General features: G+C 45.2%; 1 protein-coding gene across 2 annotated transcripts; it reads right to left on the bottom strand.

Moving 5' to 3' along the window:
• Positions 1 to 56,434: 56,434 nt before the first annotated feature.
• LOC145354057 (cell adhesion molecule CEACAM5-like) lies at positions 56,435 to 120,467 on the bottom strand. Of its 2 annotated transcripts, none has more exons than XM_080205187.1 (10): positions 119,881 to 120,467; positions 117,439 to 117,756; positions 95,014 to 95,292; positions 93,703 to 93,966; positions 88,557 to 88,835; positions 83,414 to 83,677; positions 75,862 to 76,137; positions 67,620 to 67,883; positions 62,342 to 62,449; positions 56,435 to 56,950 (listed from the first exon to the last, which is right to left on the bottom strand). In XM_080205187.1, the coding sequence occupies exons 1-10, from the start codon at positions 119,930 to 119,932 to the stop codon at positions 56,943 to 56,945; spliced, it is 2,112 nt and encodes a 703-aa protein (XP_080061313.1). In that variant the 5' UTR covers positions 119,933 to 120,467; the 3' UTR covers positions 56,435 to 56,942. The 2 variants fall into 2 exon arrangements, with proteins under 2 accessions (XP_080061313.1, XP_080061311.1); XM_080205185.1 differs by having other exon boundaries at positions 75,862 to 76,140; positions 119,881 to 120,464.
• Between the last annotated feature and the right edge of the window lie 23,712 nt (positions 120,468 to 144,179).

The following is a 144,179-nucleotide window of genomic DNA, read 5'->3' as shown; positions in this document are numbered from 1 at the left end:
GTGATGCCCACATTGGGTAATTAAGTAAGAATCATTGTGATTCTCAGTTATTCTTTTAGTGAGGTAACACTGACCTCAACCACTGTCCATGTTTGCTTTAGTTAATACCTAATCTGGTCCATTGACCAGGCATATCTAGCTGCTCTTTCTGTCTCTATGACAGGAAATAGCATTACCCCGACAGGATGGAGAGAGTCCGACTCACTGCCCTGGCTGTCTGGTTATTCCTACCCGCTGGTGAGAGTGAATTTTATGATCTGTGTTAAATACCTCTACAACATTTGTGGCCTTTACAAGGTACCGCATGGTAGATTGTTGCTTAGAGTTAAATCTCACGGGATCCAGAGCAAGGTAGCCAAAATTGGCTTGATAACAGAAGACAAAGGGTGGTTGTAGAGGTTTGTTTTTCAAACTGGAGGCCTGTGACCAGCAATGTGCCTCAGGGATCAGTGCTGGGTCCACTGTTATTTGTCATTTATATTAATGATTTGGAAGAGAATTTGGGAAGCATGGTTAGTAAGTTTGCAAATGACACCAAGATTGGTGGCATAGTGGACAGTGAAGAAGGTTATCTTGGATTGCAACGGGATCTTGATCAATTGGGCCAGTGGGCTGACGAATGGCAGATGGAGTTTATTTCAGATAAATGCGAGGTGATGCATTTTGGTCGACTGAACTTACTCAGTTAATGCTTGGGCTTTGAGAGAGTTTTAGAACAAAGATTTCTAAGGGTACATGTTCATAACTCCTTGAAAGTGGAGTTACAGGTTGGCAGACTGGTGAAGAAGGCATTCGGCTTGCTTGGTTTCATTGGTCAGAACATTGAATACAGGAGTTGGGACATCTTGTCAAAGTTGTACAAGACATTGGTAAGGCCACACTTGGAAAACTGTGAACAGTTCAGGTCACCCTATTATAGAAATGATATTATTAAACTAGAAAGACTGCAGAAAAGAAATACCAGGATGCTAGCGGGACTTGACGGTTTGAGTTGTAAGTAAAGGCTGAATCAACTGGAAATTTTTTTTCCCTTGAGCATAGGAAGCTTAGGAGTGATTTTTTAAAGACCTATAAAATAATGAGAGGCATAGATCAGCTAGATAGTCAACATCTGTTCCCAAAGGTAGGGAAGACTCATATTAGAGGGCTAGGTTTAACGTGAGAGGGGAGATACTTTCACACAGAGGATGGTAAGTGTCTGGAATGAGCTGCCAGAGATAGTAGCAGAGGCGGGTACAATTTTGTTCTTAAAAAGCGTTTAGACAGTTACCTGGGTAAGATGGTATAGAGGGATATGGGCCAAATGTGGACAATTGAGACTAGCTCAAAATAAAGGTCGGCATGGACAAGTTGTGCTGAAGGGCCTATTTCCATGCTGTAAACCTCTATGACTCTGTAACCATTATGAAATGTTCATTTGAATGTTTTGAAGCAGCTCAGAGTGTAACACGGCGTATGCAGAAAACTTGAATATTATTGATGATGGTTACTTTGAAATGGTGGTAATGTTCTTTCAGATGTTGTACTAATAAAGTATATTTTGCAAAAACAGAAATTCCCATGTTGCTATGGGGAGGATTCAACAGGCAGGTGATGATAAGATAATTACAGTTTCAGTAATATTATTGATATTGATGCTGATTTTACACCCTGCCCTATCCTGCCTCTGTCTCATTTTCATTTAAATTTCTCAACTTTCCCGCCCACCCCCTGTAGTTGAATCTCAACCTCTGACCATCTCGGTGAGTGAGAGTAGTGTGAATGCAGCAGCCGGAGATCCTGTTCTCCTGTCTGTGAGACCGCCCGTGGAGGTGAGCAGTGGGAACTGGAGATACAATGGGAATGATGTCATAGTGTGGACTGAGGCAAGTGTGGATATAAATAACTGTTACACAAATCGAGTGGAGTTAGTCCATAACTGCTCTCTCCTGCTCAAGTCAGTGACTGTTTCAGACAGTGGGGACTACATTGTTACCATGAACCCCTACTCTGACAACACATCAGCAAGTGCCAGAATCAACCTCCTTGTTTTCGGTGAGTAACAACAATGTTTTCTTTGTTCATATCATGAGGAAATAATGAAAAACAATCCTGGTGTTCACTGGCTGCCTGGAAGAAGTGAAATAGTCACATCATGAATATCACAAGTCGAAATCTGGCAGTGAACAGAGTAACAATGAGCAAGAGAAGGCCATTCAGCCCCTCTAGTCAGCTCTGCCATTCAATAAGATCATGACTGATGTGATAGCAGCCTCAAGTCTGCACCCTGCCTATCCCCGTTCACATTTACCCCCTTGCTTATCAAGAATATACCCACTTCTGCCTTAAAAATATTCAAAGAATCTGCTTCCACCAGCTTTTCAGCAAGAGTCCCAAAAGCTCACCACCCTCTGAATGAAAAAAGTTCTTCTCATCTCTGTTTTAAATGGGCGACCCCTTATTTTTAAACAGTGGCCCTTTATTCTCGATCCTCCGACAAGAGGAAACAGCCTCCCCACATCCACTCTGTCAATACCTCCTCAGGATCTTGTATGCCTCAGTCAAAAATGCATTTTATGACAAAAGGTTTTGAAGCAGATTCCAAATGGAAATTGGAGAAATGCTTGAAAAATATTAAGTTGCTGGGCTGTGGGGAAAAGCAGGGGAGTAGGGATAATTGCTCTTTCAATGGGCCAGGCCAGAGACTGTGGTTTAAATGATCCCTTTACATGGTGCCTGATAGAATGGGTTTCCTCCAGTTCCCCCGGTTTCCTCCCACAGTCCGCAAGACATGCTGGTTAGGTGAAATAGCCATGCTAAATCCTCCCTCAATGTACATGAACACGTCCCAGAGTGAGGTGGCCAGGGCATTTTCACAGTAACTGCACTGCAGTGTTAATGTAAGCCTAGTTGTGATACTAATAAGTAAATTTTAAAATGTTAAAACTCACACCATTCAGTCTACCCCAGAATAAGCAACTTCCCATATTTGGTAACACTGGAAGCTTCAGATCACAATTCCACACCAGGCCCTGATTCAGAGTAACTTTACAAACTGTATCTGGTTTTAATTATAAGTTGACCAAAAATCCCAGCATGTTTAACTCTCAGCCAGAATAGCCATTTTGAAGCCAATGTTGCCATTATTGTTGTTAAAGTTATTGTTATCATCATTCTTTCTCCATTTACACTTGAATGTCATTGTGACTTATGGGCATAACTGATTTGGGAAAACACATGTACAGTCAAACATAAAGCTGGCTTTATGGATCATTCTGCCTGTGATACACATGATCTGGTTTTTCATTTGTGCAGATTGAGAATGAAGATCCTCCAATTTCTACTGGGGCACTTGATCCACAATGTCAGATTAAACCAACTGGCAATTTAAAAATCTATCCCACACCAATGGACAACACGGTGGCACAGTTGTTAGCACTGCTGCCTCACAACGCCAGAAACCCAGTTCGATTCCCGGCTTGGGTCACTGTCTGTGCGGACTTTGCACATTCTCCCTGTGTCTGCGCGAGTTTCCTCTGGGTGCTCCGGCTTCCTCCCACTGTCCAAAGATATGCAGGTTAAGTTGATTGGCCATGCTAAATTGCCCCTTAGTTAGCAGAGGGGTTAGCAGGGGTTATATGTGGGGTTACGGTGATAGGGCTTGGGTGGGATTGTGTTCGGTGCAGACTCGATGGGCCGAATGGTCTCCTTCTGCACTGGAGGGACTCTATGATTCTATGACCTCTGAGGAAGAGGGAAGTTTAAAATTAAATGACGCAGTACTAGTAGTCTGATACGTGTTTTAATTGTTGTTCTTGAATGATGTGGTGGGGCTCCATACAGATGGAGCTATTTTATCCTCTTTAAAATGAGATAATTCCATCCAAGGTTGATGATTAATTTTCCACTTCCATTTGTATTCACAGAACCAATCTCCTCTGCGAATATCACATCCAATGTTTCGAACCCAGTGCAAGAGAATGTCTCTGTTTGCCTGACGTGTCATGTAGTTGGAAATTGTAGCGAAAGAATTTGGTTTTTCAATGGGAACGTTATGGACGGCAATGAGAGGATTATACTTTCTTCAGAAAATATCACTTTGACGATAATTGGTGTTAATGCAGCCAATGACGGTGACTACCAATGCATTGCACGCAACCCTGTTAGTGAAAAAGCAAGCGGAGTCTACTCTTTACACATTGAAAGTGAGCACAGTGAGTTTGCATTATTCCTGTGTTCTAAACATTGCGGCTCCTTGGGACATTTTGCTGCTGTGTATATTTTTAGAATACCTCTGTTTCAGTGAGAATGCCTGAGTAAACAGCAGATCTGACGCTTTCATCTGTTAAGCAATGAGGTTTAGGGTTCAGAAGGAAACCAAGCAATCGTCGGACAGGAAAGGCAAAATGGATATCACTAATCCTTCACCTCCCCGAAATATGGGCGGCATGGTAGCACAGCGGTTAGCACTGCTGCTTCACAGTTCCAGGGACCTGGGTTCAATTCCTGGCTCAGGTCACTGCCTGTGTGGAGTTTGCACATTCTCTTTGTGTCTGCGTGGGTTTCCTCCGGGTGCTCTGGTTTCCTCCCACAGTCTAAGATGTGCGGGTTAGGTTAATTGGTCATGCTAAAATTGCCCCTAGGATGCTTAGGTTAGAGGGATTAGTGGGTAAAATATGTAGGGATATGGGGGTAGGTCCTTGGTGGGATTGTGGTCGGTGTAGACTCGATGGGCCGAAGGGTCTCTTTCTGCACTGTAGGGTTCTATGATTCTATGATATCTATCGCTGCCTCTTCCCCACATATTTACCCTACCAATCCCCTTAACCTGCACATCTTGGGATTCTAAGAAGCAATTTAGCATGGCCAATCCACCTAAACTACACATCTTTGGACACTCTTGAGTAATTTAGCATAGCCAATCCACCTAATCTGCGCATCTTGGAACACTAAGGGCAATTTAACATGGTCGCTTCATCTACACATCTTTGGACTGTGGGAGGAAACCAGAGCACCCGAAGGAAACTGATGCAGACAGAAGAAGAACGTGTAAACTCCACGCAGACAGTGACCCAAGCCAAGAATTGAACCCGGGTCCCTGGCACTTTGAAACAGCAGTGCTAACCACTGTAAAAGATTTGCATAGTGAGTAAATACATGGAGTAGGACTTGGGTAAGGAGCTCTGTCAGAGAGTCGATGCAGATTGAATGGCCTCCCTCTGCATTACAGGGATCCTATGATTTTATGAAATTCAACCTCCCAATCATTGCCCCATGTGCCTATTCCCAATCAGAGAATCAAAGGATAGGGCGGAAGGCGAGACCAGGATATTGAGTTGGATGATCAGCCTTGATTATAATGAATGGTGGAGCAGGCTCAAAGGGCCGAATGGCCTCCTCCTGCTCCATTTTCTGTGTTTCCATCATAAAGTGAGGAAGAATCTCATCACATAATGGCCAATGGGATGGGAAACCCACTCCCTCAAGAAGTTGGAGATATTTTGGGGTTGAATTGATACTGTCAATAGGTACATTTGCTAAATTAAGGCTCAATAATTGTGTCAAATGATATGGAAGAAAAGCAGGGAAATGAAGTTGAGTGACAGACCACCCACACTCTAATTCAATGCTTCACAAACGTTTTGGAGGAGTGATTCCCAACTGAATGCCTGAGACACTTGGAATCAAAATTCCGGGGTGTGGAGAGTTGTTGAGCTGAGTTGGAGTGCGGAGGCTTTACTTGTTGGAGGTTGGGGGTTTGTGAAGGGTGCATTAGCCCTTCCTCAGTAGAGGTTGGTGATGGAACAAGAGTTGAGAGTTGGGGTTTTGATAAAAAGACAGGTGCCAAAATCTTACTGCCCTGCCCACCACGGTAATCAGAGCAAGGGGTGGACAACGACAAGGTCTATTGACCTCGGGCAGGATTTTACTGTTTTGAGATGAGCGAGGCTGGAAAAACCTGCCAAGGGTTTCCACAAAAAACCCCAACACCTATCCATTCACGGGCTTTTTTCACAGCAGCAATTGCACCCCATGGAGTTGTCCATTCGGCCATGTCCACCATGAAAAAAGGTGCCAGGGTTTAAAGGGACCTGACTACTATAATTCGGTCTTTGCTAACTCCCCAAAGACTTCGCAAACTGTAGACCCCGACCGCTCCCTGGACTTGTGAGTGTGGCTAACCTAAAATCTCAACTCAGGAATCTGTGGAAGAGTTGGGATCCACGGTTTGTAAAGCCCTGCTCCAATTTAATGGAAGAATAGGGTCAAGGGTTGAATGGCCCACTCCTATTGCTATATTCCTTAAGTTTAATACAGAACTAAACCAAATCCTGGGGCAGGACTTTATAGCCTCACTCATCTCGAAACCATAAAATCCCACCTTGGTCAACACAGAGTTTAGCACTGCTGCCTCACAGTGCAGGGACCCGGAGATGAGGGGGTTGGACTATGAAGAGAGACTAAGTAGACTAGATCTGTACTCGTTGGAGTTTAGAAGGATGAGGGGGGATCTTACAGAGACGTATAAGATAATGAAGGGGATGGATAGGGTAGAGGTAGAGAGATTCTTCCCACTGAGAAAGGATAGCAGGACGAGAGGACACAGCCTCAAGATAAGGTGGGGGGCAGTTTAGATCGGAGTTGAGGAGGAACTTCTTCACTCAAAGTGTGGTGAATCTCTGGAATTCTCTGCCCGTTGAAGTGTTGGAGGCTACCTCGCTAAATATATTTAAGTCACGGGTAGATAGGTTTTTGACAGACAAGGGAATTAAGGCTTATGTGGAGAAAGCAGGAAAGTGGAACTGATCCACTTCAGATCAGCCATGATCTTATTGAATGGCGGGGCAGGCTCGAAGGGCTAGATGGCCTACTCCTGCTCCTATTTCTTATGTTCTTATGTTCTTATGACCCAGGTTCAATTCTGGCCTCAGGTCACCGTCTGTGTGGAGTTTGCACATTCAACCGTCATTGCATGGATTTTCCTCTAGATGCTCTGGTTTCCTCCCACAATCGAAAGATGTGCAGCTTAGATGGATTGGCCATGCTAAATTGCCCCTTAGTGTCAGTGGATTAGCTAGGGTAAATGCATAGGGTTATGGGAATACAGCTGGCTGGGATTGTGGTCAGTGCAGACCTGATGGGCCGAATGGTCTTCTTCTGCACTGTGAGTATTCTAAGTACATGGGGTTACGGGATAGGGCCTCAGTGGAATTGTCGCTGGTGTTGGTTCGATGCGTCGAATGGCCTTCTTCTGCACTATAGAGACTGTATGATTTCTATGATCTTTCCATGGTCTGCCCCTCACCCGCTTTAATTCCCGTGGCGAGTGTAATGATAAAATTCTGGCCCTGGTCACAATTGATAACTCTCGACAGTAGCTATGGAAACAGTTATCTCAGCATCAATATTTGAATTTATTTAAACTAAGCAGGAATAATCAATTTGCTAATGCCATTGTATGTTTTCTTGGCTCCTGTCTTTCAGGTGCTGAAAGCAGCGACAAATGGATAGCTGCTGTGACAGTTTCGGGAGTGATCTTGGTCGCTGCTCTCGTCACTGTCACTGTATTGGCCTTCAAAATGCAGAAAATGGCACAGGAGGAAAGGTCAGGTGAGTCAACTCTGCAAAGAAAATGATTTGGTCTCTCTGAACACTGAACAGCTACTCATGTTGATTGATATTAGAACAGTAACAAGTTATATCAAATAACCCTGACACCAACAGTTTAAAATACGGATAACAATGAGAGCACGGGACAAGATCATACATGATGTTAGCTAAGACTGAAGCTTCATATTGTGTCACCATTATCATCTGTTGGAGAGCTGACAGAGGAGAAAGATGCTACTCTGTTAGATAGTTTAGTTCAAGCATCAGTGAGATTCAGCTAAATCTGTAAACGTGTCCACCAAAGTTTCCTTTTGTAGAATCCCTAGAGTGCAGAAGAGTCTGCACCGACTCTCTGACAGAGTATCCTACCCAGATCCTCTCCTCCTGCCCTATCCCCATAACCCTACACATTTCCCATTGTTAATCCCCCTAACCTACAAATCTTTGGACGTTAAGGGGCACTTTAACATGGCCAGTCCACATAATGTACTGTTGTTGTTCGTCCATCATCAACGATGAGGACCTCGACACCATTAGTCATTCTGAGGCTGGCTGCGGTTTGTCCCAGATGACTGATCAGGCCAATTTGGGCACGGAATGTCCTGGCACATATTGGACAGACTTGTGCAGACACTGTAGTTGTTGCACTGGTGGCTCTGGGCTTGCACAGCTCGTGCTTAAATCGTGCTTCAGCAATACACCTTGCTTCGTAAGCTTGGCAGCCTTTGTGGATGAGGTAGCACCAGGAAGAGCGGTTTTGTGCCAGCATTTCCCAGGTTGTCATGTCTATGTCAAGCAACTTCAGAGAGGCCTTGAGTGTGTCTTTGAAACATTTCTTCTGCCCTCCATGCGAGCGTCTTCATGTCCACATAACATACTGCAATAAGTCTTTGGAGATAGAAGTCAGTTCACCAAAATCCCTTTATTTACAAACTCTAGCAGTACACTGACGCTAGCAGTTAGCAATCTACCTCCAGGGGGTGTCAGAGGAACTGACAATCTGGTTAAGTACAAGGCAAAGACTCCCTCATTGGCCCATCAATTAGATCCTTAATCAGGGAGCTCATACTCTGATAGGCCAACCTCAATGTCCTGACTGAAGTCATTACAACTACACATCTTCGAACTGTGGAGGAAACCCACACTGACACAGGGAGAATGTGCAGATTCCATACAGACAGTCATCCAAGCTGTGAATCAAACCTGGTTCTCTGGCACTATGAGGTCACAGTGCTAACCACTGTGCCATCGTGCTGCCCATTGGCTACACTTAGTTAATGCTGAATAATTGGTGACAGGGTGACTGAGTTCGATGGTAGTTCATCCAACCTCTTTTTTTTATCCTGTTTATTAACTTATAGCAACAATTATGATGAATAACAGTATAGAAAATAACTCATAGTGCGGCAAGAATTTAATAAACTGACATTTGGAAGAGAATGAGAAGGGAAAGGAGTAGTGGGAGCAAGAAGAAGGAAAAATAAGACAATCAGTAGCAATCAGAGGGCAGAAGGTCTTTCTCAAGAGTACCTGGAGATGAGAGATGAACAGGAGTGGGATCATTCGATGTTGAAATGTACGATACAATATCATAACTTTCAGCTTTGAAGCATCTCAGAGGTACAGAATAACAGAATGGTTGGAAAACATAATGGAGGCCATACGGCACGTTGTGTCTGTGCTGGCTGTTTTCGAATGGGCATTTTGCCTGTGCCTCACCCCTCCCCGCCTTCTCCCCATAACCCACCACATTTCTTCCTCTTTAGATTCTAACACGATTCCCTCTCCAATGCCACGATTAAACCTGCCTCCATCGCGCCCTCACCCAGATTTCAGATCCCACCAACTTGCTGCCAAAACATCCCTTTCCTCACGTCACACTGCTTTTTCCCTTTTGCTACTCACCTTAAATGGGTGTTTTATTGCTTTTCAATCATTCCGCTCACCCGCTCACAAGTACATGCTCTGTCCCCTCTCCTTTCCTTCTCCCCTATGTACTCTATGAACAGTATGTTTTGTCTGTGTAGAGCACAAGAAGCAGTACTGTTCACTGATCCCAATACTTGTGACAATAATAAATAAAACCTAATCAAAATTTCCAACCCCCCCCCCATCTATTCTCCTCATCATTTTGAACGCCTTTCTCAAATCTGAAGAAAAAGCTTGAGCCGTGTGTTTGATGTGATTTCAGGACACTTCATTCTTCCGACAGTAAGCGGATCATTAGCAGCATATGAAAACTGTAGTCCAGCGGTAAACGAGGAGGTAAGTCCTTCTGTAAATCTGTTAACCAAGGGATGTTGCGACTGCTCTCATGGTATTCCAGAATAACAAGGAAAGTCAGAACTGTGGGAAACTGTCTCCGATGATAAAGAAGATTGGGAACAGGAGCACAGATTTGACTAATCGGGGTGGGGGGGAGTAAAGAATCGTAGAGCAATTATTAATCCAGACAGCGGGTTGTCAACAACCCGGAATGCATTCCCTGTGGGAGTAGCTAAGGCAGATAAGAACATAAGAAATAGGAGCAGGAGTAGGCCATTTAGCCCTTCGAGCCTGCCCCGCCATTCAATAAGATCATGGCTGATCTGTCGTGGCTCAGTTCCACATTCCCGCCCTCTCCCCATAACCCTTAATCCCCTCTCTTATCAAAAACCCATCAACTCACATCTTAAAAATATTAAGCGAGGTAGCCTCCACCACTTCAACGGGCAGAGAATTCCAGAGATTCACCACCCTTTGAGTAAAGAAGTTCCTCCTCAACTCCGTTCTAAACCGCCCCCCCTTTATCTTGAGGCTGTGCCCCCTAGTCCTACTGTCCTTTCTGAGCGGGAAGAGTCTCTCCACCTCTATCCTATCCATCCCATTCATCATCTTATATGTCTCAATGAGATCTCCCCTCATTCTTCTAAACTCTAACGAGTACATGCCTAGTTTATTCAGCCTCTCCTCATAGCTCAACCCCCTCAACTCCGGCATCAGCCTAGTAAACCTCCTCTGCACTCCCTCCAAGGCCAAAATATCCTTGCGTAAGTACGGCGCCCAAAACTGCACACAGTACTCCAGCTGCGGCCTCACCAATGCCCTATACAGCCGCAGCAAGACCTCCCTACTTTTATATTCAATCCCCCTCGCTATGAAGGCCAGCATCCCATTCACCTTCCTGACCACCTACTGCACCTGCAGGCTGGGTTTTTGCAACTCATGCACAAGGACCCCGAGATCCCTCTGCACCGTCGCCTGCTGCAGTTTTTCGCCACGCAAGTAATAATCCTTCCTACCATTATTCCTACCAAAGTGGACCACCTCGCACTTGCCAACATTAAATTCCATTTGCCAGTTGCTGGCCCATTCGCCCAGCCTATCTAGATCCTTCTGTAGACTCTCCACACCCTCCGCGCAATTTGCCGTTCCACCAATCTTGGTGTCATCAGCAAATTTCGACACCACACACTCAGTTCCCTCCTCCAGATCATCTATATAAATGGTAAATAGCTGAGGCCCCAGCACCGACCCCTGGGGCACTCCACTAGTCACCATCCGCCAATCCGAATAACACCCATTGACCCCCACTCTCTGCCTCCTATTTGACAACCAATCCTCTATCCATGCTAACACCCTACCCCCAACTCCATGTTCCCTGACCTTCTGCAATAACCTCTTGTGAGGTACCTTGTCGAACGCCTTCTGAAAATCAAGAAAGACCACATCCACCGGCTCTCCTCTATCCACCGCCCTAGACACATCCTCATAGAACTCCAGTAAATTTGTCAGACACGACTTCCCCTTAACAAAACCATGCTCAGTCTGCTCTATCAAGCAATTCCCCTCAAGATGCCTCGCTATTTCCTCCTTGATGACGGACTCTAACATTTTACCTACAACAGACGTTAAACTAACCGGCCTATAATTCCCTGCCTTTTGTCTGGCACCCTTCTTAAACAACGGCGTAACATTAGCCGTTTTCCAATCTTCCGGCACTTCCCCGGAATCCAGCGACGTTTGGAAAATAACCACCAAGGCATCCACTATCACCTCCGCCATTTCTTTCAGAACCCTCGGATGCATTCCATCCGGTCCTGGGGACTTGTCCACAATCAGTCCCTCCAGTCTGTTGAGCACCGCCTCTCTAGTATCAATAATGTCATTGAGACCCTCCAGTCCGACCACCTTTCCATCTCTAACACCTGGCAAAGTATTCACATCCTCCTCCGTGAAGACCGAAACAAAAAAGTTATTCAAGACCTCAGCCATTTCCCCATCCCCTACCACTAAGTCCCCTTTCTCATCCTCTAAGGGTCCAACGTTCACCCTAGCCAGTCTCTTCCTTTTTATATATTTATAAAAACTCTTGCTATCCTTTTTTATATTAAGCGCTAGCCCAGCTTCATAGTTTATCCGACCCTTCTTTATCAACTTCTTTGTCAATCTTTGTTGACATTTAAACCTCTCCCAGTCCTCTTCTCGTCCACTACTCTTAGCTACTCTAAACGCCTCCGCTTTTAATTTAACACTTCCCTTCACCTCCTTCGTTATCCACGGCTTATTACCACTCCTCCTACGGTCCTTTTTGACCATCGGAATAAATTTCTGCTGAGCACCAAGAAAGATCTCCTTAAAGATCCTCCACTGCTCCTCAGCAGACCTACCTTCCAAAGCGCTCCCCCAGTCCACATTCGCCAATTCTTCTCTCATCCTACCGTACTCCCCTCTGTTCAAACAAAGGACGCGTGTCCGGGAACCCACCTTCTCCTCCTCCATCTGCACCTGAAACTCCACCATACAATGATCACTCTCCCCAAGAGGATCCTTCACCGCAAGGTCCCTAATTCTACCCGCCTCATTACATAGCACCAGATCCAAGATAGCTCGGTCCCTCGTCGGCTCCAACACACACTGTTCAAGGAAACTATCCCGGCAGCATTCCAAGAACTCCTCCTCGAGCCCACCACGTTCAACATGGGTTGACCAATCAATATGCAGATTGAAATCCTCCATAATTACGGCCGTCCCATTTCTGCACGCCGCATTTATTTGCGCGTTAACAGCCCGCCCCACCTCCAGATCACTATTTGGGGGCCTATAGACGACACCCACCAGCGTCTTCCTCCCTTTGCTGTTCCTAATCTCTACCCACAACGATTCCACTTTCTGCTCTTTGGCTCCAATATCATCCCTTGCTACCACCCTGATGCTATCCTTAATCAGCAGAGCTACGCACCCCCATTTTCCCTCCCGCCTATCCTTCCTAAACACTTGATACCCCTGGACATTCAGCTCCCAGTCCCTGTCACCTTGCAGCCACGTCTCTGTAATGGCCACCAGATCATAGCCATTTGTGCTGATCTGCTTGGATTGGTATCCTTCAAAAGCTACGTTAAAGTTTATTTATTAGCGTCTTGAGCAGGCTTACATTAACACTGCAATGAAGTCACTGTGAAAACCCCCTTGTCACCATACTCTGGCACCTGTTTAGGTCTACTGAGGGTGAGTTCAGCATGGCCAATGCACCTAACCAGCACATCTTTTGGACTGTGGGATGAAACTGGAGCATCCAGAGGAAACCCAGGCAGACATGGGGAAAGCATGCAGACAGATAGTGACCCAAGCCAGGAATTGAACCCACATCCTCGACACTGTGAGGCAGCAGCGTTAACCACTGTGCCACCGGGTAGTTGGATGTTGACTTGGCAATGAAAGAAATGGCAAAGTGGTTGGGGATGAATGGGGGAGTGGGTCTAATTGGATAGTAATTTCTATGAGCCAGCACAGTCACTGTGGGCAGAACGGCCTCCTGCTCTCCTATAAAATTCTATGAATTGGTGAAGGCTCAATAATGAGGCAGTGGTTGGGATTTGCTTACCTTATTTGATCTGCATTTTCCTCTCATTCCTTCAATAGGGAGTTGCTATGGGAAGAGGCATCAATTGATATCTTGGGGAGGTGATGGCATTGTGCTATTGTCACTGCGTTAGTAACCTAGCAGAATTCTCTGAGGATCTGGGATAGTGAAATTTGACTTCAATTTTAAAATAAGTATCTGGACTTAATAATGTCAATTATGGCACAGACCCATCGGTTCAATTCCTGACTTGGGTCACTATCTGTGCGAAGTCTGCATGCGCTCTCCATGTCTGTGTGGGTTTTCTACGGGTGGTCTGGTTTCCTTCCACAGTCTCAAAGACGTGCTGTTTAGGTGCGTTGGTCATACTAAATTCCCCCTCAGTGTACCCGAACAGGCACTATCAAGTCAATTGTTTAATGGATTTTTTTAGTCGGGGGGGGGTGCGTTTCATAGATCAAAGTTGCTGTGCCTTCTGAAGTCTTAGTTCTTCACATTTTGATATCCCTCTTCAAGCCCTCAAATGTGGTGGTTGTAATACATTGTGCACCTGGAGTGACTGGTTTAGGGGACTCATGGTTGGGGGACTCACTGCTGGATTCAATTTGTGTTCCTTTAAAACTGTTGGATGTGCTGCCTACAAAAAGTAATCAGTTTTCAAACAAGAATACAGCTCCTCTTCTATTTTTGTCCTTGGTTTCTTTAGAAAAATAAAGTGAGGAAAAAGTGTGTAAGAAACAATACATTTCATTGTATACTAATACATGTGACAATTATAAATCAAATCAAAGCATACCCATGATTTCCAGATTCCAAGTCCCACACTGGGAGTACTTTCATTCTTGCATTGTTAGCATTAATTCTTCAAATGGTAGAATCACGTTTTCTAAGAGATTAATTGAGAATATTGCACCTCTTATTATCTTTTGCAATATTTATAATTCTTTGCAGCAAGGATGGAGAAATCAGGATCAGAACGATTCAAACTACATGGTATGTTTCCACTTTACTTTGTTCATTTCAGGCATCCTTATTGGTGAAACTAATAGAAATAGACTTTTTTTGTCTCTCTTTCTGAAGGCCCTCCAGTTCAATAACGAGTCAGTTTATGATCAGCTTGACAGGTATGTTACTTTCATTGTTCCTGAATAATTAAACAAAGTACATTTAAATAGTCATTTGGCGGTACAGAGAATTGCTGAAAAAAGACACATGCTGTCGAAGCTTTTCATCCAGCACTCATCAGGTCAGATTATCAAGATCTCCGAATCTCAAAGGCAGAAGCAAATTACATGAACAGTTTAAGTTTGAGTTAATTTATTAGTGTCACAAGTAGGCTTGCATTAACACTGCAATGATGTTATGTGAAAATCCGTAATCGCCACACTACAGCACCTATTCAGGTACACACAGGAAGAATTCAGCATAGCGAATGCATCTAACAATCATGTCTTTTGGACTGTGGGAGAAAACTGGGGCACCCAGAGGAAACCCACACAGGCACAGGAGAACTTGAAAACTCCACACAGTCACCCAATCCAGGAGTCAAATCTGGGTCCTTTTGCAGTGAGGCAGCAGTGCTAACTGTGCCACCATGCCGCTCCCATTTAACTATTCTTGCAAATCGGTCCTGCTACGTTGAACAGATCATGGCATAGTGGTAACATCACTGGATTAGTAATCCATTTGACTGATCATTTGACTCCAGAGCCACCATGCTTTGGATAGACTCTCAACTGCTCCTTGAGATGGTGTGACAATTCATTCATTCTGTTCAAGGACAATTGGAGATGGGCAAAAAAGTGATTTCACTTGCGAGCAATCCCCCATCCCAAAAAAGAATAAGAACAAAGACAAAAAGCTTCAGCAGCCTGTCTCAGCAATTTAACTGTTATTATTAGTAGATTTTACGATCCACCCCCATCCCCACCAGGATCAGATAGAATGAAATTCGGGCGGTAGGTATAATGGGCACTCCATCTGGAATGCCCTTTGGCAAGTCTAACAGCTGATATCAAAGGCAGGAAGGAGTACTGGACAGCTGGGTAGGGGACTGCCCATTTGCTATTTCCCCCACCCTCAGCAGTCCACACCCCATTAAAACACTTGGGTCATCAAAGTCTCAAAGAGACCGGCTTAAGCAGCTCTCTCTGAAAGTGTCTGGAGACAAGGGGCGGGGCAGGCTCGAAAGGCTAGATGGCCTATTCCTGCTCCTATTTCTTATGTTCTTTCTTGTGAGGTATTTTCATAAACTGAAGATCCTTTCTTTGTGAAAGTTGTTATCCATCCCAGATTGCAACAGATGCAGGCTGTGGGAATGTAGGCAGCATTTAATTTTGCCTTAGTACAATCTGTTTCCCTCAAAAATCTACTTTATACATGACATTTGTGAAAATACATCACAAAATATTCAGACTTGAAAATTAAGGAAGTGTGACAAAATTCAATTTGTCTCCATATTCCACTGTGCCAAAATATATAGAACCATAGAAAATGGAGCAGGAGTAGGCCATTCAGCCCATCAAGCCTGCTGCACCATTCATTCTGCTCATGGCTGATCATCCAACGCAACAGCCTGGTCCCTCCTTCCCCATTTTGCCTCAAGTGTTATATCTAACTGTTTCTTGAAAACAAATAGGGCGGGATTTTACAGCCACACTTGACCCAAAACCATAAAATCCCGCCCAAGGTCAACAGCCTTTTCCATGGTCTGCCCCTCGCCCGCTCCAATTCCCGTGGCAGGTGGGGGTAAAATTCCAGCCACAATGTTTTGGCCTCAACCACTTTCTGTGGTAGCGAATTCCAAAGGCTGTCCACTCTCTGGGTGAAGAAATTTCTCCTCATCTCTATTCTTCACAGCCTACACTGTATCCTCAGACTGTGACCCCTATTTCTGGGCAGCCTCACCAATCGGAACACCTTTGCTGCATTTACCCTGGCTTGTCCTGTTAGAATGTTATAAGTTTCTATGAGATCCCCACTCATTCTTCTGAACTCTTGTGAATACAGTCGTAACAGACTCAATCTCTCCTCACATGTCAATCCTGTCATCCCAGGAATCAGTCTGGTTAAACATTCTTTGCACTCCTTTTACAGCAAGAACATCCTTCAGATAAGGAGACCAAAACTGCACACAATATTCCAGGTGTGGTCTCACCAATTCCCTGTATAATTGCAGCAAGACATCCATATTCCTGTATTTGAATCCTCTCGCTACAAAGGCCAACATACCACTTGCCTTCTTTACCATCTGCTGTACCTGCATGCTTACCTTCAGTGACTGGTGCACAAGGACACCCAAGTCTCGGTGCACATTCCTCTCTCCTAATTTATGGCCATTCAGATAGTAATCTGCCTTCCCATTTTTGCTACTGAAGTGGATGACCTCGCATTTGTCTACATTGCATCTGCCATTCATTTCCCACTCACTCAGCCTGTCCAAATCACACTGAAGGATTTCTGCATCCTCCTCACAGCTCACCCTCCCACCCAGCTTTGTGCCATTGCGGGATTGTAGAGATTTACAACGTACATTCCCTAGCAGAGAAGGGCATCATGATTTCAAGTTGAAAATGACAAAGTGCAATAGAATTCAGCTTTTCCCCGTGAAACACATTCCATTCTGAGCTTCCTCAATGCCATTAAAATACTCGAGTTAAATTTCCCTTAGACCCATCCTTATTGAGCATCAGTGCAAATGGGCAAGGCCACTTTTTATGGTCTTGTTTGTGGTTGGTGTGCAGCATCTGGAGAGTGCTGCAGTATCAGGGGTGCTGTGCTTTGAGTGGAACATTTTACAACCGCCTCTCAGGATGTTCATTCAACATCCTGTAGGACCAATGACAAAGTGCTGGAAAATGGGAATAGAATGGATAGTTGCTTGATTTCTGACACAGACACAATGGGCCAAAGGCCAGTTTTTGTGCTGTGGGTTCCATGGCACTGTTCCCAAAGAGAACTAGGGGAGGAGACCCAGGCCAATGTGACTGGAAGATTCTACCACCAGTCAATGCCAGGCCACCTCCCGCTGCCAGGAAACGTGCCATGGCCATGCTAAATTGCCCCTTAGTGTCAGGGCGACTAGCTAGGGTAAATGCATGAGATTATGGGGATAGGGCCTAGGTGGGATTGTGGCTGGTGCAGACTCGATGGGCCGAATGACCTCCTTCTTCACTGTAGGATTCTATGATCATTGAGTCATAATCATTTGGTCCATTGAGTCTGCACTGTCTCTCTGACATAGTGTTATATCCAGGCCCTTTCCCATATCCTAGCATGGCCAATCCACCTAACCCGCACATTTTTGGACTGCGGGAGGAAACGGAAACACCCAGAGAAAACCCACGCAGACACGGGAAGAATGTGCAAACTCACACAGACACTGACCCGAGGCTGGAATTGAACCTGGACCCCTGGCGCTGTGAGACAGCAGTGCTAACCACTGTGCCACCATGCCACCCTATAAATCACCATAAATGCACATCACCAAACATCTCTGATAATGCCCTGAGGGTGCTATGTCAATGCATATCTTCCTCTTTTTACATGGCAGCTGAACTCACTCTGAAGGGATGGCGGGAAGGCTGCTGGCCAAGCCAGTGAAATCAGCCGATGCCAAGGTGGTGTTGGAAATGCATTGAGAAGGTTGAAGAATGGGATGGTCCACATCAACCTGGAGTCTGCTGAAACTGACAACAGAAACTGATCAGTTCAGGGATGAGAGCGCATGAAACCATCCCGCTGTCCCATCACCTCGTGGGTCCGGAACAGAGTTATACCGTCACTATACCGCTATAATCTCTCTGAGGGCCAGCACTGCTTCTCACTGTTAGTCTCAGGTGTCAGCTTTTGCATAGAGCATTGGAAATTGAATTATAATGCTTGTTTCAGTAAGAATGTTCGGGTACGTGTAGTGCTACAAGAAAAAGGGAACATACTGAGTAAACTCTGCAGGTCTGGCAGCATCTATATATCGTTTCCCCTGCCCTATCCCCGTAACTCCGCACATTCACCAGAGGTACCCCATCTAACTGACACGTATTGGGATACCAAGGGGCAGTTTAGCCAATCCACCTGACCTGCACACCTTTGGACACTAAGGGGCATCTGTGGAGAGAGAAACAGAATTAACAAGTGAGATTCTCTGGCCTCCCCATGGCATGTTTCTCAGCCGTGGGAGGTGGCCCATCACTGATCCCATTGCGGTCAATGGGATTTCCCATTGAATCCACCTCACTCACCAGGGCTGGAGGATCCCACCAGTGGGGACAGCCAATAGACCTTGCCCAACATTTCAAATCTGCATGACCCTTTTTCAAAACCACAAAGGGGCCAATATTTTACCCCCCCCACCTCTCTTTCATTCTGTAGATGGCTGGTATACACTTGAAATGTGTGCTGGGAGTTTACAATCTCACTCAGGTGAAACTTGTAAAGTCCTTCCCAAGGCCAACAGAGGATTCCGTTCTGCAAGCCTCACTCGCCCCGATTCCGGTAAAATTCCGGCAGTTAACTCCAGGAATCTCCAATCTCGCTCACAATCTCCAGTTCCGCTGCAGTGAATGGAGATTTGACTGAGTGCCTAATTCTCTGTTTGCCGCTGGCAGTGGCAGTGGGGGGAATGGTGGGGGGGGGCAAATTTTCCATTCAGCGTGGGGGTGGGGGGTTGAGGAGGGCAAGCAAAACCGGGAAATTCGGGCCTCTGTTTTTCCATCTCCACAGATGCTGCCTGAACTGCTGAGTTTATTCAACATTTTCTGTTTTCATAGTAATACAATTATTTTTTAAAAATGATACTCCTGATATTGAAGTGCTGTTTGTATTGCTCAGTTTTCTAATTGTATATCGATTTCTAAAAGGCCATGTTTAATAGTTTGCTCAGATTCAACTTTCCAGGAAAAGTCTTCTGCTGAAGTTTTGGTGAACTGTTACATTTACATTCATGTAAATTCTGTATTAAAATATAATGACAATGTGGACCCACGATTATTAAACTCCACGTTACTGTATCTACTCTGTGTCCAATCTAGTCAAGGCTTTTCAGATCGCAAGGAGCTAGAAAAGTCCATCAGGTGAAGGGAATAGCATGTTTCCCATGACAGATTTAGGTTTTTAAAGAATTCTTTCTTGGAACGTGGATGTCACTGGCAAAGCCATCATTTGTTACCCATCTCCAACTGGCCGAGAACTGAGGGACAGTTAAGATTCAACCGCATTGCTGTGGGATCTGGAGTCACACAGGCCTGACCAGGTAAGATTTCCTTCCCTGAAGGATTGTATACTAATACGTGTGACAATAAAAAATCAAATCAAAGACATTACTGAATCAGATGGGTTTTTACAGCAATTAATTCATGGGGCCAGCTTTTCAACCCCTGATTACGCATTTAATTTTAAATACCACCAGCTGCCATGGTGGGATTTGAACCCGTGTCCCCACAGCACTAGCCTAGGCCTGTGGATTACTGGTCTAGTGACATTAACACAGACCCCGCCCAAAGAAATAAAGGGACATGAGAGGATGTTCCATCACCAGGGACTGGTTGGGCCAACTGACCTGCTTCTGTGCTTTTTATCCTATGGAAGCTATGCTAATAAAACCTTTCCTCATATCCCAGTAAATCCCCCACATCCCACTCACCCTCTGGATGGTTTCCTTCCACAGTCACTGCAGGATCACTTCAGCGATGCCTTTACACCTCCTGCACAGATGCCTCATTCCCTGGGTTCCCCGGCCATCTGTGTGACTTTATTTGTCTCAGGCTCAAACCCTGTAGCAGTGGATTGTACTTGCTGAAAATCAACGTCAATTTTTTGAAGCCAAATTTGTTTCTGACCTCAGGGATGGAGAGGGGAGGGGGGCGGGGGTGTGGGGTGGGGGTGGGTAGTGCTGGGAGGACTGGGGTTACCTCCCTTCATTTGACCAAAATGACCTTCTGTGGAAATTAGTTTGGGAAAAAGAAATAAAATGAAAACTTTCCTTTTCAAATCCGAAGGACGTCATAGATGTTAGAATGTAGTCAGTGATAACATTGGATCTGTTGTAATGTGACCAATAGTAACAAGCTGTAAGGATCAGCAGACCCAGTAAACCATTTAACCAATGACAGAATGATGTGATGATCAGCTGACCAGCTGATTTAGTATGAACAAGAATCCGTTGAGAATTGTTAAATTTCATTGAATGGCCCTGGGTGAGGCCTCAAGTTTGGAGTAATGAAGTTTCTTTATTAAACTTTTTCTTTGATTTTGTTAGATTTTTAGTTCTTTCTGAATTAACAATAGGAACATAAGAACATAAGAAATAGGAGCAGGAGTAGGCCGTCTAGCCCTTCGAGCCTGCCCCGCCATTCAATAAGATCATGGCTGATCTGTTGTGGCTCAGTTCCACATTCCCGCCCTCTCCCATAACCCTTAATCCCCTCTCTTATCAAAAACCCATCAACCCGCGTCTTAAAAATATTAAGCGAGGTAGCCTCCACCACTTCAACGGGCAGAGAATTCCAGAGATTCACCACCCTTTGAGTGAAGAAGTTCTTCCTCAACTCCGTTCTAAACCGCCCCCCCTTTATCTTGAGGCTGTGCCCCCTAGTCCTACTGTCCTTTCTGAGTGGGAGGAGTCTCTCCACCTCTATCCTATCCATCCCATTCATCATCTTATACGTCTCAATGAGATCTCCCCTCATTCTTCTAAACTCTAACGAGTACAAGCCTAGTTTATTCAGCCTCTCCTCATAGCTCAACCCCCTCAACTCCGGCATCAGCCTAGTACACCTCCTCTGCACTCCCTCCAAGGCCAAAATATCCTTGCGTAAGTACGGCGCCCAAAACTGCACACAGTACTCCAGCTGCGGCCTCACCAATGCCGTATACAGCCGCAGCAAGACCTCCCTACTTTTATATTCAATCCCCCTCGCTATGAAGGCCAGCATCTCATTCGCCTTCCTGACCACCTGCTGCACCTGCAAGCTGGGTTTTTGCGACTCATGCACAAGGACCCCGAGGTCCCTCTGCACCGTCACCTGCTGTAGTTTTTCTCCACGTAAGTAATAGTCCTTCCTACCATTATTCCTACCAAAGTGGACCACCTCGCACTTGCCAACATTAAATTCCATTTGCCAGTTCCTGGCCCATTTGCCCAGCCTATCTAGATCCTTCTGCAGACTCTCCACACCCTCCGCGCAATTTGCCGTTCCACCACTCTTGGTGTCATCAGCAAATTTCGACACCCTACACTCGGCTCCCTCCTCCAGATCATCTATATAAATGGTAAATAGCTGAGGCCCCAGCACCGACCCCTGAGGCACTCCACTAGTCACCAACCGCCAATCCGAATAGCACCCATTGACCCCCACTCTCTGCTTCCTATTTGACAACCAATCTTCTATCCACGCTAACACCCTACCCCCAACTCCATGTCCCCTGACCTTCTGCAATAACCTCTTGTGAGGTACCTTGTCAAACGCCTTCTGAAAATCAAGAAAGACGACATCCATCGGCTCTCCTCTATCCACCGCCCTAGACACATCCTCATAGAACTCCAGTAAATTTGTCAGACACGACTTCCCCTTAACGAAACCGTGCTGCGTCTGCTCTATCAAGCAATTCCCCTCAAGATGCCTCGCTATTTCGTCCTTGATGACGGACTCTAACATTTTACCTATAACAGACGTTAAACTAACATAGGAATTAAGAGCAGATGTAGGCAAATTCAGCCCTGTGATCCTGCTCCACCAGTCAAACAGATCATGGCTGATCTCTCCCTGATCTCAAATCCACCTCCCCATTGTTCCCCATATCCCCTTATCCCTTTTTTATTAGAACATGTTGCTTTATTGTATTCATACAGCGTCTTTCGCAACCCCAAACACTTTGCAGCCAATCTGGCACTTTTTGTCCACTACAGACTTTGAAAGATGTTTGGCACGGTGCAGCCAATCTTGGGGAAATGTCCCTGCTACTCCAAGTTAAACCACTTCCCGGTTCGCTTTCCAGGTCACGTATTATTCAAAGTAAACAAATTTCTGTTTGTTGACTAATGTCTAATCCTTGCAAGGACAAGGTTGAACAGTCACCGACAGTAATAGTGAAGGCACTCGTCTTGAGGTAGGGGTGAAAAGTGTAAAGTTGATTGTATCTCACTTATTTATCTCTCCAACCCGATTAGTGTGCAGTAGGGAAGTAATAGGGAAAACCAACAAAGCAGGAAGTCAAATTCTCTGCAAGTCACTGGCAATGAGTGAACACCACACTGCATTTGTGATTTCCCGCTATGTTCCAACAGAGAGAATTGTCCCTCCAGTCACAGGATAATATCCCCTTTCCATTCCTCATGGGATGAAACTGTTTTAGGTTAATCGGAATAGTAATCCAGAGACCCAGGGTAATGATCTGGGAACTTGTGTTTGAATTCCCCCATTGCAGATTGTGAAATTTGAATTAATGGAGTCTTAGGTCGGGATTTTACGGCCTCGTTTGACCGAGACCGGAAAATCCAGCCTGAGGTCAACACACCTTCTTGTGGTCTGCCCCTCGCCTGCTCTATTCTCATGGCAGGTGGGGTGGTAGAATTTTGATGCTAGAGTTTTACAGCTCAAAGAGGCCCTTTGGCCCATTGCATCTGTGCAAGCCATCAAACACATATCTATTCTAATCCTATTTTCCAGCATTTGGTCTGTAGCCTTGCATGCTCTTCAATCAAAAATAAAATTTGGAATGAAAGTAATGTCTAATGAGTGTTGCTCTCTTTATTGAACTCTTCTTAGATGTGTCCTTATTATCCACTGGTATATAATCGTTAAAATGGTTTTAATATGTTTTACGCTGTGAGCCTTAAAACTGGCCATCATGTACCCATAATAGGATAGCACAGTGGTTAGCACTGCTGCCCCACAGCACCAGGGACCTGGATTCGATACCCAGCTTGGATCACTGTCTGTTCAAAGTCTGCATGCTCTCCCTGTGTCTGCATGGGTTTCCTCCGGGTGCTCTAGTTTCCTCCCATAGTCTGAAATGTGTATTGGTTCGGTACATTGACCGTGCTAAATTCTCCCTCAGTGTATCCGAACAGGGGCCAAAGTGTGGCAACTAGGGGATTTTCACAGTAACTTCACTGCAGTGTTAATGTATTTGTGACACTAATAAATAAACTTTAATATGTTCTTTCCTATTTTCCTCCGATTCCTATTTTTTCTTAAAAGTGATTTTAAACTTTTTAGTGGAGAAATAGGGACTTCTATAGCCTGTTTCTAACTTACAGTAAAGATACATTGTTTTTATCATGTCCAATTCTGTTTTGCTGAGCTAAGTTTTAGGAATGTCCTCCCAACAGACATGGAGAAATGGTACCAAGCCGTAGCATCATAGATTCACCTAGGATTCCTTTGTAAGTGAATATGGTAGTGACGAGATATATCTTCCTTAAAAATACTTTGCAAGCTTTGAGACTAATTGACTCAGGCCCTGGTGTAAAGAATACGTCTGTCTGCTATCAAGTTTGTTAAACTAGTGCTGCCCACATATTGAGGTTTCTGGGAAAAGATGGCTGTCTATGAATCTGTGTCATTTTCTCAATTCTGCAATAAAATGTTCCAAGTATATATGAATCCTACTTGAGATTTGTGACAATACTGTGCCTTTAAGAAATGTATTTGTGTCATGTTTCTTTTGAAGGAATTTTATTTATTCAGTCTGACTACGGTGCTGATTTGTCATGCTGAGCCTGCAGAAGAAGAATGGTTCTGAGTAAATGGGTGTTTGTTTTAATCTGAGCTAATGCATTTCAGTTATGCTTAGAGATTTCCCCCTGGGGTTACAGAGTAGGAATTAATTAGGTAGATTGACAAGAGAGAGTCATGTGAATGGGCAGAGCTAGACCTACAGAAAGACAAGCAGGCCATTGTTGTTTGAATTTGCAAGGGACAGCAGCTCTTTCTCTCTCTCTCTCTCTCTGAGAAATTAAAGCCTGGGGCTTGTTAGAAAATAGTTACCTCTCTCTCCAGAGGTTTGCAAAAGGCAAGAGGTGTTTTCTCCCCTCGCCCCTCTCTGGAGTTCTGTTTTTTGAAGACAAGTTTCTCTGGAGTTCTGTTGCTTGAAGACAGGTTCCTCTCTGAAGGCTGCTGTCTAAGATTCAGAAGACAGGTATCTTTCTGTATCTGTGTCCAGAGATGTTAAAAGACTAGAAACTCATGTAATCATGTGTGATTTTGCTAACTGATTCTGAAGAGGAGTTTACATCTGTGAAGAATATTCCTTAAATTGGAAAGTAATAGAGATAGGCTGGCAGTTAAGAATTATATCTTGTCATGTTTAAGTATCTCAATTGGTAAAACTTATGCTAATTCTTTTTGTTATAGTTGAACTGCATTGTTGAATAAAGTTCATTTTAATAAAAACTTCATGGGTCAATAGAATCACACCTAGAGCAAAACATGTCATTTTTATTTTATTCATGGGATATGGGCATTGCTGGCTGGCCAGCATTTATTGCCCGTCCCTTGTTGTCTTTGAGGGGTAGTTGAGAGCCAACCACATTGCTATGTCTCTGGAGTTGCATGTAGGCCAGACCAGGGAAGGATTGCAGATTTCCTCCCGCGAAGGACATAATGAAGCAGATGGATTTTTCCGACAATCGACAATGGCTTCTTAGTCATCAGAAGATTCTTAATTCCAGATTTTTAAAATTGAATTCAAATGCCACCCTCTGCTGTGGCAGATTTCAAACCCGGGTTTTCAGAACATTAGCTGATTTTTCTGGATTAATAGCCTAGTGATAAATACTACTAGGCCATGGCCTCCTCATATGCTTACACTAATGAGAAAATCAAATCGGTGTCTAACTTTATAATACACCTTTGACTTTCTGATCTGGTCCCCGATACCAGAAGCTTTAAATGTATAATACCCTCCACTATTGATGCCCCATAACAGCCGTGTATACCATCTACAAGATGCGATGCAGGAACTCGCCAAGGCTCCTTAGGCAGCACTTTCCAAACCTATGATCACTGCCACCTAGAAGGACAACAGCAGTAGATACCTGGGAACACAGACATCAGCTCACACCCACCTTTTCAAGGGGCAATTAGGGATGGGCAATAAGTGCTGGCATGGCCAGTGATGCCCACATTGGGTAATTAAGTAAGAATCATTGTGATTCTCAGTTATTCTTTTAGTGAGGTAACACTGACCTCAACCACTGTCCATGTTTGCTTTAGTTAATACCTAATCTGGTCCATTGACCAGGCATATCTAGCTGCTCTTTCTGTCTCTATGACAGGAAATAGCATTACCCCGACATGGAGAGAGTCCAACTCACTGCCCTGGCTGTCTGGTTATTCCTACCCGCTGGTGAGAGTGAATTTTATGATCTGTGTTAAATACCTCTACAACATTTGTGGCCTTTACAAGGTACCACATGGTAGATTGTTGCATAGAGTTAAATCTCACGGGATCCAGAACAAGGTAGCCAAAATTGGCTTGATAACAGAAGACAAAGGGTGGTTGTAGAGGTTTGTTTTTCAAACTGGAGGCCTGTGACCAGCAATGTGCCTCCGGGATCAGTGCTGGGTCCACTGTTATTTGTCATTTATATTAATGATTTGGAAGAGAATTTGGGAAGCATGGTTAGTAAGTTTGCGAATGACACCAAGATTGGTGGCATAGTGGACAGTGAAGAAGGTTATCTTGGATTGCAACAGGATCTTGATCAATTGGGCCAGTGGGCTGACGAATGGCAGATGGAGTTTATTTAAGATAAATGCGAGGTGATGCATTTTGGTCGACTGAACTTACTCAGTTAATGCTTGGGCTTTGAGAGAGTTTTAGAACAAAGATTTCTAGGGGTACATGTTCATAACTCCTTGAAAGTGGAGTTACAGGTTGGCAGACTGGTGAAGAAGGCATTCGGCTTGCTTGGTTTCATTGGTCAGAACATTGAATACAGGAGTTGGGACATCTTGTCAAAGTTGTACAAGACATTGGTAAGGCCCCACTTGGAAAACTGTGAACAGTTCAGGTCACCCTATTATAGAAATGATATTATTAAACTAGAAAGACTGCAGAAAAGAAATACCAGGATGCTAGCGGGACTTGACGGTTTGAGTTGTAAGTAAAGGCTGAATCAACTGGAAATTTTTTTTCCCTTGAGCATAGGAAGCTTAGGAGTGATTTTTTAAAGACCTATAAAATAATGAGAGGCATAGATCAGCTAGATAGTCAACATCTGTTCCCAAAGGTAGGGAAGACTCATATTAGAGGGCATAGGTTTAACGTGAGAGGGGAGACACTTTCACACAGTGGATGGTAAGTGTCTGGAATGAGCTGCCAGAGATAGTAGCAGAGGCGGGTACAATTTTGTTCTTAAAAAGCGTTTAGACAGTTACCTGGGTAAGATGGTATAGAGGGATATGGGCCAAATGTGGACAATTGAAACTAGCTCAAAATAAAGGTCGGCATGGACAAGTTGTGCTGAAGGGCCTATTTCCATGCTGTAAACCTCTATGACTCTGTAACCATTATGAAATGTTCATTTGAATGTTTTGAAGCAGCTCAGAGTGTAACACGGCGTATGCAGAGAACTTGAATATTATTGCTCTATCTGTGATGGTTACTTTGAAATGGTGGTAATGTTCTTTCAGATGTTGTACTAATAAAGTATATTTTGCAAAAACAGAAATTCCCATGTTGCTATGGGGAGGATTCAACAGGCAGGTGATGATAAGATAATTACAGTTTCGGTAATATTATTGATATTGATGCTGATTTTACACCCTGCCCTATCCTGCCTCTGTCTCATTTTCATTTAAATTTCTCAACTTTCCCGCCCACCCCCTGTAGTTGAATCTCAACCTCTGACCATCTCGGTGAATGAGAGTTGTGTGAATGCAGCAGCCGGAGATCCTGTTCTCCTGTCTGTGAGACCGCCCGTGGAGGTGAGCAGTGGGAACTGGAGATACAATGGGAATGATGTCATAGTGTGGACTGAGGCAAGTGTGGATATAAATAACTGTTACACAAATCGAGTGGAGTTAGTCCATAACTGCTCTCTCCTGCTCAAGTCAGTGACTGTTTCAGACAGTGGGGACTACATTGTTACCATGAACCCCTACTCTGACAACACATCAGCAAGTGCCAGAATCAACCTCCTTGTTTTCGGTGAGTAACAACAATGTTTTCTTTGTTCATATCATGAGGAAATAATGAAAAACAATCCTGGTGTTCACTGGCTGCCTGGAAGAAGTGAAATAGTCACATCATGAATATCACAAGTCGAAATCTGGCAGTGAACAGAGTAACAATGAGCAAGAGAAGGCCATTCAGCCCCTCTAGTCAGCTCTGCCATTCAATAAGATCATGACTGATGTGATAGCAGCCTCAAGTCTGCACCCTGCCTATCCCCGTTCACATTTACCCCCTTGCTTATCAAGAATATACCCACTTCTGCCTTAAAAATATTCAAAGAATCTGCTTCCACCAGCTTTTCAGCAAGAGTCCCAAAAGCTCACCACCCTCTGAATGAAAAAAGTTCTTCTCATCTCTGTTTTAAATGGGCGACCCCTTATTTTTAAACAGTGGCCCTTTATTCTCGATCCTCCGACAAGAGGAAACAGCCTCCCCACATCCACCCTGTCAATACCTCCTCAGGATCTTGTATGCCTCAGTCAAAAATGCATTTTATGACAAAAGGTTTTGAAGCAGATTCCAAATGGAAATTGGAGAAATGCTTGAAAAATATTAAGTTGCTGGGCTGTGGGGAAAAGCAGGGGAGTAGGGATAATTGCTCTTTCAATGGGCCAGGCCAGAGACTGTGGTTTAAATGATCCCTTTACATGGTGCCTGATAGAATGGGTTTCCTCCAGTTCCCCCGGTTTCCTCCCACAGTCCGCAAGACATGCTGGTTAGGTGAAATAGCCATGCTAAATCCTCCCTCAATGTACATGAACACGTCCCAGAGTGAGGTGGCCAGGGCATTTTCACAGTAACTGCACTGCAGTGTTAATGTAAGCCTAGTTGTGATACTAATAAGTAAATTTTAAAATGTTAAAACTCACACCATTCAGTCTACCCCAGAATAAGCAACTTCCCATATTTGGTAACACTGGAAGCTTCAGATCACAATTCCACACCAGGCCCTGATTCAGAGTAACTTTACAAACTGTATCTGGTTTTAATTATAAGTTGACCAAAAATCCCAGCATGTTTAACTCTCAGCCAGAATAGCCATTTTGAAGCCAATGTTGCCATTATTGTTGTTAAAGTTATTGTTATCATCATTCTTTCTCCATTTACACTTGAATGTCATTGTGACTTATGGGCATAACTGATTTGGGAAAACACATGTACAGTCAAACATAAAGCTGGCTTTATGGATCATTCTGCCTGTGATACACATGATCTGGTTTTTCATTTGTGCAGATTGAGAATGAAGATCCTCCAATTTCTACTGGGGCACTTGATCCACAATGTCAGATTAAACCAACTGGCAATTTAAAAATCTATCCCACACCAATGGACAACACGGTGGCACAGTTGTTAGCACTGCTGCCTCACAACGCCAGAAACCCAGTTCGATTCCCGGCTTGGGTCACTGTCTGTGCGGACTTTGCACATTCTCCCTGTGTCTGCGCGAGTTTCCTCTGGGTGCTCCGGCTTCCTCCCACTGTCCAAAGATATGCAGGTTAAGTTGATTGGCCATGCTAAATTGCCCCTTAGTTAGCAGAGGGGTTAGCAGGGGTTATATGTGGGGTTACGGTGATAGGGCTTGGGTGGGATTGTGTTCGGTGCAGACTCGATGGGCCGAATGGTCTCCTTCTGCACTGGAGGGACTCTATGATTCTATGACCTCTGAGGAAGAGGGAAGTTTAAAATTAAATGACGCAGTACTAGTAGTCTGATACGTGTTTTAATTGTTGTTCTTGAATGATGTGGTGGGGCTCCATACAGATGGAGCTATTTTATCCTCTTTAAAATGAGATAATTCCATCCAAGGTTGATGATTAATTTTCCACTTCCATTTGTATTCACAGAACCAATCTCCTCTGCGAATATCACATCCAATGTTTCGAACCCAGTGCAAGAGAATGTCTCTGTTTGCCTGACGTGTCATGTAGTTGGAAATTGTAGCGAAAGAATTTGGTTTTTCAATGGGAACGTTATGGACGGCAATGAGAGGATTATACTTTCTTCAGAAAATATCACTTTGACGATAATTGGTGTTAATGCAGCCAATGACGGTGACTACCAATGCATTGCACGCAACCCTGTTAGTGAAAAAGCAAGCGGAGTCTACTCTTTACACATTGAAAGTGAGCACAGTGAGTTTGCATTATTCCTGTGTTCTAAACATTGCGGCTCCTTGGGACATTTTGCTGCTGTGTATATTTTTAGAATACCTCTGTTTCAGTGAGAATGCCTGAGTAAACAGCAGATCTGACGCTTTCATCTGTTAAGCAATGAGGTTTAGGGTTCAGAAGGAAACCAAGCAATCGTCGGACAGGAAAGGCAAAATGGATATCACTAATCCTTCACCTCCCCGAAATATGGGCGGCATGGTAGCACAGCGGTTAGCACTGCTGCTTCACAGTTCCAGGGACCTGGGTTCAATTCCTGGCTCAGGTCACTGCCTGTGTGGAGTTTGCACATTCTCTTTGTGTCTGCGTGGGTTTCCTCCGGGTGCTCTGGTTTCCTCCCACAGTCTAAGATGTGCGGGTTAGGTTAATTGGTCATGCTAAAATTGCCCCTAGGATGCTTAGGTTAGAGGGATTAGTGGGTAAAATATGTAGGGATATGGGGGTAGGTCCTTGGTGGGATTGTGGTCGGTGTAGACTCGATGGGCCGAAGGGTCTCTTTCTGCACTGTAGGGTTCTATGATTCTATGATATCTATCGCTGCCTCTTCCCCACATATTTACCCTACCAATCCCCTTAACCTGCACATCTTGGGATTCTAAGAAGCAATTTAGCATGGCCAATCCACCTAAACTACACATCTTTGGACACTCTTGAGTAATTTAGCATAGCCAATCCACCTAATCTGCGCATCTTGGAACACTAAGGGCAATTTAACATGGTCGCTTCATCTACACATCTTTGGACTGTGGGAGGAAACCAGAGCACCCGAAGGAAACTGATGCAGACAGAAGAAGAACGTGTAAACTCCACGCAGACAGTGACCCAAGCCAAGAATTGAACCCGGGTCCCTGGCACTTTGAAACAGCAGTGCTAACCACTGTAAAAGATTTGCATAGTGAGTAAATACATGGAGTAGGACTTGGGTAAGGAGCTCTGTCAGAGAGTCGATGCAGATTGAATGGCCTCCCTCTGCATTACAGGGATCCTATGATTTTATGAAATTCAACCTCCCAATCATTGCCCCATGTGCCTATTCCCAATCAGAGAATCAAAGGATAGGGCGGAAGGCGAGACCAGGATATTGAGTTGGATGATCAGCCTTGATTATAATGAATGGTGGAGCAGGCTCAAAGGGCCGAATGGCCTCCTCCTGCTCCATTTTCTGTGTTTCCATCATAAAGTGAGGAAGAATCTCATCACATAATGGCCAATGGGATGGGAAACCCACTCCCTCAAGAAGTTGGAGATATTTTGGGGTTGAATTGATACTGTCAATAGGTACATTTGCTAAATTAAGGCTCAATAATTGTGTCAAATGATATGGAAGAAAAGCAGGGAAATGAAGTTGAGTGACAGACCACCCACACTCTAATTCAATGCTTCACAAACGTTTTGGAGGAGTGATTCCCAACTGAATGCCTGAGACACTTGGAATCAAAATTCCGGGGTGTGGAGAGTTGTTGAGCTGAGTTGGAGTGCGGAGGCTTTACTTGTTGGAGGTTGGGGGTTTGTGAAGGGTGCATTAGCCCTTCCTCAGTAGAGGTTGGTGATGGAACAAGAGTTGAGAGTTGGGGTTTTGATAAAAAGACAGGTGCCAAAATCTTACTGCCCTGCCCACCACGGTAATCAGAGCAAGGGGTGGACAACGACAAGGTCTATTGACCTCGGGCAGGATTTTACTGTTTTGAGATGAGCGAGGCTGGAAAAACCTGCCAAGGGTTTCCACAAAAAACCCCAACACCTATCCATTCACGGGCTTTTTTCACAGCAGCAATTGCACCCCATGGAGTTGTCCATTCGGCCATGTCCACCATGAAAAAAGGTGCCAGGGTTTAAAGGGACCTGACTACTATAATTCGGTCTTTGCTAACTCTCCAAAGACTTCGCAAACTGTAGGCCCCGACCCCTCCCTGGACTTGTGAGTATGGCTAACCTAAAATCTCAACTCAGGAATCTGTGGAAGAGTTGGGATCCACGGTTTGTAAAGCCCTGCTCCAATTTAATGGAAGAATAGGGTCAAGGGTTGAATGGCCCACTCCTATTGCTATATTCCTTAAGTTTAATACAGAACTAAACCAAATCCTGGGGCAGGACTTTATAGCCTCGCTCATCTCAAAACCATAAAATCCCACCTTGGTCAACACAGAGTTTAGCACTGCTGCCTCACAGTGCAGGGACCCGGAGATGAGGGGATTGGACTATGAAGAGAGACTAAGTAGACTAGGTTTGTACTCATTGGAGTTTAGAAGGAGGAGGGGGGATCTTACAGAGACGTATAAGATAATGAAGGGGATGGATAGGGTAGAGGTAGAGAGATTCTTCCCACTGAGAAAGGATAGCAGGACTAGAGGACACAGCCTCAAGATAAGTTGGGGGGCAGTTTAGATCGGAGTTGAGGAGGAACTTCTTCACTCAAAGTGTGGTGAATCTCTGGAATTCTCTGCCCGTTGAAGTGTTGGAGGCTACCTCGCTAAATATATTTAAGTCACGGGTAGATAGGTTTTTGATAGACAAGGGAATTAAGGCTTATGGAGAGAAAGCAGGAAAGTGGAACTGATCCACTTCAGATCAGCCATGATCTTATTGAATGGCGGGGCAGGCTCAAAGGGCTAGATGGCCTACTCCTGCTCCTATTTCTTATGTTCTTATGTTCTTATGACCCGGGTTCAATTCTGGCCTCAGGTCACCGTCTGTGTGGAGTTTGCATATTCTCCCCGTCATTGCATGGATTTTCCTCTAGATGCTTCGGTTTCCTCCCACAATCGAAAGATGTGCAGGTTAGATGGATTGGCCATGCTAAATTGCCCCTTAGTGTCAGTGGATTAGCTAGGGTAAATGCACGGGGTTATGAGAATAGAGCTGGGTGGGATTGTGGTCAGTGCAGACCTGATGGGCCGAATGGTCTTCTTCTGCACTGTGAGTATTCTAAGTACATGGGGTTACGGGATAGGGCCTCAGTGGAATTGTCGCTGGTGTTGGTTCGATGCGTCGAATCGCCTTCTTCTGCACTATAGAGACTGTATGATTTCTATGATCTTTCCATGGTCTGCCAATCACCCGCTTTAATTCCCATGGCGAGTGTAATGATAAAATTCTGGCCCTGGTCACAATTGATAACTCTCGACAGTAGCTATGGAAACAGTTATCTCAGCATCAATATTTGAATTTATTTAAACTAAGCAGGAATAATCAATTTGCTAATGCCATTGTATGTTTTCTTGGCTCCTCTCTTTCAGGTGCTGAAAGCAGCGACAAATGGATAGCTGCTGTGGCAGTTTTGGGAGTGATCGCAGTCGCTGCTCTCGTCACTGTCACTGTATTGGCCTTCAAAATGCAGAAAATGGCACAGGAGGAAAGGTCAGGTGAGTCAACTCTGCAAAGAAAATGATTTGGTCTCTCTGAACACTGAACAGCTACTCATGTTGATTGATATTAAAACAGTAACAAGTTATATCAAATAACCCTGACACCAACAGTTTAAAATACGGATAACAATGAGAGCACGGGACAAGATCATACATGATGTTAGCTAAGACTGAAGCTTCATATTGTGTCACCATTATCATCTGTTGGAGAGCTGACAGAGGAGAAAGATGCTACTCTGTTAGATAGTTTAGTTCAAGCATCAGTGAGATTCAGCTAAATCTGTAAACGTGTCCACCAAAGTTTCCTTTTGTAGAATCCCTAGAGTGCAGAAGAGTCTGCACCGACTCTCTGACAGAGTATCCTACCCAGATCCTCTCCTCCTGCCCTATCCCCATAACCCTACACATTTCCCATTGTTAATCCCCCTAACCTACAAATCTTTGGACGTTAAGGGGCACTTTAACATGGCCAGTCCACATAATGTACTGTTGTTGTTCGTCCATCATCAACGATGAGGACCTCGACACCATTAGTCATTCTGAGGCTGGCTGCGGTTTGTCCGAGATGACTGATCAGGCCAATTTGGGCACGGAATGTCCTGGCACATATTGGACAGACTTGTGCAGACACTGTAGTTGTTGCACTGGTGGCTCTGGGCTTGCACAGCTCGTGCTTAAATCGTGCTTCAGCAATACACCTTGCTTCGTAAGCTTGGCAGCCTTTGTGGATGAGGTAGCACCAGGAAGAGCGGTTTTGTGCCAGCGTTTCCCAGGTTGTCATGTCTATGTCAAGCAACTTCAGAGAGGCCTTGAGTGTGTCTTTGAAACATTTCTTCTGCCCTCCATGCGAGCGTCTTCATGTCCACATAACATACTGTACTAAGTCTTTGGAGATAGAAGTCACTTCACCAAAATCCCTTTATTTACAAACTCTAGCAATACACTGACGCTAGCTGTTAGCAATCTACCTCTGGGGGGTGTCAGAGGAACTGACAATCTGGTTAAGTACAAGGCAAAGACTCCCTCATTGGCCCATCAATTAGATCCTTAATCAGGGAGCTCATACTCTGATAGGCCAACCTCAATGTCCTGACTGAAGTCATTACACCTACACATCTTCGAACTGCGGAGGAAACCCACACTGACACGGGGAGAACGTGCAGACTCCATACAGACAGTCATCCAAGCTGTGAATCAAACCTGGTTCCCTGGCACTATGAGGCCACAGTGCTAACCACTGTGCCATCGTGCTGCCCATTGGCTACACTTAGTGAATGCTGAATAATTGGTGAGAGGGTGACTGAGTTCGATGGTAGTTCATCCAACCTCTTTTTTTTATCCTGTTTATTAACTTATAGCAACAATTATGATGAATAACAGTATAGAAAATAACTCATAGTGCGGCAAGAATTTAATAAACTGACATTTGGAAGAGAATGAGAAGGGAAAGGAGTAGTGGGAGCAAGAAGAAGGAAAAATAAGACAATCAGCAGCAATCAGAGGGCAGAAGGTCTTTCTCAAGAGTACCTGGAGATGAGAGATGAACAGGAGTGGGATCATTCGATGTTGAAATGTACAATACAATATCATAACTTTCACCTTTGAAGCATCTCAGAGGCACAGAATAACAGAATGGTTGGAAAACATAATGGAGGCCATACGGCACGTTGTGTCTGTGCTGGCTGTTTTCGAATGGGCAATTTGCCTGTGCCTCACCCCTCCCCGCCTTCTCCCCATAACCCACCACATTTCTTCCTCTTTAGATTCTAACACAATTCCCTCTCCAATGCCACGATTAAACCTGCCTCCATCGCGCCCTCACCCAGATTTCAGATCCCACCAACTTGCTGCCAAAACATCCCTTTCCTCACGTCACACTGCTTTTTCCCTTTTGCTACTCACCTTAAATGGGTGTTTTATTGCTTTTCAGTCATTCCACTCGCCTGTTCACAAGTACATGCTCTGTCCCCTCTCCTTCCCTTCTCCCCTATGTACTCTATGAACAGTATGTTTTGTCTGTGTAGAGCACAAGAAGCAGTACTTTTCACTGATCCCAATACTTGTGACAATAATAAATAAAACCTAATCAAAATGTCCAACCCCCCCCCATCTATTCTCCTCATCATTTTGAACGCCTTTCTCAAATCTGAAGAAAAAGCTTGAGCCGTGTGTTTGATGTGATTTCAGGACACTTCATTCTTCCGACAGTAAGCGGATCATTAGCAGCATATGAAAACTGTAGTCCAGCGGTAAACGAGGAGGTAGGTCCTTCTGTAAATCTGTTAACCAAGGGATGCTGCGACTGCTCTCATGGTATTCCAGAATAAAAAGGAAAGTCAGAACTGTGGGGAGCTGTCTCCGATGATAAAGAAGATTGGGAAGAGGAGCACAGATTTGATTAATTGGGCGGGGGTGGGGGGGAGTAAAGAATCGTAGAGCAATTATTAATCCAGACAGCAGGTTGTTAACAACCCGGAATGCATTCCCTGTGGGAGTAGCTAAGGCAGATAAGAACATAAGAAATAGGAGCAGGAGTAGGCCATTTAGCCCTTCGAGCCTGCCCCGCCATTCAATAAGATCATGGCTGATCTATCGTGGCTCAGTTCCACATTCCCGCCCTCTCCCCATAACCCTTAATCCCCTCTCTTATCAAGAACCCATCAACTCGCGTCTTAAAAATATTTAGCGAGGCAGCCTCCACCACTTCAACTGGCAGAGAATTCCAGAGATTCACCACCCTTTGAGTGAAGAAGTTCCTCCTCAACTCCGTTCTAAACCGCCCCCCCTTTATCTTGAGGCTGTGCCCCCTAGTCCTACTGTCCTTTCTGAGCGGGAAGAGTCTCTCCACCTCTATCCTATCCATCCCATTCATCATCTTATATGTCTCAATGAGATCTCCCCTCATTCTTCTAAACTCTAACGAGTACAAGCCTAGTTTATTCAGCCTCTCCTCATAGCTCAACCCCTTCAACTCCGGCATCAGCCTAGTAAACCTCCTCTGCACTCCCTCCAAGGCCAAAATATCCTTGCGTAAGTACAGCGCCCAAAACTGCACACAGTACTCCAGCTGCGGCCTCACCAATGCCCTATACAGCCGCAGCAAGACCTCCCTACTTTTATATTCAATCCCCCTCGCTATGAAGGCCAGCATCCCATTCGCCTTCCTGACCACCTACTGCACCTGCAGGCTGGGTTTTTGCAACTCATGCACAAGGACCCCGAGATCCCTCTGCACCGTCGCCTGCTGCAGTTTTTCGCCACGCAAGTAATAATCCTTCCTACCATTATTCCTACCAAAGTGGACCACCTCGCACTTGCCAACATTAAGTTCCATTTGCCAGTTGCTGGCCCATTCGCCCAGCCTATCTAGATCCTTCTGTAGACTCTCCACACCCTCCGCGCAATTTGCCGTTCCACCAATCTTGGTGTCATCAGCAAATTTCGACACCACACACTCGGTTCCCTCCTCCAGATCATCTATATAAATGGTAAATAGCTGAGGCCCCAGCACCGACCCCTGGGGCACTCCACTAGTCACCATCCGCCAATCCGAATAACACCCATTGACCCCCACTCTCTGCCTCCTATTTGACAACCAATCCTCGATCCATGCTAACACCCTACCCCCAACTCCATGTCCCCTGACCTTCTGCAATAACCTCTTGTGAGGTACCTTGTCGAACGCCTTCTGGAAATCAAGAAAGACCACATCCACCGGCTCTCCTCTATCCACCGCCCTAGACACATCCTCATAGAACTCCAGTAAATTTGTCAGACACGACTTCCCCTTAACAAAACCATGCTCAGTCTGCTCTATCAAGCAATTCCCCTCAAGATGCCTCGCTATTTCCTCCTTGATGACGGACTCTAACATTTTACCTACAACAGACGTTAAACTAACCGGCCTATAATTCCCTGCCTTTTGTCTGGCACCCTTCTTAAACAACGGCGTAACATTAGCCGTTTTCCAATCTTCCGGCACTTCCCCGGAATCCAGCGACATTTGGAAAATAACCACCAAGGCATCCACTATCACCTCCGCCATTTCTTTCAGAACGCTCGGATGCATTCCATCCGGTCCTGGGGACTTGTCCACAATCAGTCCCTCCAGTCTGTTGAGCACCGCCTCTCTAGTATCAATAATGTCATTGAGACCCTCCAGTCCGACCACCTTTCCATCTCTAACACCCGGCAAAGTATTCACATCCTCCTCCGTGAAGACCGAAACAAAAAAGTTATTCAAGACCTCAGCCATTTCCCCATCCCCTACCACTAAGTCCCCTTTCTCATCCTCTAAGGGTCCAACGTTCACCCTAGCCAGTCTCTTCCTTTTTATATATTTATAAAAACTCTTGCTATCCTTTTTTATATTAAGCGCTAGCCCAGCTTCATAGTTTATCCGACCCTTCTTTATCAACTTCTTTGTCAATCTTTGTTGACATTTAAACCTCTCCCAATCCTCTTCTCGCCCACTACTCTTAGCTACTCTAAACGCCTCCGCTTTTAATTTAACACTTCCCTTCACCTCCTTCGTTATCCACGGCTTATTACCACTCCTCCTACGGTCCTTTTTGACCATCGGAATAAATTTCTGCTGAGCACCAAGAAAGATCTCCTTAAAGATCCTCCACTGCTCCTCAGCAGACCTACCTTCCAAAGCGCTCCCCCAGTCCACATTCGCCAATTCTTCTCTCATCCTACCGTACTCCCCTCTGTTCAAACAAAGGACGCGTGTCCGGGAACCCACCTTCTCCTCCTCCATCTGCACCAGAAACTCCACCATACAATGATCACTCTCCCCAAGAGGATCCTTCACCGCAAGGTCCCTAATTCTACCCGCCTCATTACATAATACCAGATCCAAGATAGCTCGCTCCCTCGTCGGCTCCAACACACACTGTTCAAGGAAACTATCCCGGCAGCATTCCAAGAACTCCTCCTCGAGCCCACCACGTTCAACATGGGTTGACCAATCAATATGCAGATTGAAATCCTCCATAATTACGGCCGTCCCATTCCTGCACGCCGCATTTATTTGCGCGTTAACAGCCCGCCCCACCTCCAGATCATTATTCGGGGGCCTATAGACGACACCCACCAGCGTCTTCCTCCCTTTGCTGTTCCTAATCTCTACCCACAACGATTCCACTTTCTGCTCTTTGGCTCCAATATCATCCCTTGCTACCACCGTGATGCTATCCTTAATCAGCAGAGCTACGCACCCCCATTTTCCCTCCCGCCTATCCTTCCTAAACACTTGATACCCCTGGACATTCAGCTCCCAGTCCCTGTCACCTTGCAGCCACGTCTCTGTAATGGCCACCAGATCATAGCCATTTGTGCTGATCTGCTTGGATTGGTATCCTTCAAAAGCTACGTTAAAGTTTATTTATTAGTGTCTTGAGCAGGCTTACATTAACACTGCAATGAAGTCACTGTGAAAACCCCCTTGTCACCATACTCTGGCACCTGTTTAGGTCTACTGAGGGTGAGTTCAGCATGGCCAATGAACCTCACCAGCACATCTTTTGGACTGTGGGATGAAACTGGAGCATCCAGAGGAAACCCAGGCAGACATGGGGAAAGCATGCAGACTCCACACAGATAGTGACCCAAGCCAGGAATTGAACCCACATCCTCGACACTGTGAGGCAGCAGCGTTAACCACTGTGCCACCGGGTAGTTGGATGTTGACTTGGCAATGAAAGAAATGGCAAAGTGGTTGGGGATGAATGGGGGAGTGGGTCTAATTGGATAGTAATTTCTATGAGCCAGCACAGTCACTGTGGGCAGAACGGCCTCCTGCTCTCCTATAAAATTCTATGAATTGGTGAAGGCTCAATAATGAGGCAGTGGTTGGGATTTGCTTACTTTATTTGATCTGCATTTTCCTCTCATTCCTTCAATAGGGAGTTGCTATGGGAAGAGGCAGCAATTGATATCTTGGGGAGGTGATGGCCTTGTGGTATTGTCACTGGGTTAGTAACCCAGCAGAATTCTCTGAGGATCTGGGATAGCGAAATTTGACTTCAATTTTAAAATAAGTATCTGGACTTAATAATGTCAATTATGGCACAGACCCATCGGTTCAATTCCTGACTTGGGTCACTATCTGTGCGAAGTCTGCATGCGCTCTCCGTGTCTGTGTGGGTTTTCTACGGGTGCTCTGGTTTCCTTCCACAGTCTCAAAGACGTGCTGTTTAGGTGCATTGGTCATACTAAATTCCCCCTCAGTGTACCCGAACAGGCACTATCAAGTCAATTGTTTAATGGATTTTTTTAGTCGGGGGGGGTGCGTTTCATAGATCAAAGTTGCTGTGCCTTCTGAAGTCTTAGTTCTTCACATTTTGATATCCCTCTTCAAGCCCTCAAATGTGGTGGTTGTAATACATTGTGCACCTGGAGTGACTGGTTTAGGGGACTCATGGTTGGGGGACTCACTGCTGGATTCAATTTGTGTTCCTTTAAAACTGTTGGATGTGCTGCCTACAAAAAGTAATCAGTTTTCAAACAAGAATACAGCTCCTCTTCTATTTTTGTCCTTGGTTTCTTTAGAAAAATAAAGTGAGGAAAAAGTGTGTAAGAAACAATACATTTCATTGTATACTAATACATGTGACAATTATAAATCAAATCAAAGCATACCCATGATTTCCAGATTCCAAGTCCCACACTGGGAGTACTTTCATTCTTGCATTGTTAGCATTAATTCTTCAAATGGTAGAATCACGTTTTCTAAGAGATTAATTGAGAATATTGCACCTCTTATTATCTTTTGCAATATTTATAATTCTTTGCAGCAAGGATGGAGAAATCAGGATCAGAACGATTCAAACTACATGGTATGTTTCCACTTTACTTTGTTCATTTCAGGCATCTTTATTGGTGAAACTAATAGAAATAGACTTTTTTTGTCTCTCTTTCTGAAGGCCCTCCAGTTCAATAACGAGTCAGTTTATGATCAGCTTGACAGGTATGTTACTTTCATTGTTCCTGAATAATTAAACAAAGTACATTTAAATAGTCATTTGGTGGTACAGAGAATTGCTGAAAAAAGACACATGCTGTCGAAGCTTTTCATCCAGCACTCATCAGGTCAGATTATCAAGATCTCCGAATCTCAAAGGCAGAAGCAAACTACATGAACAGTTTAAGTTTAAGTTAATTTATTAGTGTCACAAGTAGGCTTGCATTAACACTGCAATGACATTACTGTGAAAATCCCTAATCGCCACACTACAGCACCTGTTCAGGTACACCGAGGGAGAATTCAGCATAACCAATGCATCTAACAATCATGTCTTTTGGACTGTGGGAGGAAACTGGGGCACCCAGAGGAAACCCACACAGGCACAGGAGAACTTGAAAACTCCACACAGTCACCCAATCCAGGAGTCAAATCCGGGTCCTTTTGCAGTGAGGCAGCAGTGCTAACTGTGCCACCATGTCGCTCCCATTTAACTATTCTTGCAAATCGGTCCTGCTACGTTGAACAGATCATGGCATAGTGGTAACATCACTGGATTAGTAATCCATTTGACTGATCATTTGACTCCAGAGCCACCATGCTTTGGATAGACTCTCAACTGCTCCTTGAGATGGTGTGACAATTCATTCATTCGGTTCAAGGACAATTGGAGATGGGCAAAAAAATGATTTCACTTGCCAGCAATCCCCCATCCCAAAAAAGAATAAGAACAAAGACAAAAAGCTTCAGCAGCCTGTCTCAGCAATTTAACTGTTATTATTAGTAGATTTTACGATCCACCCCCATCCCCACCAGGATCAGATAGAATGAAATTCGGGCGGTAGGTATAATGGGCACTCCATCTGGAATGCCCTTTGGCAAGTCTAACAGCTGATATCAAAGGCAGGAAGGAGTACTGGACAGCTGGGTAGGGGACTGCCCATTTGCTATTTCCCCCACCCTCAGCAGTCCACACCCCATTAAAACACTTGGGTCATCAAAGTCTCAAAGAGACCGGCTTAAGCAGCTCTCTCTGAAAGTGTCTGGAGACAAGGGGCGGGGCAGGCTCGAAAGGCTAGATGGCCTATTCCTGCTCCTATTTCTTATGTTCTTTCTTGTGAGGTATTTTCATAAACTGAAGATCCTTTCTTTGTGAAAGTTGTTATCCATCCCAGATTGCAACAGATGCAGGCTGTGGGAATGTAGGCAGCATTTAATTTTGCCTTAGTACAATCTGTTTCCCTCAAAAATCTACTTTATACATGACATTTGTGAAAATACATCACAAAATATTCAGACTTGAAAATTAAGGAAGTGTGACAAAATTCAATTTGTCTCCATATTCCACTGTGCCAAAATATATAGAACCATAGAAAATGGAGCAGGAGTAGGCCATTCAGCCCATCAAGCCTGCTGCACCATTCATTCTGCTCATGGCTGATCATCCAACGCAACAGCCTGGTCCCTCCTTCCCCATTTTGCCTCAAGTGTTATATCTAACTGTTTCTTGAAAACAAGTAGGGCGGGATTTTACAGCCACACTTGACCCAAAACCATAAAATCCCGCCCAAGGTCAACAGCCTTTTTCATGGTCTGCCCCTCGCCCGCTCCAATTCCCGTGGCAGGTGGGGGTAAAATTCCAGCCACAATGTTTTGGCCTCAACCACTTTCTGTGGTAGCGAATTCCAAAGGCTGTCCACTCTCTGGGTGAAGAAATTTCTCCTTATCTCTATTCTTCACGGCCTACACTGTATCCTCAGACTGTGACCCCTGTTTCTGGGCAGCCTCACCAGTCGGAACACCTTTGCTGCATTTACCCTGGCTTGTCCTGTTAGTATGTTATAAGTTTCTATGAGATCCCCACTCATTCTTCTGAACTCTTGTGAATACAGTCATAACAGACTCAATCTCTCCTCACATGTCAATCCTGTCATCCCAGGAATCAGTCCGGTTAAACATTCTTTGCACTCCTTTTACAGCAAGAACATCCTTCAGATAAGGAGACCAAAACTGCACACAATATTCCAGGTGTGGTCTCACCAATTCCCTGTATAATTGCAGCAAGACATCCATATTCCTGTATTTGAATCCTCTCGCTACAAAGGCCAACATACCACTTGCCTTCTTTACCATCTGCTGTACCTGCATGCTTACCTTCAGTGACTGGTGCACAAGGACACCCAAGTCTCGGTGCCCATTCCTCTCTCCTAGTTTATGGCCATTCAGATAGTAATCTGCCTTCCCATTTTTGCTACTGAAGTGGATGACCTCGCATTTGTCTACATTGCATCTACCATTCACTTCCCATTCACTCAGCCTGTCCAAATCACACTGAAGGATTTCTGCATCCTCCTCACAGCTCACCCTCCCACCCAGCTTTGTGCCATTGCGGGATTGTAGAGATTTACAACGTACATTCCCTAGCAGAGAAGGGCATCATGATTTCAAGTTGAAAATGACAAAGTGCAATAGAATTCAGCTTTTCCCCGTGAAACACATTCCATCCTGAGCTTCCTCAATGCCATTAAAATACTCGAGTTAAATTTCCCTTAGACCCATCCTTATTGAGCATCAGTGCAAATGGGCAAGGCCACTTTTTATGGTCTTGTTTGTGGTTGGTGTGCAGCATCTGGAGAGTGCTGCAGTATCAGGGGTGCTGTGCTTTGAGTGGAACATTTTACAACCGCCTCTCAGGATGTTCATTCAACATCCTGTAGGACCAATGACAAAGTGCTGGAAAATGGGAATAGAATGGATAGTTGCTTGATTTCTGACACAGACACAATGGGCCAAAGGCCAGTTTTTGTCCTGTGGGTTCCATGGCACTGTTCCCAAAGAGAACTAGGGGAGGAGACCCAGGCCAATGTGACTGGAAGATTCTACCACCAGTCAATGCCAGGCCACCTCCCGCTGCCAGGAAACATGCCATGGCCATGCTAAATTGCCCCTTAGTGTCAGGGCGACTAGCTAGGGTAAATGCATGAGATTATGGGGATAGGGCCTAGGTGGGATTGTGGCTGGTGCAGACTCGATGGGCCGAATGACCTCCTTCTGCACTGTAGGATTCTATGATCATTGAGTCATAATCATTTGGTCCATTGAGTCTGCACTGTCTCTCTGACATAGTGTTATATCCAGGCCCTTTCCCATATCCTAGCATGGCCAATCCACCTAATCCGCACATTTTTGGACTGCGGGAGGAAACGGAAACACCCAGAGAAAACCCACGCAGACACGGGAAGAATGTGCAAACTCACACAGACACTGACCCGAGGCTGGAATTGAACCTGGACCCCTGGCGCTGTGAGACAGCAGTGCTAACCACTGTGCCACCATGCCACCCTATAAATCACCATAAATGCACATCACCAAACATCTCTGATAATGCCCCGAGGGTGCTATGTCAATGCAAATCTTTCTCTTTTTGCATGGCAGCTGAACTCACTCTGAAGGGATGGCGGGAAGGCTGCTGGCCAAGCCAGTGAAATCAGCCGATGCGAAGGTGGTGTTGGAAATGCATTGAGAAGGTTGAAGAATGGGATGGTCCACATCAACCTGGAGTCTGCTGAAACTGACAACAGAAACTGATCAGTTCGGGGACGAGAGCGCATCAAACCATCCCGCTGTCCCGTCACCTCGTGGGTCGGGAACAGAGTTATACCGTCACTATACCACTATAATCTCTCTGAGGGCCAGCACTGCTTCTCACTGTTAGTCTCAGGTGTCAGCTTTTGCATAGAGCATTGGAAATTGAATTATAATGCTTGTTTCAGTAAGAATGTTCAGGGACGTGTAGTGATACAAGAAAAAGGGAACATACTGGATAAACTCTGCAGGTCTGGCAGCATCTGTATATCGTTTCCCCTGCCCTATCCCCATAACTCCGCACATTCACCAGAGGTACCCCATCTAACTGACACGTATTGGGATACCAAGGGGCAGTTTAGCCAATCCACCTAACCTGCACATCTTTGGACACTAAGGGGCATCTGTGGAGAGAGAAACAGAATTAACATGTGAGATTCTCTGGCTTCCCCAAGACATGTTTCTCAGCCGTGGGAGGTGGCCCATCACTGATCCCTTTGCGGTCAATGGGATTTCCCATTGAATCCACCTCGCTCACCGGGACTGGAGGATCCCGCCAGTGGGGACAGCCAATAGACCTTGCCCAACATTTCAAATCTGCATGACCCTTTTTCAAAACCACAAAGGGGCCAATATTTTACCCCCCCCCCCACCTCTCTTTCATTCTGTAGATGGCTGGTATACACTTGAAATGTGTGCTGGGAGTTTACAATCTCACTCAGGTGAAACTTGTAAAGTCCTTCCCAAGGCCAACAGAGGATTCCGTTCTGCAAGACTCACTCGCCCCGATTCCGGTAAAATTCCGGCAGTTAACTCCAGGAATCTCCAATCTCGCTCACAATCTCCAGTTCCGCTGCAGTGAGTGGAGATTTGACTGAGTGCCTAATTCTCTGTTTGCTGCTGGCAGTGGCAGTGGGGGGAATGGTGGGGGGGGGGCAAATTTTCCATTCAGCGTGGGGGTGGGGGGTTGAGGAGGGCAAGCAACACCGGGAAATTCGGGCCTCTGTTTTTCCATCTCCACAGATGCTGCCTGAACTGCTGAGTTTATTCAACATTTTCTGTTTTCATAGTAATACAATTATTTTTTAAAAATGATACTCCTGATATTGAAGTGCTGTTTGTATTGCTTAGTTTTCTAATTGTATATCGATTTCTAAAAGGTCATGTTTAATAGTTTGCTCAGATTCAACTTTCCAGGAAAAGTCTTCTGCTGAAGTTCTGGTGAACTGTTATATTTACATTCATGTAAATTCTGTATTAAAATATAATGACAATGTGGACCCACGATTATTAAACTCCACGTTACTGTATCTACTCTGTGTCCAATCTAGTCAAGGCTTTTCAGATCGCAAGGAGCTAGAAGAGTCCATCGGGTGAAGGGAATAGCATGTTTCCCATGACAGATTTAGGTTTTTAAAGAATTTTTTCTTGGAACGTGGATGTCACTGGCAAAGCCATCATTTGTCACCCATCTCCAACTGGCTGAGAACTGAGGGACAGTTAAGATTCAACCGCATTGCTGAGGGATCTGGAGTCACACAGGCCTGACCAGGTAAGATTTCCTTCCCTGAAGGATTGTATACTAATACGTGTAACAATAAAAAATCAAATCAAAGACATTACTGAATCAGATGGGTTTTTACAGCAATTAATTCATGGGGCCAGCTTTTCAACTCCTGATTACGCATTTAATTTTAAATACCACCAGCTGCCATGGTGGGATTTGAACCCATGTCCCCACAGCACTAGCCTAGGCCTGTGGATTACTGGTCTAGTGACATGAACACAGACCCCGCCCAAAGAAATAAAGGGACATGAAAGGATGTCCTATCACCAGGGACTGGTTGGGCCAACTGACCTGCTTCTGTGCTTTTTATCCTATGGAAGCTATGCTAATAAAATCTTTCCTCATATCCCAGTAAATCCCCCACATCCCACTCCAGGGTGGCACAGTGGTTAACACTGCTGTCAGGGACTGGGTTCGATTCCTGGTTTGGGTCACTGTCAGTGTGGGGTCTGCATGTTCTCCCCATGTCTGTGTGGGATTCCTCTGAGTGCTCCAGTTTTCTCCCACACTCTGAAAGGTGTGCTTGTTCAGCACATTGGCCATGCTAAATTCTCCCTCAGTGTACCCAAACAGGTGCCAGAGTGTGGCAATTAGGGGATTTTCACAGTAACTTCATTGCACTGTTAACGTAAGCCTACTTGTGACACTAATAAATGAACTTTAGATAAATCTTTCTGTTCCTTTACAATCACCACTCACTTTGGGCCACTGACTTCTTTTGTCAATGAGTTCCTCCTTTTTTCCAGCCTATCGCAGGCCTTTCTTTGATAGAACATAGAACATGACAGCACAGTACAGGCCCTTCGGCCCTCAATGTTGTGCCAAGCTATGTCCAATCCCAAGATCAAGTTATCCCCTCCCTATAATTCTGGAGTGCTCCATGTGTCTATCCAATAACTGCTTGAAAGTTCCTAAACTCCACTATCACAGCAGGCAGTCTATTCCACACCCCAACCACTCTCTGAGTGAAGAATCTATCTCGGACTCCCTCCTATATCTCCTGCCATGAACCTTATAGTAACAGCTACATCCACCCGAGGAAATAGTCTCTGCACGTCCACTCTATCAATCCCTCTCATCAACTTATAAACCTCTATTAAGTCACCTCTCATCCTCCTCCTCTCCAAAGAGAAAAGCCCCAAACCTTTCCTCATAAGACTACCCTCCAAACCAGGCAGCATCCTGGTAAATCTCCTCTGCACTCTCTCCACATCCTTCTTATAGTGAGGTGACCAGAACTGAACACAATATTCCAAATGTGGTCTCACCAACGTCCGGTATAGTTGCAGCATAACCCCACAGCTCTTAAACTCAAACCCCCTGTTAATAAACGCTAACACACTATAAGCCTTCTTCACAGCTCTATCCACTTGAGTGGCAACCTTCAGAGATCTGTGGATATGAACCCCAAGATCTCTCTGTTCCTCCACATTCCTCAGAACCCTGCCGTTGACCCTGTAATCTGCATTCAAGTTTGTCGTACCAAAATGAATCACCTCACACTTATCAGGGCTAAAGTCCATCTGCCACTTTACGGCCCAGTTCTGCATCCTATCAATGTCTCTTTGCAGCCTACAAGAGTCCTCCACCTCATCCACCACTCCACCAATCTTGGTGTCGTCGGCAAATTTACTAACCCACCCTTCAGCCCCCTCTTCCAAGTCATTGATAAAAATCACAAATAGCAGAGGACCCAGCACTGACCCCTGTGGTACACTGCTGGTAACTGGCCTCCAGTCTGAAAATCTTCCCTCCACCACCACCCTCTGTCTTCTATGAGACAGCCAGTTACTTATCCATTTGGCCAAATTTCCCTCTATCCCACACCTCCTTATCTTCTTCATGAGCCTACCATGGGGAACCTTATCAAACACTTTACTAAAATCCATGTATGTGACATCAGCTGCTCTACCTTTGTCCAACACGTAGTTACCTCCTCAAAGAATTCAATCAAATTTGTGAGGCAGGACGTACCCCTCACGAAAATGATGTTCTCCCTGAGCCATCCCCTCTTATGTGATGACAACCTACCACACATTTGTTATCACCTATCACATGTGATTGCATTGGAGGCAGTTCAGAAGATGTTCACTAGATTGATTCCAGAGATGAGGGGTTTGTCTTACAAAGAGATAAGAGCAAATTATTGCTGATGTTTATAAGACCCTTGTCAGGCCTCATTTGGAGTATTGTGCGCAGTTCTGGTCGCCTCACTATAGGAAAGATGTAGAAGCTATTGAGAGGGTACAGAGGAGATTTACAAGGATGTTGCCTGGACTGGGAGGCATGCCTTATGAAGTTAGGTTGAGGGAGCTGGGACTCTTTTCCCTGGAGAGACGAAGGTTGAGAGGCGACCTGATAGAAGTTTACAAAATGTTGAGAGGAATAGATAGGGTGGACTCTCAGAGGCTATTTCCCCGGGTTGAAATGGTTGCTACGAGAGGACACAGATTTAAGGTGCAGGGAGGGAAGTTCAGAAGTGATGTTAGGGGTAAGTTTTTCACTCAGAGGGTGGTGAGTGAATGGAATCGGCTGCCGTCAGTGGTGGTGGAGGCGATCTCGCTGGGGTCTTTTAAAAGACTTCTGGATGAGTATATGGGGTTTAATGAGATTGAGGGTTATAGATAGGTCTGTAGGTTGGTAGGTGTTGATGTGATCGGTGCAACTCGTGGGCCGAAGGGCCTGTTTGTGCAGTAGTGTTCTATGTTCTATGTTCTATGTTGGAATCTGAAACCAAAAGGGAAAATGCTGGAAAATCTCAGCAGGTCTGGCAGCATCTGTAAGGAGAAAAAAGAACTGACATTTCGAGTCCAGATGACACTTTGTCAAAGCTGGACTCGAAACGTCAGCTCTTTTCTCTCCTTACAGAGGCTGTCAGGCCTGCTGAGATTTTCCAGCATTTTCTCTTTTGGTCTCACAAAGAGGGATTGGGCAGTTTTGGTCTGTAGTCTCTGGAGTTCAGAAGAATGAGAGGAGGTTTAATCAAAGATGATAAAGGGGGATTGACAAAGTAGATGTGGAGAGAATGTTTGCTCTTGTGGGGCAATCCTGAACAAGAGGTCATAGTTTTAGGATAAGGGATGGCAGATTTACGACAGAGATAAGGAAGAATTACTTCTCTCAAAGGGTTGTGAGTCTGTGGAATTCACCACTCGGAGCATGGTGGAAGCCGGGGCTTTTGGGCCTGCTCTGCCAGTCAGTGAGATCATGGCTGACTTTCTAATGTAGCATTATTTTCCTGCACTTAGCCCCGTGCCCCCTGATGTTTTAAATATGTAGAAATCTCCCAATCTCAGCCTTGAAGATGGTCCATGACAGAATCTCCACAGCCCTCTGGAGGACAGAATTTCAAAGATTCACCTCCCTCTGAGTGAAGAAATTCCCCCTCCTCTCAGTCCAAAATGGCCGCCACCTTATTCTGAGACTCCCCCGGTTCTAGATCGCCTTCCCCTCTGTCCCAGCCAGGGAAATTTCCCTCTTGAGGCACTGTCGAGGCCTGTAAGAAATTTGTATATTCAAAAGATATTGCCTCTTATTCCTCTAAACATGATGTGGAGATATCGGTGTTGGACTGGGGAAGGCACAGTAATCAATCTCACAACTCCAGGTTAAAGTCCAACAGGTTTATTTGGTAGCAAAAGCCACTAGCTTTCGGAACGCTTGCTGCTCCTTTGTCAGGTGAGTGGGAGATCTTTTCACAAACAGGGCATATAAAGGCACAAACTCAATTTACAGAATAATGATTGGAATGTAATTCTTTACAGCTAATCAAGTCTTAAAGGTACAGACAATGTGAGTGCAGAGAGTGTTAGGCACAGGTTAAAGTGATGTGTATTGTCTCCAGCCAGGACAGTTAGTGAGATTTTGCAAGTCCAGGCAAGTCGTAGGGGTTACAGATAGTGTGACATGAACCCAAGATCCCGGTTGAGGCCGTCCTCATGTGTGCGGAACTTGGCTATCAGTCTCTGCTCAGCGATTCTGCGCTGTTGTGTGTCCTGAAGGCCACCCTGGAGAACGCTTACCCGAAGATTAGAGGCCGAATGCTCATGACCACTGAAATGTTCCCCAACAGGAAGGGAACAGTCTTGTCTGATGATTGTCAAGCGGTGTTCATTCATCCATTGTTGAAGCGCCTGCATGGTGCCCCCAGTGTACCATGCCACGGGATATCCTTTCCTGCAGTGTATCAGGTAGGAAACATTGGCCGAGTTGCAAGAGTATGTACCGTGTATGCATCGATCGACAGTTCCGATGCGCCACAGCAAAAAACCGCACCAACCTCCTCAGAAGACAAACACGGGACACGGTGGACAGAATACCCTTTGTCATCCCATACTTCCCCGCAGCAGAGAAACTACGACATCTCCTCCAGAGCCTTCAACATGTCATTGATGAAGATGAACATCTCTCCAAGGCCATCCCCACACCCCCACTTCTTGCCTTCAAACAACCACACAACCTCAAACAGACCATCGAACATAAGAACATAAGAAATAGGAGCAGGCGTAGGCCATCTAGCCCTTCGAGCCTGCCCCGCCATTCAATAAGATCATGGCTGATCTGTCGTGGCTCAGTTCCACATTCCTGCCCTCTCCCCATAATCCTTAATCCCCTTGCCTATCAAAAACCTATCAACCCGCGTCTTAAATATATTTAGCGAGGCAGCCTCCACCACTTCAATGGGCAGAGAATTCCAGAGATTCACCACCCTTTGAGTGAAGAAGTTCCTCCTCAACTCCGTTCTAAACCACCCCCCCTTTATCTTGAGGCTGTGCCCTCTAGTCCTACTGTCCTTTCTGAGCGGGAAGAGCTTCTCCACCTCTATCCTATCCCTCCCATTCATCATCTTATATGTCTCAATGAGATCTCCCCTCATTCTTCTAAACTCTAACGAGTACAAGCCTAGTTTATTCAGCCTCTCCTCATAGTTCAACGCCCTCAACTCCGGTATCAGCCTAGTAAACCTCCTCTGCACTCCCTCCAAGGCGTAAGTGCGGTGACCAAAACTGCACACAGTATTCCAGCTGCGGCCTCACCAGTGCCCTGTACAGTTGCAGCAAGACCTCCCTACTTTTATATTCAATCCCCCTCGCTATGAAGGCCAGCATCCCATTCGCCTTCCTGACCACCTGCTGCACCTGCAGGCTGGGTTTTTGCGACACATGCACAAGGACCCCAAGGTCCCTCTGCACCGTCACCTGCTGCAGTTTTTCGCCATGTAAGTAATAGTCCTTCCTACCATTCTTCCTACCAAAGTGGACAAATTCACACTTGCCAACATTAAATTCCATTTGCCAGTTCCTGGCCCATTCGCCCAGCCTATCTAGATCCTTCTGCAGACTTTCCACACCCTCCGCACAATTTGCCGTTCCACCAATCTTGGTGTCATCAGCAAATTTCGACACCCTACACTCGGTTCCCTCCTCCAGATCATCTATATAAATGGTAAATAGCTGAGGCCCCAGCACCGACCCCTGGGGCACTCCACTAGTCACCAACCACCAATCCAAATAGCACCCATTGACCCCCACTCTCTGCCTCCTATTTGACAACCAATCCCCTATCCACGCTAACACCCTACCCCCAACTCCATGCCCCCTTACCTTCTGTAATAACCTCTTGTGCGGACCTTATCAAACGCCTTCTGAAAATCAAGAAACACCACATCCACCGGCTCTCCTCTATCCACCGCCCTAGACACATCCTCATAGAACTCCAATAAATTCGTCAGACACGACTTCCCCTTGACGAAACCGTGCTGCGTCTGCTCTATCAAACAATTCTCCTCAAGATGCCTCGCTATTTTCTCCTTGATCACGGATTCTAACATTTTACCTACAACAGACGTTAGACTAACCAGCCTACAATTCCCTGCCTTTCGCCTGCCACCCTTCTTAAACAACGGCGTAACGTTAGCCGTTTTCCAATCTTCCGGCACTTCCCCAGAATCCAGCGATGTTTGGAAAATAATCACCAAGGCATCCACTATCACCTCCGCCATTCCTTTCAGAACCCTTGGATGCATTCCATCCGGTCCTGGGGACTTGTCCACAATCAGTCCCTCCAGTCTGTCGAGCACCGCTTCTCTAGTAACAATAGTGTCATTGAGACCCTCCAGTCCTACCATCTTTCCATCACTAACACCAGGCAAATTATTCACGTCCTCCTCCATGAAGACCGAAACAAAAAAGTTATTCAAGGCCTCAGCCATTTCCCCATCCCCTACCACTAAGTTCCCCCTCTCATCCTCTAAGGGTCCAACGTTCACCCTAGTCAGCCTCTTCCTTTTTATATATTTATAAAAACTCTTACTATCCTTTTTTATATTAAGCGCTTGCCCAGCTTCATAGTTTATCCTACCCTTCTTTATCAACTTTTTTGTCATTCTTTGTTGATATTTAAACCTCTCCCAATCCTCTTCTTGCCCACTACTCTTAGCTACTCTAACCGCATCCGCTTTTAATTTAACACTTTCCTTTACCTCCTTCGTTATCCACGGCTGATTATCTCTCCTCCTACGATCCTTTTTAGCCATCGGAATAAATTTCTGCTGAGCACCAAGAAAGATTTCCTTAAAGATCCTCCACTGTTCCTCAGCAGACATACCTTCCAACGCGCTCCCCCAGTCAACATTCGCCAATTCCTCTCTCATCCTACCATACTCCCCTCTGTTCAAACAAAGGACGCGTGTCCGGGAACCCACTTTCTCCTCCTCCATCTGCATCAGAAACTCCACCATACAATGATCACTCTTCCCAAGAGGATCCTTCACCACAAAGTCCCTAATTCTACCTGCCTCATTACATAACACCAGATCCAAGATAGCTCGCTCCCTCGTCAGCTCCAATTTGTCTGCAGCAAACCACTTAGCCTACAAGAGCAGTGGCCATGGCACCACACAATCCTGCCACAGCAACCTCTGCAAGATGTGCTGGATCATCAACACAGATGCCATCATCTCATGTGAGAACACCATTCACCGGGTACACAGTACATTTATTGTCTACCTGATACGCTGCAGGAAAGGATGTCCTGAGGCATGGTACACAGGGGAGACTATGCAGATGCTATGACAACAGATGAATGAACACTGCTTGAAAATTATCAGGCAGAACTGTTCTCTTCCTGTTGGGCACTATTTCAGTGGTCATGGGCATTCCAATGTGGCTTTCACGACACACGACAGTGCAGAGATGCTAAGCAAAGACCGATAGCCAAGTTCCACACACATGAGGACATCCTCAACCAGGATCTTGGGTTCATGTCACACTATCTGGAACCCCCACGACTTTCCTGGGCTTACAAAAGCTCACTAACTGTCCTGTCTGGAGACAATACACATCACTTTAACCTGAGCTTAACACTCTTTCTACTCACATGTTCTGTACCTTTACAGCTTGATTACTGTAAAGACTTGCATTCCAACCATTACCTTGCAAATTGAGTTTGTGTCTTTATATGCCATGTTTGTGAACACAAATCCTCACTCACCTGGAGAAGGAGCTTGAGGCTCTGAAAGCTCGTGCTACCAAATAAATCTATTGGACTTTAACCTGGTGTTGTGAGACTTCTTACTTGCTTCTCCCAGTCCAACGCCAGCATCTCCACATCATGGCTCCCTCTGAAATAGCCCAGAAAGCGGCTCCACTCAGTTCACGGGCAATTAGGGATGGGTAATAAAAGCTGGCCCAGCCACCAAGTTCCACCTCCTACCAATGAAAAAGTAATAGAATTCTGTCCTTACACAATTAAACATTGCCTATATAAGAGAGAGTGGCTGACTGGGATGTGTTTAGTGTCCAATGTGAAAGATGGCATCTCCAATATCACAGTATCCCTCCCAGCCCTGCAAGGAGGTGTCAGAGCTGCTTTTAGGCTCAAGGCATGCAGTGGCATCTGGGGAATAGAAAATGCTGTCAGAGGCTACTCTGGCCACTAGAGGGTACCAGTAACCTGCATCATTGAAATGGCCAAAGGTGGAACCAGTGCAAAACAAACTCAAGGTGACTCGTGTTGAGCTGGCCTGTTGATATTGCAGCAAGTTGAATAAAGATACCTCCTTAATATTCACTTTTTGTGAAAGTTCATGTCACTGTCTGAGTGGGAAACAAGCGTAAATCTTCTTTCTAACTGCACAGATTATTTCCTTTATTTTTTGATGGGATGTGGTCATTGTTAGCCAGACCAGCAATTATTGCTCAACCCTAATTGTACCTTGAGAACAGTAAGAAGTCTCACAACACCAGGTTGAAGTCCAACAGGTTTATCTGGAATCATGAGCTTTCTGAGCGCTGCTCCTTCCTCAGGTGACTCACTTGATGAAGGAGCAGTGCTCCAAAAGCTCGTGATTCCAAGCAAACCTGTTGGACTTTAACCTGTTGTTGTGAGATTTCTTGCTGTGCCCACCCCAGCCCAATGCCGACATCTCCACGTCATGGCCCCCTTGAGAAGGTGGTGTTGATCCAGCTTCTTGACACACCAGATAACATAACAAAATAGTTAATCAGTGCCCCATCTAACAGCAGCTGTAGGTAAACCCACCGCGCTGTTAGGGAGGGAGTTCTTGACCCAACAACAGTGAAGTCAACAGCCAATATATTTCCAAGTTAGGATGGCGAATGATTTGGAGGGGAACATCCAGTGGTGGTGTTACCAGTTATCTGCTAACACATGTCCCAGTGCAGAGGGATTAGGAATTTTCTTACATTTGTCTCAGTTTTATACTTCCCTGTGCTTTACAGCAGCCTGTGTAAAGTTTAAACTTAATTTATTAATGTCACAAGTAGGTTTACATTAACACTGCAGTTAAGTCACTGTGAAAATCCCCTAGTCACCACACTCTGACACCTGTTCGGGTACACTGAGGGAGAATTTAGCATGGCCAATGCATGTAGCCAGCACGTCTTTTGGACTGTGGGAGGAAACTGGAGAACGCAAAGGAAACCCACATAGATACGGGGAGAATGTGCGGACTCCACACACACAGTGACCGAAGCTGGGAATTGGACCTGGGTCCCTGGTGCTGTGAGGCAGCAGTGCTAAACACTGTGCCACCAGATTTTGAAGTCAGTGTTACCTCTGTTGACCAGACTCTGATATAGAGTAAGGCCAGGGTGCTGTTCAATCCGCCTACTGACTGCGGTCTCTCATGAGGGAACTGACTCCTCACCTTACCCCATGCTTGAAATGGGATGACACCCCTTAATCTCCATAACCTATTGCCCCTCTCGAATGGACTATGGCCAATTAACCTTACCTCTGGATTTTAGTTTGGCCAATGGGAACCTCTGTCTACTATGGATTGACATCCACTCACTGTGGGTTTTGCTCTCCCTCCGTCCCCAATCCATTGTATGATTTGAGTCAACACATAAAACTGTCCTGTCTATCTGTCTATCTTCTAGGCTGGCATAGCAATAACTCACCCAGCTTTCAACGTTTATAGACGCCTTCTTGAAGGATGCAGTTCCTGAGGTGTAGATACAGCCACAGTGCTGTTAGACAGCGAGTTTCAGGATTTTGACCCAGTGACAGTGAAGGAACGACCAATATATTTCCAGTTCAGAATGGTGAGTGATTTGGAAGGAAATTAGGGACAGGCAGTAAATGCTGGCCTCGTCAGTCAAGCCTGCATTCCATGAGAAATATTAAAAGAAAATTAGGCTGGAATTTTCCACCATCGCCACCACTGCAAGCGAGGCTGGAGAATCTGGCACCCAACCAAGTTTCCATTCACAGCAGTAGGAGCAGAAAATCCCACTGGCATGAACGGCTGAAAATTTCTCCCTTAATCTTTCTCACAGTTCACGCCTCTATCTTTCAAATTTAGGAATTTTAAAATGATAACCAGGCTGCGAATGTGCAAACCTTTCTGCTATTAGATGGGGCACTGAATAACTATTTTGTCATGTTATCTGATGTGATATTCCATTAAAACTGTAATCTGTACTAAGTATACATCTACGTAGATTGTTCTACCCTGTCTGTACAGCTGACACAAAGGTTTCAGTATCAGAATACATGTCCTGGCTGGTTACCCTCAATCAGACAGTGCAAAGGCCTCCTTTTGTACCTGAGCTGTCGGTGTCGCTGGCTAGGCCAGCATTTATTACCCATCTTAATTGCCCCTTATAAAGGTGGTGGTAAACTGCCTTCTTGAACTGCTGCAGTCCCTGTGGTGTAGGTACACCCACAGTGCAGTGAGGGAGGAAGTTCCAGGGTTGTCACCCAATGACAGTAAAGGAACGACCAATATCTTTCCAAGTCAGGATGGTGAGTGGTTTGGTTGGGAACCTCCAGGTGGTGGTGTTCCTAGGTAACTGCTGCTCTTGTCCTTCTAGATGGTAGTAGTCGTGGGGTTTGGAAGGTGCTGTCGAAACAGTCTTGGTGAGTTGGTGCAATGCATCTTGTAGTTGTTACACTCTGTTTCCACTGTGTGTGGAGGAAAGGTGGTGGATGGGGTGCCAATCAAGTGGTTTTCTTTGTCCTAGATGATGTTGAGCTTGTTATCATCCAGGCAAGTGGAGAGTATTCCATCACAACCCTGACTTTGGCTTGGGTAGGGTTTGGGGAGTTGGAAAATGAGTTACTTTCCCAACCTCTGACCTGCTCTGGTAGCCACAGTATTTACATGGTTAGTTCACTTCTGGTCGATGGTAACCCCCAGGATGCTAATAGTGGGGGATTCAATAATGCTATTGAATGCCAAGGGGACATGGTTAGATACTCTGTTGTTGGTGATGGTCGTTGCCTTGCACTTGTGTGGCATTGAATGTTATTTGTCACTTGTCAGCCAGGGCCTGGATATTGTCCAGAACTTGCTGCATACAGACTGCTTGATTATCTAAGGAGTTGTGAATGATGGTGAACATTATGCAGGGCGTGTTGGCACAGTGGTTAGCACTGCTGCCTCACAGTGCCAGGGACTTGGGTTCAATTCCTGGCTTGGGTCACTGTCTGTGCAGAGTCTGCACATTGTCTATGTGGGTTTCCTCCGACAGTTAGATGCATTGGCCATGCTAAATTCTCCCAGTATACCTGACAGGCACTGGAGTGCGGCAGCTAGGGGATTTTCACAGTAACTTCATTGCAGTGTTAATATAAGCCTATCTGTGACAAATAAATAAGCTTCACTTTGATAAACTTTACTAAAATCGCGGACTCAGTGAGTTACAAAGACAACAATTTATTTTAATGGCAGAGAGAAAATGGGTTAAGTGCACACACTGAAGCAAACGCGCCCATGGACCACAGACCAGTTAGAAGCCAGTCTCAACTTACAAATACCCGTAATCCTTTGTGATTCAGCAGTGTCCATTCCTTATTTCTGTGACTGGTATTGTTTGGTGAAGCGTTAAGGCAGAAGGTAAAAGTCGGTAACTGGTATAAATTAGAACAGCGCTATCACACAACTCTAATGTAAGCTTATCATTACAGTGACCTGCCCCTTTGAAAAGAACCCACCAGGACAAACACTCATTGGCCATGCTTTCAAAGTCAAGCTGGCCTCCATAATGTCCCAGCTCCAATGAGGTTTCAGCAACAACATTCATTGACCAAGACATTTGCCCAGTGGATTTCAGCAGTTGGTTGACATCCCAGAGAGAGACGCTTTCAGCATTTGCTTCTGAAAGTCCCGTCGTGGAACCTGCGACCTCAGCAAAGTGTCCTCCGCAGCTTAGCCGCCTGTCCAACAGAGAGGAAACAATATTAACTGAGAAACTGCAGGAGATGGAACATTCATCGCAATATCGAAACTGCGCACAAGGACATCTAGACACCGCAGGTTAATTCACTCATAACAATCACACACTAATAATGGTTGAAAGGATATTGAACTTAAAATCGAATATTTTTCCTCCAGTCACAGGTATGTGAACATACATAAACATTGGTGAGGGGGGGGGGGGTGGGGTGGGGTGATGGTGGGGGGGATGGGGTGGTGGTGGTGGGGAGAGCGGTCACCAGAACATTTTCATCCCAGGTTGGTGCACAAGACCACAAGACCAACTGACATAGGAGCAGAATTAGGCCACTCGGCCCATTGAGTTTTCCCTGCCATTCAATCATGGCTGATATTTTTCTCATCCCCAATCTTCCATCTATTTCCCATAACCCCTGATCCCCTTTTAATCAAGAACCTATCTATCTCTGTCTTAAAGACACTCAATGACCTGGACTCTACAGCCTTCTGCGGCAGAGCTCCACCACTCTCTGGCTGAAGAAATTCCTCCTCATCTCTGTTTTAAATGACCGTCCCTTTAGTCTGAGGTTGTGCCTTCTGCTTCTAGTTTTTCCTGCGTGTGGAAACATCCTCTCCATGTCCACTCTATCCAGGTCTCACAGTATCTTGTAAGTTTCAGTAAGATTCCCCCTCATCCTTCTAAACTGCAACAAGTACAGACACAGAATCCTCAACCATTCCTCATACGATAGGTGAACATCTAAGCCACAAAACTGTCCCAATCACATTAACCTCCACCACTTCTTTCAATACACAGTCCCATCTCTTACACCAGTGTTTTGTATGGTACTACAAGGGAGACATGGCAGCACAGTGTTTAGCACTGCTACCTCACAGTGCCAGGGACCCAGCTTCAATTCTACTCTCGAATGACTGTGTGGAGTTTGCATGTTCTCCCTGTGTTTGTGTGGGTTTCCTCTCACAGTCCAAAGATGTGCAGATTAGGTTGATTGTCCATTCTAAATTGCCCCATAATGTCAGGAGGACCAGCAGGGTACATATAAAGTTTCTTTTTTTTATTAATGCCACAAGGAGGCTTATATTAACACTGCAGTGAAGTTATTGTGAAAATTACCGAGTCACCACACTCCGGCACCTGTCTGGATACACTGAGGGAGAATTTAGCACGGCCAGTGCACCTAACCCAGCTGGTCTTTTGGATTATGGGAGGAAACTGGAGCACCCGGGGGAAACCCACGCAGACACGGGGAGAGCGTGCAGGCTCCATAGAGACAGTAACCCAAACTGAGAGTCAAACTCAGGTCCCTGGCACTTTGAGGCAGCAGTGCTAATCACTGTGCAACCGTGTCACCCAAGGAAGTCGGGCCTGAGTGGAATAGTTGTTGGTGCACGTTCAATGGGCCAAATGGCCTCCTTCTGCACTGTCGGTATTTTCTGATCCCGTATTTAACAAATCCACTTCCAGGCCCAGTGGGAGCCATGGGGGCAGGGGGACATCATCACCTCCCTGTCCTATCAGAAATGATATTTTGGTTAAGTTTCTTTTGACTTTTTTTGTTGAGCGAAGTGCCCCAGCTGGGGCTGTCACGCACCCCTCTCATGTTTGCTTAATTTACTGAATTTTGTTTTATCATTAGGATACACAACAAGTTATAGAGTCATAGAGGTTTACAGCATGGAAATAGGCCCTTCGGCCCAAGTTGTCCATGCTGCTCTTTTTTCAAAACCCCCAAGCTAACCTCAGTTGCCCGCATTTGGCCCATATCCCTCTATACCCATCTTACCTGTGTAACTATCTAAATGCTTTTTAAAAGATAATATTGTACCCACCTCTACTACTACCTCTTGCAGCTTGTTCCAGACACTCACCACCCTCTGTGTGAAAAAATTGCACCTCTGGACACTTTTGTATCTCTCCCCTCTCACCTTAAATCCATGCCCTCTAATTTTAGACTCCCCTACCTTTTGGAAAAGATGTTGACTATCTAGCTGATCTCATTATTTTATAGGCTTCTATAAGATCACCCCTCAGCCTTTAATGCTCCAGAGAAAAAAATCCCAGTACATCCTTATAACTCAAACCATCAAGTCCTGGTAGCATCCTAGTAAATCTCTTCTGCGCTCTTTCTAGTTTAATTACACCCTTTCTATTGTAGGGTGACCAGAAGTCCATTGATTGCACTCCTCCCCATGTTCACATCTCTAGGCCCAGGAACAGCCTGGAGACAAGGTGTTACCTTGAACTGTGTTCTCCTCTCCATCTGTTTACTGCTATCAGAAATATTTCACTTTCTGCTTGTTCTGCTCAAGTTGGGGGACTCAAATTCTGTTGAAACTAAGTGACTCATTCATTTCCTTGACAGATTCAGTCTTGTCTCTATTCTTCCAGTTATTTCTGAAGTTCAGCAATGTTTGTTTTCAACTTTCCTCATGGATTATCACGGGGATTAACCCTACTGTTCCTACAACTGGGGGCAATGGTCCTTTTCAATTCAAATTGATAGTTTGAGTTATAAGGATATACTGGGACTTTTTTCTCTGGCGTGTAATTCCCTCTCCCAGCTCTCCTCAGGAACCATCAACAAAACCATTCATCGCATGTAGTCATAATCGGTGAAATCCAGACTGAACAGGAAAGAGTTTCAAAGATGCAATATGTCATGATGTCTAATGTAGAACAAAATGTCCTCCTGTTCAATAACTTACCTGTGGTGTCACCACCATCATTTTGATAGTCAGTCCAAAGATGTGTGGGTTAGGTTGATTGGCCAGGCTATTTTGACCCTAGTGACATGAGGGTTAACAGGGTAAATGAGGGTTACGGAGATAGGACCTGGCTGGGATTGTGGTCGGTATGGACTCGGTGGGCCGAATGGCCTCCTTCTGTACTGTAGGGATTCTGTGACTCTGTGATAACGTTTCTGAATAAAATGGTGACAAAGGAGGCAATGGAGTAGTAGTGTTTTCACTGGACTAATAATCCGGAGACCCAGGCCAAAACATGGGGACCCTGGTTCAAAACCCACCACGGCAGATGGTGAAATTTGAGTTCAATAAAAATCTGGACTTAAAATTCTAGCAATTAACATGAAACAATCGTTTAAAAACCCATCACTAGTATCCTTTTGGGGAAGAAAATCTGCTGTCCTTGCCTGATCTGACCTACATGTGAGTTCAGATCCATAGCAATGTGATTGACACTCAAATGCCCTCTGAAATGGATGGCAGTTAGAGATGAGCAATAAATTTTGGCCCAGCCAGCGATAACCACTTCCCATAAATGAAAAAAAGAAGTGAGTCAGATGTTTGAGGAATTCATTCAGAAATGCCACCGAGGTGTAAGGGTCTAAGATTATGCATAGGTTTCTCCAAACGCTGCAAAATGACAAAAGCCTGACCGCAAGTCGGTTGCAGGCAGCAATATGAGTTCTTGTGGTAGATTATTTTAACAAGATTAAGATCTTTGAAAAAAAGAGGTTGGGCTTTGAACTCACTCACAATGTGGCAGTTACTGCAACAGTGTTAGAATTGAAATGTGTTTTTGTGTGACGTGTGAAATTATGACTCATTTCTTCTAACCACAGACAGCTGCGTATCCAATCCACAAGATACGCTGCAGGAACTCACCAAGGTTCTTTAGGCAACACCTTCCAAACCTATGACTGCTGATGGACAAGTGCAGCAGACACATGGGTACATCACCAGATAGAGTCATAGAATCCCTACAGTGTAGATGGAGGCCATTCAGCCTGTCGAGTCTACACCAACTGAGCATCTCACCAAGGCCCACACTCCTGCCTGAGCCCCATAACCCTATGTATTTACTCCGTTAATCCCCCTAGCCTACAGACCTTGGAATACTAAGGGGAAATTTCTCATGTCCAACCCTACATATCTTCGGAGTGTGGGAGGAAACCAGAGCACCCGGAGGAAATCCATGCACACACGGGGAGAACGCACAAACTCCCCACAGACAGTCATCCAAGGCTGGAACCGAATCTAGGGTCCCTGGCACTGTGAGGCTGTTCTGTGCCACCTTGCTGCCAAATGGAGTGCAGCGGCTTGAGAAGACAGCTCACCACTCCTTTCTGAAGGGCAATTAGGGATGGGCAATAAATGCTGGTCTAGCCAGCAAAACCCACTTCCTGTGAATGTACAAAAACCCAACTTGCCTTTTCATTAATGTGCACATCAAGTTGCTTGAGAAGATAACGCAAGTCTGTAAAATATATGGTGCAGAAGAAAGGACCAGTTGCTCACAGTGAGCAGTTTCTGCCCCACACCAGCCTCAGATTATGTTCCACTGGAGTCTCCTCCAAGCTCCTCTTGTCTAAACCCATCATGGTGACCCTATATTATTTTCTGCCTCACATGCTTCTGTATTTTTGCCTTAAGTGTGCGTGTACAATCCACTTCCAACACTCCTTGTGGAGGCCAGTTCCATATTCAGATCACTCTCTGGGTAAAAAAAAGTTTCTTCTGACTTCCCTATTGGGTTTATTGGTGACTATTTCATGTGTTGACGCTTCCCTGCCAGTGGGAACATTCTTTTCGTATCCACTCTATTGGAACCCTTCATACTTCTAAAGACCTAGGGTGGGTCTTCCCTCAGCCTTCTTTTCCCAAAAGAAAATGGCGCAGAAATCTCACCTTTTCCTGATAATGTTCCGGTTTCATCCCTGTGACTCTTCCCTGCACCCTCTTCAATGACTGTATATCCTTTTGATAAATTGGTGACCAAAGCTGTACGCAATGCTCCAAATGTGGTTGAGACAAGGTTTGATACTGGTTAACTTCCCTACTTTTCAATTCTATCACTCTAAAAGTCAAGCTAATTGCTTTGATTTGCTGTTTTTATGGTCCTTGCTAACCTATGGAGCAACATTTAATAATTGGATGTATTTCTACTCTGAGATCCCTCTGTTCCTCCACTCCATTCAGACTTGCAAGTAACCTTTCTATTCATAGGATCATAGAAGATTTATAAAATTCCTACAGTATAGGAGGAGGCCATTTGGCCCATCAAGTCTGCACCAATCCTCTGAAATAGTCTCATACCCAGTCCCACTCAGCCCTACCCCAGTAATGCCACATGTTTACAATGGCCAATCCACCTAACCTAGACATGTTTGGACAGTGAGAGGAAACCGGAGCACCCGGAGGAAACCCATGCAGACACAGTGTGAGTGCAAACTCCACGTGAACAGTGAGCCAAGGCCGGAATTGAACTTGGGTCCCTGTCACTGTGGGGCTAACCACTATGTCACCCTGCCACCAGTCAAATATTCCGGTAAGCTCTTTGCATCCTGTTAGCTCAGAAAATTACTTTGCTCAATGTGTCGGGTGAGAATGAGCAAATGAAAGTCACATACCTCGCTGCTTGAAGATTACACAAGCGCAGATGGCAATCAGGGCCAGGACACCAACAACGGCAGCGGCAATCCAGGACTTATTCTTATAATCTTCAAGATCATCTGTTCCTGAAAGGAAGGGTGGGAGGGGAGGCGGGTGAAGTAAATGACACAATCCTGCCACCAAAATAAGTACAAATAGCCTTTTGGTGTACAGAGTCTGAGTATTGCTGGAGAAAGAGACACACCATCAAATTTTTTCACCTGGTACTCATCAAGACAATTCACAAGAATGTCAAATTGTACAGAGGGCTTGAATAGAGGGCTGATTGTTTGGCAAGTGGACTCTGATTGGGTGGCATAAATTGTTGTTCCCTTTATAATTTGCCAACCAATCAGCACTCTCTCCATGTGCAGTACAAATTATTGCTCCCTTCATAATTTGGTGTTCTTGCAAATTGGCCTGTTGAGTGCAGGGTGAAAGGCTTCAATGGCATGTTTCTTTTTAGCCAAACTCAGAAACAAGTACACTTCATACATCAGGAAGAATCGGTCAAGTTTCATTTTTAAACTGATAATCATTAACACGATTGATAAATTACAAATCAAGTTGTCAATTTTGGCAAACATACGTATCAGTTGTTTTCTTGTGTACTTTGTCCCATCACCTATCCTTCTCTCTGAGCAAAATATTGGATCAATTTGAAACCAGATTATAAACCCAAAATAAATTCCTTTCACAGAAATTTGTGCTTTTGAATTGGATTAATTTTGCATTTTGACCAGGAAAGCTGCCCGTGTTTGGTAAAAATAGTACCACCTTACTAAAATCCTTAAGGAGCACAAAGTTATCCTATCCACCCCACATCATGCACTTGCAAAGGACAAGGTTATATTTAGGCAGTGGTTCTCCAGCCACCATTACAGACACACACACACACACACACACACACACACACACTATCTGATATTCCTTCTTGTTCAGTCAGAACGGCTCATTGCAACAGAGAAAAAGATGCCATTGCGCATTGTTGTGGGGAAAAGGGGCTAGTAAGCTGGTCCATTCTGTGCTCCCCTCAAAAGACCAGATTAAGTTTTGGAGTTCAAATCGGCTTTTATTTCAAGCAGGGAAACCACATGTGGCTTACAGACTCCCTGAACAAAGACATACAATGGCAATTATGCTCTCTGGATCATCAGCAAATAATTAACATACAATCATGGAAATTGAACACTCATTCGAAAGCAATCAATATCCAACCCCAACTAATAGCTCCAATTACTTGGTTTGTTTTCTACGCTAATGATTAACTAATTACAACTCTGGGCTTGCCTAATTACTATATCCAATCATTAACATTGCACATACACAAGCTACATTATCAATAAATGCATGTCTATAGATCTTGACTTTCTAACACCCAGGGTAGTGATTTATGATTTTTATCATAGAAACCAGAACCAGGAGTAGACCATTCGGCCCTTCAAGCCTGCTCCATCATTCATTATGATCATGGCTGACCACTGAATTCAAAATCCTGATCCCCCCATCCCCCTCATATCCCTTGATCCCTTTAGCCCCTAGGGCTTTGACATCCTCCCCACCCCTGCTCCCCCTCCATCATTAGTCAAAATTCTATCTAATCCTGCCTAAAAATATTCCACTCTTTGTCCATTGCTTCCTGGAACTGGGAATTCCAAGATGTTTCTTATCTCCATCGTAAATAGGAGATCCCTTGTGGACTACAGATCCCTAGTCTCTCCCACAAGGGGAAATGTCCTTTCAACATCCAAGGTGCCAAGCCCCCTCATGTATTTCAATAGGTCATCTCTGAATCTTGCAATGTCAATGGGTACAGGCCCAACTTGACCAATATTTCCTCCTCAGATGACACCAATGCCAGCCCCCTCAACAATCCCCGGCACCCATCCCTTCCCTGAACTGCTTCTAAAATTTATACGTTCCTAATTATTTAAGCAGGCTGATGCTCTACTCTGTCGGTGTGGTCTCACCAATGCCCTGTACGGTTGTAACAAAACTTCCCTCTTTTTGTACTCCATTCCTCTCGCAATAAAGGCCACCATTCCATTTGTCTTCCTATTCACTTAGTGTGCCTGCAGACTACCTCTTTTATCATTCATACATCGGGCCTTGATGAGGCCACAATTAGAATATTGTGTGCAGTTTGGTCTCCTTTTCTGAGGAAGTATGTTCTTGCTCTCAAGGGAGTGTAGCAAAGGTTTACCAGGCTGGTTCCAGGGATGGTGGGACTGATACGTGAGTTACATACATTTAAAAGGTTAGGATTGTTTTTGCTGGAATTCAAATGATTGAGGGGGGATCTCATAGAGACTTGTAAAATTCTAACAGGACGAGACAGGGTAGATAAGAACATAAGAACATAAGAAATAGGAGCAGGAGTCGGCCATCTAGCCCTTCGAGCCTGCCCCGCCATTCAATAAGATCATGGCTGATCTGAAGTGAATCAGTTCCACTTTCCCACTCTCTCCCCATAATCCTTAATTCCCTTGTCTATCAAAAACCTATCTACCCGTGATTTAACTATATTTAGCGAGGTAGCCTCCACCACTTCAACGGGCAGAGAATTCCAGAGATTCACCACCCTTTGAGTGAAGAAGTTCCTCCTCAACTCTGATCTAAACTGCACCCCCCTTATCTTGAGACTGTGCCCTCTAGCCCTGCTGTCCTTTCTGAGCGGGAAGAATCTCTCTACCTCTACCCTATCCATCCCCTTCATTATCTTATATGTTTCTATAAGATCCCCCCTCATCCTTCTAAACTCCAACGAGTACAGACCCAATCTATTTAGTCTCTCTTCATAGTCCAACCCCCTCATCTCCGGTATCAGCCTAGTGAACCTCCTCTGCACTCCCTCCAAAGCTAATATATCCTTGCGCAAGTGCGGCGACCAAAACTGCACACAGTACTCCAGTTGCGGCCTCACCAGTACCCTGTCCAGTTGCAACAAGACCTCCCTACTTTCATATTCTATCCCCCTCGCTATAAAGGCCAGCATCCCATTCGCCTTCTTGATCACCTGCTGCACCTGCAGACTAGGTTTTTGTGGCTCATGCACAAGGACCCCCAGGTCCCTCTGCACTGTAGCATGCTGCAGCTTTTCGCCTTTTAAATAAGAATCTCTCCGACTATTATTTCTACCAAAGTGGATAACCTCACACTTGCTAACATTATACTCCATCTGCCAGGTCCTCGCCCACTCGCTCAGCCTATCAGATGCAGGATGGATATTCCTAATGGTGGGGGTGTCCAGGACCAGGAGTCACAGTCTGAGGATTCAGGATGGACCATTTAGGACGGACATGAGGAGACATTTCTTCACCTAAAGAGTGGTGAGCCTGTGGAATTCATTGACACAGGAAGTAGTTGATGTCAAAACATTCAAAAGGCTGTTGGATATAGCACTTGGGGCAAATGGGATCAAAGATAATGGGGAGAAAGCAAGATTAGGCTATTGAGTTGGATGATCAGCTATGGTCATGATGAATGCAGAGCAGGCTCGAAGGGCCATATGGCCTCCTCCTGCTCCTACCTTCCATGTTTTTAGGACATCCAGATCCCTCTGTACATCAGGGTTCTAACACATGCTTGACAGCAAGAATTTCCTGGTAATTAATGGCAACATTTTTGTGACTTTATTTTATAATAGCCCTGTAAAATCAGCAAACACCTTTGCAGGGAAGGGTAATCGATATGGATTACATAAAAGGTCCCAACATTCTTGGGGCTGGAAGGATAGGAAGAAGACTTAGGTCAGGCTGATAGGCCAGTAGCTGGGGAGGTAACATAAGGATGCACCAGTGGGTGTCACCCAGATTTTCACTGTGGTGGAGGTAAGAGGACTGATCAGGGAGGTGGGCAGAGGGCTGGTGAGATAGGAGCACAGGTGAGGGAGTTGCAGGAGGCAGGTTCACTATATTAATTCTAGGGATGAAGGGCTTGTATTATGAAGAGAGATTGAGCAGTTTCGGTCTCTACTTGTTGGAGTTTAGAAGAATGAGAGGAGATCTAACTGAGGTAAAGCATATTTATTAGTCACAAGTAGGCTTACATTCACATTGCAATGAAGTTACTGCGAAAATCCCCTAGTAGCCACACTCCGGCACCTGTTCGGGTACACTGAGGGAGAATTTAGCATGGCCAATCCACCTAACCTGCACATCTTTGGACTGTGGGAGAAAACCGGAGCACACAGAGGAAACCCAACCGGACATGGGGAGATCACACAAACTCCACACAGAAAGTCACTCAAGGCCAGAATTGAACCTAGGTCCCTGGCACTGTGAGGCAGCAGTGTTAACCTCTGCGCCACTGCTAACTGATTGTCATTTATTACAACTGAAGGTTGTGCAACCTCCCACTGCTGACTGGAGCCATTACTCAGGCCTGTGATGACATGTAAGCCAGCATACACCAGACAGGCTCATTTCACAGACCTGAAGTATTAACTCTGTCACTTTATTGCTTCACAGATGCTGTGACAATGTGATTGGCACAGTGGCACAGTGGTTAGCACTGCTGGCTTATGACACCAAGGATACGTGTTCGATTACCAGCTAAAGTCACTGTCTGTATGAAGTTTGTATGTTCTCCCCGTGTCTGCATGGGTTTCCTCCAGAAACTCTAGTTTCCTCCCACAAGTTTACAGGACATGCTGGCTAGATACATTGGCCATCCTAAACTCTCCCTCAATGTACTTGAACAGGTGTTGGAGTGTGGCAACTAGGGGATTTTCACAGTAACTTCATTGCAGTGTGAATGTAAGCCTGCTTGTGACTAATAAATATACTTTAACTCAGTTAGATCTCTCTTATTCTTCTAAACTTCAATGAGTAGAGGCTTAAATTGATCAATCTCTCCTTATAAGACCTGTCGAGTATTTCCCACACTGTCTGTTTTCATGTCTTGTCTCTGGCGGCCCAACTTAAAGTCTCCGACAATCAAACTCAGAGCAACTAAGGACCTGTGGTGTGGGGGGGGAGTTTTTAAATGAGTCTTCAGGTCTGACAGTCACTGATCCTCTGGCGGAGCGAGAAATGTGACATTTTTGCTTCCGGCTGAAGGAGGACATGTCAAAAAAATAGTCACGAAGAGTGATCGAAAACTACATCACGTTATTGGCACGATTAGGAAGCGGGATAGAGTGGGTCTTATCCTGATTCTGGCAACTGTGAGCTGTTCTAACTCAAGTGATTCTTTTTCTCTTCTCACATTTTGCAAGAAAGATTCATGCAAACCATATACAAGGTGGTTACTTACCCGATGGAAAGATTTGCATTGTTTTTTGTTGCCTGCGCTTTGTCTTCTCATTGTAGGTTTCACACGTGTAATTGCCCGAGTTGCCCTGGGTGACGTTACTGATGATCAACTGCCCTTCATCATGGTGCAGGTTGGCCCCATTTCGATACCACCGAAATTCAGAAGGTGGAAAGGACTCCACTTCACATGTGAGGGTAACGTTGGATCCGTAGAGAATTGTATGTTCCTTTGATGCCATCAGCAATTGGGTTTGGTCAGGTCCATCTGCAGACATATTAACAAATAAAAATGTAACATCAGGACAATAGGAGACTCTGTATGTCCATGGGACAACTGCTAGAGAATGACATTTATTGACTTTACTCTGCTTTACCATTATGTGGGCGTACATGGTTTTTTTGTATTCTAACCAGAAACTTCAATCAACCAATAATTCTGTCAACTGATCTGATTGTCAACCTACTAATCTCGCTATTTACCAGACAACTAGTCAAAGAATAAACCAGTTAATAATCAGGTTTAAGCTTATTTATTTATTGTAATAACTATGCTCACATTAGGGCAGCATGGTGGCACAATGGTTAGGACAGCTGCCTCACAGTGTCAGAGACCGAGTTCGATTCCCGGCTTGGGTTACTGTCTGTGTGGAGTCTGCATGTTCTCCCTGTCTCGGTATGGGTTCCCTCCGGATGCTCTCACAGTCTGAAAGACATTCTAGTCACGTGCCTTGGCCATGCTAAATTCTCCCTCGATGTACCTGAACAGATGCCGGAGTGTGGCAACTAGGGGATTTTCACAGTAACTTCATTGCAGTGATAATGTAAGCTTACTTGTGACTAATAAATAAACTTTACATTAAAGTAAATCAGAGGAACTGACACTCCCAGTTAAATACAAGGAAAAGACTCCCTGATGGGTCCATCAATTGACTCCTTAGTCAAGGTGTTCATATTCCAATAGGCCAACCTCAATGGCCTAATTGAAATCATCACATAAACTACCTGAATTACTGCAAAAACACAATGCCTATGGCTCCCAGAACTTAAAATCTTACACACTGGAATGCCTTAGACAGGGAAGACACAGAGAGGCTTTTTTCATTGGGCACACGTTCAGGATGGGGTGTCCTCCATTTTGATCTCGAGATGAAGAGTTTATTCTTCACTTGGATGGTTGCGAATTTTAAAGAGTGTCTACCCACCCACATGAAAGATCCTATCCTATCCTCACTTTTATGCCAAAATAGAAAAAGTATTGGGATCTAGTCTGGCTTCAGAGTATATTTGGGGGTTTCTGGTCTGAAAGATTCATGGTCATGGTGATTGTTAAACTTTTAATTCCAGATTGTTTTTATTTAAATCCAATTTTTCATCTGTTGTGGTGGGACTCGAACCCTGGATCTACTGGCCCAGTGACAATGTTGCTATGCCATCACCACCACCACCTCACACTTAGGTGTAAGGCAGGCAAGCATGACATATCATGACAGCAAGTCTCCTGGTGGGGGTAGCTACAAGCAACATCCACTAGGTTTATGCAACCCAGGCAGGCGAATCTCTATCCAATTGAGTTTACAAGTGGATGGGTTATTGAAAGCGCTTATTTTAGATTTCTCTGACTTTAGACAGAACACACACACTGACAGAGCTAACAGTAGGAAAAGGAATGATAACTTACCCACATGTGAGTGCGGTAAGAGATTTAAAACAAGCAATCATAATTTTAAGACGTATAGATTGATATTTTAAATGCATTTCAAAGAAATTTACTGTGATTAATATTTCTGTCAATGCAAGGCGCTGAAAGGCATCAACAGTTTCAAGCCAATGGTATGGGAAGCCTTAGTTAGCAGAGTCATATCAGGGAGATAATTATAATGGAACAGTAAAGAAAGTTATCTCCAATTGCAATGGGATCTTGATCAATTGGGCCAGTGGGCTGACGAATGGCAGATGGAGTTCAATTTAGACAAATGCAAGGTGATGTATTTTGGTAGATTGAACCAGGGCAGGACTTACTCAGTTAATGGTAGGGTGTTGGGGAGAGTTACAGAACAAAGAGATCTAGGGGTACATGTTCATAGCTCCTTGAAAGTGGAGTCACAGGTGGACAGAGTGGTGAAGAAGGCATTCAGCATCCTTGGTTTCATCGGTCAGAACACTGAATACAGGAGTTGGGACATCCTGTTAAAGTTGTACAAGACATTGGTAAGGCCACACTTGGAATACCATGTGCAAATCTTGTCACCCTATTATAGAGGGTATATTATTAAACTAGAAAGAGTGCAGAAAAGATTTACTACGATGCTACCGGGACTTGATGGATTGAGTTACAAAGAGAGGCTGAACAGGCTAGGACTTTTTTCTCTGGAGTGTAAGAGGCTGAGGGATGACCTGATAGAGGCCTATAAAATAATGAGGGGCATAGATCAACGAGATAGTCAGTACCTTTTCCCAAAAGTAGAGGAGTCTAAAACTCAAGGGCACAGGTTTAAGGTGAGGGGAAGAGATACAGAAGTGTCCAGAGGGGCAATTTTTTCACACAGAGGGTGGTGAGTGTCTGGAACAAGCTGCCAGAGTTGGTAGTAGAGGCAGGTACAATTTTATCTTTTAAAAAGCATTTAGATAGTTACATGTATGATGAGTATAGAGGGATATGGGCCAGAAGCGGGCAATTGGGATTAGCTTAGGGGTTTTAAAAAAAAGAGCGGCATGGACAAGTTAGGCTGAAGGGCCTGTCTCCATGCTGTAAACCTCTATGACTCTATAACACATTTTGCAATTTTCTGAATAGTTGGTTCATAGCCCAGCCATAGATTGGGCGTGACTCTGGACACAGGAAAATATGTCTACTCAACTTGGCAGTGAGCCGGTGGGAACCTCAACTTTAACCTTTGCAGTGGTGTTTACCGTATCCAGGCAACGGGGAAATAACTTTAGCCGAGAGAGATGTAACATGGTCAAATGAAATGGATAAATGAAAAACCATTATGCTGGAAAGTATTGAGCAATTGGCTGAAATAAGTGACAAAGATTTACATTGATGTATGGACATTAAACTAAATCACTTTTCAACTAATGAAAGGCAGAGAATTAGATTAAGAAAATGTAGAACTGATTTTTTTTACTGATAACATGTATTCTGTATTCTGTTGCTGAGACCATCAATATAATATCTTTTTGATTTGATTTATTATTGTCGCATGTATTAACATACAGTGAAAAGTATTGTTTCTTGCGCACTATACAGACAAAACATACCATGCATTGAGAAGGACACGAGAGAGTGCAGAATGTAGTGTTAAGGTATAGAGAAAGATCAACTTAACGCAAGGTAAGTCCATTCAAAAGTCTGACAGCAGCAGGGAAGAAGCTGTCATGAGCCGGTTGGTACGTGACCTCAGAGCTTTATATCTTTTTCCTGAAGGAAGAAGGTGGAAGAGAGAATGTCCGAAGTGGGTGGGGTCCTTAACTATGCTGGTTGCTTTGCTGAGGCAGCGGGAAGCATGGACAGAGTCAATGGATGGGAGGCTGGTTTGCGTGATGGATTGGGCTGCGTTCATGACCTTTTGTAGTTCCTTGTGGTTTTGGACAGAGCTGGAGCTGTACCAAGTGTGATACAACCAGAAAGAATGCTTTCTATAGTGCATCTGTAAACATTGGTGACAGTCATAGCTGACATGCCAAATTTCCTTAGTCTTCTGAGAAAGTAGAGGTGTTGGTGGCTTTCCTTAACTATAGTGTCAGCATGGGGGGGGGGAGGAGGGTGGGACCAGGACAGATCTCCCATTGATCACTGGTTTTTTAATAGTTTTACCTTTATGCTGTGACATTGGTTTCCTCAGTATATTTGTCACCTCATCAGAAAACCCTGCTAACAGGCATGGCTGAAATATTCCAACTCCAATTCTCTTCTTGCACCCAGTAGTGCACTAAGGCAGACTTTTCTGTTTCTGTAGTTGTTAATTCCAAGAATAGTTTGCTAGTCTGTCACTAGGGTCATTTAGCTTAAGGGGCACCACTCCACATTAAGCATGGCTGACCAGGAGCCTCTTCCACTCTTATCATCAGCCATTGGTAACATTACGAATGCACTCACGAACATGCGCGTCTGTTAATATATCCCAAGGTGAGCTACTCCAATTCCCATTTGATATTGTGTTTTTATTTCCTCACTCTACCCCCCAGACCATAAGAAATAGGAACAGGAGTAGGCTATTTGGCCCCTCAAGCCTACTCCACCATTCAATAGGAGCATAGTTCATCCTATCCTTAATCACTTCTTCAGTATAAAAGTAGAAAAGCGTTGTTACAATTGATTAGGGTAAGACCCACATCTGGAGTATGGTGTCCAGTTCTGGTCTCTTTATTTGAGGAAGGATGTGATGGGATTGGAGGCAGTTCAGAGGAGGTTCTCCAGATTGATTCTGGGATGAAAGTGTTGATGTACGAGGAGTGATTCAACAGTTTGGGCTTATACTCACTGGAGAATGAGAGGGGATCTGATCGAGGTATATAAAATACTAAAAGGGATTGATTGATAAAGTAAACCTACATCAAATGTTTTCCCTTGTGAAGCAATCTAGAACAACAGGTCTAGGTTGAGAAGTGGTAGATTGAAAACTGAGATGAGGAGAAACTATTTCTCACAGAGGATGGCGAATTTGTGGAACTCGGTGCCCCATAGCGTGGTGGAGTCTGAATCATTGAATGATTGAATGAAGGAGATAGACATATTTCTGATTAAAAAAAAGGTTAAAGAGATGGATAGGTGTGGATTTGAGACCAGAGAGAGATCAGCCATGATCTGATTGAAATGGTGGAGCAGACTCAAAGGGCTGAATAAGCCTATTTCTGCTCCTAATTCCCATGTTCCTATATTCCTACACCATCCTATCTCATTCATAGAGAAAATATATAGTCCAATAAAATGCTTCACAATGGGTGAGATTGACTGGCTGTTCACTCAGGCTGGATCTTCTGGTCCTGCTGGTTCCTGTACCCCTGTCATGGGCTTCATGGCACCACAGGGTGGATTCAACAGGAAATCCCATTGACAATGGCTGGACCAGAAGACCCCGCCATGGGGGAGACCTGAAAATCTCATCCAATATCTTTAAAACAAGAATTAAACATTCTCATCTGATTCCAGGTATTTTGCTTTTTTTTTAAAACCTCTTGAAGAATAATTTATTCCTTCAAACATAACCCACGAGATTGTGCCTGACACTTAAATTTTAAAATAATCCTACATTCAAAATGTAGTTCAATTTGGCTGACAGGTTTTGTTAGTGATCATTTTTTCCCTTCCCATTCTTAAAGCCAGCCATTGGAAGGATTTGCAGGTTGCAGGGGCTTTTACGTAGCGTAAGGACGGATAAAGCTCCGGGGCCTGATGGTATTTATCCCAGGCTGCTTAGGGAGGTGAAAGATGAAATTGCTGGGCCTCTGGCGCAAATCTTTGTCCCTTCTTTGGACTCAGGTGAGGTCCCAGAGGACTGGAGGGTAGCAAATGTGGTCCTGCTGTTCAAAAAAGGTAGTAGGGATAACCCTGGAAATTATAGACCGGTGAGTTTGACATCGGTGGTAGGGAAATTAATGGAAAAAATACTTAGGGGTAGGATGTATGAGCATTTGGAGCGTTGCGATCTGATTAGGGATACGCAACATGGCTTTGTTAGAGGGAGGTCTTGCCTTACGAATCTGGTGGAATTCTTTGAGGAGGTGACAAAAACGGTTGACGATGGGAGAGCCGTTGATGTCATCTATATGGATTTCAGTAAGGCGTTTGACAAAGTCCCTCATGGTAGGCTGGTAGAAAAAGTTAAGGCGCATGGGATACGAGGCCAGGTAGCTAGGTGGATTGAGAACTGGCTGGGTAATAGGAGACAGAGGGTGGTTGTGGAGGGGACCTTGTCGGGCTAGAGGCCAGTGACCAGTGGTGTGCCGCAGGGCTCAGTACTGGGACCTCTCCTCTTTGTAGTATACATAAATGACTTGGAAGAGAGTGTAGGTGGTGTGATCAGCAAGTTTGCTGATGACACCAAGATGGTAGGGTTGGCGGGTACTGAACTGGATTGTCAGGTGATACAACAGGATATAGATAGGTTGGTGCATTGGGCAGATAGGTGGCAGATGGAATTTAATCCTGACAAATGCGAGGTGATGCATTTTGGAAGGAATAATGCAGAGAGGAGCTATGTGATAAAAGGTAGACAGATTAGGAGTATAAACATACAGAGGAACCTGGGAGTGCAGGTTCACAAATCCATGAAGGTTGCGTCACAAGTGGAGAAGGTTGTTAGGAAGGCATATGGAATGTTAGCCTTTATAGGAAGGGGTATAGAGTATAAAAGCTGCCATCTAATGCTTCAGTTGTACAGAACGTTGGTTAGACCGCATTTGGAGTACTGCGTCCAGTTCTGGTCACCTTACTAACGGAAGGACGTGGAGTCTCTGGAAAGGGTGCAGAGGAGGTTTACCAGGATGTTGCCTGGCATGGAGGGGCTGGGTTACGAGGAAAGGTTGGAGAAACTGGGACTTTTCTCCTTGGAAAGACGGAGATTGAGGGGGGACATGATAGAAGTATATAAGATACTGAAGGGAATAGATAGAGTCAATAGTGATAGGCTGCTCCCTAGACTGGGTACAAACACGAGAGGTCATGATTTAAGGGTGAGCAGGGAGAGGTATAATTTGGAAGTGAGAGGAAGGTTCTTTACGCAGAGAGTTGTGGGGGTGTGGAACGCGCTACCGAGTAGGGTGGTGGAGGCAGGAACGTTGGACTCGTTTAAGGTTCAGTTAGATAGACACATGAGTGAAACGAGGATGGAGGGTTATGGTAGGGGCTATTAAATAAGGTTAGAACCTCGGGAGACACCAGAAAAGCAGGCTTGTAAGATTAACGTTTTTGTCTTTTTATTCCGCAGGTGGAGGTCCACCTCGTGTCAAACGAGGGGCATGCACACGGTGGGTCGTGCATGGGCTGCTCTTGGAAGTTCCGCGAGTGGCCTAGTACTTCGTGTCGGTGTGTGTGCTTGATCCTGGACCGGTAGACGGGCGCCGCAACAGCTCGGTGACTAGCACTGCTAGCTGTGCAGATACATGGATTTGGGCCTGTGTCTGTGGGAGTTTGTGCATTCTCCCTGTGGTTGCGTGGGTTTCCTCCGGGCGCTCCGGTTTCCTCCCACACCCCAAAGATGTGCTCTTAGGCTGATTGGTTTTACCAAATTGACACTATTCTCCCCTGAATCTGGCTAAGTTAGGGGTTCCATTTGTAGACATGCAGGGTAGAATAGGTGTAGGGTGATGCGGCGGCGCGGGCTCGTTGGGCCGAAGGGCCTGTTTCCCGTGCTGGGTTGTTCTTTGTTCTTTGTTCTATCACTCAACCTGTTTAAATACACCTTCCTTGGCTGTCAAGTCCTGGGGTGGGAGTTGAACTCAAGGAAGCTAACTTACTGCACCACACTCTTTACCGCAAGTTGTAAGATACAATTCTGCCTGGATTAAAAGGTATGAGTTATAAGGAGAGGCTGGACAAACTGAGGTTTTCTCTGGAGCGGCGGAGGCTGAGGGGAGACCCGATAGAAGTCTATAAAACGATAACAGCATAGACAGGGTTGACAATCAGAATCTTTTTCCCAAAGTTGAAATGTTTAATGCTAAGGGGCATGCATTAAAGGTGTTAGGGGGAAAGTTCAAAGGAGATGTGAGAGGCAAGTTTTTTTCATAGTGGGCATTGAGTGTCTGGAACATAGAAATATAGAAGATAGGAGGAGAAAGAGGCTATTTGGCCTTTGAGCCTGCTCCACCATTCATCACGACCATGGCTTGGCCAACTCAATTGTCTAATCCTGCTTTCTCCCCATGTGCTATTTCCAGCCGCCTCTTGAATACATTAAATGTTTTGGCATCAACTACTTCCTATGCTAATGAATTCCACAGGCTCACCACTCTTTGGGTGAAGAAGTGGCTCCTCACCTCCATCCTAAATGGTCTACCCCGAATCCTCAGACTATGAACGTGCTGCCAGGGGTGGTGGAGGAGGCAGGTACAATCGGGGTGTTTAAGGGGCTTTTAAATAAGCACATGAATGTGAAAGGAGTAGAGGAATATGGACAAAGGGCAGGCAGAAGGGTTTAGTTTAATTTAGTATCATGTTCGGCACAACATTGTGGGCTGAAGGGCCTGTGCCAGTGTTGTATTGTTCTATGTAACTCAGTGAAAGACAGTTCAATACTCACAGTAAATGATTAGTTCGAACTGGTCGCTCTCTTTGCTGCTGATCGTGCTCAGGGCTTTACACGTGTAGTTCCCCGTCTCAGATCTGTTCACTGCACTGAGTGTTAACGTTTTATTCCCTTCCGAAAGTTTCATGTTTCCTTCACTTGCGAGTATCAGCTGATTCTTGGCCCAAATAATGGAACGAAAATGACCAGACACATCACAGGTCAGAGTCACGGTGTCAGTGCCTTCCACCGGATGTGTAGCATTGGCAATGATTTTTGGTTTGGTAATACCTTCTGAGACAAAAAGAGAATCACAGTTTTATTCTGAGAAAACAATCCTGTTTATTCTGTGCTGTGTTTGGAAATGCATTGACTGAGTGGCACGGTGACACAGTGGTTAGCACTGCTGCCTCATTGTGCCAGGGACCCGGGTTCAATCCTGGTCTTGGGTCACCGTGAGGAGCTCTCACATTCTGCCTGTGTCTGTGTGGTTTTCCGCTGGGTGCTTTCCTCCCACAGCACAAAGATGTGCAGGTTAGGTGGATTGGCCATGCTAAATTGCCCCTTAGTGTCCCACAATGTGCAGGTTAGGTGGATTGGCCATGCTAAATTGCCCCTTAGTGTCCCACAATGTGCAGGTTAGGTGGATTGGCCATGCTAAATTGCCCCTTAGTGTCCCACAATGTGCAGGTTAGGTGGATTGGCCATGCTAAATTGCCCCTTAGTGTCCCACAATGTGCAAGTTAGGTGGATTGGCCATGCTAAATTGCCCCTTAGTGTCCCACAATGTGCAGGCTAGGTGGATTGGCCATGCTAAATTGCCCTTTAGTGTCCCACAATGTGCAGGTTAGGTGGATTGGCCATGCTAAATTGCCTTTTAGTGTTGCAAGATGGGGTTAGATGAATTAGCCTTGGCAAATATGTGGGGTTATGGGATAGGGTGAGGAGAGAATCCTGGGTAGGATATTCTGTCAGAAAGATGGTGCAGGCTCAATGGGCCAAATGGCCTCTTTTGCACTGGAGGGATTCTGTAATTCTGTGACCTAAGGGCTGGGAGCAACTTTGGGTAACTCTTGTTGCCTGCCTTTGTGCTTGCTGCGAAATGAAATTGCAAGTTGGAGCAACAATGGTGTACACATAATGAAGCACATCACTTCAGGAACAAATCACTGCATAGTGTTACAAAGCAGCTGTACAACAATCACGTTTAACTTAATTTACCCAATAAACCAACAATGATCGTTGCATCTTGTATGGGTAAATCTGCAAGGTTAGGGAAATGAAATTGGCCACGCAAAGTAATTTCTTTTATAAGTGATCCCTCTGTAAGATGAGAGCATCACAGGCTATACCAGTACTGATTGCCCATCCCTAATTGCCCCTTGAGAAGGTGATGGCGAGTTGCCTTCTTAAACACTGCAGTCCCTGTAAAGGAGGGAGTACCAGGATTTTGACCCAGCGATTTTGGAAGTCTGTGCCTCAGAAGGTGGTGGAGGTGGGGCCATTGAAAATGTTGAAGGTGGAGGTAAAGAGATTCTTGTTGGCCATTTGTGGGTAGATATGAATGTGGGGTTAGAAACATAAACAGATTGGCCATGGCCCTATTGAATAGCAGAGTTGGCTGGAGGGGCTGAATGGCCTACATGCTCACAGCAATGAACAAGCAAGCCACTCAGTTTAAGGGTAATTAGGGAATGGGCAACAACTGCAAGCCTAGCCAACATCCCGTGAAAGAATGTTTTTAAATAGACTTCACCAGCTGATAACACAGATTTAAATTCACTTAGAGCAGAAATACCAGCCAATCTGCTAGAAATACTGGGAGGTACAACAGACAGAATACACCTTCTAGGCCTTGTACTGGGGCTAATTCACATGTGGCTACTCTCTGACCCACACTGTCTCCTGTTGCATGACAAAGAGCTGGAATGTGAAAATGTGGTTCTGCAAATATGTATTGAAAGGACGCATAAAAACGGCTGGATTTACACAACATAACCACAAACATCTGGCAGAAAAATTTATGCCGGGGGGAGTGGGGGGGGTGGCAGGGTGGGGGAATGTTTGCAGTTCTTTTTATGGCTTTCAGCAAACCTCTCCACACAGATCCCTTCAGCGATTCCAGAAAGAATTTGACACTTCAACCTGTCTCCACAAGAAGAAAATGGTTAAGAGGCCAATTTCCCCATCACTTGGTTCTGGGAGGTAACGTTTTGGAATGCAGCAACATGAAACAAAACCAAGAGGGATAACTTGCCAAGTGTATGATTTATGTCGATGATTTAAATATCCAATTAACTTTTTACAATGGCCATGCTCTCTCCCTTGTATTAAAGCAGCCTGGAGTGTAATATGATCTGTGTAGAAAGATTGAGTATTACTGCTCATTCTGTGGTGGCCATTTTAGAATGTTTTGTGATGTTCTTTAAGTTGTTTTATGAATAATATATTATTTAATATTTTGTGGGGCAACATGGGTGGCACAGTAGTTAGTCATGCCAGGGACCTGAGTTCAATTCCGGCCTTGGGTGACTGCATATGTGGAGTTTGCACTTCCTTCCCGTGTCTGTATGGGTTTCCTCCGGGTCCTCTGGTTTCCTCCCACACTCCAAAGATGCACAGGTTAGGTGGATTGGCCACGCTAAATTGCTTCTCAAGATGTCTAGGTTGGATGGATTAGCCATGGCAAATATGTGGGGTTACAGAGATATGGTGGGCAAATGGGCCTGGATAAGACACTGGGTGAGACTGTCCGGCTTCCCAGCCGTGTGTTTCCCGCCAGTAGGAGGTGGCACATTGTTTGCTCATGGCGGGAATCTCTGGTCCCGCCTCTGTCAATGGGAAACCCATGGGTGGGTGTGTGCTTCCGATGGGACCAGAGAATCCCACCAGCGTGACTGGCTGGAGAATTCTAGCCACTCTGTCAGAGAGTAGGTTTAGACTTGCTGGGCCAACTGGCCTCCTTCTGCACTGTAGGTATTCTATGCATATGTCCATGCACGAACTGGTACTCAAAGTATAAAATAAAAAGTGTACAGATGAGACTAGAACAACCCAGAACCCAACGTGACCTACGTCAAAAATTTGAAAATAATTGCACTTTCTGCATTGACCATTTTGGATTGTTTTGGAATATTGTGTATAATTCCGGTCACCACACTACCAGAAAGATGTGGATGGTTTGGGGAGGGTACAGAAGAGGTTTACCAGGATGTTGCTTGGTCTGGAGGGTATTAGCTATGAGGAGAGGTTGGATAAACTTAGTTTGTTCCCACTGGAATGACAGAGGTTGAGGGGTGGCCTGATAGAGGTTTATAAAATTATGAGTGGCGTGGACCGAGTGGATAGTCAGATGCTCTTTCCCAGAGTAGAAAAGTCAAGTACGAGCGGACATGGGTTTAAGGTGTGTGGGGAAAGGTTTAGAGGAGATGTGCGAGGCAGCTTTTTTGACACAGAGGGTGCTGCCTGGGGTGATGGTGGGAACAGGTACGATAGTGGCATTTAAGGGGCAACTAGACAAATACAGGAATAGGACGGGAATGGAAGGATATGGATTTCGTGAGTGCGTACAGTGTTAGATTAGGCAGGCATCATGATTGGTGCAGCTTGGAGGGCTGAAGGGCATGTTCCTGTGCTGTACTTTTTTTCATTCTTTGTTGTTCTTGGAAGTCTTTTATGAATAGAGTATATTTTTGCAAAGAGAAGAAACTGGGCTAAGCTTCAAAGTTACGCCCCAGGTTATTAAACATGCAGAAATTTTTCAGTAGATTTGGAAACCTCTCTGCTTAAAAGCTGAGAACATTTAATCTGGGAACATGCTAATTGATGGGATTAGGGAAGGAGTGGCGGTGCTACTGGGACACTGTAGCAGGTAGATGAAAGATTAATGCAGAGGTCACTGAAACCACCAGCAGTCAGAAGTGAGAATCAGATTTTGGGACAATATAGTTGGTGGAATAGGACACCACTGAAGGAAGTATTTCTGGGGGGAGAGGGTAAGATTGGTCTCGGGAGAAGGAGCAGGTAGGGTAGATTGCAAAGTGGGCAGCTTTTCCGCCATTCCGTGTTATTTCCCAACATAAATTTCACCCACTTTGGGCTCGTATTGGGGCACAGTGGTTAGGGTCTGGGTAAGATGCTCATTCGGAGAGTTGGTGCAGAACTGATGGGCTGAATTGTAGAAATTCTATGGATTCATCCAAATTCATTACTCATTGACATCAGTGAGAAAGATGAGTGGGCCATGTGATTTTGTTCACCTCCAGCCTTGTGAGTGAGCTTACCCTTGCTCCATCCTGGGGTTTGATGTGAATAAGGCATTCAACTGAATAACAACTCCCTTTTATGTAGACCAGGGGTCATTTTATGAAAATATATCTCTTCCTTAACCAATTGAGACCCTGTGATTTCTAGGTGGGGTTACACTCCCATGAGTACAGCTCTCAGACCCAGCTAACAAATAGATCTCACCATCACATCCTGATGTATAGGTGGTAAGTGAGGAGGAGAGGATTACAGTACTTTAAATATCATACAATCTACAATGTAAAGAGAGACCATTTAGCCCATCGAACCTGCACCGACAGCAATCCTACCCAGACCCTATCCCCATAACTCCATTTATAGTCCCTCTAATACTAAGGGGCAACGGAGCATGGCCAATCAACCTAACCCGCACATCTTTGGACAGTGGGGGGGAAACCAGAGCACCCGGAGGAAACCCACGCAGACACAGGGAGAATGTGCAAACTCCACTCTTTAAGAGGGGAGAGATACAAAAATATCCAGAGGGGCAGTTTTTTCTCACAGTGGGTGGTGAGTGTCTGGAACAAGCTATCAGAGGTAGTAGTAGAGGTGGATACAATTTTGTCTTATAAAAAGCATTTAGACAGTTACAAGGCTAAGATAGATATGGGGAATATGGGCCAAATGTGGGCAATCGGGGCTAGCTTAGTGGTTAAAAAAAGGGGCAAACAAGATGGGCCGAAGGGCCTGTTTTCATGCTATAAACCACTGTGACTGTACACAGACAGTCACCCGAGGCCGGAATTGAACCCAGTTCACTGTGCCACCATGCCACACCTATCTGCATTGGAGAAGAGAACCCTCCAATGATCTCACTGGTGGACTGGTGGACAGCCTGCACATGATGGAGGTTAATGCAGTCATAAACTCTATAGGAAAATGTAGCATTATTCGAGAGGGTAAAACCTGCAAACTTTTTTTTTTACTTTAACAGGTCAGACAAGGGGGTAATTCAACATTTGAAAATGACATGAAATAGCTTGCTGGCCAGTTCTTATTCCTTTACATTCACTCCAGCAGATAGGACACAGGGCTTGGGATATAGGGCAGTTCTGTATCATCCCATTTAACCTCATGCACTGACTTGAAATGACCTTCAGAGGCTGGGGAATGGACTGAACTTTTAAGGGGAATATTAGGAGGCCAATTATAAGAGCAAGTTGAAGAGTTTGTTAAATACATGGAAAGAAAATAAATAATAGCGTCTGCAGATCTCGAGGCAAGTCGGAACATAACCTTCTCATTCAGAAGGCTTCATAATTCAGACAGTATTAGATTGAAGACTGGTTATACTCCCTGACTGATTCTCCATCTGCTTTCCATACATGGGGGTGAGGTGGGGATGTTAGGAAGGTGGTGAGGATGGGAGAGGGGAAGTGGGTGGTTTGGTGCGATTCACTGTTGCCAGTTTGGAATCGCAAGTCAAGGTCAAAAGTCTGTCTGATAATTTTTAGGCTTTGACACTGTTCAGATGTCACCCCTCTGTGAGTGTTTTTGTGTGTGATTCTCTGTGAGTATATGTGTGTTTCTGTGTGTGTATTTCTGTGCATGTGTGTGTATTTCTGTGTGTGTTTCTGTGCATGTGTGTGCGTGTTTCTGTGTTTTGATGTACATGTTTGTGTCTGTGATTCAGTGCATGTATGTGTGTGCATGTGTGTTTCTGTGTTTTGGTGTACATGTCTGTGTGTCTGTGTGTCTGTGTGTGTGTGTCTGTGTGTCTGTGTGATAGAGTCATAGAGATTTACAGCATGGAAGCAGGCCCTTTGGCCCAACTTGACCATGCTGCCCTTTTCTTTAAATCCCTAAGCTAGTCCCAATTGTCCCCATTTGGCCCATCTTACCGATGTAACTGTCTAAATGCTTTTTAAAAGACAAAATTGTACCCACCACTACTATTACATCTGGCAATTTGTTCCAGAACTCACCATCCTCTGTGTGAAAAAATTACCACTCTGGATACTTTTGTATCTCTCCCCGCTCCCCTTAAACCTATGCCCTCTAGTTTTAGACTCTCCTACTTTTGGAAAAAGATATTGTCTATCTAGTCGATTTATGCCCCTCATTATTTTATAGACCTCTATAAGATCACCCCTCAGCTTCCTACGCTCCACGGAAAAAAGTCCCAGTCTATCCAGCCTCTCCTTATAACTCAATCCATCAAGTTCCAGTAGCATCCTAGCAAACTTTTTCTGAACTCTTTCTAGTTTAAATAATATCCTTTTTATAATAGGGTTACCAGAATTGTAGATAGTGTGGCCTTACCAATGCCTTGTACAACTTCAACAAGATATCCCAACTCCTGTATTCAATGTCCTGATCAATGAAACCAAGCATGCCTTCTTCACCACTCTGTCCACCCGTGATTCCACTTTCAAGGAGCTATGAACTTTTACTCCTAGATCTCTTTGTCCTGTAACTCTCCCCAGTGCTCTACCATTAACTGATTAAGTCCTGCCCTGGTTCAATCTACCAAAATGCATCACCTGGCATTTATCTGAATTAAACTCCATCAGCCATTCGTCAGCCCACTGGCCCAATTGATCAAGATTCCATTGCAATCCGAGATATCCTTCTTCATTGTCCACTATGCCATCAATCCTGGTGTCATCTGCAAACTTACTAACCATGCCTGTGTGCATGTGTATGTTTCTGTGTGTGTATGTGTATGTGTGTGTGTATATATGGTGTGCGTGTGTGTGTGTTTTTCTGTGTGTGTTCCTATGTGTGTGCGTGTGTGTGTGTGTTGTTTCTGTTGTGTTTCTCTGTGTGTCTGTGTGTACGTGTGGGGCAGGGGGGGAGTGGTGGGGTACATTTCTACGTGCATTTCATCCTCTATGTTATAATCTGGATTACAAGCTACGCCCCCTCTCTTTCAGGCTCTGACCATTTAATTCTGCAATATTTTATTTTGATGATAGTGATTGCAATGCCAGTGATTAGCATTTCGCTGATTGGCTACTTTGGTCCCCTTCATCTCTCCCTCTTTTAATTTCTTCAGGAGGCTAACCTAATTAATTAAAAAGCCCGTTTACATCTGAGAATTGAACTGTTGACATATCATTAGTCACATACTGATGACAAAGTGAGTCGGTAACATTGACAGTGATACTAATGCACAGGATGCATTCTATTGCAAACTTCCAAATGTACTTTAAACAAGGTGGGTTGTTATTAATGGTGAGTCTTTGGGTCCATCCTGAACTCTGTGGCTTGGCAAATGACATGCTTCCCCATCCCTGTGTTTGGAAAGACAATTGCTTACCGATTAGGGTGATTTGCTTTGTAGCCTCCGCGTATAAATTAGTCCGGTTATTATGAGCCTTGCAGGTGTAATTCCCAAAGTCGTCTGTAGTGATGTTGATGAGTTCCAGTTTTGGGCCTGTCTGCTGAAGGAGTTCGCCATTTAGCAGCCACTCGAATGTTGCCGGTGGATTGGAATCCGCAGAACACGTGAAGGTGACATTAGATTCTGGAACGTAGGCTTCCTTCCCATCCTCAGTGTTAAGCTGGGGCAGGTCCGGCCCATCTGGAATGAGGTAACATGTGCTGCTCTCGGTAATGATCTTTTGATTTGATTTGACTTATTATTGTCACATGTCACAAGTTTTGTCTGTACAAGCTCTGTACAGACAAAGTAAAACCAGACAACACTGGAAAATCTCAGCAGGTCTGACAGTGTCTGAGAGGAGAAAATAGAGCCAATGTTTTGAGTCTGGATGAGCTTTCTTCAGAGCGCTCTGACAAATGGTAATCTAGACTTGAAACTGTAGCTCCATTCTCTTTCCACAGATGCTGTCAGACCTGCTGAGATTTTCCAGTGTTTTCTGTTTTTTGTTTCAGATTCCAGCATCTTCAGTATTTGTACAAAGCATACCATTCATAGAGTACATAGGAGAGAAGGACAGTATGCAGAATATAGTGTTGCAGCTACCCATACAGTATTGAGAAAGATCAGCTTACTCGGGCAGCATTTATATCTCCAGGGACTCCTCATAGCTCCAGGGACCCATGTTTAATTCCAGTCTTGGGTGTCTGTGTGTAGTTTGCATGTTCTCCCCATGTGTGCGAGGGATTCCTCCAGATACTCTGGTTTCCTCCCACAGTCCAAAGATGTGTACTTCAGATTAAATTAGCCATGTGAAATGTGTGGGATTATAGGGATAGGGCGGGGGAGAGGACCTGGGAAGATACTCTGTCAGGAGTCAATGCAGACTCGATGGGCTGAATGGCCTCTTCTGCACTATAGGGATTCCATGATATGCTGGGTCCATTCAAAGGTCTGGTGGCAACAGGGAAGAAGCTGTTTTTGCTTCGGTTGTATTTTGTTCCCAGCGGAAGAAGGTGGAAGAGAGTACGTCTGGAGTGCGTGGGTCTTTGTTGGGGAGTGCATCACTAAAACGCAGGCTTACTGAGTTCCTAAACATAACAATAATAAGATGGAGCACTGCTTACTGCAAACCAACTTGCTAAAAGCAAGCACAAGACTTCAGAGGAAAATGAGACTGGTCATGAAAGTTATCAGTGTTATATGTACTTAGCAAATGGGGTGGAAAATACTTGGACAAGATTGGAATGATTCATATCCAGGTTCCTCAGTGTCTAAATCTTCCAGCGTTCGAGAGGTGGATAAACTGTGGGTGGCCAACATTACATGGAAAGTATGTTGGACAGCCTGCCTGTCTGATTAGATGCTCAGGGGTAAATTTTCCAGTCCCGTCTGTGGCTGGAATCGCCGCAGGTGGAACAGGAAAATTTGATGAACCATCTAAAGCATCTGTTGACTTTGGATGGGAATTTTCTGGTTTGGAGTGGACAGGTCTGGAAAATCCTACCCCTTGTATATAATGCGGATGTGGAGATAAGCATATCTCAGCATCTGTATTGTAAGTGCATGTGTATTGTACCACACGGTTTTACCTACCCTTTTTTTGGGTAGTCAGAAGCTTTTTCCCAGGGTGGAAGAGTCAATTACTAGGGGAAATAGGTTTAAGGTGTGAAGGGCAAGGTTTAAAGAAGATTCACATGGCAAATTTTGTGCACAAAGGAACTGTGTAAAACTCTGCTTGGAACTCGATGCTGGGGGAAATAGTGGAAGCAGATACGATAGTGACTTTTTAGGGGCATCTTGACAAACACGTGAATAGATGGGAATGGAGTGATATGGTCCCTGGAAGGATAGGGGGTTTTAGTTCAGTCAGGCAGCATGGTCAGTGTGCAGGCTTGAAGGGCCAAAGGGCCTGTTTCTGTGCTATAATTTTCTTTGTTCTTTTTATTCTCTTGTGAACGTGGGGTTGCCAGCTAGGCCAGCATTTATTGCCCATCCCTAATTGCCCTTGAACTGAGTTCCCCGCTAGACTCCTTCAGAGGGCATTTAAGGACGGCACGGTAGCACAGTGGAGCTGCCTCACAGCTCCAGGGACCTGGGTTCGATTCCCAGCTCGGGTCACTGTCTGTGTGGAGTTTGCACATTCTCCTTGTGTCTGCGTGGGTTTCTTCCGGGTGCTCCAGTTTCCTCCCACATGTGTGGGTCAGGTTGATTGGCCATGCTAAAATTGCCTCATAGTGTCCTAAAAATGCTTAGGTTGGAGGGATTAGCAGGTAAAATATGTAGGGATATGGGGGTAGGGCCTGGGTGGGATTGTGGTTGGTGCAGACTCGATGGGCCGAAGGGCCTCTTTCTGCACTGTAAGGTTCTATGATTCAACTACATTGTTGTGGATCTGGAGCATTTGGATGAGCATTTGAAACTCAATAGCATACAGATCAAGTGTGGAAAATGGAATAAGAATTGATAGGTTCTTGATGGCTGATGAAGACACAATAGGCCAAAGGGCAATTTTGTGTTGTAAAACTCTGTGGAGTCACATGCAGGCCAGATCAGGTAAGGATGGCAAATTTCCTTCCCTAAAGGACATTACTGAACCAGATGTGTTTTTACCACAATCGATGCTTTCATAGCCATCATTGGACTTCTAATTCCAGATTTTTTTATTGAATTCAAATTTCACCATCTGCTGTGGTGGGATTCGAACCCAGATTCCCAGAGCATGACCTTGGCTGTCTGGATTACTCGTCTATCATTAAAAGGTTGGTTCAGGTACAAAATTCACTTGTTATAAATATATTCTAACAGTTGAGGTGAAACCACTTGAGGTCAAAGTGAGTAAGGTGAATTATACAGTCAAACTGTTCCTGGTTTCTGGAATCATAGAACCCCTACAGTGCAGAATAGGCCATTCAGCCCATGGTATCTAACCCAGAGCTTCTCACCCACCCTATCCTTGTAACCTCACACATTTCCTACGCTAATCCATCTAACCTAAACATCTTTGGACTGTGGGACGAAACCAGATCAGCTAAAGAAAAGGCACATACACACAGGGAGAACATTCAAACTCCGCACAGATAGTGACCCAAGGCTGGAATTGAACTCAGGACTCTGATACTGTGAAGCAGCAGCACACTGTACTACCATGCCATCCTGGAATCTGGTAAGAAGTCTCACAACACCAGGTTAAAGTTCAACAGGTTTATTTGGTAGCAAAAACACACTAGCTTTCGGAGCACTGCCCCTTTGTCAGGTGAGTGGGGAGTTCTGATGACAAACGGGGCATATAAAGGCACACACTCAGTTTACAGAATACTGATTAGAATGCGAGTCTTTACAGCTAATCAAGTCTTAAAGGTGCACACAACATGAGTGGAGATGGCATTAAGCATAGGTTAAAGAGGTGTGTATTGTCTCCAGACAGGACATTAAGTGAGATGTTGCAAGCCCAGGCAAGTCATGGGGGTTCCAGATAGTGTGACATGAACCCAAGATCCTGGTTGAGGACGTCCTCATGTGTGTGGAACTTGGCTACCAGTTTTTGCTCAGCGTCTCTGCACTGTCATGTGTGTTGTGGGCTTGCGACATCTCACTTACTGTCCTGTCTGGAGGCAATACACACCTCTTTAACCTATGCTAAATGCTATCTCCACTCACATTGTCTGCACTTTTAAGACTTGATTAGCTGTAAAGACTCGCATTCTAATCAGTATTCTGTAAACCGAGTGTGTGCCTTTATATGCCCTGTTTGTCATCAGAACTCCCCAATCGCCTGACGAAGGGGCAGTGCTCCAAAAGCTAGTGGTGTTTGCTACCAAATAAACCTGTTGGACTTTAACCTGGTGTTGTGAGACTTCTTACAGTGTTTCCCCCAGTCCAATGCCGGCATCTCTACATCCTGGAATCCAGCAGGCAAGCTCAGCAATGTTAAGCAATTGTGGCTTTGCTTTTGAAATAACCCATTCTAGTTAAGCATTAGATCATCAGGATATGTTTTTTGAATGCGCTCTTGTCTTGTACAGGAGCAAGAATGTCTTACTGCAGCTGTTCAGGGCCATGGTGAGACCAAACCTGGAATATTGTGAGCAATTTTGGTCTCCTTCTTAAGAAACGATGTCCTTGCCTTGGAGGGAGCACAGGGAAGGTTTACCAGACTGATTCCTGGGATGGCAGGATTGCTGATAGAGGAGAGATTGGGCTGAATGAGCCTATATTCACCGGAGTTTGGAAGAATGAGAGGGGATCTCATTGAAATGTCAAAAATACTGATAAGGCAGGCCAGAGTGTATTCACAGATGTTCTTACTTCTCTGTGTGTGTGTGTGGGAGGTGGGGGGGCAGTCTAGGACAAGAGGTCACAACCTCAGGATATGGTTTAAGTTTTTCTTAAGTTAAAGTTTATTACTGTCACAAATAGGCATATATTAACACCTCAATGAAGTTACTGTGAAAATCCCTGAGTCGCCATACTCCTGCGCCTGTTCAGGGTACATTTAGTGTGGCCAATGCGCCTAACCAATTGTGCATGTAACCTATTGTTATATGGGGAAGGCTATTTAGGACTAAGACAAGGAGAAACCTCTTTACTCAGAGGGTGGCAAACTGTGGAATTCTCTGCCACAGAAGGCTGTGGAGTCCAAGTTACTGAACTTACTTAAGAAGGAAAAGACAGCTTTCTAGACACTAAAGGTGTAAAGGCATCATGGGGAGAATGTGGGAGTTTGGTGTTGAGATCAGCTATAATCATATTGAATGGTGGAGCAGGCTCGAAGGACCAAATGGCCTACTCCCACTCCTCTTTTCTCCATCTCTATGCTTATTCAATGCTGTCCATTAATGGGTTAACGTTTAACCAGCCAGTCTGTCCACTGACCACCCATTAGAAAACCCACCAACCTCCGTATCATGAAGTTCAATTTGTACAATTTCCAAACACGTTCTCCTGAATGATATTTTAACCATTGATTGACCCAATTAATGCCACTTTCTTAATTCAAGCATGCTCCCAATAAATGAACCCCAGTATAAGGAGAGGTCATCGGGAAAACACATCTGCCCTCCACTGGGTCTGTACTTACAGGAAATCGTCAGTGAAAATGGATCGCTGGTTTCATTGTTACTGTGGCCCCATGCCTGGCACATATAATCGCCGCTATCAGACCGATTAACTGGCTTTATCGTCAGTGTCTCATTGTCTGCTGAATACAACAACCTCTCTTCATTTGGAAGCAACTGGTTGGTCTTAATCCAGTAAATGAGTCTCACATCACCAGTCACATGGCAAGTCAGGGTCACGATGTCGTTGTTCTCAACGGGGTCCGAAATATTTGCAGAAATGTTTGGCTTGGAAACTGGAACTGTAAGAAAGCGAAATAAAACTCCAGATTATTCATTCTGTAACGGTATATTCATGGATTCCATTACACACAGTGCACCGATAGTTAAGTCATATGTAGAACCAGGGAAAGGTTATGATGCAGAAAAAGGCTATTCAGCTTATCATGTCTGTGCCAGTCGAACAAGAGGCTGGCCCTTCATTTTAAACCCACTTTCCATTGCTTTTCTGGCTCTTCACATACAGGTCCAAGAACCTTTTAAATGATTTGAGTGCTTTAGTCTCAATCAGCAGTGCAGACAGTGAATTGCAAAAACATGCAAGCTCTGGGTGAAAAAGCATTTCATAGAAACCCTGCAGTGCAGAAGGAGGCCATTCAGCCCATCAAGCCTGCAATGACAACCATCCCACGCAGGCCCTATCACCTTAATCCCACATAGTCCGAAAGATGTGCTGGTTAGGTGCGCTGGCCATGCTAAGTTTTCTCTCAGTGTACCCAAACAGGCACCAGAGTGTGGCGATGAGGGGATTTTCACAGTAACTTCATTGCAGTGTTAATGTCAGCCTACTTGTGACACTAATAAAACTAAACTTGAAACTTTATTTACCCTGCTAGTCCCCCGTGACATTAAGGAGTAATTTAGCATGGCTAATAAACCTAACCCGCACATCTTTGGACTGTGGGGGAAACCGAAGCACCCGGAGGAAACCCATGCAGACACGGGGAGAACATGCAATCTCCATGCAGACAGTTACCCGAGACCGTAATAGAAACTGGTTCCCTGGTGCTGTGAGGCAGCAGTGCTAACCACTGTGCCACCATGCTGCCCATGTCCACATGTTCCGCCTCTATGTGTGGAAATAAACATTGTGCTTCTAAAAACCTCCTTCTAGCACAATTCTCCTCCAGCATATCGAAGGTGGAGCATGTTAGAATGACATCCTGACTATTAATATCCAAATGTCAAACCTGCGATGGCAGGAGCATAACAGCAGGAGTAGGCCACTCAGCCCTTCCAGCTTACTCCACCATTCAGTGAGATCACAGCCAATCTGTTTGTGGTCTCAACTCTACTCTCCTAGCTACCCCCACATTCTCCTTCTCCCCAACTGTCCCGCAACACGACCCTTGACTCCCACCAAATTAGGGCAGAGTTTTCTTAGGAGGCTTACTTAGTCTGGGTATATTCCAGATACAAATGGAGATGTTGCTAATTTCAGCTTTTTGTGTTTTAAATTCATCCATTGTTTAGATTCACTGAGAGGAGCGGGGAGACTCACCAAAACACTTTCTCTCCAATTGCACTGTGATGCTGGATGACGATCTACCCATCGCAAAGGTTACTGAGGCAGATCTTGAGAAGGGAAGCAGAACAGACCTTGTGGCATCTGACAACTGAACTGAATGGGCAAGATGTATAATGGGTATTAGATTCTTACTCCCTTTTAGTTTTTGGAAGGGAGTTTTTCTTAATTTTAGGTTGCACTTCAGGCTCATGCTCCTGATCTCTGGGCACCCATAGTCTGAGCAGCAGACCGGGTCACACAGTCTAATCATCTGCCTATCTTCTGTGACACTGTTCATGGCTGGCTGTCCCTGGGATGGGAGCACGCAGCATCCACCGGCACCACAGAGGTGTTCCATGGCACTGCTGGGGTTGGGATGCATCAATGATCTCCAGAACCTGACTTTGATTTAAAGTTTAGTAAGTTTGTCTTTGGGAGATTTTGGTTTCAGGGACTATCCCCCACTCTCTCATTCACTTAATTGCTTCATTTGTTAATTTGACCCATTTTGCTTTGTAGGAAAAAAATCATGTAATGAACGTCAGCTGAAATTCCTCTTCATTCTTTGCTCCTTTCCAATTCAAATTTCATTGACATTTTGATTTGTTTGCTGAATTTGCATAACTTCAGAGGCTTAACAATAAGTTACTTACTCCCACGTTCACACATGTGAGGGGGGGCTTTGCAAGTGGTAAGGAACCATATCACTGCCATTCCTTCACTGTCGCTGGGTCAAAATCCTGGCACTCCCTCCCTCACAGCACTGCAGGTGTACCTACACAATATGGACTGCAGCTCACTATCAAATTCTCAAGGGACAATGAGGAATGGGCAATAAATACTGCCTAACCAGCAAAGCCCACAGCTCTTGACTGACTAAAACAAATAACTGTAACTGAGTGCAAAACAGGAGATTGAATGGCCATGTTGCCCACCCAAATTTGACTCTCCAATGATGGACACTGGGATTAAAGTCTGAGAGGTGTGACTTATTTTCTGCCAGGCAGAATTAACATAAGCTGCAACGTATGATTCACATATGACTATTTCACCAGACAGTGAACTGACCTGGTTAACTGACCAGCCAATACAGGATTTTCCACTGCCGACATTCACAAACCTGTATAGTTATTGTACCTAATGAAATGTTGAATGGAAATGGTGGCCTTTACCTACAGAAGATTGCAAGTGTGGATGCCTTGCTTCAGTTATGCAGGCTCGATCAGAACCCACGTGGAATAACCCACGTGCAATCCGTCTAGCCTGCACATCTTTGGATACTAAGGGGTAATTTAGCATGACTAATCCACCTAAACTACACATCTTGGGACATTAAGGAGCAACTTTGCATGGCCAATCCATCTAGCCTGCACATTTTTGGGATGTGGGAGGAAACCGGAGCACCCAGAGGAAACCCATGCAGACACGGGGTGAATGTGCAGACTCCACACAGGCAGTCACCCAAGGCTGGAACTGAACCCGAGTCCCTGGCACTGTGAGGCAGCAGTGCTAATCACTGTGCCAACCAAATATACTATTTAAGCTGGTCTAGCCTATATGTGACTGCAGACCCACAGCAATGTGGTTGATTCTTAACAGTCCTCTGAAAGGGTGGGCATGGGGGCACAGTGGTGAGCACTGCTTCCCCACAGTACCAGGGACCTGGGTTCAATTCCTAATTGGGTCACTGTGTGAACCTTGCACATTCTCCCCATCTCTGTGTGGGTTTCCTCAGGTGCTCTGGTTTCCTCCCACATTTGAAAGTTGTGCTGGTTAGGGTGCATTGGCCATGCTAAATTCTCCCTCAGTGTACCCGAACGAGTGCCTGAGTGTGGTGACTGGGAGATTTTCATCGTAACTTCATTGCAGTGTTAATGTAAGTCCACTTGTGACTAATAAATAAACTTTAAACGGCCAAGCCAGCCACTCAGTTCAGGAGTAAAAAACATTGGCCTTGCCAGCGATGCCCACATCCCATGAAAGAATAAATAATACAAAAAGATACCAGGGCTTAAAAGGTTAAGTTATGATGATAGGGAAGTATGAACCTATTTGTGTTTAAGACTGAATATTCCCATATTTTAAACTTTAAATTTTTCCTCTGTGCAAAGAATCTGGTTCCAGTGATTTTAGTCTTGAACCAAAATAGATTTTGCAGTTACATATCGTCCCCAGCCAACACAAAGTGAGGCCAGCATCCAACTATTTCTTCACACGACAGTGAATGCCAACAGTTAAAATCATCCAGCTTTCAGACAGTATGTTTGGTTTTATTTTTGCCATTTGATTTGCGAGTATGCCCTTCAGCTGAGGCATCGGGTGGTGATCCATTCGAGGGTTTAAAATAATTAAGAGATCTGATTGAGTCAACAGAGGGAAACTACAGGATCACAGAGATATTACAGCACAGAAGGAGTCCATTGGGTCCATTATATCTGTGCCAGCTTTCCAAACGAGCATTATGACTTTGTGCCATTCCCCTGCCTTTCCCCCCATACGCCTGCACATTGTTTCCATTCGAATAATCATCTAATGCCCTCCCAAATGCTTCGACTGGTCCTGCCTCCACCATCTCCTTTTGAAATGCATCCAGCTGGATGTACGTTGCAGGTTTTGAATGTCCACTGTTGCTGAAGGGCACTTTTCCAGGCAGCACATTCCAGACCCCAACCACTCGCTGTGCAAAATAACTTACTCTCACATCGCTCTTGCTTCTTTTGCAAATCACTTTAAATCTGTGCCCTCTCACTCTCGATCCTTTTACGAGTGGGGGCAGTTTCTCAAAATCTACTCTGCCCCTTATCATGAAGCAATCATGATAATGATCTTCTGTATCAAAACCCACAATTGGCAATCTAAGGGCTGGAGTGGCATACAGATTGAAATTTCCACTAGTCAGTGGGTTCTACTAAACCCGTCCAATTGGAAATATATTACAGATTTCGAATATCTACTGTGGCTGAATCATAGAATAGAATCCCTACAGTGCAGAAGGAGGCCTATTGAGTCTGCATTGACTGTCCAACAGAGCATCATACCCAGGCACTATCTCCGTAACACTACACATTCACCCTGCTTATCCCCATACCCAACACATCCTGGGACACTACGGGAGAATTTAGCAGGGCCAGTCAACCCAACCTGCACATCTTTGGAAAGCGGGAGGAAACTGGAGCACCCGGAGGAAACCCACGCAAGCATAGGGAATACATGTAAAGTCCACATAGATAGTCAACCAAGGGTAGAATTGGACTTGGATCCCTGGCACTGTGAGGCAGTAATGCTAACTACTGCGCACGGTAGGCTTTACAACTAGCCAACATAAAAAGTGGATGGGAGCATCTGTAGAGAGAGAAATGTTTCCAGTCTGTATGAGTCTTCCTTGGGACTGGAGGAGGGTCATAATGTTGATGGGTTTTATAGAGAGAGGGTGGAGTGGGTGCAGCAAAATAGATCAAAGATAGGTGGGAGCTCAGGAGGGATTAAGTGACATAGATGGTCCTGGGCATAAGACAAAGGGAGTGGTAATGACAATGTTAAAGACTAAAGCAGGTGTCAATAGCAGCATAAAGATCAGAGCTAACTCGAGTTTGTTGTCTCACCTACGACGTGCATTGGTTCTGATACATTGACGTAGTTTCTGGTCATGTTGTTATAGGCCTGACATGTGTAATTGCCACTATGACCTGGGACGATGCCAACGAGGGTCATCTCTTGTCCTGTTTTATTCATGGGGTCACCATTGAAAAACCACTCAAATTCGGCAGGTGGGACTGACTGCACAGAACACGTGAAAGTGACATTGGATCCCAAAGTAATGTCCCCTTTGTCTGGATCAATGGATATTCGAGGTTCTTCTGGTCCATCTGTACGGGTAAAAAGGATACAAATATTACTATAGGTTTCACAGAAGCGAAATGACGTGAAACAAATGATATGCAGATAAAGTGCACGTCATCTTGCAAGGAAGAATAATACTGAATGGGGCAGTGTAATTGATGAAACTGTGAACTGGGAATATGAGGAACTTATTTTAGTTTTGCCACTTGCAATGTAGAAAATGAACCAGGTAGATGCATTGGAATTACTGATGTATTTCAATTTCGTTGTGACTATATACAACAGTTTAGTCTTGAGAATTTCCTGTAGGGACAACGCCTTTGCATTCCGTCCCTACCCACCTCTGTGCTCAGCAGCAGCTGTGCTGCTGAGATAAGCCCCAGCTCCTTTTGAAAATCTGGGAGTGCTGGAAGTTCAAGCCTGGGAACAGAATCTCCAGGGGGATATAACACAGAGGCCAAAGTGCTCCTCTCCGCCAGGGTACTGCCACCACATTACCCAGTGTCAGGAATGTTGACAAGATCGGCTTGTGAAGAATGAAGGGGGGGAGAATGCCTTTGAAATCATTTAGTCTGGTGGAGAACATTTTTCAGTTTGTAAGTGGCTATTCAAAAGAGTTGAATTTGATCAATGTACATTGATTTTATATATATATATAAATAAATATATATGCTGCAGCTCACTTCAAATACAATACACGGTTAGACAGATAGACAGATAGGTAGGCAAACAGACTGACAGACCGACATGGAGAGAGACAGATAGATAGACAGGCAGATAGATAGACAGGCAAATAGATAGACAGGCAGATAGAGATAAATGGGCAAGCAGACAGGCAGGTAGAGATAGATAGACAGGCAGACAGGCAGCTAGAGATAGATAGACAGGCAGACAGGCAGCTAGAGATAGATAGAGGCAGACAGGCAGGTAGAGATAGATAGACAGGCAGACAGGCATGTAGAGACAGACAGGTAGAGACAGACAAACAGACAGGCAGAGACAGACAAACAGGTAGATAGATAGATAGAGAGGTAGATAGATAGATGGGTAGATATTTAAATATTCATACTTACAGTAAACTATCAGAGAGAATGGGTCACTTGTTTTGTTGCTGACAGTGTTGTGAGCCTCACACTGATAGTCCCCTGAATCAGAGCGATTCACTGCAGTTATTGTCAGTGTCTGATTGTCCAGGGATACATTGATCCTGTCGTTATATTGGAGGTAAAGACCGTCCTTTATCCAACGGATGGATGGGGAGTCACCCGACAGGCTGCAGTTCAGGGTGACGGTGCCATTGGACTCGAAGGTTTGAGAGACGCTGGGGACCACCTTGGGCTTGGAAACGGGTTCTGCAAAATAGAAAACTGACATCTACCTGTGTAGGGCACAAGGTTAAATCCAAACAGCGATCGGGGCGAGCATCAGATACAGGTCAGCATTCAACCTCCCTCCCTGTGTAAGGGAAACACACTGATTGGTGGTGAGGAGATCTATAATAAGCTCTTTGCCACATTGTTTAGGAATCTCTAACAATGCACTGGGAGATTTTGGACAGAGATTTTAAACATCCGTACTAAGCAAACATCAAGAAGTGCACCTGAAATTGTATATATATTGAAACAAAAACCCTGGATAAGTTAGACAACATGAGAAACAGTGTTTAGAAATATAATTAGTTCCTGTGAGAGGGGAAAAACATGCTATTGTGATATGTTTATTGCCACAGGTTATATATTATGCAAACACATGGTTCTTAATAAAAGGAAATAACAAATTGTCTCATTGTTCAGCTTTTGACTGAGAACAATTGATTGTCCTGCCCTGTACTTTGTCAGAAATCACTGGGGAGTGAGTAATAAGCAAGTTTCTGCATCCGTTGGCTCTGAGGTGAAGCTGGAGTGGTGAAGTACACTCAGTACCGCAGGATAAGGCAAAGAGACGCCCAGGCTGAATCCTGCAACACTCCCCACTTTCAATGGTACTTGGGTGACAGTGCAGGCAGCAACAAACAGTGGCCCTAGGTTAAGCCCCCACTCCAAAGTTTCATTATAAAAGCGAGGCCGCCATTTACTGGGTTAGAGGTGGAAGAAGATGCTGGAAAATCTCAGCAGGTCTGACAGTGAGGGGTGGGGTTGTAATGGGAAACGGGGAGTGGAGGAAAAAGAGGATGGTAGGTGGTGGTATCATTGGGATGAAATGCGCAGGAATGCGGAGCTTACAATCATGACCAGCCATTATTTGGGGTGGCACAGTGGTTAGCGCTGCTGCCTCACATGCCAGGGACCCGGGTTCAATACTGGCCCTGGGTCACCAGGTCACCGTGTAGAGTTTGCACTTTCTCCCCGTTCCTGCGTTGGTTTCCTCCTAATGCTTCGGTTTTCTCCCAAAGATGTGCTAGTCCGATGGATTGGCCACGCAGAAGTGTCAGGGGGATTAAGAGGGTAAATATGTGGGGTTAGAGGGGTGGGATCTGGATGGGATTGTTGTCAGTGCAGGCTCGATGAGCCGAATGGCCTCCTTCTGCACTGTAGATTCGATGATTTTATTGAATGGTAGAGCAGGCAGAATCAAGTGGTGCTCTTGTGGTGTAGTGGGGTTCTTATCTCTGCTTCTGAGCCAGAATGGTCCAGGCTCGAGTCCCACCCCAGGACCTGATGGCCGAGGAAAGTGCATTTGTTATGCAGTCAAACAGGTTGAGCGTGTTATCTCTTTCATATAGATGTAGATATATAGAAAGAGGGTCATAGCTTTTCATTAGTTGTTTATTAACCCACAGCCCCGATCATTGAAATTTATGATACCCCTCAACTACTTTTACTCACTTTGCCGCCGCACCCCCCCCCCCCCCCCACCCCACCCCACCCTCCCCCAGCCCCCCCCCACCCACCTTCCTTCCCATGGCTTGACTGTATTACCTGTCAACAATCTATCAATCCCAACCTTGAACAACCCCTGAGTTCCTACAGTGTTCTTCTTACAGAATCATAGAATCCCTACAGTGTGGAAGGAGGCCACTCAGCCCATTGAATCTGCATGCACTCTCTGACACAGCATCCTACCCAAGCCCTTAACTCCACAAATTTACCATGCTAATCCTCCAAACCTACACATCTCTGGACACTAAGGGGCAATTTAACATGGCCAATCAATCTAATCTACACATCTTTGGACTATGGGAGGAAACCGGAGCACCCGGAGGAAACCCACACAGACACAAGGAGAAAGTGCAAACTTCAGACAGACAGTGACCCAAGCCGGGAATCGAACCCATGTTCCTGGCATTGTGAGGCAGCTGTGCGAACCATTGTGCCACTGTGCTGCCCCTTCTGAATATGTCTATCTAAACAACATCATGAATAACAGCCAAATTCTTCATCGATCTGAAATTAAAAGAGAAAATCTCCACCGGTCTGGCAGAATCTGTGGAGAGAGAAGCAGAGTTAACATTTTGAGTTTGTATGACAGGACTGTTGAGGGTCATATTGGGCTCAAAACGTTAACTCTGTTCCTCTGCCAGTTGTGTTGAGTGAGTTTATTCTGCATATTCTGATGATATTTCAGATTTCCAGCATCCACAGTATTTTGCTTTTAAGTATGCGTTCATTGGTCTCATGTTCAGCTCATGGGACTTTACAGATACATAACAGTTGCTTTGTCTTCTTACACAGGGTGACCGCACTTCAAACTTATGCAATTGGTTATTAAACATCTTGGAATTCCAAAAGGCGTTCATAAAATCCACAGAATTCCTACATTGCAGGAGGAGGCTATTCAGCTTATCAAGTTTGTACAGAGTATCTTCCAGGCCCAGCCTCCCCCCACCCCATCCTCAAAACCTTGTGAGTTTAGTATGGCCAATCCACCTAACCCGCACATCTCTGGACTGTGGCAGGTAATCCGAGCACCCGGAGAAAACCCAGGTAGACATGTACAAATTCATCACAAACAGTCAGCCGAGGCTGGAATCAAACCGGGATCCCAGTGCTGTGAGACAGCAGCGCTATCAACTGTGCCACCCAAACTGATGTGTTGCCACATAAAAGGTTACTGCACAAGGTAATAGTTTATTGTGTGATATATTAGCGTGGATTGAGGAATGGCTGACTAATTGAAAACAGAGATTTGGGACACAGATTCCCTTTAGGTCGGTGGGGGGATTAGAGAGGTAAGCATGTGGAGTTATGTGTAAAGCACGGGTAAGAGTCAGCACAAACTTGATGGGCTGAATGGCCTCCTTCTGCACACAGGGATTCTACGATTCTGTCTTTGGACACTAAGGGACAATTCTGCATGGCAAATCCACCTAACCAGCACATCTTTGGACTGTGGGAGGAAACCGGAGCACCCAGAGGAAACCCATGCACACACACAGCAAATGTGGAAACTCCAAGTCATCCAAAGCGGAATTAAATCTGGGTCCCTGGTGCTGCGAGGTAGCAATGCTAACCGCTGTACCACCGTGCCATTCATAGAAACATAGAACTTCTACAGAGCAGGAGGAGGCTGTTCGGCCCATTAAGTCTGCACTGACAACAATCCCACTCAGGCCCTATCCCCGTAACCCTCGGCATTTACTCTACTGATCCCCGATACTAATGGGCAATTTAGCATGGCCAATCAACCTAACCTGCACATCTTTGGACTGTGGGAGGAAACCGGAGGACCCGGAGGAAACCCACGCAGGCACAGGGAGTCACCTGAGGCTGGAATTGAACCCAGGCCCCTGGTGTTGTGAGGCAGCAGTGCTAACCACTGTGCCACCGTGACACCCCAGAAATACATTAGGCCTCAGTGAAGTTTGAATTCATGACCCCTGGTTTACAACACCAGTGCTCTAACCCCTGAGCTATTATACAAGTCCAAGCCCAAGTCATGAATGATAAAAAGTTAAGATGCAGGTTCGTCAAGTGATTGGGAAGGCGAATGGAATGTTAGCTTTTATTGCAGTGGGACAGAATGTAAAAGCAAGGATGTCTTGCTACAACTGTACAGGGCATTGTTGAGTCTGTACCAAGAGTACTTTGTGCAGTTTTGGTCTCCTTACTGAAAGAAGCACGTTAATTGAAGCTTCATCAGACAGAGTTCTGGTATGAAGGATTCAATGTTTGAGGAAAGGTCAAGTAAGTTGGGCCTGAAGATAATTATCTTTTTCTCATCATTCTTTCATGAGATGTAGTCATCAGCTGGCAAAGCCAGTGTTTGTCACCCATCTACTGATAACCTTTGAACTGAATGGTTTGCTCAGAGGTTAAGTGTCAACCTTGCCTGGTGTCACATGTAGGCCAGACCAGGTAGGGGTGGCAGATTTCCATCCATGAACCAGATGGCTTTGTATAAAAATGGCCAACAGTTTCATGGACACACTTAATTTAAACCCACGATTTGGATAAATTGAATGTAAATTCCTCCAGCTGCCATAACGGGATTTGAACCTGTGTCCCCATAGCATTACGTTAAAGTTTTAGTGTCACAAGTAGGCTTACATTAATAGTGCAATGAAGTTACTGTGAAAAGCCCCTAGCCGGCTCCTGTTCAGGTACGCTGAGGGTGAATTTAACATGGACAATCAGCCTAACCAGCACATCTTTCAGACTGGGAGGAAACTGGAGCACCCGGAGGAAACCCAAGCAGATACAGGGAGAATGTGCAGATTCTGCACAGACAGTGACCCAAACGAGGAATCAGACCCAGGTCCCTAGCGCTGTGAGGCAGCAGTGCTAACCACTATGCTATTGTGCCACCTGTTACTTGTTATGAGCATATGTTACAATGTTCAGGGTGTGGTTATCATATCAAAAGTTCAGGTCTTCTTAACTCAGTTGATGACTCTGAAGATGAACTTGCATCTTCTTGAGTTGACTTTGCCTAAAACAGGCCATAATTTATATTCAGTCCCATTGATCACCAGAGCAGTACATGTGCCCACCACTGGGTTTCTGGTCCTCCATGGCATTGCCACAATGTCATGGTCTCTCCTCATTGAACCAGGCAAGATTCTGAGGCAACTGGGACAGGGTAAATGCCAGGAGGATATTTAATCTTGAGGGGGATGCTCTAAATAGGAGCCACAGTTTGGAAAGAAAGGATGTAAAATGGATGAAGAAGGATTTCTTATTCTGGAGGGCCTTTTGAATTCTCTTCCACAGCAATCGAGGCCTTGCCATTTCAAGATTGTGTTGTAAAGACAAAGTAGTCGATTGTTATTGGAATACAGGCAGAAAAGTGGAGCCAAGGCCACAATCAGATCAGTCATCATCTTATGAAATGATGGGACAGTGAGCTGAGTGGCCTACTCCTGTTCATCTTTCTTTTAATCTTATTATGATCACATATCAAACCCCATCAACGTATTTCTCTTCTACTTTCTATATACTTGTGCCATCCTTAAATACCTCTCTCAATTAATCTCTATTAATATAAAGGCATCCATGCTCTGAAAGCAATGAGAAATATTTGATGACGTTACACTTTCTATATTAATTTTCATCCTGATTCCCCCCTTGCGCCCCCCCTCCCTCCAGAATTCACCAGTTTGTTTAATTTGTATGTCAGGTACACTGGGTTAGAGAACCTGCCTAGGTTTGTGTTCAGTGTGCCGTGTGTGGGTACCAGATTCATGGGGCTGTCAAACTGGATTCCTGCAACAGAATCCTCATGTTTAGTTCCTTAGTTGGTGCCAAAAGGTAAGTGGCGCAGTATGCCATCTCATCACACATGGAATGACTTTGGTGGGGGGAGGCGGGTGGAGTGGGGGGGTCTCGCAATATCTATTTTGATTCCAATTGTCCCCAATTTGCATTTCCTCCCTAGCTTTATTTTTCTTCCAGAACTTCAAATTCTTGGACCTCTGAGGAGATACACCTGTAACCCAGGGCAGCCAGGTTAGCGCACAGGTCAGAGTTCAAAAAGGGCCACTTTATGACATGAATACATTTGCAAGACCATTTCCACCCTGTGGGGCAGCATAGTAGCACAGTGGTTAGCATTGCTGCTTCACAGCTCCAGGGTCCTGGGTTCGATTCTCGGCTTGGGTCACTGTCTGTGTGGAGTTTGCACATTCTCCTCGTGTCTGTGTGGGTTTCCTCCGGGTGCTCTGGTTTCTTCCCACAGTCCAAAGATGTGTGGGTTTGGTTGATTGGCCGTGCTAAGAAATTGCCCTTTAGTGTCCAGGGATGCACAGGTTAGAGGGATTAGTGGGTATGATATGTAGGGATAGGGGGGTAGGGCCTGGGTGGGATTGTGTTTGATGCAGACTCGATGGGCCGAAGGGCCTCTTTCTGCACTGTAGGGTTCTATGATGGTCCTCCTAAATTTTCCCGAGGGCCACGTGTGGCCCATTTGGGTTCTGAATGTGGTCCATGGGACATTTTGTTGACCATTACCCACGTGCAGTTTTGCCACTTCCGCTGATTTCCATCCACATTGTTTATTTTCCGACTGGTGTGACTGAAGTGATTCGCACATAAAGCAATGATACAAGTGAAATGTGTGCTGATTTCTCACAACATTGACTGTGAGAGCCGTGTGCTCTCCAAAGCGTCAATATTTCATTTTACCATTTGAAATTGATGACAGCCCTACGAATCTTAAGCATTTTCTATAGATCGTTCTGAAATATTCAGCATGTTTTAAAATATATTGAATCTTATCCAAGGACCATGGTTAGTGAGTAAACCCGATTTCAATTTTGCAGCCCACTGAGATGAAGGCAGGCCACTCATGCTCACTCATTGGACTAGATTGCCCACCCCTGTATATCAGCACATCAAACCACAGTCAGCATTAGTCTTACAGAGAGTAGACAACATTCTTTCTGCCAGAGCTATTTGTACCATTAGCAATTTTAAAGAAGAATATTGCTAGAATTCTCTTTGCCTGTCAATCACATATATCACAGACAGCAGGCATCAGAAACTAATTCTTCCAAATTTCCATCTCTTAACACCTTCCGAAGCAAAGCGTTTTCCATGTATTTTTTGGCAAGTGAATTATGGGCCTCATTCTTTCTGAGTGAGAATTGCTGAAACAAAAAATGCGTTTGACTATACTTGATTTATCTGACCACTTTTATTTAATTTCCATGCTGAGGAACTTGCTCGTTCTGGGACTCGCTTGCTGCTATCAACAGAGAGAGCTGTGAAAATGTTTCTGATTCTCCCGTTCCTTCCCTCAGGAGTTCACAGGGCCACTGTATTTTCCGAATATTTTCTTAACAAGTCTCAGCTGCCTCTTTTAGAAATTCCAATGCTTCCTGTACTTTGTTTCCTCTCATTGTGCAAACGTTTTTTTAAAAAAGATTAATTGAATCGTATTGTGCGGAAGAAGGCTGCTCGGCCCATTGCATCTGTGCCAGCCAAAGGAAAGTCATCCTGGTGATCCATTTTTGGCCCACACCTTGTAGTTTATGATATTTTCAAGTCCTTTCTTGCACACTTGCTGAATGTGCCTCTACCACTCTTTCAAGCAATGATTTCCCACCGTTAACTCCAACTAAAGCTCATTATAGATTTGAAGAATGAATCCAGTGCTGATCTTGACTTTACTCAGGTTTATTTTACACACAAACAAATTTACAAACATACGAGCAGGAGTAAGCCCTCGGTCCTGCTCCACCATTCTGTACGATCATGGCTGATCTGATTGTAACCTCAACCCACATTCCTGCCTAACCTCCAATAACCTTTCACCCTGGTTGTTAATCAAGAATCTCTCTAGCTCTGCCTTAGAAATATTCAGAGATTCTGTTTCCCCTGCCTTTTGAGGACGAGAGTTCCAGAGACTCAGCACCTCTGAGAGAAAAGAATTCTCCTAACCACAACAGGAAACATCCTCTCCACATCCACCCTGTCAATATCCCTCAGCATCTTAAATGTTTCAATTAAGTGGCCTCTTACTCTTCTAAACCCCAGCAGGGATTACCGTCTCCAACTATATCTTGTAAGACAACCCATCTAGCCTGGTATTGGTATGGTAAACCTTCTCTGAACTGCTTCTAACACCTTTTCTTCAATAAGGAGAACAACACTGTATACAATATTCCAGATGTGGTCTCACCCATGCCCTGTACAACTGAATCATAACCTTCTTATTTCTGTATTCAATGATTTTTTTTTAAATTACAACACAGGAACAGGCCCTTCGGCCCTCCAACTCTGCACCGACCATGATGCGAGACTGAACTAAAACCGCCTCCTTCCAGGGATCATATCCCTCTATTCCCATCCTATTCATGTATTTGTCCAGACGCCCCTTAAAAGTCACTATCATATCAGCTTCCACCACCTACCCCGGCAACGAGTTCCAGGCACCCACCACCCTCTGTGTAAAATACTTGCCTCATACTTCCCCTTTAAACCTTGCTCCTCACATCTTAAACCTATGCCCCCTAGTAATTGACTCTTCCACCCTGGGACAAGGAACATAGAACCCTACAGTGCAGAAACAGGCCCTTCGAGCCTGCACCGACCACAATCCCACCCAGGCCCTATCTCCATAACCCTGTACATTTACCCACTAATCCCTCTAACCTACACATCCCTGGACACTAAGGGGCAATTTTAGCATGGCCAATCAACCTAACCCGCACATCTTTGGACTGTGGGGGGAAACTGGAGCACCCGGAGGAAACCCACGCAGACACGAGGATAATGTGCAAACTCCACACAGAGAGTGACCCGAGCCAGGAATCGAACCCAGATCTCTGGAGCTGTGAAGCAGCAGTGCTAACCACTGTGCTACTGTGCCACCCAAGCTTTTGACTATCCACTCTATCCATGCCTCTCATAATCTTGTACTCCTCTATCAGGTCGCCCCTCAACCTCCATTGTTCCAGTGAAAACAAACTAAGTTTCTCCAACCTCTCCTCATTGCTAATGCCCTCCATACCAGGCAGCATCCTCGTAAATCTTTTCTGCACCCCCTCCAAAGTCTCCACATCCTTTTGGAAGTGTGAATAACATTCAATTGGCTTTCAAAGATTGACGAGCAGAGAGACAAATTCCTCCAGCTTATTTCTGCCCTCCAACACACCAGGTAGCCAGTGCTCGCTCAATCTTCCTTATTTACAACTGAATATAATGAATAAATCAATATCTAGCACCTGGGCATCTTCAAGTACTGCATGTTTGACATTCATTAAGCAGAATCTGTTCGATTCTAACACATTTCCTCTTCTCTTTTAAAGTAAATTGATGAGCAAAATACATCTTTATACAAACAAATGTAAATGCATGTCACCTTATAGTACAATCAGCCTTTCATATAATCCAAATTCCCCTATTGCACAAACCAACACAAAAACATTTTAAGAAGGTGAGGACATGAAAATGTTCCTGTTGTCACAATCTATGACAATGCCAGGCATTCCACTTCACCGACATTCACTCCTTTCTGCAGACAGGCACTTCCCTTCGTAATCAGCTAACTGGAGACTTGTGGCAACCTGTTTAATTTTGGAGAATTCCTTTCTTTCCTACTCCTACTTGTGAGATCAATCCTCAACCTTTTCACTGTGACACTCATAGTTGAAAGGACCCAGAGTGAATGATTATCAATGTAGCACAAGGCATGGGCAATAAATGCTGGCCAGCCAGTGACACCCATGTCCCACAAAGGAATTTAAAAAAAAACACATTTTCACTCTGTTGTGCCTTATATAGGAAATCTTTTAAAATACTCGATAAATATATAGGCATATATGTTGCCTCTATCAGCGCAAGGGTCTGCAGTAAAAGCGATTTGAACTATTCCCTTTATCTTTGATTTCCATGCAAATGGGCAACTTGTATCATTTCTTCCCACTCCTGCTACACCTGAATAACCAGCAGACAGGTTAGCACAAGGCATCACTAAAAATAAGCAATTTTATCCCTTGCCAATCATCCAGCTCTGTAAATCTGATAGGATTTAATCTCGTCAATGTCTTAATTTAAGCATAGAACCCCCACAGTACAGAAGGTGGCCATTCAGCCCATCAAGTCTGCATCAACTCTCTGACAGAGCAATTTACCCAGACCCTCTCCCCGTAACCCCACATATTTACCCCACTAATGATGACCATGAAACCAATGTCGATTGTCAGAAAAACCCATCTGGTTCACTAATGTCCTTTCTCGAAGGAAATCTGCTGTTCTGACCCGATCTGGCCTACATTTGCTGTGGGTCCAGAACCACAGCAACATGGTTGACTTTTGACTACTCTCAGGCAACTAGGGATGGGCAATAAATGTTGGCCAGCCAGGGGCGCCAATATCTCATCAATGAATAAGAATAATTCCCCTAACCTATACATCTTGGGACATTAAGGGGCAATTTAGCATGGCCAATCCACCCAACCTGCACGTCTTTGGAATGTAGGAGGAAACCAGGGCACCTGGAGAAGCCCACACAGACACAGGGAGAAAGTGCAAACTCTATGTAGACAGTCAACCCGAGACCAGAATCGAACCCAGGTCCCTGGTGCGGTGAGGGAGGAGTGCTAATCACTCTGCATCATACCGGTTAATTGCTTTGATCACTTCTCCAATGGGAACATATTTGAGCATGGTGCTTCAATTTTAATACATCATAGCACACACCCGGTCTGGTATGTGTGAATAACTAATTTCAACGCTTGGTTAAGCTCCTTAGCTGATCTGTTTCTTCCTTAGATGCAGAGTTTTCCTTTTGTGAGGACCTCGCTTGATTCAACAGGATCCCATTAACAATCTCTAAATAAGGCTGTTAAACCCAGTTTATTCCTATTTTAGTCTGGCTGTTATCCAGCTCTACGGAATTAAAAGCTCCAAAAGTCTGACTTCCAATCTTGAATTCCTGCGTTATTTTATCCATTAGAAATTTCTCAGATGCCCCACACCACTGCCCCCACACTCCTCAGGAAATCACCTATGTGCATTGAGAAAATGTCCACTAGTTTCCCTTCAACAGTGCTAATAAAACATTGTTGGGTCTACTTTCAGCTGAACTAAATCAGCTTCCAATCAGACGGATTAATTAGAGACTATCAAACACTTGTTGCACCATTAGCCCATAAATACACATATTTAGTCCTTCATAGTTTATTCTTGACACAGTGGCACAGTGGTTAGCAGGGACTTGGGTTCAATTCCGGTCTTGTACACAAATGAGTGCAGACTACGCCCACAACCCCCCAGTTATTTGCAAAGAGTTTGTCACATGCATTGCCCATGCCAGTGCTGCTTGCAATTTATAATGTGGTTGATCAGACTTAATGTAACATTTCATCTATCACGTGCATGGTTTCTCTCGCACAGACCGCTACTGAATAGGAGTGGACGTAACGAGGATATTCAAATCTTCCCACATCTCAAAATTCTTCATCCGCTAATTTCCCCACCATTATCCATCAGAAATTTTGCTGGTATTCTTAATCCTGTTCCCATTCATTTCTCCATAACCTTCTCGACAATTGCTTGTTGCTCCTTGCCAAGTGTTACATGCTAAGTCTGATCGCCATTTCTATAAAGTGTAGCATAAAAAAATTCTCAAGGCCTTGCCCCATACTTTTAAGTCCATGATCACCACACTGTTAAATTCTTGCCTTGCGATGATCTCACTACAGGATGTGGTGGTATATTTTGATACCTTATACAAATTTCACACTTGCTCAATAAAGCTAAAGTATTCTTTATTGACTGCTCCAGATCTCGCAGTAGAGCTTTCAGTTTTTGTGACCCTGGATGTGCAAACTGTCAGTGCAACTTCTGAATAATCTTCCTTCTGTCCACCAAAATTTAATCCCGAATGGTTAGCAAAACTTCATAAACTAATTGACCGGAGATTTCTGACTTCCTTACATACAGGCAGTAATGGCCTGATCGAGTGAAATGTAGACCCAAGTGCAATCGCTCTACCATTCTTCATGTCCAACTTCATCTGAACCTTCTTCATCACACATCAACTAAACAGTTGGGGGAAGGGCATCAGTACTGATGGACAGACTAATTCCTGCTATCCTGCAAGGGAAGGCTATCTGTTGTCATCTCCAATCCTGAAGTGGGTAGAATTTTCATATTCCTTGACCTTCCACTGGTCTGCCTCTTCCAGTGACTCCGGGTAGTAGTTAGCAGTTAAGGTAATCTATTCCACACACTGTTGAAGTACGACAGTGGCCCAGAACTGCTCAGTTAAGCGAACCAACACACTTCCATTGTGATGGTCACTATCATGACTTTCAGCCTCAGAAGAACTTGTTTAGTGAGTTTGTTCAAAAATATGATTCTTTTGCTGTGGGCAAGTTATTATGTAATGACACTGAGAAACAATTGCATTTTTCAGGTTCAGATGCTCACAGTCTCCGTTCCAGACTTGCTTTTTGTCTCGACTCTCAAACTGACCAAAGGTACAACCAGTGTCAGGCCATCTGCCTGTAGCCCTGCCTTTGTAAAAATTTACATCTAAAATTCAGCCACTGGGAAATCCTATATCCTTTGTTTCATGGCACAGTTGTTTTCATTTGCTAAGAAAGTGGTTGGGAAAATTTTATTTCCAGAATTCTTTTTATAGCAGAGGCCATTTTGTCTGGGAGAGAATCTTTCCCTCAAAACTGAACTCCCATCAATACTAAAAGTCTATCGACATGGAATATGGGTGCACAATCGAGTAACTTAAATGCCAATAGTGGGTTTGGGATTTCAAGCTCAAAGCTCTTCAATCTGTTACATTATCTGTCCAAAACCATGATATATTGCTCCATGGCCTACTCATCAGTTTTCCTAAATCTATCAAACGGTGGCACAATGGTTAGCACTGCAGACTCATGGCACCAGGGTCGTGAGTTCGATTCTGGCCTCGGGTCACTGTCTGTGTGGAGTTTGCATGTTCTTCCTGTGTTTGCGTGGGTTTCACCCTGGTGCTCTGATTTCCTCCCATAGTCCAAAGATGTGCGGGTTAGGTTGATTGGCTGTGCTAAATTGACCCCACTGTCAGGGGATTAGCTGGGTAAATGTGTGGGGTTACAGGAATAGGACCTGGGTGGGATTGTGATCAGTGCAGAATTGGTGGCCGAATAGCCTCCTTCTGTAGTTTTGGGAATCTGTGATTCTATGATTAATTAGGCTTCCAACACATCCAGAGGCTCATACTTTTTGTAAAGCTTATCCAAAAGTTGTAATAGATAAATTGTAATCCCTCCTCATTGGCCAAGTTCCATTTCCAAAAATATTTCACTAATCTGACTTTTGTTCTATGGTAATGCCCCTGGGACAAGAAGGTAACCTGTATCCACATTTTCCCCTTTGTTTTTCCATTGTCAATATGGTTCAGACTCAGGGAAACAAAATTGGTGGATAGTCAAAGCTCAAGATTTTGCTTCATACTTGCACCAGTCTGTAAGTTAAGTTGTTAGCAGGAGTATATTACCTCTCCCTCAGCGGTTAGAGACATTAAACTCCATATACAACAACCAAAAAGAAAAGGTTAAAATTCATCCTCTGCTGCCATGTTAACTCCAGTAAGTGCTTATTGTGGAAGCGTGAATCCAATCATGGTCTTTCCCTTATTCAGGTCTATTCTCAAGCCTGGTGAGCAAACTGACAAACGCTCCCAGCTCATTTCCCCTCTTCAAGGCACCAGACAGCCCCTGCCTGTTCACTGTATAATCTATACTGAAAAGTCAACATGTGGAACATCCTCACCTCCTTACCCTCAAGTACAGCGTGTTCAACATGCATTAAATTGAACTGATTCAACTCTGACACCCTCGCCACCAGAGGATATGCAGACTAGGTGGATTGGCCATGCCAAATTGCCCCTTAGTGTTCAAAGATGTGCAAGATAGGGGGATTGGCCATGGTAAGTTCATGGGGTTATGGGGATAGGGTGGAGGGGTGGACCTGGGTAAGATGGTTTGTTGGAGAGTTGGTGAAGACTCAGTGGGCTGAATGGCTTCCTTCTGCACTTAGGGATTCTCTAATTCTACGGGTGGCATGATGGCACAGTGCTTAGCACTGCTGCCTTACAGATCTGGGGACCTGGGTTTTGCTTCCCGGCCTGGGTTACCGTTTGCATGGAGTTTGTCTGTTCTTTCCATGTCAGTTGAGGAGAACAGGCAGACATAGGGAGACATGGTTTCCTCCCACAGTTCAAAGATGTGCTGGTTAAGTGCATTGGTTATGTTAAATTGCCCCTTAGTATCTGAGGATGCGTAGATTAGAAGGATTAGCAAGATAAATATGTGGGGTTACAGGGATAAGGCCGAGGTGGGATTGTTGTCAGTGCAGACCCGATGGGCCAAATGGCCTCTCCTGCACTGTAGGGATTCTCTGATTCTATGAAGAATTCTCTTAACCTTTCAAATGCTTAAAATTTCTCCCCCCGGTTGCTGACTTCTCTGATAATGATAACAGGTCCTGCAAATCCACTCTTTCTGGCACCTTCGTAATGTCATACACTTCAATGTACTCTTCCCTCAGCTGCTTTAGTCAACGCAAAATATCCTCAGCCGATGTGATCCTTACATTGAGCCAGAAGTTTCCACTCTGCATTGTGTATCTCCTCTGGTGCCCTATCTCTAGTGCTACTTCCTTCCTGTAATGTGGTGACCAGAACTGTATGCAGTACGCTGTTTGTGGTTTAAGTGGTTTATGTAGCTCTCCCTGCCCTTATATCCTATGTCTCATCTAATAAAGAATGGTTATCCTGTACCAACCACCTCATCGTCCTGTCCTGCTACCTTCTGGGGGGTGTCACCAGTTCCCAGAAGGTCATTGTGTAATCCCTTTGCCTTGTCTCACCTCCCTTAATGCATTACCTTGCCTTTCTCTGCATTGTATTTCATTTTTGCTGCTTCCTGCCCACTGAAGCAGCAGGTTAATATTGTTTGCTCAGTAGTAACCACACTGTTGACACTTGTATCATCTGCATTGTTAGTCTTAATGTCTCCTACAATATAGGACGAGTTGATTTGTTCAGGGGATGTGAGCTTCGCTGGCTGGGCCAGTATTTATTGCCCATCCCTAATTGCCCTTGATCTGACTGGCCTGCTTGGGAACTTCAGAGAGTATTTAAGAGTCAACCACATTCTGGAGTCAGATGTAAGCCAAACCAGACAGCAAATTTCTTTCCCTAAAGGGCATTAGTGAACCAGATGGGTTTTTTACGACAATTGACTCATGGTCACAATTAAACTTTTAGTGGCAATGTAAACCTACTTGCGATACTAATAAATAAACTTAAAATAGTTCTCCAGTATCGCGAGGGGAGACCTCTGTTAATAGTTCCCTTGTTTCTTGTGACTTCCTGAAATATGTTTCACCTTGACCTTGTTATTTATCTAACAATATATTTGCAATTACATCCTCAATGTTGTCTCTCTCAATGGACTCGAGTGGAGGCTGGTGCACTGCAGTATTATCACTGGAAAGTAATCCAGGGACCCAGGATAGCTTTCTGGGGAACAAAAGCAGAAAACGTGGGAAAATCTCAGTGGGTCGGACAGCGTCTGTGGGGAAAGAATGGAGCCAATGTTTCAAATCTAGATGGTCCTTCGCCAGAGCTTACTGGGGAACCTGGGCTCAAATCCCAAATTTGGATTCAATATAATTAAAAATTAAAAATCTAATGGTGACCAAGAAACAAGTGTTGTAAAAAACCCATCCTGGTTCACTAATGTTCTTTAGGGAAGGAAATCTGCCATCTGGACCCGGTCTGGCCGACATGTGACTCCAGACCCATAGCAATGTGGTTAACTCTTAAATGCCCTCTGAAATGGCCCAGCATGCCACTCAGTTCGAGATGGGTAACAAATGTGGGCCCAGCCAGTGACTGATTCCCACATCCCATGAATGAATAAAATAAATTTATTCCATCCAATATTTCATACCTTGCAAAGCATTCATGAACAATCTTGCTCCATTTGAGGCCTCAATTAGGCCCAGCTCTTTCCTACCATTAGGTTAGGGTGACACAGTAGCACAGTGGTTAGCATTGCTGCTTCACAGCCCCAGGGACCTGGGTTCGATTCCTGGCTTGGGTCACTGTCTGTGAAGTTTGCACATTTTCTTCATGTCTGCGTGGGTTTCCTCCGGGTGCTCTGGCTTCCTCCCACAGTCCAAAGATGTGCAGGCTAAGTTGATTGGCCATGTTAAATTGCCCCTTAGTATCCTGAGATGTGTAGGTTAGAGGGATTAGCGGGTAAATGTGTAGGGATATGGGGGTAGGGCCTGGGTGGGATTGTGGTCGGTGCAGACTCGATGGGCCAAATGGCCTCTTTCTCCACTGTAGTGTTTTTATGATTCTATGATACCATTATCCCCCTTCTCTTTATTAATTGAGTGAACATTTATGGATTTTCTTTTATTTTAGTTACCAGTATTTCTCCTGCCAACTCCATGCTTTTGGAATTTTATTTAAAATTTGTGCTCCTGACTTTTCTGCATTGTGCAGTGAGATACAGCACGGTGGCACAGTGGTTAATGCTGCTGACTCACAGTGCCAGGGCCCCAGGTTCGATTCCCGGTTTGGAGTGTGGAGTCTGCATAGTCCCATTGTGTCTGTGGGGTTAGATTGATTGGCCATGCCAAATTGCCACTTTGCGTCAGCGGGATTAGCTAGGTAAACACATGGGGCTATAGGGATAAGGACTGGGTGGAATTATGGTTGGTACAGACTCGATGGGCCAAATGGCCACCTTCTGCACTGTAGGAATTCTACAATTCAATGTTCTCAGTATCTCAAATGACCCTCACCTACCCATGGTGTGTGCTCCTTCACATTCGAGTGGCAGGGTTAGAAAAATATTGGGATAGGTGGGAAAGGCAGACTTGATGGGCCAAATACACTGTAGGATTTTGTATGATTCTGTTAAAGGAAGGGAAAGGAAAGGGACTCTCTACCTAAGTGGTTCTACTTGAGAACTGACCCTGAAACTCTTCTCAATGTATCTCAAGCTGCTTCCTCAGAATTGGACATCACCCAACTTGTTTTGACTTTAGGTCAATCCTGTCATGCCCAATTTCAGTCTGCCCACATGTTGGATATGAAGGCTTTGGAAAGGATGCGAAGGAGGGGGATATATTTGGTTCCAAGTTCATAATATCAAAGTGGTCCACAGTGATGTGTGAACCTTCAACATTGTTGGGAAGTAAAGACTTAGAGGGTTTGATAACCTTTTTATAAGATGAAGACACGGTTAAGTTTCCTATTCTGGAAAATTGTTCCAACTACGTATATTAGGGATGATCAAGTTACTTAAGGGAGGAACTAGTTCAGTTGTCAGGAGGTTCAGGAACAGCTTGCCAGTGCATGTAGTGAATAGAATCCCTTCAACTGAAACACGACCTGTTTTTTCCCATTGATGGGAGATCAGATCTTGCCAGAGGCAGGTTCTGTCATGCTAATCTGTGCCAGAATTGCTGTTGGACTCCTTTAGGTCTCGTGTGAGATTGCTGAAAGATTTCCCAGATTTCCTCTCCTGGCCTCCCTTTGTCTATACTTGGACACTCCCAAGGCTTCAGGGTGGGATAAGGAGAAGGCTTAGAACGTCACAATTGTGTGGGATAAAAGAGTGGACTGGTGGGTGTTTTCCTGTCTTGTCATCTCCTGGATACTCATGTGTATACACTGTCCACTGGTAAACCATCGGTCCCAAGTTCTGGCATTGTCAGACCCCAGTGCTGATATTTACCCTTAGTGACATGCCTCCCATACTATGTGTTCATATCACTTTTCCAACTAGCCTCCTCGGGCCTAGTCTATTCAAACTGTGGAGCATTAAAATCTCCTATGATCTTAAGACAATGATATTCCCCAACCTTGATTAAATCTGCTAATAGTGCACAGGCTGGGTAAGCAGTGTGGGAATCCATCACAATTGTGAGTTAGTATTTCTTCAATATTATATTTGCCTAGCTTGAATCATATTGATGTATTGTTATCTCTTCCTGCTGTTCCATCCATGTGGAGATTATACATGAGTCATCATCATCATCAAAAATAACTCCCCCACCCCTCATCCAGTACAATCATCGGATCCACCAGTTCAGGAGAACATTGTTTATTCGTTCATGCGGTGTAGGCGCAATTGGCTAGGTCAACATTTATTTTCCATCCCAAATTACCCCTTGAGAAGGTAGTGGGGAGCTACCTTCTTGAATGATTGCAGTTCCTGAAGTGAAGGTACACGCACAGTGTGATTTGAAGTGGAGTTCAATGATTTTAACCCAGCAACAGTAAGGAACGGCTGATATATTTCCAAGTCAGGATGGTGAGTGACTTGGAGGGGAACTTGCCAGTGGTGGCGTTCCCAGGTACCTGTTGGCCTTGTCCTTCTAGATGGAAGTGGTCATGGGTCATGCTGCATAAGGTGAGTTCCTGCAGTGCATCTTGTAGACAGTACACACTGCTACCACTGTGCGTCGCTGGTGGAGGGAATGAATGTTATAAATGGGATGCTAATCAAATGGGGCTGCTTTGTCTTGGATAGTGTTGAGCTTCTTGAGTGTTGTTGGAGCTGCACCTATCCAGACAAGCAGAGAACATTCTGTTACACTCCTGACTTATGCACTGTAGATGGTGACAGGCTTTGGGGAGTCAGGGGGTGAGTTATTCACCATAGCGTCTGATCAGTTCTATTCGTTTACATGGCTAGTCCAGTTCAATTTTTGGTTAAGAATAATTACCAGTTCAGTCCATCACATCTGTTCCTGCTATTACATTCACCTATCTAATGAGTCATAAAATCCTACACTTCATCAATGCAATGTTCTCCTTTTTCTGTGTATATCCAATGCCTTTTTCAAATTTGTTATAGAATCTACCTCAACCACAGGAAACAAGAGCAGGCCATTCAGCTCCTCAAGTCTGCTCAGGCATTCAACTGGATGATGGCTGAACTTCCACTCAATACCATTTTCCTCCAATCTCCTAATATCCCTCGATGTCTTTTATATCTGGCAACCTATTAGTCCTTTGTCTTGGACATACTCAGTGACGGAGCCTCCACAGCCCTCTGGTATCAGAAATTTCAAAGATTCACTACCCTCTGAGTGAAGAAATTCCTCCTCAGCTCAGTCCAAAGTGGCCAACCCCTTCTCTTGATCCCCCACCCCCCACCCACCACCCCCAATTGGCTCCGGAGGAAAAAAAATCAATTTCAAATATCTGAAAATCCAGGGGAGATGAAAAAGAGAAACATCTTCTTCATCACCCCTCTGGCAATTATGGAAATTATCGTTAATCTATTACCATTAGTGCTGACAATCCTGTCAGTGAAACACTTGCCTCACTTTCCTCCACTGAAACTCTCAACATTTTGAACTTAATATCTTGACCTTCTCTGCCCAATAGAGAAACAGCAACAGTTCTGTAGGCTTTCCACATGCTAAGCTTCCCCTTGGTGTCCAAAGATGTGCAGGTTAGGTGGATAGGCCTTGCTAAGTTGCCCCTTAGAAACCAGAACTAGAGGGCACAGCCTCAAAATAAGTTGGGGGGGGGGGACGGTGTGCTGTTTAGAACAGAGTTGAGGAGGAACTTCTTCTCTCAGAGGGTGGTGAATCTCTGGAATTCTCTGCCCATTGAAGTGGTGGAGGCTACCTCGCTGAATATAATTAAGTCACGGGTAGATAGGTTTCTGATTGATAAGGGAATTAAGGGTTATGGGGAGCAAGTGGATAAGTGGAACTGAACCACTATCAGATCAGCCATGATCTTATTGAATGGTGGGGCAGGCTTGAAGGGCTAGATGGCCTACTCCTGCTCCTATTTCTTATGTTTTTATGTTCTTATGGCATTAAACATAGAATGCCTAAAGTTAAAGTTTATTTATTAGTCACCAGTAGGCTTACATTGACACTTCGATGAAGTTACTGTGAAAACCCCCTGGTAGCCACACTCCGCTCCTGTTCAATTACACTGAGGGAGAATTTAGCACGGCCAATGCGCCTAACCTGTACATCTTTCGGACTGTGAGAGGAAACCAGAGCACCCGGAGGAAACCCACGCAGACATGGGGAAAATATGCAAACTCCACACAGACAGCGACCCACGCCGGGAATCAAACTTCGGTCCCTGGTGCTGTGAGGCAGCAGTGCTAACCATTGTGCCACCATGCCACCCCTACAGTGCAGAAGGAGGCTATTCAGCCCATCGAGTCTGCATCAACGATAATCCCATGCAGGCCCTATTCCCATAACCCCAAATATTTACCCTGCTAATTCCCTGACAGTAAGATCAACTTAGCATGGCCAATCAATCTGACCCACATATCTTTGTACTGTGGGAGGAAACGGGTGCATCCAGAGGAAATCCATGCAGTTACGAGGAGAATGTGCAAACTCCACATAAACAATGGCCTGAGGCCAGAATTGAACCCAGGTCCCTAGCTGTGAGACACCTGACGAAGGGACACCTGAGGAAGGGACACTGTTTCCAAAAGTTTGTGGGATTACTATCAAATAAACTGGTTGGACTACGACCTGGTGTTGTGAGACTTCTCACTGTATTAAGTTTAGCAGGGCTGGACAATGGTTGGATGCAGGGACAATGTTTCCTCAGGGGTGGGGAGGGGGGCGCATCTCAGGATACGGGGAAGGCCATTTATAGAAACCCATAGAAACCCTACAGTGCAAAAGGAGGCCATTCAGCCCATCGAGTCTACACTGGCACAATCCTACCCCAGGCCCTATCCCCACAACCCCACCTGTTTACCCCGCTAATCCCTCTAACCTACACACCCCGGGACATTATGGGCAATTTAGTATGGCCAATCAACTTAACCCACACATCTTTGGACTGTGGGAGGAAACAAAAGCACTTGGAGGAAACCCACGCAGACAGGGGGCGAATGTGAAAACTCTGCACAAACAGTGACCCAGCCGGGAATCAAACCCTGGTCCCTGGAGCTGTGAGGCAGCGGTGCTAACCACTGTGCTGCCGTGCCGCCCTTAGGACTGAGATAAGGAGAAATTTTTTCACCCAGAGGGTGGTGAACCTATGGAATTTTCTATCACAGAAAGCTGTGGATGCCAATTTATTGAATTAGGAAGCTTTCTAGGCTTTAGGGTCAAGAGGTATTAAGGCTGCACAGGAGTACGATGTTAAGTTAAGGATGAATGGTGGAGCAGGTTCGAAAGACCGTATGGACTACAACTGCTCCTTTTTTCTATATTTCTAAGCTTATCTCATGCGATTGTGGTGATCAATTTGTTACCCATCCCTAACTGCCTTTGAACTGAGTGAATAGCTCGGCCACTTCACAGGAGCAATTAGGTGTCAACCTGTGGGTCTGGACTCACATGTAGGCCAGGTAAGGACAGCATGTTCCCTTCCCTAAAGGATATGAGGCACAGAGGGGCTGGAGTAGGCCATTTGGCCCATCGAGCTGGCTCTGCCATTCAGTACGAACATGGCTGATCACACACTGCAATGCCTTTTTGACACGATGGTCAGGATCTTCTGGCTGTTCACGTCCCACCACCGCTGCTGCAAGTGAGGGTGAAGGATTTGGCGCTCAGCCAAATCCCATTGATTGCAGCCGGATTAGAGAATCCTGTCAGTGTGAATGGCAGGGAAATTTCAGCCAAGATCCCCAGGATTCTTTACATTATTGTTAATCAGAAATCTACCAGTCTCTACATTTAACACGCTCGATGACGGAGCTTCCACAGCCCTCTGGGGTAAAGATTCACCATCCTCTGTGTCAAGACATTTCTCCTCATCTCGGCTCTAAGTGCCTTCCCCCTTATTTTGAAACTGTGCCCCCTGGTTCCAATGCTCCAGACAAGGGAAACATCTACATTATCCATTCCTTTATGTATTTTGGGGGTTTCAATGAGAACCTCTCATTCTTCGAAACTCCAGAGAAAACAGGCCCAATTTGTTCAATCTCACGACACAAGACTGTCCCACCAAATCAAGAGCAAATCTGGTGAACCTTCACTGTACTTCCTCTATGCTAGTAATATCTTTTCTGAGGTTGGGGGATCAAAACTGCATTCAGTACTCCAGGTATGGTCTAACCCTGTTTCTATGCAATTGAAGCAACACACAACTCCCATACTCAAATGCTTTTGCGATAAAGACTAACATTCCATTCACATTCCTAATACCTTGTTGCCCCGGCACGTTAGCCTTCTGTGACTTATGGACAAGGACACCCAGGTCTCTTTGTGCATCTGCACTTTTTAATTCCTTACCAGTTAGGAAATACTCTGTTCCTTCCACCCAAGCAGATTACCTCACATCTCTCCACATTATATTTTGTCTGCCACGTTCTTTCCCACTCTCTAAATCTTCCCATAGCTTTACTGTGGCTGTAAAGGCAGACAGGTTGGTAGGACAGTTGGTGACTGTTGCTGTAGTCACCATCACTGAGACTACCATTGTGTTTCAAATTTATTTACTGAATTGAAGTCCCACCAAAGGGGTGGGTGGGGGTAAGGTGGGGATTGGTTGTGGGGGGGGGGTGCGCGGGGTGAAACTTGAACCTGTGTCCTGCCAGAACATGACTCCAACCAATTGTGTGCATTGTTGCTGCTTACCAATCACTGTTAGGTTGACGAACCATGTTTTTGAAAACTTGAAGAAGAGCGGGTTCATGGTGATCAGGTATTCCCCGCTGTCGTTCGCCGTCAGAGACCTCAGAGTGAGGACCCCCTCCGGGGATAGCGCTGCTTGGTCCACGTAGGCATTATTGACGTCTGTGACGTTGCCAATCCAGATGGCCACATCCTGCCTGTTAAACCTCCAGCTTCCACTCCTCACCTCCCAGGGGGTCTTGAGGTTGAGGAAGATATCTGCCCCCACTGCCACATCGAACTGCTGTCGTTTGTCTGCGATGGTAAAGGTCAGCGGTCTGACTGAAACACATCAATAGCCCCAGACAATGAGAAATGGCGGGGAGGGAGGGGGTGGGCAACGTCAACTTCCCAAACCACAACATTCTTTCGTCACAAAAATACACCTGATTCGTAAAATATCTGAAAGAACTTCACAAACATTTCAAAATGACCATCACGCAAAGTGAAATAAGATTCAGGTTCTATATATTATGTTACACTCTGAGCTGTATCAACATTGTCACAGAAAAATTACAGACATTTCAGAATGGTCATTCTAAATGGTGCAAATGTAGTTGGTTTTCTACGTCAATCAAGTTGCACTCTGAGGTGCTTCCATACAATTGTTATCCATGTAATATATTCACTGTATACGTTCAATGTGAGGGCAGCATGGTGGCACAATGGTTGGCATTGCTGCCTCGCAGCGCCAGGGCCCCAGGTTCAATTCCAGCCTCGGGTCACCGTCTGTGCAGAGACTGCATGTTCTCCCCGTGTCTGCGTGGTTTTACTCCGGTTTCCTCCCACACTCCAAAGGATGTGCAGTTTAGGTTCGTTGGCCAATGCTAAGTTGCCCCTTAGTGTCAGAGAGATTAGCAGGATAAATGCGTGGAATTAAGGGAGTAGAGCCTGGGTGGGTACAGGCTCAGTACAGGTACCCTTCTGTACTCTCGGGATTCAATGATTCTCAGACCCATACAACTCAAGGGGGTTGTGTACAATTCCCCTGCCCTCAGTTCACTGCAGCTGAAAGGTCTTAGACAGCAACCTTCTCCCATTGAGTCTCTGCAGCAGCTGGTCAGAACTTTAGTGTGTCCCTCAGCACGTAATTTTAACTTTATGCTTATTTATTAGTGTCACAAGCGGGCATACATTAACACTGCAATGAAGTTACTGTCTTTTAGTGGCCGCACCCTGGTACGCTGAGGGAGAATTTAACCAGCATCTAACCAGCACGCCTTCTGAAGTGCGGGAGGAAACCGGAGCACCCAGAGGAAACTCATGAAGACACAGGCAGACTCCACAGAGAAAGTGACCTAAGGAGGGAACTGAACCTGGGTCTCTGGCGCTGTGAGGCAGCAATTAACCACTGTGCCGCCGTGTAGGTCTGGGCTTTGGAATGTGCCAGTATGTAACACTCGGTCAGGGACTGCTCTTTGCACAGGAAGACCAACAAGTTTCGGGCAGACCAAAGAGCGTCTTTCACTGAGTTGATGACCCTCCAGCAGTAGGCTGATGTTGGTCTCAGTGAGCCTCCTTGGGAACAGCCTGTAGAGCACAGAATCCTGCTTCAAGGAGCTGCTGGGGTGAACCTCAACAACAAAAAAAAACTCTCTCTCCAGACTTTCCTTGTACAGGCACATTCCACAAAGAGGTGGACAATGGACTCTTCCTCACTACAATCACCTCGATGGCAAAACAAAACTGGCAGGTATAAAACAGCGCATGGAGCATTCTGCCTTAATGTAGATTGTTCATGCTAAGAGTATTGGGAATGTGTTAGAACATAGAAAAACTACAGCACAAACAGGCCCTTCGGCCCACAAGTTGCACCGATGATATCCATACCTACTAGGCTTACCTATAACCCTCAATTCTATTAAGTCCCATGTACTCATCCAGAAGTCTCTTGAAAGACCCTATCAAATTTACCTCCACCACCACCAGCAGCAGCCAATTCCACTCACCCACCACCCTCTGAGTGAAAAACTTACCCCTGACATCTCCTCTGTACCTACTCCCCAGCACCTTAAACCAGCCCTGGGAAAAAGCCTCTGAGAATCCACCCGATCAATACCTCTCATCATCTTACACACGGTTAAGGTGTTAGAGGCAGCTCAACATGCTGGAGGATGAACGTGGTAAGACCTGAATTCCGTTGCAGCTTCTGGAACTCAAGAGTTTGAAACGCTTTTCTCTGGGATGTTCTGCCTGACATGGAATGTGCGCCGTTAATGTCGAGAGTACTATTCACAGAGAAAGATACTGTCTGCTAAACGTGAAGCAGAGTTCCATTGCACGTTCAGTCTGAACTGTACTTTCTTTTGAAACAAATTTTAAGGCTAAGTTTTCTTTTGGAAAAGTCTGGCAACGTAATGACATGAATCCGCCCTTCACAAGAAGAGTGAGATATTAAACACTTACCTGCAGAAATGAATACAGTGCAGAGGAGCAGGGACAAGCCCTGGATTCGCATCTTGAAGGACTAAAGGGTTCTTTCTTGTTTAGTTCAGGCTTCGCTCTCTCTCCCTCTTTCTTTCACTCCAGGATCTCCCTTCTACTGCAGCTCAATGATGTTAAAAAATAAAACAAAAAACGGAGGACATACATGTACACACACATAAACACATACACGGCAGTGTGAGCGCTGGTCTACGTCCAGAGATTTTGTTCTTAATCTTCACTGCTGCACACTGCAGGCAGCCAAAACAACTCCCCTCCAGCGACCACCCCCCTCCCCACAAAAAAGGCAGGAAATCTAGGGGCTAGTACAATAATTTGTCACTTCCTTTCACAAGCCCTGCTTGTTTACATTGGCTTTATATTTCTGCATGGGATTTGAGTGTAGGGAGATAGTCTACCCCACCCACAAATCAGCTGCATTCGAACTGCAGATAAAAATATTAATCAGCTCGAAACAGGCTATATTAATAAACCATCTAAATGCAGAAAAATCCTTGGCTGCTGGCCTCATCTGAGTCATTCCCTTTTTTTCCTCTCCTTATTTTTTTTCCAACTTGCAGGGAACATTTTAAACGGTGCCCAGAAACTTTAACTCAGTCCCTGCCAAGTTGACTCTACATATGGTGTTAAAGTTAACTCAGGGAACCAACGGGGTGGGGTGGGGGTAGAAATAAAGATCTGGCTATTGTCGTCGACTGAGAGGTTTTTTTTTCACAAGCAGCTTGAGTTATCTTTGGCAGCCGCTTGATGAACTTGAGCCGTGTGCATTCCTTCCCTGGTGAGTAACACAAGAGGGAAGGATATCAAAGCCGGGTCACTCCCTTATGTGTGTGTGGGTGTTTTTAAAAAGAAACTCTTTGATGGGATATAGGTGGCGCAGGCAAGGCCAGCAGTTGCTGCCCATCCCTTAATTGCCCCCTTTGAAGAGAATGGCTTATGAGGGCCATTTTGGTGGGTATGTTGAGAGCCGTCTGCATTGCTGTGGGTCTGGAGTCTTAGGTAGGCCAGAATGGGTTAGGCTGGCAGATTTCCATTCACTAAAGGGACATTCGTGAACCAGATTTTTTTTACTATTGCTTTAATTCCAGACTTTGTTCTTAAACGCCCTCCAGCTGCCGCAGTGGGATTCAAACTCCTTGTGCACTCACCCCTCTCCCCAAGGCAAGCAAGAGCATCAGGAGGGCAGCACGGTGGCACAATGGTTAGCACCACTGCCTCACAGGCTTAGGGACCCAGGTTCAATTCTGGCCTTGGGTGACTGTCTGTGTGGAGCCTGCATGTTCTCCCTGTGTCTGAGTGGGTTTCCTCTGGGTGCTCCGGTTACCTCCCATAGTCCAAAGATGTGCAGTTAAGTTGATTCCAGAGGGTTGTGGGGGCCTGGAATGCACTGCCAAGTAGGGTGGTGGAAGCAGGCACGCTAGAGTTGTTTAAGGCTTACTTAGATAGGCACATGAGCGGACTAGAGAAGGAGGGATACAAAAGATTGTTCTAAATAAAATCAAGAGCCTTAGGACATTCCTGGGAATTAGACCGAGGGCCCGGGAACTGCAGAACACCCTCAACCTGCGCAACTGTGTGCCAGTCTGAGAAATAGTGGCACACAGTAATTTTTGAGGCATGTATGTAGTTTTAAGGTCTGAAATGTTATGACTGTAATTTGTATAGAACTGTAAAAAGGTTTAATTCTGCACTGTTTGCAATTCAAAGACATGTAGATTTGCAATGGTTTATTTGAGATTTTTATGAATAAAGTATATTTTTGGAAAAAAAAATCAACAGATTCCTATGGACCGTCCAACATATTTCACGGCTCACCTGTCTTACATTTGAGCTTCTGGGGATTCCGTGAATGTCTGTATAAGTTGTGCATGTTGATTGACGTCTTTTTTTTAATCCACAGGTGATTCAGTCCGCCTTGTTGTCCAACAAGGTGCATACACGCGGTGGGTCGTGCGAAGGCTGCTCTTGGATGTTGCTTCGAGAGTTACCTAGTGCTTCACGTCGTTAGCGTACGCTTAAACTGGACCAGCTGATGGGCAACACGACAGCTCAGTGACTATCACTGTTTGCTGTGCAGATACATGGATTTGGGTCGGTGTCTGTGGGAGTTTGCATATTCTTCCCATGCTTGCGTGGGTTTTCTCCGGGTGCTCCGGTTTCCTCCCACACCCCAAAAACGTGCTCTTAGGTTGATTGGTGTTAACAAATTGCCCCTAAATTAGGCGTCCCGCAATCTGGTTATGATTCCTTTATTGTGGAGTCCAATAGGCGTAGACAAAGGTCATAGGTAGAAGAGGGCACTCACAATGTTAAAATGGCGGTGCGGGCTCATTGGGCCGAAGGGCCTGTTTCCTGTGCTGTGTTGTTCTTTGTTATTTGTTCTTTGATTGGCCATCTAAATTGCCCCTTAATGTTAGGAAGATTAGAAGGCTAAATATGTAGGGTTACAGGGATAGGGCCCGAGTGGGATTGTTGTCTGCGCAGGCTCAATGGGCTGAATGACCTCCTTCTGCCCTGCACAGATTCTATTATTCAATGAAGTCCTCGTACCATTACACCACCCAACCCCTCAATGTGGATGCTGAATGTTGAACCTGCTGTGAAAGTCAGCCAGGTTAAAAATTACTGCTGCTGGGGAGGCCATTCAGTCCATCATTTCAAATAAAGGACCCTCCAGCCCAATTTCACTACTGGTGGATTCATTAGATCAGTGCTTTGCCCAGCACTGGCTCTTGGGGTGAGGAATAGTGGGATCCTGACAACCCACAGTAAAGGGGTGCTACAACTAAGTCTACAGTACTCAGGTAGAAGTAATTGTGTTGGATATTATTCACCCTCTATCAAGAAGAAATTGATATATTTATGTGAGAATTGATTGCTCTTTGGTTCCTTCCTCCCCAAAGCACTATTTGTTCCTGAAATTTGTAAAAGTGCATCGCAACACATGTCAACTTGAATAAGTTAGGAAGTCCAATAGAATTCAACTTTTCTCCCAACAGCAGGTTCCACTCAGAGATGCCTTGGTACAGTAGCACGCACTTGGAACCCGCATTTTACATTCCATGTGAGATGCACAGCTCGAGGGCAAAGCATTTTGAAATGAATATTACAGAAAGTTCAATAGAATTCAACTTATCTCCATTTGGTGTGTTCCATTCCGAGGTGCCTTAAAGCAATTTCAACACACTTGTGATGTCACTGTGTCTTCAAGAGATGTATTTAAGTTATGTTCTTGTGCAGGATCTGTTGTAACAGTGTGATGCACTTGGAACCATTCTGTTTGTAACAGGCACCTGTACTGTTGCTGCAGCAGCATAATTGCTGAATCTGAACTAATGCTGTCCTGCTGTTCTTGGTGTTGCCCTGGGATTTTTCAGGGTGGTGTTTGATTGGGTGATTGACAGGTATGGTCATGTGATGGGGTGAAGCTAGGCTTACATGGAGAAATTCCAACTTAGTTGGTTGTTCGATGTTTGTTTTGAGTTCAGCAAGAGTAGTGCCTCTCTTTTGCCCTCTCTGAAGTTGGAGACTGGAATCTGCTACAAGGTAAATTTCTTTCTCAGAGATTCTGCTGCTTAAGAGTGGATTTTTCTCAAGAGTTGCCATTTTGGAGAGAGAGAGGTATCCCTTTCTGTTTCTGAAGCCTGGAGGCTGTGAGCTGCAAGAGACTAGCTTTACGTCTCTGAAGGTTTGTTGATTTGAGGACATATCCTTCTCTGGAAACTGCGGTCTGGATCTCTGTCCACAAGTCAAAAGTCTGAAAATCCAGCATCATGCTAACATCTTTGGTTTCTGTGCTAAAGAATTCTGAAGAAGGGTGTATGTCTATGGCTACTGCTTTAAATTGGAACAATAGAGATAGATTAGCCATTAAGAATTATATCTTGTCATGTTTAAGTATTTCAATTGGCAAAAGTTACACAAATTATTTTTTGTTATAATTCAATGATATTCTTAAATAGAATTTGTTATTGATTAAAAAAAAACTTCCTAGTGTGTTATCATAGAATCCCAACAGTGCAGAAGAAGGCCATTCAGCCCATCAAGTCTGCGCCGGTACAATCCTACCTAGGCCCTGTTTCCATAGCCCCACACAACCCCTGACACGAATGGGCAGTTTAACACGGTCAATCTAACCCACAGATCTTTGGACTGTGAGAGGAAACTGGAGCACCTGGAGGAATCCCACGCAGACACAGGGAGAATGCGCAAACTCCACATGGACAGTGACCCGAGGCTAGGGTTGAACTTGGGTCTCTGATGCTATGAGGCAGTCGTACTAGCTACTGTGCTATGTGCCAGCCCACTTGAATCATACCTGGAGTGAAACACCTTTTCCTCATCTAAGTCGAAGTTAGGGTCCAGGCTAACTTCATATAAAATACCTTCCGGTCTGGTCTTGGTATGCGCAATGTATTTTCCATGTCAGACACACAACCTGAGGGGGTTCCACACAATTCCCAGCCCCCTACTATGGCTGGAGGTCCTAAGGCAGTGACCCTTTGTCACCTGTGACAGCTGGCCCAATGTTTCTCCCCCATCCCAGTGTGCATCACAACACGTGAAAATCGGGGCATGTAAGCCAAGAATTCACATTGAGATTGTGGCACCACTGGTGAAGGATTTGCAGGCATCAGAGAGGGTACTGGGGAGAGTGGTAACAATTATACAGGAGATGAGGAACCCCTGTCACCCAACAATCTGGGCTAGAAAAAGAGTTTATTTAATTGCCACAAGTAGGCTTACATTAACACTGCAATGAAGTTACTGTGAAAATCCCTTAGTCGCCACACTCACTCAGGTACACTAAGGGTCAATTTAGCATGGCCAGTGCACTTAACCTGCATTTCTTTGGACTGTGGGAGGAAACCGGAGCACCTGGAGGAAACCCACGCAGAAATGGGGAGATTGTGTAGACTCCACACAAACAGTGATCCAAGCTGGAATCGAACCCAGGCCTCTGTGAGGCCGCAGTGCTAACCACTGTACCACCATGCTTGGCTGTCCTTGGCAGAGAAAGGGTTAAAGGCAGGTTTAGTGGAGGTTTGTGAGGGCACAGTTTTGACCAGAGTTGAGAGAGAAAAAATCTCCCTCACAGCCAGGTGTGAACCAGTAACCAAAGGACACAGATTCCAGAGAATTGTACAAGGAAACATGAGAGCTTTGGGCAGGGCTCGTTCTGTTTCGTGAACAGTTCTGTTCAGGAATCATTGGTGGAAAGTTCAACAAAAAATTGAGTAAGTCCTCAAAAAGGAATTGTGTGAAACAAATGTGGGAAAGTGGCGCAGAGATAATGGCGAAATAACTTAGCATAATGATTTTTTAAAAGTACTTGGTTAGAATGAGCAGTGAAACACTCCTCACTCCTGCTGGGACCAGATGAAAATTATTATGAAATTGAGTAGAGAGGTCAACAGAGATTATCTCTGTGTATCTATATTTGTGTGTGTGTATTTGTGTCTGCGTCTATTTGAAAAAAGGATCAGATTGCACTGAATCAGCTGTATTCTGAACTGAGGAAGCCCCGACATGTTTTACAGTGACTGAGGTCCCAAATGTGCAGCACAAGTATCAGAGACTGCAGACAGATAAACGGCTTTTATTAAGGGTTAGGTATTGACCAGCACGTGGCATGTAACTAACCCATTCTTTGAAATTCTCTTTCAGTAATCTACTTTATCATCAACTTTGATTTCTGCGCTTCAATTGTTGCAAGTCAGACTGGAACCTGCTGTCTTTCAAATCAGAATCAGTGCCCTATCGGCTGAACCACATCTGACACAGGCAAGCTAGGGCTAACTGACACACGCACACACACAGCACGTGCACACACACAGAACATACATACACATACAGATGCGTACACATAAATATAGGGACACACACAAACTCAGATACAATCATGCAGTCATATGCACACACACACAGAGAGGGAGACACACAGACACACAAGCATGCAGCGATAGACACACACATTCAGCCAACATACAGACTGTGATACAGAAAAATACAGAGAGATAGACACACACACACACACGCACACTCAGGCATAGGCACAGAGACATAAACACAGAGATACACAGACACACGCAAACATACATTCAAACAATACACACATTCACAGACTCGTAGACAGGCAGTGCCATATACCAGCAGACACACATAATCAAACTCATACAGACATGCTCAGACACAAATACACAAAGAGGCACACATGGACACATGCAGCAATGGACACAAACAGGAACAGAGACACCGGGAACAAGATACAAAAATGCATATATACAGATGCACATATATGTGCATGCACGAATGCAGACACACATACACAGACATAGATAGTCACACGCACACACAGGGCCACACACAGATGCACAAACAGAGATGGAGAGAAACACACATAGAGGCACAGGCAGAGAGATGCACATAGAGATAGATACTCAGAGATAGAAAGACACAGTCACAACCACACACAGACACCCAGGCACACATTCTTACAAACAAACATACACACAGAGAGACACACAGAAACATAGAGAGAGACACAGAAAGATACAGAGACGTACATATATACACCCAGGCACACAAAGATGTCAGGCTCCTATTTATTGACTACAGTTCAGTCTTCAACAGCATTAGTCCTATGAAACAATCTCCAAACCCTGTGGTCTGGGCCTTGACTCCTCTCTCTATGACTGCATCCTGAACCCACAGACCACAATCAGTAATGATAGGCAACAACACCTCCTCCACAATCATCGTCAACACCGGTGCTCTATAAGCCCCTACTATACTCCTTATACATCTATGACTGTGTGGCCAAATTCCCCTCCGACTCAATTTTCAAGTTTCCTGACTGTACCACCATAGTGGGTTGGATCTCAAACAATGACGAGACAGAGTATAGGAATGAGATAGAGAATCTGGTGAACTGGTGCGGCGACAATAATCTCTCCCCTAATGCCAATGAAATGAAGGAGATTGTCACTGACTTCAGAAAGTGTAGAGGAGAACATGCCCCTGTTTACCTCAACGGGGACAAAGTAGAAGTGGTTGAGAGCTTCAAGCTTTTAGGCATCCAAATCACCAACAACTTGTCCTGGTCTCCCCCATGCCAACACTATAGTTAGGAAAGTCCCCAACACCTCTACTTTCTCAGCAGACTAAGGAAATTTGGCATGTCAGCTCTAACTCTCACCAACTTTTACAGATGCACCATAGAAAGCATTCTTTCTCATTGTATCACAGCTTGGTATGGGCTCCTGCTCTGTCCAAGACCACAAGGAACTACAAAAGGTTGTGAATGTAGCCCAATCCATCACTCAAACCAGCCTCCATCCATTGACTCTGTCTACACTTCCCGCTGCCTTGGAAAAGCAACCAGCATCATTAAGGACCTCACGCACCCCGGACATTCTCTCTTCCACTTTCTTCCTTCGGAAAAAAGATACAAAAGTCTGAAGTCGCGTATCAACCAACTCAAGAACAGCTTCTTCCCTGCTGCCGTCAGATTTTTGAATAGACACATCTTACATTAAATTAATTTTTCTCTACACCATAGCTATGACTGTAACACTACATTCTGCACTCTCTCGTTTCCTTCTCTATGAATGGTATGTTTTGTCTATATAGCACACAAGAAACAATATTTTCACTGTATACTAATGCATGTGACAATAATAAACTAAATCAAATCAAAAGCACATGCACACACACAGACATAGAATCACAGACACACATGCACACACGCAACGGCAGAAGTGACACCGTCATGATGTGGGTATGCCGGCGTTGGACTGGCGTAAACACAGTAAAAAGTCTGACAACACCAGGTTTTAGTCCAACCTATTTATTTGATAATATTCTCACTAGCTTTCGAGGGGACAGCCTCTTCGTCAGGTGAATGGAGAGTTCTGGCCTCAGACAGAGCATATGCTCTGTCTGAGGCCAGAACTCTCCATTCACCTGACGAAGAGGCTGTCCCCTCGAAAGCTAGTGAGAATATTATCAAATAAATAGGTTGGACTAAAACCTGGTGTTGTCAGACTTTTTACTAGAAGTGACACCCACAGAGACCGACATGTACAGACAGGCAGACAAACATGCACACATACACAAACAAGAGACACACTATCTCTCTCTCTCTCTCTCACACACACACACACACACACGCACTCACAGACATGCGGGGGGGCAGATACATAGAGAGACGAAGACACACACAAGGAGTGACATGGACAAACACATGCAGACACACAAACAGACACCCAAAGATACAGACTCACACACAAACACAGACACTCACACAGTCAGACACTCACACAGAGAATCAGACAGGGGGACACATACGCAGAGACATACAAACAGAGGCAGAGACATACACACATGGGCAAGCATATGAGCATGCACTACGGGAGATATATACACAGACAAACATACAAATACACATGAAAAATACACAAAGAAAGCCACACAGAGGCACACAGGCAGACACTTAGAATCACACAGGAAAAGGGGCATGCACACACAGGCACTAACACAAAGGCATGTACATAGGCATACACAGACAGACACAGGCACTTAGAGGCACAAGTATACTGAGACACACACTGATGGGACTCATAAACACTCACATACACACACAGAGACAAAAGAATAATGTACATATGGAGACACAAACAGACAGAGACACAGAACCACACAAACATACGCCAGAGAGATGCATACTGATAAATAACACAAAGATACGCATGAAGGCATGCGCAGACAGACACGTGTACACTGAAGCATAGACAGACTGAAGCATGTATGAATACAAACTGATGAGATACAGAGGCACATGCAGGCACATACAGAGAGACACACACAGACACACAGACAGACAGACACGTGGGGCAGGATTTTACAGCCTCGAAACCATAAAATCTAGCTGAAGTTCAATGGACCTTTCCATGATCCGCCCCACCCACTACGATTCCTGTGAAATTCCGACCATTCACTCAGAGATAAACACACATGCAGACAGATACACACAGAAACACACAAAGCTTCACACCTCCGCACACACACAGCACAGAGATTCACAAAAATCACACACACACACATACATACACAGACATGTAGACACATATATGCACACAGACTTTCTCAGAAGACTAAGAAAATTTGGCATGTCAGCTGCAACTCTCACCAACTTTTAAAGATGCACCATAGCGAGCATTCTTTCTGGTTGTATCACAGCTTGGTATGCCTACGGCTCTGCCCAAGACCGCAAGAAACTACAAAAGGTCATGAATGTAGCCCGATCCATCACGCAAACCAGCCTCCCATCCATTGACCTTTTGTCTGTATAGCGCGCAAGAAACAATAGATTTTAATGTGACAATAATAAATCAAATCAAATCAAAAACACACACACAGAGGCACACACAAACACACACACTGAGGGAAGACCCATTCATATGTGTAGCTACATTATCTTGCACTCCCCTCCTCACTGACTTATGTGAATCACATGTTGTTTCTGAGATCCATGAGGCACAGCCTAGGCTGTTAGGTTTTAGTGAATGTCCCTCTCCTGTTATATTATCATGTACTCTCCTCTCTCACACTGTGAACTAGTTGCTGCTGTATTCGATGGACCTGATGACAGGAGGCAGGCAATTCCTGAGCTAAAGGGGAGTCTGACTCACCTGTACAGGTTCTGCACTCATTCTCACTCACTGAGCAATTCAGCGACTGTGTCAATATTCACTTTCAAAGGGTGTTGGATACATAAACAGAAAGTAAATTACGGTGAAGGAGTGCGAGAAAATAAATAATTTCAGGAGCTCAACTGACAGTGCATGTGCAAAAAACTAAAGTCATTTCAGGAGCAGCTGGGTGCAGCCATGGAAAAGATTTTTAATCTGGATGAATGACTTGATTTTAAAAGTGTCTCTTCTTCTACCTATTTCTCCGTCTTGGGAATGAAGTGACACAACGCCACTCTCTGCTGGCGGATCAACGCTACTGCACAAGTGGAGGGCAGAGATCAGCCGGGATTCAATGAAGGGGGTCAGGCAGATTCACACAGCATCAATCAATAATAACAGGAGCATCGACATCAACACAGCCACAACTGCGGAGATTGGGAGCGTTTAATGTAACTCGGAGGAAAACCTGTAAAGTGTCTGAAACCATTTTAAAGAACTCTGAAGACTTTGATAAACTACTTGACAAAGTACATTGAACATGCGGTCTGCAAAAAAGCTAAAGAAAGTAAAACAGATACTTTTAAAGAGGATAAGCAAAACAATTAACAGTTTGTTTAAAAAAACAGCAGTTCCTTTACGGTAAATAAGATGACAGCTCAGTAGATAACTGAGAAGTGATGTTGTAACCTTCCTGATGAAGACTCAGTGCACACTGTCAATGAGATGGGAGTCTCTGAAGTCTTTAACGTTCTGATGGGTAGTGACAGGGTAGATGTGGAGAGGATGTTTCCTCTTGTGGGAGAATCTAGAACTGGGGGCATTGTTTAAAAAATAAGTAGAACAGGAGACTATATTTCCCTCTGACGGCAGTGAGTCTCTGGAACTCTCTTTCACAAAAGGCAGTGAAGGCAGAGCCTTTGAACTTTGTTTTAAGGCAGAGGTGAATGGACTCTTGGTAAACAAAGGGATCATTGCTTATCGCACCATGGTGACACAATGGTTAATCCTGCTGCCCAACAGCACCAGGAACTCAGGTCACTGTCTGTGTGGTGTTTGCACATTCTCCCCATGTCAGTGTGGGTTTCCTCTGAGTGCTTGGGTTTCCTCCTTCACTCCAAAGATGTGCATGTTAGGTTGATTGGCCATACCAAATTGCCCCTTCATTCCAGGGGAATTAGACAGCTAAATAGGTGGGGTTACAGGGATAGGGCCTTGGGAGGGATTGTTGTCGGTACAGACTCAATGGGCCAAATGGCCTCCTACTGCACACTAGCGATTGTGTGATTCTATGATTCTAGGTGAGTGCAGGTTTGAGGTTACTATCAGATCAGCTATGATCTTATTGAATTGCAGAACAGGCTCAAGGGGCTGAATGGCCTCCTCCTTGTTGTGGTGTATTTGTATATATTAATGGCTTCAAGTAGGTAAGACATTGCAGAAAGTTGGGGGTGGTGATCCAGGAGGAGGTTGCAAAGGCTATACTTGCTAGTGCATTCTTCCACCTCACAAGTTCTCACATCGAACTACATCGTTAAATATTCTGCCCATTCATTTAATCCCTGTTGTTATATCACTCTTCAGAGGCTCTTTGTATCATCCTCACAGTTTATCTTTGCATCTACTACCACCCTGAAACAATAGTGACTGCTAACTCATCAAAAGTAATCAATTTTCCACAGGAGAACCAGCTATGAGGTGCAGGGAGGTTTGGTGTTGAAGAGCTTTGGAAAACATAGGCCCGGAGTTCTTCACAAGCCGTGCTATACTGACCATAAATTATCTTCCAAATCATTCACACAATCCATCGCAAAGATTATTTCCTTAATTTCATTTGCTTAATTTTCATTTCGATGAATCAATCTGACTTGCTACAAGTGTCCCTCTGGGGAGCTTCTTCCATACATTTTCTCCCACACACAGTGACATATTGTTCGTGTAAATTAGTTTTTAATTTACTCCTTAACAAATTCATGGCCTCAGGATCCTCTGTTCAGGATGGTGTGGAACCCGCTATCCTGGTTTATATTATTGAATCCACTTGGAAACTGAAAATTTGCAATCCAAGCTACATCCCCACAAAGGTATCATTGACATAAGACAAAGGGGCTAATTGTTAATGGTGCCATTAGAGAATGACAAGTGTTAATAGTGATAACCACCGAACCATCATGGGCAGCATGGTGGCACAATGGTTAGCACTGCTGCCTCACAGCGCCAAGGACCCAGATTCGATTCTCAGCTTGGGCCACTGTCTGTGTGGAGTTCGCATGTTCTGCGTGGGTTCCCTCCGGGTGCTCCGGTTTCCTTCCACATTCCGAAAGATGTGCTGATTCAATGCATTGACCCAAACAATCGCCAAACTGTGGCAACCAGGGGAATTTCACAGTAACTTCATTGACAGTATTAATGTAAGCCTTATTTATGACTAATAAATAAATAAACTGCTCCTCATAGCACCAGGGACCCAGGTTCAATTCCTGGCTTGGATCACTGCCTGTGCGGAGTCTGCACATTCTCCTCGTTTCCACAGTAACTTCATTGCAGTGTTAATGTAAGCCTACTTGTGACAATAATAAATAAACTAAACTAAACTAGTGGCAAAGGTAGGATATCAGAATGTGTTAATAAGAAAACCGAGATCAATACTCAATGGGAGCAAAACTGAATGACTTGGGATAATGACCATGTGGGGGAGGACTGGGGTATTGTTGGGACAAGCAGGGGAACTGAATAGAGAAAATAAAAGGGATGTCAAGATGGAGGGCAAAGTTCACAGAGCAAAGTTGTTTAACTCAATGTTGGATCCTGAGGTTGTGACGTGTCTAATCAAAGGTGAGGTGTGTTAGGCTTCACTGGAGCATTGCAGCAGAGTAAGAAGCCTCACAACACCAGGTTAAAGTCCAACAGGTTTATTTGGTAGTACAAATCACTAGCTTTTGGAGAGCTGCCCTTTCATTAGATGAGTGAGAGTTCTGTTCACAAACAGGGTATATAAAGACACAAACTCAAGTTACAGAATAATGGTTGGAATGCAAGTCTTTACAGGTAATCAAGTCTTAAAGGTACAGACAATGTGAGTGGAGAGAGAGAGCCAAGCACAGGCCAAAGAGATGTGTATTGTCTCCAGCCAGGACAAGAGATTTGTATTGTCTCCAGCGAGGACAGTTAGCGAGATTTTGCAAGCCCAATCAAGTTGAGGGGTTACAGATAGTGAACCCAAGATCCTGGCTGAGGCCACCCTCATGTGCGTGGAACTTGGCTATCAGTCTCTGCTCAGCGACTCTACATTGTCATGTGTCGTGAAGGCCGCCTTGAAAAATGCTTACCCAGAGATCAGAGGCTGAATGCCATGACCGCTGAAGTGTTCCCCAACAGGAAGAGAACACTCTTGCTAGTGATTATCAAGCGGCGTTCGTTCATCCGTTGTCATAGTGTCTGTATGATCTCCCCAATGTACCATGCCTTGGGACATCCTTTCCTGCTGCATATCAGGTAACAATGTTGGCCGAGTTGCAAGTGGATGTACCCTGTAGCTGGTGGATGGTGTTCTCACGTGAGATGATGTCTTCCATGTCAATGATCCGGCTCATCTTGCAGAGGTTGCTGTGGCAGGGTTGTGTGGTGTCGTGGTCACTGTTCTCCTGAAGAATACACATCTCTTTGGCCTGTTTTTGACCCTTTCTCAGCTCATATTGTTGGTACCATTAGGGCTTGATTACCTTTAATTGCATTCCAACCATTCTTTTATAAATTGAGTTTGTGTCTTTATATGCCCTGTTTGTGAACAGAACTCCCACTCACCTGATGAAGGGGCTACACTCCGAAAACTAGTGACTTGTGCTACCAAATAAACCTGTTGGACTTTAACCTGGTGCTGTGAGACTTCCTACTGTGTTTACCCCAGTCCAACACTGGCATTTCCACAGCATTGCAGCAGGCCAAGGAGAGACACGTAGATGCCGTGTTGGAATGGCAAGTGACCAGAAGTTTGGGATTATGCTTGCAGATGGAGCAAAGGTGTTCCGCAAAGTGGTCACCAATCTGCATTTAGTTTCGCCAATGTAAAGGATTGGCACTGGGAGAAGCGAATATGGTCGGCCCAATTGGAGGAATACTGTTCCCATGCTGCCCCCTTCTGTATCTTTTCAGAATTACATGAGCAACACGAATATTTGAAAGACCCTTGCTCTGGCGTTGCTTGGTGATTCAATTAATTTGGGATTTCTGCTTTTGTCACTGATAAAAATACATTTCATTCTGGTGTCTTCGTTTCTTGGGCAGATTCACTGATGAATGTTGGGTTATTGTGACCCATCACTATTGCAGCAGGTCGGTCATCTTTACTTCGATATCTTGCAATCTTTTCACAAACTTTGAAAAAGAAAGGAGATACACTGTATAAGAGAGAGTTCTTCTGCTTTTTTCCCTATCGTACATCTGCACGCAGGCATTGACCAATCCAACTCAAGAGAGGAACACAGCAAGCCATGACATAAATTTCCATTTCTTTAACATTTACAATTGCATCATGAATCCCTTTGGAATTTGTTCCTCATGAGAACTACTCTGAGGCGAATCACAAAATTCATCCAAATGAACACCCTCAGTAAAGATGAGAAAGAACAAATAATCCTCAGCAAAGCAGAAACCTGAATTTTGGATGTGGTAAGGATTTATAATTGTTACATCAGTACAGGGCCTTCTGCTTCTGATGCAGGGACATCAGTTCATAATCCCAACCACAGCAGCTGGGAATTTAAAATGAGCTAACAAATTATATCGGGATTGCAAAAACACATAGCAAAAATGACGGAAGTGAAATGACTGGGTTGTTGGTTCAATGTACCTTGTGTGATACGGCACTGTGCCATAGAATCATAGAACCCTACAGTGCAGAAAGAGGCCCTTCGAGTCTGCACCAACCACAATCCCACCCCCGCCCAGCCCCCATATGCCTACATATTTTACCCACTAATCCCTCTAACCTAAGCATCCTAGTACACTCAGGGGCAATTTTCAGCATGGCCAATCAACCTAACCCACACATCTTTGGACTATGGGAGGAAACCGGAGCACCCGGAGGAAACCCACGCAAGCACGAGGAGAATGTGCAAACTCCACACAGACAGTGACCTGAGCCGGGAATCGAACCCAGGTCCCTGGAGCTGTGAAGCAGCAGTGCTAACCACTGTGCAACTATGCCACCCATAATATATAAGTAATATATTTTAATCATGTTTCTCAGCAGGATATTTCAAGCAGGGCCCTAGCACATTTTCTTGGTTCCATGTTGTCTGCAACTGGTATCCATTATTGCTGCTGATATAATTGATATCATGTTGATTTTAATCTACAGTGGTTACCACTACCCCCTCACAGCGCCAGGGAACCGGGTTCAATTCCTGGCTTGGGTTACTGACTGTGCGGAGTCTGCACGTTCTGTGGGGGTTTCCTCCCGGTGCTCCAGTGTCCTCCCCCGCTCTGAAAGATGTGCTGGTTAGGTGCATTGGCTGTGGCAATTCTCCCTCAGTGTACCTGAACAGGCACTGGAGCGTGATGACAAGGGGATATTCACAGTAACTTCATTGCAGTATTAGTGTAAGCCTACTTGTGACACGAATAAATAAACTTGAATAAACTTAAAATTTAATGCAGTGTTCTATGGAGTTTATGGACCTTTTTAAGATTGCTGGGTGGAGCTTGACTGGGGGATGATTGACAGGTCAGGTGATATGCCGGGGGACAGCTATTTTTTAGAGCATTCCAAGTTTTTAGTTTTGTTTCTCAGTTGCTGCCAGAAGCTGGTGGAAGAAGGCAGTGCCTCTGTCTTCCTCCCTCTCTCTACAGGCTTTTTAGAAAGTTCCAGGACTGGGAAGCCTCAGAGATTTAATCCAGCCTTCAAAGGACCAAATCACAGCAAATGTTAAAAAGCTGTAAAATCCAGAATCACGTGAGCATTCTTGTTTCTGTGCTAGCTCTGACGAAGGGTGTGTGTCTGTGCGATAGTATTTAACTTGAAACAGCAGAGATAGCTAGCTGCTAGGAGTATACTGTGTTAAATCTTATAACTGACAAAAGTTATACTAATCCTTTTTGTTATATTTTAATTGTTCTTAAATGAACTTTGTTTAATAAATGCTTCCTAGTGTGTCATTTGAATCATACCTGGAATGAAACACATTGTGCACACCCAAGCCCAAAAATCAGATGTAAAACTTAGGGTCTTGGCTAACTTCACAAAACACCTTGAAGTTTCCGGTCTGAGTCTTAACATGTGACATGTGTCTCCTGACCCACACCATTTTAAATCCCCCTTAAAATGGTTGAGTAAGGATTTAATTGTAAAAGCACAGCAAAGGTACAGTGGCTATTTGGTAGTGTGCACAACTTAGAAGCATAGAATCATAGAATCCTATGACTTGACTGTTGCTGAAAAAAAGAGACATGCTGCCAAAGCTTTATGTTTTGCATTGATCAGGAACATTGGCAAAAATGATAAAGGGAATAACAATTTATACTACACGCCAAGAGAGTGCTGACTGATTGGCATGTGGACTCTGCTTGGTAGAGGCATTGCCACGGATAACACATCAGTTAACTGGCAACTAACAGTTAACTGCAAAGCTTTGTTTAAAGTCAAACCAGGCAATTTGACTCTGAATGGTCAAGACATTGCCTGGAGACATGCACCAAGGAATAGCTGTGATCCATTTTGGTGAATTGGAAAAGGCCCAATGTGTGTACATCTGCAAAAGATAGGACTCTGTGTGTGAGTATGTGTGTATATATAGATATATTGCAAGAATAAAGAAGGAAACTACTACTACTGGGTAGCACGGTAGCACAGTGGTTAGCACTGCTACTTCACAGCTCCAGGGTCCTATCGATTCCCGGCTCGGGTCACTGTCTGTGTGGAGTTTGCACGTTCTCCTCATGTCTGCTTGGGTTTCCTCCGGGTACTCCGGTTTCCTCCCACAGTCCAAAGGTGTGCAGGTTAGGTTGAATGGCCATGCTAAAATTGCCCCTTAGTGTCAGAGATGTGTAGGTTAGCGGGATTAGTGGGTATAATATGTAGGGATATGGGGATAGGGCCTGGGTGGGATTGTGTTCGGTGCAGACTCGATAGGCCGAAGGGCCTCTTTCTGCACTGCAGGGTTCTCTATGATTCTCTACGACTACTTTCAGAAGATTCCACTGGTAGGATCTTCCAGTCTCACTGAGAGCGAATCCTGCTATGGGTTCCCCGGTGGCAGAGTGTGCGAATAACAGAAATCCCATTGGAGCAGCAAGGCCAGAAGATCCCGCAACCAGCCAACGGCAGGCTGCCTTCACCATCACCAAACGGTGTGGGGTGGGACAAAAAAAAACTCACCCACAATATCATTAAATGTTTATAAATAAATTTGAATTAAAAACTCGAGCTTCAAATAAATAGAATAATAATATTAACAATAACCTGAGGACATTAATGACAACCAGTAACATTAAAACTGAAAAAAAAGTCAGAAACTTACGTTTTTCACATCCTATCCAGACGCATATCAGCAGGATACACAGGAGAAAGAGTAGTGCCAGTACACCAAATGCTATTCCGACATAACTCCCTATCCCTGCACAGTGAGATAATAGTAAGAATAAGATCACCATCACGCCAATATTAAATGTCAACTTTAAGGGGTGAGAAAATGCTTGTTAATTTCCCTGACTTTACAACAAACAGCTACAACTTGCATTTATTTATTGCCTTTAACACGTGAAAATTCCCCAAAGTGCTTCAGTGGAGTCCCATCCAACACAGATTGGCACTGAGATAAATAAGCAAAAGCTTTGTTGAAGAGGTAGGTTTGAACCAGATCCTTAAAGCGATGGAGAGGTGTCAGATTTGAGGTTGCAATTGCAGAATTAGACCCTTCACGCCAGCTAGAAATACTGGAGCTAAAATGATCAGACATCTGAACCAGAGGCCTAAGACATGACTGTTGCTGAAATAAAGAGACATGCTGTCGAAGCTTTATGTTTTGCATTCATCAGGAACACTGGCAAAATCTTTGAGCGCTCAGAGGTTGGAGGAGGGAGCACAGACTGAGATCATGCAGGGAATGATAGGCAAGAGGGTTAAAAAGCAGTTGAAATCATTGCTTATACAGAACCCAGAGGAAATGCAGATCAATGAAGACCAGGACAAGGTGTAAAGGGTATCAGTTCATCCTCCTCCTGTGATGAACGAACAATAGGAGACTTTGTCTTAACAACTGAGGGCTGGAAAAGTGTGAAGTGCAAACAGTCAGAATGAACTAATGAGAAAGGAGTGGATTTGGGTCTAGGGGAGTTGCTCTTGTGGAGAACCTGTAAATTCTAGGTATAATTTGAACTTAAATCCTGATGGTGTTCATTTGATTCTAATCCTTTCGGCCACAGCAGACAGTTTGGTGAAGTAACTCATGAAACCTTAAATAAAGTACAGATTATTAGTTACCAAACACAAGGCAAGGACTTGACACCATACTATGCCTCTTGCTTCCTGGTTCAGCCGTGGGTGCAGGTTGACACTTGGGGCATGATTTTACAGCCTCGCTCGAGCAAGATCAGAAATTCCTGCCCAAGGTCAATGGACATTTCCGTTGTCCACCCCTCACCTGCTCCAATGCTGTGGTAGGCAAGGCAGTAGAATTCCAGCATTCCCCCACCCCCTTCCCCCTACTCCCCTTCCCCCTGCTCCCCTCTCCCCGCTCCCCCTCACCCTCCCCTCCCCGCTTCCCTCTCCTCTCCCTCCTCCCCAGCTCCCCCCTCCCTCCCTTCCATGCTCCCCCTCTCCCTCCCCTCCCTCCCCTCTCCCTCCTCTCCTCCCCCTCTCCCTCCCTCCCCTCTCCCTCCTCTCCCCTCTCCCTCCTCTCCCCTCTCTCCCTCCCTCCCCTCTCCCTCCTCTCCCTCCTCTCCCCTCTCCCTCCTCTCCCCCCTCCCTCCCCTCCCCTCCTCCTCCCCTCTCCCTCCCTCCCTCCTCCCCTCTCCCCTCCCTCCCTCCCCTCCTCCCCCTCCCCTCCCTCCCTCCCCTCCTCCCCTCTCCCCTCCCTCCCTCCTCCACTCTCCCCCTCCCCTCCCCTCCCCCCTCCTCCCCTCTCCCCCTCCCTCCCTCCTCCCCTCTCCCCCTCCCCTCCCTCCCCCTCTCCCCCTCCCTCCCTCCTCCCCTCCCTCTCCCCCTCCCCTCCCTCCCCCCTCCCCCCTCCTTCCCCCCCTCTCCCTCCCTCCCCCCCACCTCTCCCTCCCTCCCCTCCCCTCCTCCTCCCCTCTCCCTCCCTCTTCCCCCCTCCCTCCTCCCCTCCTCCCCTCTCCCCCTCCTCCCCTCTCCCCCTCCCTCCCTCTCCCCCTCCTCCCTCTCCCCCTCCCTCCCTCCTCCCCTCCTCCCCTCTCCCCCTCCCTCCCTCTCCCCCTCCCTCCCTCCTCCCCTCTCCCCCTCCTCCCCTCTCCCCTCTCCCCCTCCTCCCCTCTCCCCCTCCTCCCCTCTCCCCCTCCCTCCCTCCTCCCCTCTCCCCCTCCCTCCTCCCCTCTCCCCCTCCCTCCTCCCCCTCCCTCTCCCTCCTCCCCCTCCCTCTCCCTCCTCCTCCTCCCCCTCCCCTCTCCCTCCTCCCCCCTCCCTCCCCCTCCCCCTCTCCCTCTCCCTCCCCCTCCCCTCTCTCTCACCCCTCTCCCTCCCCTCTCTCTCACCCCTCTCCCTCCCCTCTCTCTCACCCCTCTCCCTCCCCTCTCTCTCACCCCTCTCCCTCCCCTCTCTCTCACCCCTCTCCCTCCCACCTCTCTCCCCGTCCCCTCCCCATCCCCCTCCCCCTTGTCCTCCCCCCTGCCTCCCCGTCCCCTCCCCTTCCCTTCCCCTCCCCCCCCCACCCCTTTATCCGCCCTTCTTCTCTCCCTCGCTCTTGTCAATTGAGTGTGATGCTGAGACCAAGTGACGTGAAGAGCTAATCTTGGGTTGACGTGTTTTAATTATTCGACCAATTCCCACAACTAAACTACAAACTAATGTTAACTAATTATTAAAATTGAACGTTCCTGCCAACCAGCACAGACTAGATGGACTGAAACCTCTCCCTCTGTGCCATAACTGTCCCACGTTCTCTATTCTGGCTCCCTGATTCTGGGAACGATGTGGATAAACGTGAGGCCATTCTCACTCTGGATAACACTGCAGTCCGTGACACTCACCGCGTCCAATGTAGCAGTAGGAAGTCAGAAAGCGATGACCGGCTGTGCATTTGTAAATGGTGTTCCATTTATTCTCAAACTGGTCCTGGGAGATATTGACGATGAAGCGTGGAGTGTTGGACTTTTCCCTGTATAGGTTATTTGGACCTGTCCAGGTGAGAGTGGGGAATGGGAGACCACCCCGGTAGTAGCAATCCAAGAGAACGAAACGCCCAGAATGGGAAGATGTGCATGATAGATATGAATTCTTTCTGGCTGAACAATTCGCTGAAATCAAGAGGTACAAGTTATGTGGCAGTGGTTTATTATTTGGTGCGGAGTTTGCAGCTGGCAGTGAATGAATCGTGTCAGCATGTTCATTACTTAGAACTGACCAGATAATCTTTGTTAATTACACTTAGAACAGACCCAAGGCTTTATTAATAACGCTTTGAACAGACCACAGATCATAGGTTTATTACATCAATTGACCATCAACTTTCGCCTCATGACCCTTTGAACCGACCACAGATGTTCTCCGAGGTTCTGTTCTGAGGTTTGAGGAATTACTATAAATCGAGAAACGCAGAGCTGTCCCCTCTTGCAAGAATTTGAGACAGTTGTGTATCTTCTGGACCAATCGATATGAAAAATCCTTACTGACAGATGCAGGTGCTGGGCCGCCAGTTCCATATTCCTTTGCAGAGGGTGGGAATGAATGGAGGTGAGGAGTCAAGTTGCACATCGATACAATCACGGCCCGTGTGCAGCAGCGCGCCCACGTGAATTACTAACCCACACAATATGTGCTGGTAATTGTAAATGTGAACACTTCATTTAACATGAATATGTGTTCAAAAAGGGAAATACGAAGAAAGATGGGCACGAGAATAGGGAGAGAAAGATGGAGTTACCATTTAAAAGTCTCTAACAAGAATTAAAATCTGATTGAATGAGTGGCCATTGCAATGAGTGGGAATGGAGATGAGGTGAGGATAAACCTGGCAGCCTATGCAATTCAGCCCTTGTGCAGCATCAGGCAAGGTGAATGTGCAATCTGAGATCCATCTGTTACCAGTTACATACTAAAGTTCCAATAGAGGATCGCAAATGATTGGGAAGTGCTGTTTCCCTGCTGGGACTTTCTGGAAGAAACTGTGAATAAAAGAAATGGGAAGTTACCTTCACCTAGGGTGATAACACAACTTAATGCCCAACAAAAGAAACATAAACATAAATCATCCGATCATTAGCCAGTTCTATTGATTCAAAAGTTAGTTAACTCAACTGCTGCTGAACATCTCTGAACTCTCCTGTGAGTAATAACATAAGAACATAAGAAATAGGAGCAGGAGTAGGCCATCTAGCCCTTCAAGCTTGCCCCGCCATTCAATAAGATCATGGCTGATCTGTCGTGGCTCAGTTCCACTTTCCCGCCCTCTCCCCATAACCCTTAATCCCCTCTCTTATCAAAAACCCATCAACCCGCGTCTTAAAAATATTTAGCGAGGCAGCCTCCACCACTTCAACGGGCAGAGAATTCCAGAGATTCACCACCCTTTGAGTGAAGAAATTCCTCCTCAACTCCTTTCTAAACCGCCCCCCCTTTATCTTGAGGCTGTGCGCCCTAGTCCTACTGTCTTTTTTGAGCGGGAAGAGTCTCTCCACCTCTATCCTATCCATCCCATTCATCATCTTATACGTCTCAATGAGATCTCCCCTCATTCTTCTAAACTCTAACGAGTACAAGCCCAGTTTATTCAGCCTCTCCTCATAGCTCAACCCCCTCAACTCCGGTATCAGCCTAGTAAACCTCCTCTGCACTCCCTCCAAGGCCAAAATATCTTTGCACAGGTGCGGCGCCCAAAACTGCACACAGTACTCCAGCTGCGGCCTCACCAATGCCCTATACAGCTGCAGCAAGACCTCCCTACTTTTATATTCAATCCCCCTCGCTATGAAGGCCAGCATCCCATTCGCCTTCCTGACCACCTGCTGCACCTGCAAGCTGGGTTTTTGCGACTCATGCACAAGGACCCCGAGGTCCCTCTGCACCGTCGCCTGCTGCAGTTTTTCGCCCCGTAAGTAATAGTCCTTCCTACCATTCTTCCTACCAAAGTGGACCACCTCACACTTGCCAACATTAAATTCCATTTGCCATTTCCTGGCCCATTCGCCCAGCCTATCTAGATCCTTCTGCAGACTCTCCACACCCTCCGCACAATTTGCCGTTCCCCCAATCTTGGTGTCATCAGCAAATTTCGACACCCTACACTCGGTTCCCTCCTCCAGATCATCTATATGAATGGTAAAAAGCTGAGGCCCCAGCACCGACCCCTGGGGCACTCCACTAGTCACCATCCGCCAATCCGAATAGCACCCGTTGACCCCCACTCTCTGCCTCATATTTGACAACCAATCCTCTATCCACGCTAACACCCTACCCCCAACTCCATGTCCCTCGACCTTCTGCAATAACCTCTTGTGAGGTACTTTGTCAAACGCCTTCTGAAAATCTAGAAAGACCACATCCACCAGCTCTCCTCTATCCACCGCCCTAGACACATCCTCATAGAACTCCAGTAAATTTGTCAGACACGACTTCCCTTTAATGAAACCATGCTGCATCTGCTCTATCAAGCAATTCCCTTCAAGATGCCTCGCAATTTCCTCCTTAATGACAGATTCTAACATTTTACCTACCACAGACGTTAAACTAACCGGCCTATAATTCCCCGCCTTTTGCCTGGCACCCTTCTTAAACAACGGCGTAACATTAGCCGTTTTCCAATCATCCGGCACTTCCCCGGAATCCAGCGACGTCTGGAAAATAACCACCAAGGCATCCACTATCACCTCCGCCATTTCTTTCAGAACCCTCGGATGCATTCCATCCGGTCCTGGGGACTTGTCCACAATCAGCCCCTCCAGTCTGTCGAGCACCGCCTCACTAGTAACAGTAATGTCATTAAGACCCTCCAGTCCTACCACCTTTCCATCGCTAACACCCGGCAAATTATTCACGTCCTCCTCCGTGAAGACAGAAACAAAAAAGTTATTCAATACCTTAGCCATATCCCCATCCCCTACCACTAGGTCCCCTTTCTCATCCTCTAAAGGACCAACGTTCACCCTAGCCAGCCTCTTCCTTTTTATATATTTATAAAAACTCTTGCTATCCTTTTTTATATTAAGCGCTAGCCCAGCTTCATAGTTTCTCCTACCCTTCTTTATCAACTTCTTTGTCAATCTTTGTTGACATTTAAACCTCTCCCAATCCTCTTCTCGCCCACTACTCTTAGCTACTCTAAATTCCTCCGCTTTTAGTTTAACACTTTCCTTCACCTCCTTCGTTATCCACGGCTTATTACCTCTCCTCCTACTATCCTTTTTGACCAAAAATAAATTTCTGCTGAGCACCAAGAAAGATCTCCTTAAAGATCCTCCACTGCTCCTCAACAGACCCTCCCTCCAACCCGCTCCCCCAGTCTACATTCGCTAATTCTTCTCTCATCCTACCGTACTCCCCTCTATTCAAACAAAGGACGCGTGTCCGGGAACCCACTTTCTCCTCCTCCATCTGCACCAGAAACTCCACCATACAATGATCACTCTCCCCAAGAGGATCCTTCATCGCAAGGTCCCTAATTCTACCCGCCTCATTACATAGCACCAGATCCAAGATAGATCGCTCCCTCGTCGGCTCCAACACACACTGTTCGAGGGAACTATCCTGGCAGCATTCCAAGAACTCTTCCTCAAGCCCCCCGCGTCCAACATGGGTCGACCAATCAATATGCAGATTGAAATCCCCCATAACTACGGCCGTCCCATTCCTGTACGCCGCACTTATTTGCGCGTTAACAGCCCGCCCCACCTCCAGATCATTATTCGGGGGCCTATAGACGACACCCACCAGCGTCTTCCTCCCTTTGCTGTTCCTAATCTCCACCCACAACGATTCCACCCTCTGCTCCTTGGCTCCAATATCATCCCTTGCTACCACCGTGATGCTATCCTTAATCAGCAGAGCTACGCCCCCCCCCCCTTTTTCCTCCTGCCTATCCTTCCTAAACGCTTGATAGCCCTGTACATTCAGCTCCCAGTCCCTGTCACCCTGCAGCCACGTCTCTGTAATGGCCACCAGATCGTATCCATTTGTGTCGATCTGCGCCACCAGCTCATCCACTTTATTCCGAATGCTTCATGCATTCAGATAAAGCGCTTTCATCCCAGCCTTCACCTGGACCCTATTTGCCGTAACGCCACCAACTATACTCACGCCCCCTACTCCCTCTATTATTGGGACATCCTCGGCCTCTTCCCTTACCTGTACCCTCTCCTTAACTTTAGACCTCGTAACATCACCTACCCTCGCACCCTCCCCCC

The sequence above is a fragment of the Carcharhinus amblyrhynchos genome, chromosome 16 (assembly GCF_965287045.1).
Source record: "Carcharhinus amblyrhynchos chromosome 16, sCarAmb.v2.hapA, whole genome shotgun sequence".
NCBI lineage: Eukaryota > Metazoa > Chordata > Chondrichthyes > Carcharhiniformes > Carcharhinidae > Carcharhinus > Carcharhinus amblyrhynchos.
Note: the sequence above shows the minus strand (reverse complement) of the source record. Positions and strands in the feature narration are given on the sequence as shown.

What these genes read in the sequence shown, in the direction of transcription:
- LOC145354057 (XM_080205185.1), bottom strand. Translation starts at nt 119,932, where the DNA reads ATGCGAATCCAGGGCTTGTCCCTGCTCCTCTGCACTGTATTCATTTCT. An exon ending in ATTCTCTCTGATAGTTTACT is followed by an intron (nt 93,967 to 95,013) that starts GTAAGTATGAAT and finishes TTACCCGTACAG; the next exon opens with ATGGACCAGAAGAACCTCGA. An exon ending in AATGCAAATCTTTCCATCGG is followed by an intron (nt 62,450 to 67,619) that starts GTAAGTAACCAC and finishes CCTTCCTTTCAG; the next exon opens with GAACAGATGATCTTGAAGAT.